This window comes from Loxodonta africana, chromosome 12 (assembly GCF_030014295.1).
Source record: "Loxodonta africana isolate mLoxAfr1 chromosome 12, mLoxAfr1.hap2, whole genome shotgun sequence".
NCBI classification, from domain to species: domain Eukaryota; kingdom Metazoa; phylum Chordata; class Mammalia; order Proboscidea; family Elephantidae; genus Loxodonta; species Loxodonta africana.
Window position 1 is genome coordinate 55201861 of NC_087353.1, and position 121896 is coordinate 55323756.

At 53.0% G+C, this 121896-nt stretch overlaps 11 protein-coding genes, 1 long non-coding RNA gene and 2 other non-coding genes across 15 annotated transcripts; 7 read left to right on the forward strand and 7 right to left on the reverse strand.

Moving 5' to 3' along the window:
- Positions 1–33144: 33144 nt before the first annotated feature.
- On the reverse strand, positions 33145–47922 carry HS3ST6 (heparan sulfate-glucosamine 3-sulfotransferase 6). Its single transcript, XM_064294780.1, is given in 6 exon segments — positions 33145–34242; positions 39450–39515; positions 39517–39856; positions 39910–40155; positions 40264–40366; positions 47839–47922. Coding segments are annotated over 6 exon segments (1446 nt in total). The 3' UTR covers positions 33145–33635.
- Positions 47923–52380: 4458 nt separating this feature from the next.
- MSRB1 (methionine sulfoxide reductase B1) lies at positions 52381–56250 on the reverse strand. Its single transcript, XM_003417776.4, has 4 exons — positions 56130–56250; positions 54308–54456; positions 53872–53986; positions 52381–52699 (listed from the first exon to the last, which is right to left on the reverse strand). Exons 1-4 carry the CDS (start codon positions 56215–56217, stop codon positions 52668–52670), a joined length of 384 nt encoding a protein of 127 aa, XP_003417824.4. The 5' UTR covers positions 56218–56250; the 3' UTR covers positions 52381–52667.
- A 353-nt stretch (positions 56251–56603) lies between these two features.
- RPL3L (ribosomal protein L3 like) lies at positions 56604–66743 on the reverse strand. The gene is made up of 10 exons (XM_064295366.1): positions 64713–66743; positions 64079–64271; positions 61455–61623; positions 60135–60270; positions 58604–58790; positions 58355–58515; positions 58060–58161; positions 57594–57689; positions 57249–57368; positions 56604–56962 (listed from the first exon to the last, which is right to left on the reverse strand). The coding sequence occupies exons 1-10, from the start codon at positions 64713–64715 to the stop codon at positions 56906–56908; spliced, it is 1224 nt and encodes a 407-aa protein (XP_064151436.1). The 5' UTR covers positions 64716–66743; the 3' UTR covers positions 56604–56905.
- Positions 66744–66797: 54 nt separating this feature from the next.
- On the forward strand, positions 66798–70859 carry NDUFB10 (NADH:ubiquinone oxidoreductase subunit B10). Its single transcript, XM_003417680.4, has 4 exons — positions 66798–67045; positions 69408–69546; positions 70223–70362; positions 70704–70859. Exons 1-4 carry the CDS (start codon positions 66898–66900, stop codon positions 70805–70807), a joined length of 531 nt encoding a protein of 176 aa, XP_003417728.1. The 5' UTR covers positions 66798–66897; the 3' UTR covers positions 70808–70859.
- Positions 70860–71142: 283 nt separating this feature from the next.
- Positions 71143–73175, reverse strand: RPS2 (ribosomal protein S2). Its single transcript, XM_003417775.3, has 7 exons — positions 72984–73175; positions 72809–72898; positions 72256–72363; positions 71838–72011; positions 71596–71755; positions 71390–71481; positions 71143–71266 (listed from the first exon to the last, which is right to left on the reverse strand). The coding sequence occupies exons 1-7, from the start codon at positions 73158–73160 to the stop codon at positions 71186–71188; spliced, it is 882 nt and encodes a 293-aa protein (XP_003417823.1). The 5' UTR covers positions 73161–73175; the 3' UTR covers positions 71143–71185.
- On the reverse strand, positions 72080–72211 carry LOC111752722 (small nucleolar RNA SNORA64/SNORA10 family). The gene has a single exon (XR_002787620.1). It is a non-coding gene; the product is annotated as a small nucleolar RNA SNORA64/SNORA10 family (small nucleolar RNA).
- Positions 73176–73228: 53 nt separating the features above from the next.
- On the forward strand, positions 73229–74059 carry LOC135232952 (uncharacterized). The gene is made up of 2 exons (XR_010323591.1): positions 73229–73680; positions 73963–74059. It is a non-coding gene; the product is annotated as an uncharacterized LOC135232952 (long non-coding RNA).
- Positions 73768–73895, forward strand: LOC111752719 (small nucleolar RNA ACA64). Its single transcript, XR_002787617.1, has one exon. It is a non-coding gene; the product is annotated as a small nucleolar RNA ACA64 (small nucleolar RNA).
- Positions 74060–75059: 1000 nt separating the features above from the next.
- Positions 75060–78672, forward strand: RNF151 (ring finger protein 151). The gene is made up of 4 exons (XM_064294781.1): positions 75060–75113; positions 75695–76050; positions 76447–76543; positions 77192–78672. The coding sequence occupies exons 1-4, from the start codon at positions 75060–75062 to the stop codon at positions 77690–77692; spliced, it is 1008 nt and encodes a 335-aa protein (XP_064150851.1). The 3' UTR covers positions 77693–78672.
- A 176-nt stretch (positions 78673–78848) lies between these two features.
- On the forward strand, positions 78849–85436 carry TBL3 (transducin beta like 3). 2 transcript variants are annotated; one of them, XM_003417678.4, is made up of 22 exons: positions 78849–79014; positions 80519–80570; positions 80660–80755; positions 80838–80885; positions 81004–81145; positions 81237–81321; positions 81400–81570; positions 81655–81730; positions 81813–81906; positions 82001–82182; positions 82275–82416; positions 82491–82549; positions 82646–82749; positions 83108–83255; positions 83339–83569; positions 83638–83708; positions 83806–83962; positions 84035–84093; positions 84289–84392; positions 84580–84651; positions 84727–84885; positions 84964–85436. In XM_003417678.4, exons 1-22 carry the CDS (start codon positions 78974–78976, stop codon positions 85071–85073), a joined length of 2403 nt encoding a protein of 800 aa, XP_003417726.1. In that variant the 5' UTR covers positions 78849–78973; the 3' UTR covers positions 85074–85436. The 2 variants fall into 2 exon arrangements, with proteins under 2 accessions (XP_003417726.1, XP_023413297.1); XM_023557529.2 differs by lacking the exon at positions 78849–79014 and adding an exon at positions 79031–79144.
- NOXO1 (NADPH oxidase organizer 1) lies at positions 85398–88752 on the reverse strand. Its single transcript, XM_064295367.1, is given in 8 exon segments — positions 85398–86035; positions 86037–86105; positions 86349–86442; positions 86529–86608; positions 86610–86702; positions 86866–87043; positions 87106–87193; positions 87380–88752. Coding segments are annotated over 8 exon segments (1215 nt in total). The 5' UTR covers positions 87611–88752; the 3' UTR covers positions 85398–85653.
- A 1027-nt stretch (positions 88753–89779) lies between these two features.
- Positions 89780–93090, forward strand: GFER (growth factor, augmenter of liver regeneration). Its single transcript, XM_010597420.3, has 3 exons — positions 89780–90469; positions 90854–91047; positions 92358–93090. The coding sequence occupies exons 1-3, from the start codon at positions 89780–89782 to the stop codon at positions 92518–92520; spliced, it is 1047 nt and encodes a 348-aa protein (XP_010595722.3). The 3' UTR covers positions 92521–93090.
- Positions 93091–102582: 9492 nt separating this feature from the next.
- On the forward strand, positions 102583–107467 carry SYNGR3 (synaptogyrin 3). The gene is made up of 4 exons (XM_064295368.1): positions 102583–102712; positions 104544–104781; positions 105191–105333; positions 105405–107467. Exons 1-4 carry the CDS (start codon positions 102614–102616, stop codon positions 105612–105614), a joined length of 690 nt encoding a protein of 229 aa, XP_064151438.1. The 5' UTR covers positions 102583–102613; the 3' UTR covers positions 105615–107467.
- A 1846-nt stretch (positions 107468–109313) lies between these two features.
- Positions 109314–118646, reverse strand: ZNF598 (zinc finger protein 598, E3 ubiquitin ligase). Its single transcript, XM_023557299.2, has 12 exons — positions 118450–118646; positions 114751–114863; positions 114079–114208; positions 113506–113717; positions 113188–113405; positions 112687–112804; positions 112113–112297; positions 111862–111946; positions 111014–111741; positions 110550–110694; positions 110307–110457; positions 109314–110218 (listed from the first exon to the last, which is right to left on the reverse strand). Exons 1-12 carry the CDS (start codon positions 118555–118557, stop codon positions 109865–109867), a joined length of 2547 nt encoding a protein of 848 aa, XP_023413067.2. The 5' UTR covers positions 118558–118646; the 3' UTR covers positions 109314–109864.
- Between the last annotated feature and the right edge of the window lie 3250 nt (positions 118647–121896).

Below are 121896 nucleotides of genomic sequence, written 5' to 3' on the forward strand. Positions count from 1 at the left end.
GTGTACAACAGAACAAAACACTGCCCAGTCCTGCACCATCCTCACAATCGTTGTTATGCTTCAGCCCATTGTTGCAGGCACTGTGTCAATCCATCTTGTTGAGGGTCTTCCTCTTATTCGTTGACCCTCTACTTTACCAAGCATGATGTCCTTCTCCAGGGACTGATCCCTCCTGATCACATGTCCAAAGTATGTGAGATGTAGTCTCACTACCCTTGCTTCTAAGAGGCATTCTGGTTGTATTTCTTCCAAGACAGATTTGTTCATTCTTTTGGCAGTCCACGGTATAGTCAACATTCTTTGCCAACACCACAATTCAAAGGCATCAATTCTTCTTCAGTCTTCCTTGTTCTTTGTCCAGCTATCACATGCGTATAAGGCAGTGGAAAACACCATGGCTTGGGTCAGGCACACCTTAGTCTTCATGGTAACATCTTTGCTTTTTAACACTGTAAAGAGGTCTTTTGCAGCAATTTTGCCCAATGCAATTCGTTGTTTAATTTCTTGACTAGCAATCATCTGTCTTAGGCTGGATTCTCTGGAGAGGCAAAACTAGTAAAGCACATAAATACATATAGAGAGAGATTTACAACAAGGAAACGGCTCACATGATTGTAGAGGCTGGAATGTCCCAAGTCCGTGGATTAAGGTAGAGTCTTCTCTTGATTCACATAGCCACAGGGGCTGGCAAACCCAAGCTCAAGTCCCAAGAACGGAGGTCAGATGAACAGGAGGCAGCTGCAGGATCCAGAGCAGGCAAAAGCCAGAATGTCCACTTATGTCAGATACAGGCCATGCACCCAAGGAAACTCCCTTCCAACTGATTGGCTACTCACAGCAGATCCCATCATGGGAGTGATTACATATAAACAGTGAGAATCATGGCTCAGCCAAGTTGACACACAGTCTTAACCATCACACCATCAGAGATTGTTTCTTTTTTTGTGTAAACCTTTTCATGAGTTTTTATAATAGTAGCCTCATACAGTATTTGTCCTCTTGATAGACTTATTTCGCTCAGCATAATGCCCTCCAGGTTCATCGTGTTGTGAGATGCTTCAGAGATTCATCATTGTTCTTTATCACTGTGCACTATTACACAGTGTGTATGTATCATATTTTGTTTATCCATTCATCTGTTGATGGGTACCTAGGTTGTTTCCATTTTTTTGTGATTGTGAATAATGCTGCAATGAACATGGGTGAATATATGTCTATTCATGTGACGGCTCTTATTTCTCTAGGATATATTTCTAGAAGTTGGATTGCTGGATCGTATGGTATTTCTATTCCTAGCTTTTTAAGGAAGTGCCATATCATTTTCCAAAATGGTTGTACCATTTTGCATTCCCACCAGCAGTGCATCAGAGTTCCAATCTTCCCGCAGCCTCTCCAACATTCGTTATTGTCTGTTTTTTTGATTTGTGCCAGTAATGTCAGGTTGAGATGATAGTTCATCATGGTTTTGATTTGCATTTCTCTAATGGCTAGTGATGGAGAGCATTTCCTCATGTGTCTGTTAGCTGCCTGAATGTCTTCTTTGGTGAAGCGTCTGTTGGTATCCTTTGCCCATTTTTTAATTGGATTATTTGTCTTTTGGTTGTATAGGTGTTGGATTTTCCTGTAGATTTTAGAGATTAGAACTTCGTCAGATTCGTCATAGCCAAAATTTTTTCTCAGTCTGTAGGCTCTCTTTTTACTCTTTTGGTAAAGTCTTTTGATGAGCATAAGTGTTTAATTTTTAGAAGATTCCAGTTATCTAGCTTATCTTCCGGTGTTTGTGTGTTGTTGGTTGTGGTTTGTATGTTAATGCCTTGTATTAGGACCTCTAGCATTGATCCTATTTTTTTTTCTATGGTCTTTACAGTTTTTGGGTTTCTATTTAGGTCTTTGATCCATTTTGAATTAGTTTCTGTGTATGGTGTGAGGTATGGGTCCTATAACATTTTTTTGCAGATGGACATCCAGTTTTGCCAGCACCATTTGTTAAAAAGACTGCCTTTTCCCCATTTGATGGACTTTGGGCCTTTGTCGAAGATCAGGTGACCATAGGTGGATAGATTTACATCTGGGTTCTTAATTCTGTTCAGTTTGTCAATGTATTTGTTGTTGTGCCAGTACCAGGCTGTTTTGACTACAGTAGCTGTATAGAAAGTTCTGAGGTCAGGTAGTGCAAGTCCTCCAACTTTATTCTTCTTCTTCAGTAGTGCTTTACTTATTTGGGGCTTCTTCCCTTTCCATATAAAGTTAATTATTAGTTTTCCAACTCTTTAAAGAATGCTGTTGCTATTTGGATTGGGATTGCATTGTATTTGCAAATTGCTTTGAGTAGAACTGACATTTTTACAACGTTAAGTCTACCTACCTATCCATGAGCGTAGTGTTTTTCCGTTTATGTAGGTCTCTTTTGGTTTCTTGCAGTAGTGTTTTGTAGTTTTTTTGTACAGGTCTTTACATCCTGGTTAGATTTATTCCTAAGTATTTTATATTTTTTATGGGCTATTACAGATGGTATTGTTTTCCCGATTTCCTTTCCATAGTTCTCTCTATTGGTGTATAGGAACCTAACTGATTTTTGTATATTTATCTTGTATTCTGCCACTCTGCTGAAACTTTCCATTAGTTCCAGTAGTTTTCTCGTGGAGTCTTTTGGTTCTCTATGTATAGTATCATGTCATCTGTGAATAGGGATAGTTTTACTTGCCTTATTGCTCTAGCTAGGACTTTCCAGCACCATGTTAAACAGGAGTGGTGATAAAGGGCACCCTTGTCTTGTTCCTGTTCTCAAGGGGATGTTGGCTGTTGGTTTCGTATAGATGCCCTTTATTATGTTGAGGACCCATAGTATCTTTTAATACCAGAGGAAATACTGATCAAAACTCTTGCAAAAGAGTTCTATCCACTCTTCCTATATTTATCCTGGAGGTACTTTCCCTGATGTTGTTGTTGTTTTTGGGTGCTGTCGAGCCAATTCTTACTCGTAGTGACCCGATGTGGCAGAGTTGAACAGCCCCATAGGGTTTTCTAGGCTGTAATCTTTACAGGAGCAGATTTCCAGGTCTTTCTCCCATGGAGCCTATAGGTAAGTTTGAACCACCAACCTTTGCTTTAGCAGCTGAGTGCTTAACCATTGTGCCAACAGGGCACCTTTGCCTGATGTTAGACAACTACATTTATCAGTCATAATTTCAGTTACTATTTAGAATGTTTACTTGGCCTCACATCAGAGCTAACCCATAAAGTTTTATAAAAATATAGATGACTACTCCAAACTTACTGAGTCTACTTGATATTGTTGGCTTAAAAAATCATGTTTCCGGATAATTACATGTTCTATCTTAAGATTTTTTCTTTATAAAAATTCTGTCCATCCATCTATATAAATCCAATGTAATAATATTCACAGACTTCTTTGGAAATAGGCTGAATCATTATCCTTGGAGACATTTTGTCTAAGAAAATGTTTGGAATGGCTTTATTATCTTGTTTTGAAAGCTGTAGAAACCATTGTCTTTCTTTACCAGTTGCATTATTCTTATTATGAATCCTCATCAGCCCCATTATATTTGAAAATTATCAAGAGTAAATTAACTAGGGCCATAAGTCTTTGTTGTCTACAATTAGTTTTCATTGTACTCTGATGCTTTCTCAGAGGCCCTGCTACAAGCTACAGACCAGAGTTCTTGCCTTCAGCAAAGGTTTGGGACAGGCACTACACTGAATCACCCACATTTCAAAGAATCAGTGAGTGAGTACAGGCTTCTGAAATGACGTTCCTCAACTTTCAGACCATACCAGTGGGCCGAGTCAGGCTTTAAGTTGAGAGGGGAGACCCTGGGCTGTGCAAACAGCTAACGTGCTTGGCTAATGTGCTAAGATAGAAAGATTAGAGGTTTGAGTCTACCCAGAGGTGCCTCAGAAGAAAGGCCTGGCAATCCACTTCCCATAATCAGCCATTGAAAACCCTACGGAGCACAGTTCTATTCTAGCACACACAGGGTTGCCATGAGTTGGAATCAACTTGATTGCAACTGATTGAGAACTGATGAGACTGCTAACCCAAGATGTACAGGAACAAAGACTAATCCTGTAGGACTAAAGGAATGCTGAGAGAAATCTTGTGGTAATTTGCTTGGAATATTGATGGTGCTGTTGCTGTTGATGGTGACGCTTTAATGTTCTATTTTCTGGGTGTATAAGGAAACCCTTTCTCGTCTTAAGCAATCTGTAATTCACAGCAATTTAGTAAAACTCTGCTTTTGTAAACCAAAAAGGTACGTTTTTAAATGATATCTGATTCTCACTGCTCCCTCCCCACCCCTAGAAATCAGAAACTTTTTTCACTGCAAAATACTTCTTTACAATTTCAGTAAATCCTAAACTACTTTGCTGTGTAAATGCTCACCTAAAGAACAATAAAAGAGAAAGAATCTGTCCTGCTTGTTACCAAGACATAATCGGATAAATTCATTGTTTCAAGGCCTAACCTGGAGGGTCATATCTGAGAACAAAGCTCATTGAACCTGGTGAGAATGGTCACTATTGTTTCCTTTTTATTATTATTGAGGTGAAGTTCACATAGCACACAATTAAACATAGAATTACCATAAAGGTTAAGACATCTCAGTGTACTGGTGAGAGGCTGTACTGAAGCCCAGACTCCGGACCTTCCAGAATTTTCCTGGGTTGCCCAAGCACCAAGATCTGTGGGCAAATGCCTTGTTGTCCCAAGGATTCTCATAACCTCATAGAATTAGACCCAAATTCAGAACCATTTTTACCTCACCTTTCTTGTTCTTATGCCACAGAGACATGCTCCATCTCTTTATGCCACCTGGGAATTTGTTTTATTTTCCAAAATGTGTCCCTTCCCATCCTGCTGTGAATGTCTAAGTGACCGAGAGCAGTGAGTAAAAATTAGAGCCTGGGAACCATCACTCCCTGCCATCCCACCTCCTGCTGATTGAAGAAGTCATGCAGCACTTCTGGGGAGTAGTTAATTCCTCCCGCATTGCAAAGCCTGCTTGTCAAAAGCACCCGATTGCCAGAGTGGCTCATTCTTGTGCCATCTAACAGGTGTGTGTCTGAGTGGCTCAGGGTGTCCCTGTGCTGCCTGTCACTGTCCCCTGGGGGGCGTGGTAAACTGTCAGAACCAGCTGAGAGATCTTGCTGATGGTGTTAGGACATCTCTGCTTATGCTTGTAACCCGCTGACCCACCCAGACAGGTCAGCTCTCTGCCCAAAATTGTTCCTTGAGAGCAACCCAAGGATATGCAGTAACTCAAGGATATGCAGTAACTCAACTCAGGGGCCAGGAGCCACCGAAGGATTCAAAGCCATTAACTTCAGTGTGATAGCTGAGGAGAGATGGCCACACTGATTCTCAAGCTTGTCATTTTACCCTACTCCTGTTGCTGATAGCTGCTGTCGAGTCAGCCCCAACTCATGGCAACCCCACGCACAATGTGCCACCTCCATGATCAGTTTCAAATCAGATCCTTGTGATCTGTAGGGTTTTTACTGCTAATTTTCAGGTGTAGATTGCCAGGCCTTTCTTCCTAGTCTTAGCCCAAAAGCTCCGCTGAAACCTGTTCAGCATCCTAACAACACTCAAGCCTCCACTGGCAGACATGTGGTGGCTGCGCATGAAGTTGAACCGGGGTCTCCCGCATGGAAGTGAGAATTCTACCCTGAACCACCACTGCCCCAGTGCCTACTCCAAGACATGGAAATCACAGAAGGCCACATGCGAGGTTTCCATTTTCTCCATTCACTGGCTTGTGTTTCTGACTTCAAACTGCTCACTGAGAGCTGAACACTTGCCTTCCATCATTTTCTAGTGTTTAGAAAATTTTTTAACCTCTTGCCTTTCCAGCTAGAAAGGAGCTCCTCATGGGCAGGGCTTCTCTTCTCAAGTATGGCCACTGGCCATGGGGCAGAGCGCACAGTAGATCTGAGGATGACGATGGAAAGGACAGGAATGTCAGCTTGCTGGGTACCAGTGCCAGGAACAAGCTAGTTCATCCTGGGGACCTCCCCAAGTTAGGAAACTGTCTTAATATCCTTGTGAAGTGAGTATGTTGGGTTACGTAGCAAGTTTGCAGATGGAATTAAGGTTGCTAATCAGCTGACCTTAAATAAGAAGAGTGTCCTGAATTACTTAAAAAAAAAAAAAATTGCCTCATGGTGACCCCATGTATTACATAGTATAACTGAGCTCCATGGAGTTTTCTCAGCTGTAATCTTTATGGAAGCAGATCGCCAGGCCTTTCTTCGAAGTGGTGCTGGGTGTGTTCAAATCGCCAAGCTTTCTTTTGGTAGCCAAGTGCAAACTGTGCCACCCAGGACTCTGAATTACCTTCTTGCTGTTGGTAGGTGCCTTCAAGTCAATTCTGACTCAAAGCGACCCCACGTGGGAGAGTAGAACTGCCCCACAGAATTTGCTAATCTGTAATCTTTATGGAAGGAGCCCTGGTGGTACAATGGTTAAAGTGCTTAGCTGCTAACCTAAAGGTTGGCAGTTTGAACCCATTACCCACTCCAAGGGAGAAAGACTTGGCAATCTGCTTTCATAAAGATTACAACCCTAGAAATCCTATGGGACAGTTCTACACTGTCCTGTAGGGTCAGTGTGAGTTGGAATCTACTCAACGGCAGTGGGTGATCTTTACAGGAGCAGATCCCCAGGTCATTCGCCCTTGGAGCCACTGAGTGGGTTTGAACCTTCAACCTTTCAGTTAGCAAATGAGCGCTTAACTGTTTGCGCCACCAGGGCCCAATCCAGGTGGGCCCAATGTAACACAAGGGTCCTTATAGGTGGAAAGGGGGGCAGGGGAGTCAGACGAGCAGATGCAAGGACAGACACAGCCCCCTGACTCATACACCCCGAACTTGGCCCACTTGTTTCAGCCAGCGCTGGGGTGTGGTTCAGCCACAGACCGGTGGGCCTGGCTGACCCCGGACAAGCAGAGTTCCCATGTGAGTGGACTTTGACTTTGGAGCCACGTCCAGTCTTGAACTGTGGTAGACTCTGCCTGGTTAGATCATAAAGCCTGTGCTTCCCTCTAGACTCTGCCACCCCATTGCTGGGAGGGGGTGGAACACAGCTGTTCCCATCCCTAGCAACCTATACTAATTCAAAACACATCCCAGGCCTTCACCTGGAACCCCCCCTAGAAGAGCTTGTAATTTGGTCTAATAGCATGTGAGTGTCCTGGTCCTGGAATAACTGCCTCCAAGACGTCTCCTCTGAAGCTGATGGCAGAAGAATGTGCACACGTGTTCACCCAATCCTGCTACAAAAGGTTTCCATCCCCAGGCTGACATTGTGCTGTCCATGATCACTGCCTCCCAGGTGCAGTGTAGAGCCAAATTCTTAACTGATGGAGAACCCGATTAAGGGGCGTGTACCCCCACACCCCCACACTTCAACGTCAGGCTGCAGCAGAAGAGAAAAGGGACATGCTGCTGGAGAACATTAGGGGGGTGCCAGAAGGCTGCATTTTTCCAGTGTTCAAGCATGTTTCTCTACCCAAAGCTCTCCCTGAGTTGTTTTTATTATTAGGTATGTCGAATTTGGTTCCAACTCATAGCGACCCTACGTACAGTAGAACAAAACACTGCCCAGTTCTGCACCATTCTCACAACCATTGCTATGTTTGAGCCCATTGCTGCAGCCACTGTGTCAATCCATCTCATTGAGGGGCTTCCTCTTTTTCGCTGACCCTCTACCAAGCATGATGTCCTTTTCCAGGTACTGATTCCTCCTGATAACATGTCCAAAGTTTTTGAGACGAAGTCTTGCCACCCTTTCTTCTAAAGAGCATTCTAGCTGTACTTCTTTCCAAGAAAAATTTGTTCATTTTTCTGGCAGTCCATGGTATATTCAGTATTCTTTGCCAATACCATAACTCAAAGGTGTCAATTCTTCTTCTGTCTTCCTTATTTATTGTTCCCTGAGCATCTCCCATTATCCTATCCAATAAACTTTTTTTTCGGGGGGGTGAAAATATACACATCAAGACATGCTACCATTTAATAATTTCAGCACATATTGTTCAGTGACACTGGTTACATTCTTCACACTGTGTGAACATTCTCCTCATTTCTGCTCTAGTTGTTTCACCCTCATTAATTTAGAAGACTTACTGCCCCCGAAACTTCTCATCTGTGCTTTAGAGTTACTGTCGTCACTTTGGTCTCATATAGCTAATTTTTTTTTAAGAGTGCAATACTTAAAGATGATGGTTTCTACTTTTTGCCCTAAACTGTTATGTTCTGTATTGCTTAAAGATGACTTCAGAGGATAGTTTAGTTTCAAGGTTTGAAGAGTGTCCCAATAGTTTGGGGGCTCCTCCAGCTTCAATGCATCCAATATGTCTGGATTCTTTGGGAATTTCAAAACTTGTTCCACATTTTATCCCTTTCTATCAGGATCCATCTTTTGTGCTCCCCCATTCAACACACTTGCGCTGCACAAACCCTGAGCCAGGCACTGCACTGGGCTCTGAGGTGGGAGACACCGACACACATCCCTGTGGGCAGAGGGAGGGGCCTTGTTCTGTGAGGCTGCAGAAGCAGAGCCTGAACTGGTGGACATTCAGCTCAGTATGTCCAGCAATAGAAAGGGCCACCTTGGAAAGTTCTGGAGTGAGGGACCCATCACTGAAGGTGTGCAATCAGCTAGCCGGTGATCCCTCACCAGGCTGCGGGGTGAGGAAAGGGCTTCTATCCAGATGGCCAGTAGTTGTCAACAATTTCATTCTACTTGGATCAATAATCAACAGCCAGAGAAGCATCAGTCAAGAAGCCAAATGCGTATTGCATCAGGCAAGTCTTATGCAAAAGACCTCTGTAAAATTTTAAAGGGCAGCGATGTCACTTTAAGACTAAGGTGCACCTGACCCAAACCATACTCTCTTCAATCACCTCATAAGCATGTGAAAGCTGGACAATGAAAAGGAAAGACAGAAGAACTGATGCATTCAGATTGTGGTGTTGGTGAGGAATATTGACAGTACTGTGGACAGCCAGGAAAATGAACAATTCAGTCTTAGAAGAAATACAACCAAAATGCTCCTTAAAAGCAAGAATGGAGAGACTTCAGCTCGCTTATTTAGGACACGTCATCAAAAAAGACCAATCGCTAGAAAAGGACATCATATTGGGCAAAGTAGAGGGTCAGTGAAAACGAGGAAAAGCCTCAAAGAGACGGATTGACATGATAGTAGCAACAATGGGCTCAAACATGCCAACGATCATGGGAGTGACTCAGGACCAGGAAATGGTTAGCTCTGTTGTACATGAGGTCGCCATGAGTTGGAACAAACTCAGTGACAACTAACAACAACAACGGCTCAAAACTGAGGTTCTAGGAATCCGTGGCAGAGCGAATACTCCTGTGAGGGTAAACACTCCGAGTCCAGGAGGTCTGTCTCCCCTGTGCAAATGGACCAGGGGCAAATCCAGAATGTCAACCCTCAGCCTCTTGCTTCTGCCTTTTGGTTTTTATTTCTTCTTAATTTTTATTGTGCTTTAAGAGGAAGTTTACGAATCAGGACAGTCTCTCATACAAAAATTTATACACACCTTGCTATATGCTCCTAGTTCCTCTCCCCGCAATGAGACAGTACGATCCTTCTCTCCACCGTGGATTTTTGTGTCCATTCAGCCAACTTCTGACCCAATCTGCCTTCTCATCTCCTCTCCAGACAGGAACTGCCCACATTGTCTCATGTGTCTACTTGATCCAAGAACCTCATTCCTCACCAGTATCATTTTCTATCCTATAAAAAAAAATAAATTTTTATTTTTTTTATTTTTTTTAGTCCAGTCCAATTCCTGTCTGAAGAGTTGGCTTTGGGAATGTTTCCTGTCTTGGGGTAACAGAAGGTCTGGGGACCATGACCTCCAGGGTCCTTCTAGTCTCAGTCAGACCATTAAGTCTCGTCTTTTTATGAGCATTTGAGGTCTGCATTCCACTGCTCTCCTGCTCCCTCAGGGGTTCTCTGTTGTGTTCCCTGTCAGGGCGGACATCAGTTGTAGCCAGGCACCATCTAGTTCTTCTGGTCTCAGCTGATATAGTCTCTGGTTTGTGTGGCTCCTTCTGTACTTGGGCTCATAATTATCTGTTGTCTTTGGTGTTCTTCATTCTCCTTTGCTCCAGGTGGGTTAAGACCAATTGATACATCTTAGATGGCTGCTTGCTAGTGTTTAAGACCCCAGATGCCACTCTCCAAATCAGGAGGCAGAATGGTTTCCTAATAGATTTTATTATCCCAATTGATCTAGGTGTCCTCTGAAACCATAGTCCCCAAACACCCGCCCCTGCTACACTGACCTTCGAAGCATTCAGTTTATTCAGCAAACTTCTTTGCTTTTGGTTTAGTCCAGTTGTGCTGACCTCTCCTGTATTGTGTGTTCTCTTTCCCTTCACCTAAAATAGTTCTTGTCTACTATCTAATTAGTGAATACCCCTCTCCCTCCCTCCATCCCCACTGTCCTAACCATCAAAGAATATTTTCTTCTCTGTTTGAACTATTTCTTGAATTCTTACACTAGTGGTCTCATACAATATTTGTCCTTTTGCAACTGACTGATTTCACTCAGCATAATGCCTTCCAGGTTCCTCCATGTTACGAAATGTTTCACAAGTTCGTCGCTGTTCTTTATCGATGCGTAGTATTCCATTGTGTGAATATACCATAATTTATTTACCCATTCATTCGTTGATGGGCTCCTTGGTTGCTTCCATCTTTTTGCTATTGTAAACAGTGCTGCAATAAACATGGGTGTGTATATATCTGTTTGTGTAAAGGCTCTTATTTCTCTAGGATATATTCCAAGGAGTGGGATTGCTGGATCGTATGGTAGTTCAATTTGTAGCTTTTGAAGGAAGCACCATATCAATTTGCAAAGTGGTTGTACCATTTGACATTCCCACCAGCAGTGTATAAGTGTTGCAGTCTCTCCACAGCCTCTCCAACATTTATTTTTTTGTGTTTTTTGGATTAATGCCAGCCTTGTTGGAGTGAGATGGAATCTCATTGTAGTTTTGATTTGCATTTCTCTAATGGCTAATGATTGTGAGCATTTCCTCATGTATGTGTTAGCTACCCGAATGTCTTCTTTAGTGAGGTGCCTGTTCATATCCTTTGCCCGTTTTTTAATTGGGTTATTTGTGTTTTTGCTGTTGAGTTTTTACAGTATCATGTAGATTTTAGAGATCAGACTTTGATCGGAAATGTCATAGCTTTTTCCCAGTCTGTAGGTAATCTTTTTACTCTTTTGGTGAAGTCTTTGGATGAGCATAACAGAACAGAATGGAACCCAGTGCCGTCGAGTCAATTCCGACTCATAGTGACCCTATAGGACAGAGTAGAACTGCTCCCATAGAGTTTCCAAGGAGCGCCTGGCCGATTCGAACTGCCAACCCTTTGGTTAGCAGCCATAGCACTTAACCACTATGCCACCAAAGTTTCCTTGGATGAGCATAGGTGTTTGATTTTTAGGAGCTCCTAGTGTTTGTGCATTGTTAGTAATGTTTTGTACGCTGTTTATGCCATGTATTAGGGCTCCTAACATTGTTCCTGTTTTTTCTTCCATGATCTTTATCATTTTAGATTTAGAGTTTAGATTTAGGTCTTTGATCCACTTTGAGTTAGTTTTTGTGCATGGAGTGAGATATGGGTCTTGTTTCATTTTTTTGCAGATGGATATCCAGTTATGCCAGCACCATTTGTTAAAAAGACTGTCTTTTCCCTATTTAACTGACTTTGGGCCTTTGTCAAATATCAGTTGCTCATATGTGGATGGATTTATGTCTGGATTCTCAATTCTGTTCCATTGGTCTATGTATCTGTTGTTGTACCAGTACCAGGCCGTTTTGACTACTGTGATGGTATAATAGGTTCTAAAATCAGGTAGTGTGAGACCTCCCACTTTGTTCTTCTTTTTCAGTAGTGCTTTACTTAACCGGGGGCTCTTTCCCTTCGATGTGAAGTTGGTGATTTGTTTCTCCATCTCATTAAAAAATGCCATTGGAATTTGGATCGGAATTGCACTGTATCTATAGATGGCTTTCGGAAGAATAGACATTTTTACAATGTTAAGTCTTCCTATCCATGAGCAAGGTATGTTTTTCCACTTACATAGGTCTCTTTTGGTTTCTTGCAGTTTTCTTTGTATGGGTCTTTTACGTCTCTGGTAAGATTTATTCCTAAGTATTTTATCTTCTTGGGGGCTACTGTTATTGGTATTGATTTGGTGATTTCCTCTTCGATGTTCTTTTTGTTGGTGTAGAGGAATCTAAGTGATTTTTGTATGTTTGTCTTGTATCCTGATACTCTGCTGAACTCTTCTCTTAGTTTCAATAGTTTTCTTGAGGATTCTTTAGGGTTTTCTGTGTATAAGATCATGTCATCCAGAAATAGAGATACTTTTACTTCTTCCTTACCAATCTGGATGCCTGTTATTTCTTTACGTAGCCTAATTGTTCTGGCTAGGACCTCCAGCAGAATGTTGAATAAGAGTGGTAATAAAGTGCATCCTTGCCTGGTTCCGGTTCTCAAGGGGAATGCTTTCAGACTCTCCCCATTTAGGATGATGTTGGCTTTGTATAAATGCCCTTTATTATGCTGAGGAATTATCCTTCTATTCCTATTTTGCTGAGAGTTTTTATCATGAATAGGTCTTGAACTTTGTCAAATGCCTTTTCTGCATCAGTTGATAAAATCATGTGGTTCTTGTCTTTCCTTTTATTTATATGATGGATTACATTGTTTTTCTAATGTTAAACCATCCCTGCATACCTGGTATGAATCCCACTTGGTCATGGTGAATTATTTTTTTGGTATGTTGTTGAATTCTATTGGCTAGAATTCTGTTGAGGATTTTTGCATCTCAGTTCATGAGGGATATAGGTCTGTAATTTTCTTTTCTTGTGGTGTCTTTACCTGGTTTTGGTATCATGGATATGCTGGCTTCATAGAATGAGTTTGGGAGTATTCCATCATTTTCTATGCTCCAAAATACCTTTAGTAGTAGTGGTGTTAACTCTTCTCTGAAAGTTTGGTAGAACTCTCCAGTGAAGCCATCCTGGCCGGGGCTTTTTGGGGGTAGTTTTTTAATTACCTTTTCAATCTTTTCTTTTGTTATGGGTCTATTTAGTTGTTCTACCTCTGTTTTTGTTAGTTTAGGTAAGTAGTGTGTTTCTAGAAATCATCCATTTCTTCTAGGTTTTCAAATTTGTTACAGTACAATTTTTCGTAGTAGTCTGATATGATTCTTTTAATTTCAGTTGGATCTGTTGTGATATCACCCATCTCATTTCTTATTTGGGTTATTTGTTCCCTCTCCTGTTTTTCTTTTGTCAGTATGGCCAATGGTTTATCAATCTTGCTAATTTTTTCGAAGAACCACTTTTGGTTTTGTTGACTCAATTGTTTTTCTGTTCTCTATTTTATTTAATTCTGCTCTAATTCTTAGTATTTGCTTTCTTCTGGTGCCTGAGGGTTTCTTTTGTTGCTTAACAGGCCTCTCACCTTGTCATAAATATATTGATTTCACTTGTTTTTTCTGGTCTTTGTCGTAAGAGGGCTCACCAGGAGTGCCTGTCTATTCCACTATCTTGGCCCCGCCTCCCCTGCCTTAGAAATTGTGCCACCTTGACAGGTCACTGAGTGATGGTTTCCTGGGTTCCCTAGACCACAACAAGCTTTAGAAAGACTGCCTGGAGATCCCGGGAAGGTCGAGTTTGATTCTGCAGAGGAGGGGAGCAAGGGTGCCCAGAGAACTTCTGGATTGGAACACAAATGCCCAGTCCATGGTGAGCACTAAAACTTCATGGGAGAAAGTTTAAGGAACAATGAAATATGTGCATCATATCAAAAACCTCTCCCACAGAATCTCAAGTTCCTTAAAAAAAAAAAAAAAAAAAACACCTGCTGGACTGGTGGAGACTGGAGCATTCCCCAAGACTATCACCCCAAGACACTCCTCAAATCCTGAAGTGAAATTAACCCCTAAGGTCACCTCGAAGCTAAATAACAAATTAGCTCAAAAAATAATGAATATCACCTGTAAGTATAGCACTCCTTTAAAAAAGTCACCTATATGAGATCCAGTGGTCAACGATGACTTTAAAAGAAAGACAAGAATGTAAGGGGGCAGGAAAACTAGATTAATGGAAATGGAACAACCAGAACAGAAATAATGAGAATGATCACCCATCGTAAAGAATGTAACCAATGTCACTGAAGAGCTTGTGTAGAAATTGTTGAATGAGAACCTAAACTCTTGAGTAAACCTACACCAAAAACACACCAAAACTTTATTTATTTATTTATTTATTTATTATTAACTTTTATTAAGCTTCAAGTGAACGTTTACAAATCCAATCAGTCTGTCACAAACCTTTATTTTTTAGAAAAAAAAAAATCTCTCCCAAAATATAAATTCATTTCAAAGGAGGAAAATAGTTCCTTTAGGTGGCACACATCACCTTGGCCAGGTGATCAAGGTTAACATCACCAGGAATAGGACATAGTGGCAGCTGGAACCCCTGCTATGATACATAAAGACCACCTCTCCCCTGTGTCTTCGCCATCAGAGTTCATAACCTTGATCTAATCGTGAGAAAGATCACACACTAGGGGCCGGATAAACCCCTGAAACTATTGCCCTGCGATAATCTTTAAACCATAAACCCAAAATGTCCCCTGAAGTCTTCTTAAAACCAAAAAATAGTTTAGCTTAACTAGTACCATGTCTGGCTCAAACATTATGTTTATCTGTACGGGATCAAAGTGACAACAGTAACTTGAAAGATTAGATAGGAAACATAGGGGGCAGTGAGTTTATGTTAATGGGGGAGCAACAATTCAGAAAAGGAGGGTGAGAATGGTTGCAAAACTCATAGAATGTAATCAACATCACTGAACTGTGTACATAGAAATGATTGAATTGGCATATGTTTTGCTGTGTATATTCTCCACATCAACAACAAAAGAAATTTAGAAAAAGAAAAGAAATCATCACACACACCCAAATCGAAGGACATTCTACAAAACCCCTAAGTAGTGTTCTTCAAAAGTCACAAAAGGAAAGACTGAGAAAGTGTAACAGATCAGAGGAGGAAGGAGAAGAGAAGATGTAATGCAAAGTGGGATCGGGGAACAGAAAAAGAACATTAGCGCAAAACTTCTGAGCTCTGAATATGGTTAATAGCCTTGTTCAAAACAAACCAAAGACAAAACAGTTGCTGCCAAGTTGACTATGACTCACAGCGTCCCCATGTGTGTCAGAGTAGAACTGTGCTTCACAGGTTTTTCAATGGCTGATTTCTTGGAAGCAGATCACCAGGCCTTTCTTCAGAGGCGCCTCTGGGTGGACTCAAACCACCAATCTTCCGATTAGCAGCTGAGCTTGTGAACAGCTTGCACCACCCAGGGGCTCCAATACAAACAAAACAAACCCATTGCCATCAAGTTAATTCCAACCCTATAGGACAGAGTAGAATTCCCCCATAGAGTTTTCAGAGTGCCTGGAAGATTCAAACCACAGACCTATTGGTTTGCAGCCGAGCTCTTAACCACTGCACCACGCAGGCTGCCTGTCAAAAAACCAAACCAAACCGATTGCTGTCGAGTTGATTCCAACTCATAGCGATCCTATAGGACAGAGTAGAACTGCCCCATGGGATTTCCAAGGCTGTAAGTCTTTCTCCCAAGGAGCAGCTGATGGGTTTGACCCTCAACCTTTCAGTTAGCAACTGAGCACTTTAACCACTGCGCCACCAGAGCTCCTTCTAATAGCCTCGTACCGATGTTAATTTCTTGGTTTTGTTAACTATGGTATGTGCTATGTGCTATGCTAACCTCAGCGGAAGCTGGGTGAAGGAACTCTCTGAACTATCTGCAACTCTTCTGTAAACAAAATTATTTCAAAGTAAAGATTTTTAAAAGTATATTATTCGAAAGGGCCACATGAACCGGAGACTTACATTATCCTGAGACCAGAAGAACTAGATGGTGCCCGGCCACAACCGATGACTGCCCTGACAGGGAGCACAACAGAGAACCCCTGAGGGAGCAGGAGATCAGTGGGATGCAGACCCCAAATTCTCATAAAAAGACCATACTTAATGGTCTGACTGAGACTAGAGGAATCCCGGCGGTCATGGTCCCCAAACCTTCTGTTGGCCCAGGACAGGAACCATTCCCGAAGACAACTCATCAGACATGGAAGGGACTGGACAATGGGTAGGAGAGAGATGCTGATGAAGAGTGAGCTACTTGTATCAGGTGGACACTTGAGACTGTGTTGGTATTTCCTGTCTGGAGGGGAGATAGGAGGGTAAGGAGGGTTAGAAACTGGCAAAATTGTCACAAAAGGAGAGACTAGAAGGGCTCATTCATTAGAGGGAGAGTAAGTGGGAGTATGGAGTAAGGTGTATATAAGCTTATATGTGACAGACTGACTTGATTTGTAAACACTCACTTAAAGCTCAATAAGAATTATTTAAAAAAAAAAAAAGTTGTAACCCAAATCTGAAAGCTTAAGGGGGAGGAACAACTCAGAAAAAAGAGGTTGAGAATGGTTACGCAACTCGAAGAATACAATCAATGTCACTAAATGGTACATGTAGAAACTGTTGAATGGTGTATATTTTGCTGTGTATATTCTCAACAACAACAAAAGAAATAAAATTACATAAAAAAAACTGAAAGCTTCAGAAGGAGGTCAAAAAAAAAAAAAAAGTATATTATTCACCACAACTACCATAGCCTCCACCAGACTGAGTCCAGCACAACTAGGTGGTGCCTGGCTACCACCACCAACTCCTCTGACAGGGATCACTGTAGAGAGTTCTGGACAGAGCTTGAGAAAAATGTAGAACAAAATTCTAACTCAAAAAAAGACCAGACTTACTGATCTGACAGAGACTGGAGAAATCCCGAGAGTATGACGCCCAGACACCCTTTTAACTCAGTACCAAAGTCACTCCTGAGGTTCACCCTTCAGCCAAAGTTTAGACAGGCCCATAAAACAAAATGAGACTAAATGGGCACACCAGCTCAGGAGCAAGGATGAGAAGGCAGGAGGAGACAGGAAAGCTGGTAATGGGGAACCCAAGGTAGAGAAGGGGAGAGTGTCGACATGCCTTGGGGTTGGCAACCAATGTCACAAAACAATATGTGTATTAACTGTTTAGTTAGAAACTAATTTGCTCTGTAAACCTTCACCTAAAGCACAATAAAAAAAAAAAAAAGTATATTATTCAACCCTAAAGAGAAATGGAATTCTAATACATTCTATGACATGAATGAACCTTGAAAACATACTGCTGAGTGAAATAAGTCAGACCCAGAAGGACAAAGAGTGTATAATCCAACTGAGATGAAATATATAGAACAGGCAAATACATAGAGAGCAGTTTATTAATAGTTACCAGGGGCAGGGGAGTTACTGCTTAAGAGGTTCTGAGTTTCTGTTTTGTTGTTATTCCTGTATCCTGTCGAGTCAATTTCAACACATAACGACTCCATGTGATGGAGTATAACTACCCCATAAAAAAAAAAAAAAAAACCATAGAGTTTCTTAAACTATAATCTTCATTGGAGCAGTTTACCAGGTTTTTTCTCCTGGGGAGCCACTGGGTGGGTTTGAACTCGCCCACCTTTGGGTTAACACCAGAGTGCTTAATCACTGGGCCACCAGAGCTCCAATTTCTGTTAACAACCCTATTAGACAGAGTAGAACTGCCTCCTAGGGTTTCCAAGGCTGTAATCTTTATGGAAGCAGGTTGCCACATCTTTCTCCCAAAGAGCGGCTGGTGGGTTCAGAGTAGCTGGTGGGTCCGAACCACCGACATTCAGTTAGCAGCCAAGTTTAACCATCACGGCTCCAGTTTCTGTTTAAAACTCATTGCCATCCTTACATCATCCTGAGACCAGAAGAACTAGATGGTGCCCGGCCACAACCGATGACTGCCCTGACAGGGAGCACAACAGAGAACCCCTGAGGGAGCAGGAGATCAGTGGGATGCAGACCCCAAATTCTTATAAAAAGACCACACTTAATGATCTGACTGAGACTAGAAGAATCCCGGCGGTCATGGTCCCCAAACCTTCTGTTGGCCCAGGACAGGAACCATTCCTGAAGACAACTCATCAGACATGGAAGGGACTGGACAATGGGTAGGAGAGAGATGCTGATGAAGAGTGAGCTACTTGTATCAGGTGGACACTTGAGACTGTGTTGGTATTTCCTGTCTGGAGGGGAGATAGAAGGGTAGAGAGGGTTAGAAACTGGAAAAATTGTCCAGAAAGTAGAGACTGGAAGGGCTGACTCATTAGGGGGAGAATAAGTGGGAGTATGGAGTAAGGTGTATATAAGCTTATATGTGACAGACTGACTTGATTTGTAAACGTTCACTTAAAGTTCAATAAAAATTATTAAAAAAAAAACCCATTGCCATCAAGTGCATTTGGAAATGGATAGTGGTGATGGCTGTGCAATATGGCGAATGTAATTAATGCCACTAAACTGTACGCTTAAAAATGATTACAATGGTAAATATTTTGTTATATACACATTTCTACCACAACAGAGTTTAAGATCACAAGGCGCTCTTCCCTGAACCCAAGCCTTTGCACTCCAAGGGGGCCTCTTCTGGAGAAAGAAGCCCTCCCGCACCCCGCAACCGTCACTCTCCCCTTCCTGCATTCATTTCGGATAACTGTTAGATCAATCAACAGCTACATCTTCATCATGAATGAGTATGTTGGTGGTATTTTAATGGCCTCCTACATTTGTGTTGTCAGCAGCGTTTTTGCCAGCAGTGCACAAGCATTGATTTTCTACCCATCCTTCCCTGTGTACATGGATGAGACACCTGCAGCCAGGGCCAGCACTGAGACACAAACCTGTGGCCACAGAACTCTCTGACCAGGACTGCCACCTACCAACAGCGGATAGAGTATTTTCTCTCCACTGAGTCGTGCTTCCTGAATCAACTTCCAGGAGAGAGAAGGTGAATCATCTTTGGACCAAAGAGGAACATAGGATGGGAAGCTTAGGGGGCAGTGCAAAAAAAAAAAAAAAACCCACTGCCATCAAGTCAATCCCAACTCATAGCGACCCTATAGGACAGAGTAGAACTGCCCCATAGGGTTTCCAAGGAGCAACTGGTGGATTCAAACTGCTGACCTTTTGGTTAGCAGCTGAGCTCTTAACCATTACTCCACCAGGGTTTCCAGGAGGCAGTGAGTTCATGTTAATGGGGGAGAGACAACTCAAAAAGGAGGGTGAGAATGGTTGTACAACTTGAAGAATGTAATCAGTGTCACTGAATTGTACATGTGGAAATTATTGAATTGGTGCATGTTCTGCTGTGTATATTCTCAACAACAAAAAATAAACTATAAAAAAAAAAAAAGATGGACTTAGGAATCCCACCTGTTGCCACTGAGTCGACCCCAACTCATAGTGACCCCATTTGTGTCAGAGTAGAACTGTGCTCCATAGAGTTTCCAGTAGCTGATTTTTCAGAAGCAGATTGCCAGGCCTGTCTTCTAAAGCACCTCTGAGTGGACTCAAATCTCCAACTTTTCAGCTAGCAGCACTTTCCCCATGTGTGCCACCCAGGGACTCCTAGGGTGTTCCAGTAAGATGTATTTTGCTGTTTTTCTGACTTAGGGAGGCTGAGGCCTGGAGGGGCGGTGAGAATCATGGCAGGCGACAACACACAGCAGGCAGGCGCAGGATCAAGGCAGGAAGTTGGGCAGATGCTGAGATTCATCCCTGAGCTCCTGGCTGGTAAAGGCAAGCCTTCTCAAGGCAGACTGTGAATTGTCCCTCCCGACTGTGGTATTTTCCACAATGGCATAGTGCTGTTGTTCTTAATCACTGTCAGAACTGACACATGCATCCTGTGCTGTGAAAATAAATGGTGAGTGTCCAACAAAATGAAGCACACGGGGCTTATAAGACATGCTGTCCTCCAAAATGCAGATCTATGCCAGACGGCAGCAAGGGATCTGCCTCGGGCTGGGCCAACCACAGGTATTTATACAGGTGAATCCGATTTAGAAAAGGAAGTGGGCTAGGCATCAAAGGAGAGGGGAGGAGAGAAGCGGTGGCACCAAGCCGCTACATCAAAGCTGGTGTTCATCCATCATCCACAAGGAGGAACTCCGACTTATCCCTAGGGATCCCCTATGGGCAGGCTTCACCTTTACCACCCTATAGGTGCCAAGGACCCAGGGGACAGCATGTTGCTAAATCCATCTAACTCTGGGGTTCTCAACCAGGGGTGGTTTTGAACCTATCAGGCTCCTCAGGAGAAAGACGTGGCAGTCTGCTTCTGTAAAGATTTAAAAAAAAAAAAAAACCAATGCCGTTGAAAGGTTACAGCCTTGGAAACCCTATGGGGCAGTTCTTTCCTGTCCTACAGGGTCGCTATGAGTCGGAATCTACTCCATGGCAGCTGGAACGGGGAAAGAATTATCTATATGTGATCAAATTGACAACAGCAACTCAAAAGAACAGATGAGGAGCTTAGACAGGCAGTGAGTTTGTGTTAATGATGGTGAAATAGTTTGGAAAAGGTTGTCAAGAAAAGTGGCACAACTTGAAGAATGTAACGAATGTCACTGAATTGTACATGTAGAAGTTGCTGAAGTGGTATATGTTTCGTTGTGTGTATTTTCACCAAAAAATAAAATAAAAAGGAATGAAGTCCTGATCCATGCTACAACATGGATGAACCTTGAGAACACCTTCCTCAGTGAAAGAAGCCAGACACACAGGATCACCTTATTGTATGATTCCCTCTACGTGAAATGTCTGCAATAGGCAAATGCTGGAAACCGAAAGTAGATTAGTGGCTGCCAGGGGCTGGGAGGAGTGGAATGTAGAGAAGGAGTAGCTGAAGGATACCGGGCGATGATAATATTTTAAAATTGACTGTGATGATGGCTGCACATCTCTGCGAATCTACTAAAACAGTGAGATTGTACATTTTCAATTGGTGAATTGCATGGTATGTAGGTTATAAGTCAATAAAGTCACTTAAAAAATAGAGAAGGAATCACCAGTAAGTACTGAGCTCTTTTAAAAAAATCATCTATATGAGACTAGTCAACAGATACCCTAAAGCAAAGATGCGAAGGTAAGGGGGGAGGGACAGTGAAGCCGGATTAAGGAAATGGAACGCCAGAATGAAAACAATGAGAATGTTGACACATTGCGAAAGATATAAGCAATGTCACTGAGCAATAGGTATAAAAAAAAATCTGTTGCCAGTCAAGTTGATTCCGACTCATAGAGACCCTATAAGACAGAGTAGAACTGCCCCATAGGGTTTTCCAGGCTGTAATCTTTACCAGAGCAGATTTCCAGATCTTTCTCTCAAGGAGCAACTGGGTGGGTGCCAAACCACCAGCCTTTTGGTCAGCAGCTGAGCACTTAACCTTTGCACCACCAGAACTCCTTCTAGAAGCTTGACGTGCGAACGTGAATTTTGGGGGGACACTAGCCCACCATATAACCCACCTGCAGGTAGGTAATCCCCATGGAGTTGCTTCCAGACACACGATCCAGATGGGAGCCTCTCCTGGAGGGTCCGTGTTCCCACCTTGCTTTCAGACTTCACTCCAAGGGCAGGGCTCCAAGAAGGTCCCTTGGAGAACTGCCGGCCCAAGGGTGAGCCTGACCCACGTGGTGCCAAGCATGTCGCAAGACTAGAACCTTCTCCAGAACAGCTCCACAGGAGCATGCCCTGATACAGTCTCTCCTAATTGCTGCCTGGAAACGGACACGGATGTCTACCACTCTTTGCCAGCACCCAGCTGAACACCCAGTAGGAAGGAGCCTGGGGGTTCCTGTTAGCTCTGGACCATTTTATCCCCAGCAGCCCTGCCCTCCAGACCAGAGGCTCCGCAGTGTGGACTCAGGTCTCCCCCGTGCCCCGTGGCCCAGTGTCTGAAAGCGTTCATGTTTACAGCAGGACACTAAGCTTTGTTCCTGGCAGGAATTAATACTGAGCTTGTGATATTTGATAAAAGACAGGCTGCATTCCACTGATGTCTCCCTGGAGTGGCACCAGGGAGGGCAGCAAGGTAGGTGTTGGGGGAGTCTGCCTATGGGCCGAAACACTGGTAGAAACCGAATGTCCTCCTGTCACTTCCAGATTCTTCTCCACACCTCGTCTGTCAGTTGGAAGTGGAAGGCAGCATGAGCCTTGTCTGAGCCCTCCTGCTCTCTTCTGGAACATTCTTCTTGGCTGGCTTGCCCTGCTGGGTTAGTTTCATACTGCTGTGTAACAAAAAACCACAAACTGAACAGCTTAAAACAGCATGCGTTTAGGCCCTCACAGGTTCTGTGGGTCAGGAATCCCACATGGCTTCCCTGGGTCTCCTGCTCCAGGTCTCAGAAGGCTGTGGTCAAGGAGATGGACAGGATTGGGGTGTCAGCTGTGTCTCGGGGTCCTCTCCCAACCTCCCATGGCTGCTAGAAGAATCCGTTTCCTGTGTTTGTGTAGCCTACAAGCACTCTCAATTCCCGGAGGACACTCGTTCCTTTCCACGGAGCCCCTGCAGTTCACAAGGTGCTGTTTGCCCTCTTCCAGCCAGCAGACACACGCCTTTCTGACTTCTGTCTCTGACTTCCTTACTCCCCCTCCTTTTTTTTTTTTTTGTAATATTATCTTAATGTGTTTTCGGTGAAGGTTTACACAACAGCTTAGGTTCCTGTTCAACAATTTCTACGCAAGGCATTCAGTGATATTGGTTACATTCTTCACAATGCTCAAACATTCTCATTATTTCCATTCTGGTTGTTCCTGTCTCCCTTTTAAGAGCTCACCTGATTGGGTCAGACCCACCCAGAATAATCTCCTTTGTGATTAACTCAAACTGAACTGATTAGTAGCCTAATCACAGGGGTGGCGCCCATCATAACTACGGGCCTCCCCACCACACTCAGGGGAAGGGATTCTACAGGTTGTGCAAACCAAGGGGTGGGAATCCTGGGGGCCATCTCAGAACTCTGCCTACCACACCTGCCCACCCAAAGACCAGCCCCAAGGGGTTGCTTCCTCTCTCTGCACCAACCTGGGGTCCACTTGAATTTCTTGGGCATTAAAGCCCCAAACAAACCTAGGGGGTAGAGGGGAGTGTGTTCTGCTGCTTCCTGGTAATGTGTGTCCCTTCTCTGCCTCAGTTTATGCCTCTGAAAAAATGAGGATAATAACATACCTAATAGCATATCAGAAGGGGTGGTTACTAATAAAAGCTGACATTTATTGAGCATTTACCCTACACCAGCACTGTGCTAGGCACTTCAGATATATTCTTTGGTGTAAACCTCACAACCACAGACCCCTGGTACATAGTAAGGTCCCTGGGTGGTACAAACAACTTGTACTCAGCTACCAACCCAAGGGTTGGCAGTTTGAACCCACCCAGCAGCACCACAGGAGAAAAGCCTGGCAATCTGTTTCCATAAAGGTGACAGCCAAGAAAACCCTATGAAACTCAGTTCTACTCTGTAGCACATGGGGTCGCCATGAGTTGGAATCAACTTGACGGCTGTGGGTTTGATTTTCTTGGTTTGACACATAGTGAGTGCCCAGGAGATGCCAGTTGCCGTTATTACCATCAGTGCCGGCTCCGCTTCCTTTTTGTTCCTTCTTTCTAACCCCAGGATTTCTGGGCTCTTTGCAGCCACACCACAGGGCAGTGAGCTCCCAAAGGACTAGCGGAATCGTGAATTCCTTTCTCCTTGATCCTTCATGCCTTACCTACAGTTCTGCAACCCAGTGATGCCCTTGCTCCATTTTGTACCCCAACAGGACCAGCCAGCATGGTAGCACTAGCCCCCCCCTGCATGGCCCCATTCATAAGGGGACTTCCCCCCCCACCCCCACTTTCCCAACTGAAGTTCAGACAGTGAAACGAGACAGTCTCTGGATGCTTCTCCCAAAAACCTTGGCTTGGTTGGCGGAGGATCCCCTCCCCCACGTGGGAAGGGGACAGGCTTCCCTCTAGGCGGTCTTAGCATCTCTCGGAGTGCCTTTCCATCAGATATCCCTGCTGCTTTAGCTGCTTCGGAAGAGAGGACAATAGGATCTGACCCATGGGAGGCTGTTGAGCCTGGCCAGCAGCTCCTCCTGCCTGTGACGGGGGCATTGCAGCAGGCTGGGAGGGGGCTGAGAGGCTGGAGAACAAGGCATCCAACTGTTCTGCTCAACTGCACTCCTCGTAGTCTGCCTCTTCCTTGAATATTGGTGTGCGAGAGCCTTCTGGCAATGGTTTCACTAAACTGTTTTGGTTGACTGGCTATTCTCGTTTGGCTCTGTGCAAAGCAAGTACAATGTGGCTCAGATTAAGCAGTATGAAAGGAATTCCTCATCCTCCAAGCAAGCCAGGGGCTTGGCTCAGAGCAACAGCAGGATCCTCCTTTTTGTTTTACGTCCCTGGAGGTCTCCTCAGTCCCTGCTGCCAGGAGGCATTAGAGGAATTGTCAGCTCTCAAAAAGTGACACTGAGCATCCCAGGGCAGCAGGACTCAGGGACAGGACATCAACCAGGTTGGGCGGGCCTACAGGTGCACTCACGCCTGGAGGGCAGCCTTGGCCTTGAGGGTGATCTGCTCTCGTGGGGTATCCATGACTGAGGAAAATGCTAGGCCCCATCCAGCATAAGCCAGGCAGCTGGGAGGGGTTTGGGGCACCTCTTGGGGGCCAGAGTAGGAGCAAGGCTTCCAGCCCCCCTCCCCTGCCATCTTCTTTCTCCTTGTGGGCTTCACGGATTCCTGAAACAGGGCAGTTGGGCCAGCAGGGCCATGGTAGGAATGTGAGAATGGAGTGGCAGTGACCAGGGGAAAGAAGGAAAGAACGAAGTCAGAAGGCTGCCAGAAGCGTAATCCAAGAAGAGAAAGGAGAAGAGGCCTGGAGCTGCAGTGTTGGAGAACCCATCCCAGGAGTAATTGAGCGTCGCCCCCCGCCTCTACCTGCCAACTTGGGACGTGCACCATTCCAGCCCAGGGGCCAGCAGGCACTTTGCATGCCTCACTCTCAACTCTGGTTGCAGTGAAGGACACACACCGGACAGAGAGAGGGTCACAGCCAGAACTCATCTGGAGGCCTGGGTTCCCTGTTATGGATTGAACTGTGTCCCTCGAAAATATGTGTGGGAGCACTAACCCCTGTATCTGTGAATGTGACCCTGTTTGGAAATAGGGGTTTTCGAGTTCATACAGGAGGAGGTGGGTCCTAAATCCAATCCCTTCTGAGTAGTGTCTTTATAAAGAGCAGAATAGACACGGAGACACACACGGGAAAACAGACACTGTGTGAGGCCCTGTCTACAAGCCAAGAAACGCCAAGGATCACTGGCAGACAACAGACACTAGGAGAGAGGCCAAAGAAGGATGGACACAGTGGAGACCCTTATCTAATCTTTCAGCCTCCAGAACCATGAGAAAATAAATGTCTGCTCTTTAAAGCTGCCACTTGTGGTATTTCTGTTCTGGCAGCACTAGGAAACTAGGGAACTAAGACAAGGTCCTGCTGCATGATATCAAGGTAACCATTTTAAAGTGAACGACTCAGTGGCATTTACTGAGACCCAGTTCCAGAACATTCTGTCTAGTTCCAGAATATTTTATCACCTCAAAAAGAAACCCCAGACCCACTAGCAGTTACTCCCCATTCCCCTGACCCCCCGGTCCTGTTGTTGTTTTTAGGTGCCGTCAAGTCGGTTTCGACTCATAGTGAGCCCATGTACAACAGGACAAAACACTGCCCAGTCCTGCGCCATCCTCACAATTGTTGCTATGCTTGAGCCCATTGTTGCAGCCACTGTGTCAATCCATCTCATTGAGGGTCTTCCTCTTTTTCACTGACCCTCTACTTTACTAAGCATGGTGTTCTTCTCCAGGGACTTGTCCCTCCTGATAACATGTCCAAAGTATGTGAGACATAGTCTCGCCACCCTTGCCTCTAAGGAGCATTCTGGTTGTACTTTTTCCAAGCCAGATTTGTTCATTCTTTTGGTACATTCAGTCCATGGTATATTCAACGTTCTTCACCAACACTACTCACTCATATGTCTCAGACATGCTGCGCTCTCCTGCCTAGTCCTAGTACAGGTGCTTCCCCTGCCCCAACATGGCTGGTTCCACCCCTCCAGGGACAGATAAATGATCTGCTCTCCAAGGGGCTTCCTGTCTGCCATAATAGCTCTCCCCTTCCTCTCATTCCCTGTGTCATCCCTTTGCTTAGTTCCTTCGAAACGTTTGCCGAAATCTGTAGTTTATGCTTTGTTTTTTGGTTTGTTGTTGTTAGCTGCCATCGAGTCAATTTCGACTCATAGCGACCCCGTGTGTTATAGAGTAGAACTACTCCATAGGGTTTTCTTGCCTGTATTCTTTTTATTTTTTTTTTATTGTGCTTTAAGTGAAAATTTACAAATCAAGTCAGTCACACAAAAACACCTTGCTACATACTCCCAAATGCCCTCCGCCTAATGAGACAGCCCACTCCCTCCCTCCACTCTCTCTTTTCGTGTCCATTTCACGAGCTTCTAACCCCCTCTACCCTCTCATCTGTCCTCCAGGGAGGAGATGCCAACATAGTCTCAAGTGTCCACCTGACCCAAGAAGCTCACTCCTCAGCAGCATCCCTCTCCAACCCATTGTTCAGTCTAATCCCTGTCTGCAGAGTTGGCTTTGGGAATGGTTCCTGTCCTGGGCCAACAGGTCTGGAGGTCATGACCATCAGGGTCCTTCTAGTTTCAGTCAGACCATTAAGTATGGTCTTTTTACGAGAATTTGGGGTCTGCATCCCACTCCTCTCCCGCTCCCTCAGGGGTTCTCTGTTGTGTTCCCTGTCAGGACAGTCATCGGTTGTACCCGGGCACCATCTAGTTCTTCTGGTCTCAGGATGATGTAGTCTCTGGTTCATGTGGCCCTTTCTGTCTCTTTGGCTCGTAATTACCTTGTGTCCTTGGTGTTCTTCATTCTCCTTTGATCCAGGTGGGTTGAGACCAATTGATGCATCTTAGATGGCTGCTTGCTAGCATTTAAGGCCCCAGATGTCACTCTCCAAAGTGGGATGCAGAATGTTTTCTTAATAGATTTTATTATGCCAATTGACCTAGATGTCCCCTGAAACCATGGTCCCCAAACACCCACCCCTGCTACGCTGGCCTTCGAAGCATTCAGTTTATTCAGGAAACTTCTTTGCTTTTGGTCGTGCTGACCTCTCTGTATTGTGTCCCATCATCTAAAGTAGTTCTTATCTACTATTTAATTAGTGAATACCCCTCTCCCACACCCTCCTCGTAACCACCATAGAATATTTTCTTCTCTGTTTGAACTATTTTTCAAGTTCTTATAATAGTGGTCTCATACAATATTTGTCCCTTTGCAACTAATTTCACTCAGCATGCCTTCCAGATTCCTCCATGCTATGAAATGTTTCACAGATTCATGACTGTTCTTTATCAATGGGTAGTATTCCATTGTGTGAATATACCATAATTTCTTTATCCATTCATCAATTGATGGGCACCTTGGTTGCTTCCATGTTTTTGCTATCGTAAACAGTGCTGCAGTAAACATGGGTGTGCATATATCTGTTTGTGTAAAGGCTCTTATTTCTCTAGGATATATTCCAAGGAATGGGATTGCTGGATCGTACGGTAGTTCTATGTCTAGCTTTTTATGGAAGCACCAAATCGATTTCCAAAGTGGTTGTACCATTGGACATTTCCACCAGCAGCGTATAAGTGTTGCAATCTCTCCACAGCCTCTCCAACATTTATTATTTTGTGTTTTTTGGATTAATGCCAACCTTGTGGGAGTGAGATGGAATCCCACTGTAGTTTTGATTTGCATTTCTCTAATGGCTAATGATCGAGAGCGTTTCCTCATGTATCTGTTAGCCGCCTGAATGTCTTCTTCAGTGAAGCATCTGTTCATATCTTCTGCCCATTTTTTTAATTGGGTTATTTGTCTTTTTGTAGTTGAGTTTTTGTAGTAACATGTAGATTTTAGAGATCAGGTGCTCATTGGAAATGTCATAACTAAAAAGTTTTTCCCAGTCTGTAGGTAATCTTTTTACTCTTTTGGTGAAGTCTTTGGACGAGCATAGGTGTTTGATTTTTAGGAGCTCCCAGTCATCTAGTTTTTTTCTACATTGTTAGTAATGTTTTGTATACTGTTTATGCCATGTATTAGGGCTCCTAACGTTGTCTCTATTTTTTCTTCCAAGATCTTTATCGTTTTAGATTTTATATTTAGGTCTTTGATCCATTTTGAGCTCGTTTTTGTGCATGGAGTGAGGTATGCGCCTTGTTTCATTTTTTTGCAGATGGATATCCAGTTAGGCCAGCATCATTTGTTAAAAAGTCTCTTTTCCCCATTTAACTGTTTTGAGGCCTTTGTCAAATATCAATTGCTCATATGTGGATGGATTTATGTCTGAATTCTCAATTCTGTTCCATCGGTCTATGTGTCTATCCCAGGCTGCTTTGACTACTGTGGCAGTATAACAGGTTCTAAAATCTGGTAAAGTAAGGCCTCCTACTTTGTTCTTCTTTTTCAGTAATGCTTTACTTACCCGGGCCTCTTTCCCTTCCATATGAAGTTGGTGATTTGTTTCTCCATCTCATTAAAAAATGTCATTGGAATTTAGATTGGAATTGCATTAAATCTATAGATCACTTTTGGTAGAACAGACAGTTTTATAATGTTAAGTCTTCCTATCCATGAGCAAAGTATGTTTTTCCATTTAACGTAGATCTCTTTTGGTTTCTTGCAATAGTGTCTTGTAGTTTTCTTTGTATAGGCCTTTTACAACTCTGGTTAGATTTATTCCTAAGTATTTTGTTGGGGGCTACTGTACATGGTATTGATTTGTTGATTTCCTCTTCGATGTTCTCTTTGTTGGCATAGAGGAATCCAAATGATTTTTGTATGTTTATCTTGTATCCCAATACTCTGCTGAACTCTTCTATTAGTTTCAGTAGTTTCCTGGAGGATTCCTTAGGGTTTTCTGTGTGTAAGATCATGTCATCTGCAAATAGAGATACTTTTACTTCTTCCTTGCCAGTCCAGATGCCCTTTATTTCTTTATCTTGCCTAATCGCTCTGGCTAGAACCTCCAGCACAGTGTTGAATGAGAGCGGTGATAGAGGGCATCCTCCTCTGGTTCCCGATCTCAAGGGGAAGGCTTTCTTTGCCTGTATTCTTTGTAGAACCAGATAGCCAGGACTTTCTTCCTTGGAGCCACTGGGTGGGTTTGAACCACCAGCCTTTTGGTTAGCACCTGACAGCAAACTGCCTGTGCCACCAGGGCTCCTTGCATTTTGGTTACTTGGTGGGTTTATCTGTCTCCCCCATGAAACAGAGGCTCCAGGAGGTCACGGCCATGCCCACCTTACTCACCTGGCACTCAGGTTATACTGGCCAAATGAATGAGTGAATGAATGAGGCTCTTTCAGCCACCGTCCCTTGAGCTGCCTCCCAGGTCTGCAGACCCCTCAGCAGGGGTCCAGCTGACTCTCAGCACCCTGACCCCTCAGGGGTGCCCGTGAGCTGGCTGGGAGAACAAGGCTGACATGCAGGAAATAGAGCAAAGTTAAGGTTAGGCCGAGAGCAGGGAGGGGCTCTGGGCGGCAGAAGTGAGGGCTTCCCAAAGTGGGGCCTGGTGATGACTGTGGGAGGCTGGTGGCTCCCAACTGCCTATAGGCTGCCTTCAGGGCTAAGGTAGTGGAAAGGGATTCACTGGAATCCCAAGGACCCCGTGTGTCCCCCACCCAACCCCCACTTGGGCTTGGGTTCCAAGGAGAAAGTGCTTATAAGTCAGCTTTCCCACTTTGAAAGGAAACTTCTAGAATGTGAGAGTCCCACAGAAATGAGCCACCAGGTCTCTGACATCAGCAGATCCCAGCCCCCACCTCAGAGTCTCCCAGAAAACAAAGGGGACAGGGAGGTCTCAGCAGGCTGCTGCGGCCGCTCAGAGAAAGACAGGGCTTGGATGCCATCCACAGCCCCTAGACGGTCCAGTTCAGGCCAGAGTCTGTAGGTTCTTAATGGGAACAAGAAGCCGGGATGGGGGCAGGGTGTAAGTGGGAAAGGGGCCCAGGCCTGGGGTGGGTGAAGGCTCCAGAGGGATTTGGTTTCATTTGGAAGGGAGCCTGGCTCTTTCTTCCCTCTCACATGGCAGGCCACCCTCCTGGAGCCCAGGAATGGATCATCTAAAGCTAGAGGAGCCACACAAGACAAACCATATGGGCTAGGAGGATGAGGCCTTTCCCCAAAGCAGCCCTTATCCTGGGGTGGAGGGGGCTCACAGGTCCCGCGCAGAGCCAGGCCTCCACCATCTAGGCTTCCCCAGAGGACCCTGGGGCTCAGCCTCCCCTCCCATACCTGGGACTGCCCTGAGCAGCCACCCTCAGGACCCTGGGAGGGGAGCTGGCCAGAGGTGCCACACAGACCCCAGCCCTGTTGCCTCTGAGCCCTGAGTCTTGGCAGGGGGGAGGGGTAGCCACCAGAACCCAGGGATCTCAGCCCATCCTCTGGGGAGGACAGAAGACAGCAGGCCCAGCCACAGCTGGGGTCTAGGGGTTCCCAGCATCCTGCCTGGACCTCATCCACAAGGTTGTGCCCCCAAGCAAGGCTGGGGGTACCTCCTGCAGGAGGGGGGAGAGCACCAGAGCAGCCCCACTGTTCCCTGCTGACGGGTAACAGGACACCCCAGGACTAGATGAACTGGCATAGGCTTTGCAGGTAGTGGTGGGGATGGCGCAAGCTGCCAGCCCTCTCGGGGTGTCCTCTCCCCATCTAGACAAGGAGTCATCGTGGGGCAATGAGGAGGATGGATCCCAGTCCAGCCCCTTTCAGTCTCCAGCTTGATACAGGGGCTGGGGTGAGGGGTGCAAGAGGGAGAGAGCAGAGCCTGCTCAGGATTTCGGGTGCCTACTGTGTGCATGGCTCAGAGTGAAGCCCAGTGCCCTCACCTGGACCAGCCTGTCCATCCTGGGGGCAGGGAGGAAGGACCCCATGGGCCCCCAGCCCATACCAGTTGACCAGTGAACCCCTAAATTGCCCCCAGGTGAAACACAGCCTCCTCCCAGGCTCCTCCAAGCTCCTTCCTGGACTCTCAGAGCTATAAGAACCCTCACCCCACCTGTCCCTGCAGGCCAGCTGGCGCAGAAGCGGTGGAGAAAGGGGTCCCAATTCCCCTTCTCCACTGTATGAAACAGGAAGGGGGTAATTGAATCAGCACTTCTTGCCCCATCTGGAACATTCCAACATGGAAAACCCATTGAGTAGCTGGGGAAACAATTGAGGGACTTTAACTAAAGGCCAATGACTCTCCCAAGGAGACCTTCCCCCACCCCTCAAATGCACAGCTGTCAGATCCACATCTGCCCACACTGTGTTCTGAGGCACAGCTGGGCACCTCACAGGGCACTGGCAGTCAGGCCAAGTGTCCCCTGAGGGGAGGGGCAGAACGCTCTGCTCTTTGTCACCCTTTCTCCTCATTGCTTCGGGGCCTGCCTTCCAGGCAGCCTGCGCTCCTCCCCACCCTGAATCCAGAAAGAGTTCAAGGAAAGAAGAAGTGGGTCACATCCATGGGCTGAGGGAAGGACTCTAAGCTGTAGGGAGAAAATTAGGACTGCCCGAAGTGAGAGCTCCTCCACCTCAGCCTGACCCTTCTGTTGGGAAAGGCATCTGAGGCAGAGGGAACAGCATGTGCAAAGTCTCTAAGGTCAGAGAGTGCCTGGCCCGCGGAAGGAGCTGAATGGGGGCCAGTGTGGCTGGAGAATCGGGGTGAGGGGAGCTCTCAGGATGGGAGACAAGACTGAAATGTTTCATTCAGGCATCTGGTCTTCATCCTGAAAGCATCACGGTAGGACATGAGGATTGGAGCATTTTAAAAAAAAAAAAAAAAATAGTGAGCATTTTAAAATAATGGGATCTGGTTAATCTGAAATCATCCCTCCAGCTGCCCAGCAGAGAACTCGTAGGGGACAAAAGAGGTGATAGAAGGGTGAGGAGGGCGCTGCAGTTGTCCAGGCACAAGAGGGTGGAAGTTTAGACAAGGGTGGTGCCTGGGGACAAGGGAAAGAGAAACATGTGTGGCCCAGGCTGGGACTCGGGCAGGGGCAGGGGCTGTCCTGCCTTCCCTCCCAACCCACTGCCCAGAAGAGGCTGCCAGGAACTAGGGGCTGTGGGCAACAGCTATGCCTAAAATGAAGCATCAGACAGGGGAGGGTCAGGCCTCCAAATAACCCAGCCCGGTGCCCACTGCACAACAGACTTTCAGCAGGGAGCCTGTCCTTCTTCTGCCTTATCGTTACTTCTAACAGGGCTGAGCTCTTCCACGGCATCAAAGGTCTAGTTGGGGAGCTTGTGGGTACATCTGCCCACCACATTTCCACTGCAGTTTTGGGTGTGCTGGGAGGGGAGGCCAGAAGAGCCCTAGCCCTGCCCTGGCCTGGCTGGGCAGGGCGGGGCGTGGCCCAGTGTCCCAGCAGCTCTAGATCTACATCCACTGGGCCCAGACACTACAGGAGAAAGGGCAGGTCTTGTGGTGGCTGGAGACAGACTCTACCCCATCCCTGACGCACCAAGCCTCTTCTCGGCACACCCACCTCAGCTGACTGGGGTCATGGGATAAGGGACAAGGACAGTGGCCACAGTGCCATGCTACAGCTGAACCTGGTAGCAGCCAGAAAGGGTGGTGGTAACTGACTGACTGGCCCTCCCCTGAGACTCCTCCCTCACTCTGTCCTGGCCCAGGGCAGGGAGCCCCTCAGAGTGGCTCAGGTGAAGTACACATCAAGGCCACTGCCTGGCCATGGACCTGAGGGGCAGCTGGTAACCACCTTGAAGGAGGTGAGGGGCTTCTGGGGATGGAGGCAGCCGGGCACCCAGCCTGCCCAGGAGTCTGGCCCAACTCGCTAGGAGCTGAGAGAACAGCTGGGCTGCAGATGGACGTCCATTCCAGCCCATCCCTGGAGGGAACACCCATAAACGCAGCCAAACTGGGGCTGCCAGGGCCTAGGGTGGGAGCTGGCCGCAGACAGGGTGGGGTAGGGCTCTGCTGGGAACCACTTGGAGAAGCACCCCAAATAGACATGGGGTCACTTCATACTCACTGGCAGGAGCCAGCGGCCACTGTGCACTGTTGTTGGGTGCTGTCCAGGCAATTCCAACTCATAGCTACCCCATGCCACAGAGTAGAACTGCCCCATAGCATTTCCTAGGCTGTAATCTTTGTGGGAGCAAATTGCCAGGTTTTCTCCCATGGTGCCGCTGGGTGGGTTCGAACCACTAACCTTTTGTTTAGCAGCCGAGTGCTTTCGGTTAGCACCACCAGGGCTCCTTCCACTTCGGGTTCTGAATGGCGCCTCACAACGATTCACACTCTGTAGGGTGGGCTGGCTTGATTATTCCCTGGCTGGGGCACTCCCATCCCCACTGCCCAGCCTTCCAGGTCACATGAAGAATACCGACAACATTTTTTCCTCAAGTACGTCACATAAAAGCAACCCACTCTGGCCAGTGAACAGACATAAATTAAGGTACCCAGGCATCCCTGGGCAGGACATGGGGCAGTCAGTCCCAGCCAAAGTCGTGGCCGGTCATCTGGTAGAACTTGCAGTTGAAGGGCCGGTAAAAGTCGTGAAGGCGCTGGACCACGGCCTCGGGCACGCGGGGGTGGGGCTGGCCCTTGGACTTACCCAGGCAGTGGGGCTGCCTGGCCCCCTGGGCCTTCTTGAGGCAGGGGAAGCCCTTCGTGGCATTGAAGTAGAAATGCTTGTCTGTGATGACCCGCTTGAGGCCCAGCACTCGGCCCACCTTCCCAGCGGGGTTACTTACCAGGCACTTACCCCTGACGAATAGGAAGTGAGACAGAGGGAAGTAACAAAGCCAGTGGGCCAGGTGCTGGGCGTACAGGCCAATGTGCATGGCACTCCAGGCTGTGTCCACAGGGCCCAGGCCATGGCAGAAGGCCAGGGCACGGAAGCTGGGCAGGCCTGGCATTCTGGAGAGAGCCTGGGCATAGTTGGAGATGGCCCACGTCACGAGGTTGCGCACTACCACTATCAGCTTTGTGTCCGGGGACATGCCGTGGATACAATGGGGAGCCTCACATGTCACAAAGTAGCTAGGGGCCTTCTCCATGGTGATCTGCCCCTCCACTGTTCGAGGCATCAGGCTCCTGCAAGAAGGAGAGGCAGCATGAGAGGATGCCCCCTAGAAGCCCCCGCATTCCAGAATGGGCGTAAAGACCCAGGACTAGGCCCCTCTTTCTCCAGGTGGGAGTCCCTGGGTGGTGCGAACAGACTCCGATGTTGACCGAAAGGCTGGAGGTTCAAGTCCACCCAGAGGTGCCTCAGAAGAAAGGCCTGGCAATCTACTTCCAAAAAATCAGCCATTGAAAACCCTCTGGAGCCCAGTTCTACTCTGACGGACATGTGGTCACTGTGAATCAGAGTCGACTCATCAGCAAGTGGTTCTTCAGGTGGGTGAGCCTCCCTTCCCCCTCAGGCCTACTTCTCCTAACTGCTTGGTTGGCAGCCTGGAATGTGGGCCATGAGTAGGCCACAGTGGGACCCAGACTGTAAGCTGCCTCTGTGCATTGCTGCTCCAGGGATAATAGGGGATGGTCCTCAGGAGGGCCCAAGACCCTCTTCACCAGGTCATCTGTCACCCCCTGCTCCAAATGCCAGCTCCCCTGAGTCCCAGCAATCCCCACCCACCAGACCCACCCCCACCCAGATGTAGACTGCACCCAACCCTGACCTGGCACCACTCTGACCCCTGTCCCCAAGTTCCACAGGGCTGGCCTGGGCTTGCTATCCACAGGCTTTGCCCGCCCCTCCCCACACACAAGCCTCTGTGCTCTAATTACTGGAGGTCACATTTTCAATATGTGGCTGAAGGAATCCCCTAAATTAGGCCATTGACAAGTACCCCCACAGAGGATAGCCCCTGTACTCTTCTGTCTTTAATTACAGCCCTACTAACCCTCACTGAAGGAGCCCTGGTGGCCCAGCAGTTAAGCGCTCAGTTTCTACCTGAAGACTGGCAGTTTGAACCTACCCAGCAGCTCCACGGGGGGAAAAAGACCTAGCAGTCTGCTTCTGTAAAGATTACAACCTAGGAAACCCTATGGGGCAGTTCTACTCTGTCCTATACGGTCAATATATGAATGACCTGACTGAAACAAGTTTTGTTTTTTTTTTTTAACCTTCACTGACCTGGGCCCAGACTCGGTCTGTCACCTGCAGAGCCCAGCACATTAGCCAGAAAAGCTAATGAATGCCTTGGAGGGGCCCCAGGTGCCAATGACGGGGGTGGGGTGCTGAGCCAATCCCAAGAGTCAGGGATCCCCAAACTCCTGACCCCAACCTGAGGAAGGGGAACCAGGCCCAATTCTGAGTGCCCAGACTGGGCAGGCCTGGGCAGCCTTAGCTGTGGCCCGAGGCAGCACCTTCCAGCCAGGTACTGTGAGGTAAAGTTGAGCAAGGCAGTGTGGGGCAGGTGCACCAGGGCCCGCTGTGCAAACAGCACCCAGGGATAGAGGAATGGAAACTAGGTCAAGAGAGACAGAGGCTGGCTCGACCTATACCACAGAGAGAATGCCCTGCAAGCCCCACCCAGTCCCCTCAGGACAAGGCAGGGTGCAGGTTCCAGCCTGCCTAAATGCCCTCTAGCCCCTGGAAGGCAGGGCCCAAGGCTCCTCTACTCCCTCAAACCCCCATGAACCTCCGGTCAGACCAAACACAGACTTTCACCTTGGGGTGCTTGGTTTGGAGGTGATGTCCGTGTGACAGGGAGGAGACCCGTGGCAAGAGTGACCACCAGAAGTATTGCTGGTTCTCCAGCCCCCACTGCAGAGGAAGGAGCAGGCAGCACAGGCTGTCATAGGCTGTCCCCCACCTTTCAACATGGCTCTGGGCAGGACTGGTCTGCAGAAGTCACAGGACAACAACCTCTTTCCCCCATCTCAGTGACAGCTAGCTGGAACCTTCCACCACCCACTCACACCCCATTGGACAGACAAGCACACTGAGGCTCAGAGACCTAGCAAGCAGATGTGCCAAGGTGGGAGACAGGTGGCCCACAGCCCCCCCACTCCTTCCAGGCCAACCTGGAAGCTGCCACCTGCAAGGCATCTGCTCCTGAAGCCTGAACCAGGTGTCTGGACCCCCACTCACCTCCTGCAGCTGGGAAATCCAGGTGGAGCAGTACCCACACTCTCCCCAGAAGCCTCAGGGGGCTGCAGCACCAGGCCTGAGGCCCAAGTAGGGCTGCAACCTGGATGGCCAGCCCAGGGACCCCTCTCCCCACAGAGACCCACAAAGAGAAGGGTGTGGGGACAGCTGGACAGCCAGTCCTCATCAGGAACACCCTCCCTCCTCTCAACCTGCCTCCTCCAGGGACCCTAATTGCTCCCACCTAGGACACTCCTCACTTCTCCCACCTCTTTCCACCTTGGACACACCCCTTTCCAGGCACCAAGTGACCCTAGGGCCCTCCTCTTCCCTTTCCCAGACTGGCCAAGTCCCATCCTGAATACATGGCACCCCTGGGCTCCTGCTGAGAGGGGGCGGGCCACAAGAAGTGTGGTGCCCCATGTTAGCACCGTACAGACGCATCCTCTTCAAGGAAGTCGGAGGGACAGAGAGAGGAAGAGAGAGGTGCTGGTGACCCCCGCTGCAGATGGCAGAGGGAACAGGGCTTCTAGGCCCCCTCTTGCCACAAGCCAGCTCTGAGATCTGAGATCTTTGAGCTCAATGACTTACCCTGTGCGGCCAGGCATGGAAGGTACAGATGGGCTTTGAGGGGGACTCCAGTGGGGAGGATGAGGCCCAGGACTCTGACCCCCAAGCAGCAAACATCTGACAGACTCTCCCGCTGTGCCTGCCCCATCTGGTTGGCATTTCCCTGCGGTTTCCATCCAGCCCCGGCGCCTCTCTCGCCTCCTCTCAGCTCCCTCCACCTCCCATCCCACACCTCGCCTGGGCCACATCCCATGGCCTGGGACCCAACAAAAAGCATTGACTGCTCTATATCCCGGTGCCAAAAAGGGTCTGGGGGCCATCCTATTCCCAGCCAAACATCTCCTCAGGGTTAGAGGTAAGGGGGGTTCCCACCCCCCACATACTCAGGCCCCCACTCCCGTAGTCACTGCTTTTGTGCTCCAGGGGGCCAAGGGCGTTCTCCTGCCTGTACCCCTCCCTGCCTGCTCTTGCTTTTCCAAAGTATTACAGTTCAAGACAGCCCACATCCTGCCTCCAGCGGTCAAAGCCCCCATCTGGACCAAGACCTCGGGATGTTTGTGACCCCAAACCTGGCACACAGGAGGAGCTCAATGAGTGAGTGAATGGTGAGCAAATGGTGTCTGAGTATGGGGCGGGGTTGTGAGGCACAGTGCCCAAGATGGACCCAGTACAGGTGGGCAAACGAGACAGGGAAGTTTTGGCAAGGTCCACTCTGAGCAGCTCAGGCCACGAGCCAAAGACACAGGAAGGGCCGTGGCACAGCCTGGAATGAGGTTGCTCACTCCCCAGCGGGAGCAGGTGCCTCAGGAGCTCATCTGGGGGGCACTGGCTGCTCCTCCTCTAAAATCTCCCCCAATCCCGCACCCAGAGGGCTCTGCACTCACTGGAGGCTCCATCTTGGGAGAGAGGCCAGACAGTGCCCAGGGTAGGTGGTCCTCCATGCAGCCTGGGAAACCGAGGAGGCAGGGGCATTTCCAGAGGCTGGCTGGAAGGACTGCAGAGGCGCAGGGCACCCTACGTGTGCACAGTCGGCACACAGCACATTCAGGCACACACACACCAGAGCCCAGCTAGTCCCAGGGGACACAAGGGCAAGGCACAGGCTGCCCGAGGACCTTAACCTTCTGTATCCCTTGCCCCCCCCAGTAGACATGGGTTCTAAAAATGCTGAAGAAAAAACTCTCTTCTCTACATTCTCCTGAACCCCTACCTCCCCCAAGAAACACCACCCCCCACCAGGCCTCCGAATCTGAACCCATATCTGGGCCTGGCCCTGGCTTCCTCCAGGCCCCTCATCCTCCCCAGACCCCTCCACCAGAGCTGAAGCTGGCAACTGGGGGGTCTGGAAGGAGCTTCAGTATCCCCAGCTCTTAGAGAACCCTCTGAGAACTGACTCCACCCAGCATGAACCTCCCTTTGCAACCCCTCCTTAGCTAAGCTCCTTGCAGTGGAGTTCAGGGCACCACGGCAGCTCCAAGTTTGCACTGCAGATGATGGTGAGTCCTCAGCCCTCCCTGCCTTTTCCTCACGCAGCAGTGAGGGATTAGGGATGCTTCCTGAATGCCTGCCTGCCTGCCTGAGAGGTGGGCCAGCAGTCTCTCACTGGGGCCTGAGCTTGGAGGACACCGAGATTCAGCCAGGATGGGCGCATCTCCCCTCTTCCCACTTCCCCGGCACCCCCAGGCAGGAGCAACCCTTCAGGAGACAGGACCCCCTGTTCTCTCCAAGGTCTCTGCCTTTTCTCCAAACTGAGGAGTAGTTCGAATGTAAAAGGCTAAAATATAAATTGGGAAGGGTCCAGGGATGGTGTAAGAGGACCCGGGAACAGGGAAACTGGGGTACTCCCCTAATTCAGCAGGTGGCCTTGGGCAGGCCCTATCTGGGATGAAGGGGCTGCAGGGAGGGTAACTCACTCTCCTTGTGCAGACCCTTACTGCCCGCAGGAGGAGGCACAGCCTCCAGCTCCAGGCCTTCGTGCCAGCCACAGTGGGGAGAGGTTGGAATGTGAACCCCACATTCCACTGCACCCCAATGCCATGCCGGGTGGGGGGCAGGGCGGCCCCAGAGCCACAAGGCATGAGGCCCGGGTCCCAGTCCCACCCCTTGCACTGGCTCAAAAGCTGCTTCCTCCATTCTAAGGTCCAGACTTCCTCCAGTCCCCCAGGACCACCGCGAAAGGCTCCTCTGCCGGCGACCAGAGCCTCGGGACGGAGAACACTTTCTGGGAGGTGACGGGGAACGGGGAGGCCCCTTCCTTGGGTAATTATCCCCACGTGTCCCCCTCCCCCCCCCCACACGAACACAGTGTACCGGTGGAGGAAGGGCGACTGGGCACAACTCATTTCCACCGCTCCCCACCCGCCAGGGGCTCAAAAAGACTTCCCGAGCTGGGATTGCACCGCGCCTCCAGCCCCCGCCTTGCTGAGACACCTCAGCAGCCCCGAACCAGAGCTTTCCAAGATTCAGGGACCCCCAGCCGGAGACTGCCCCTCCTTTCCGTAAAGTCCACAACTCCCCACCGAGGTTGGTCTCGGATCCGATGCCTTCCGCGGCCTCAGCGAGACACCAAGGCACACTAGGCCGGGCAGACTCGAGGGAGGCGCACCAAGGTCGGCGGGCTGGCGGGCCGGGCGCTCACCGGTACCAGGCGAGGCCGCGCTCGTAGCACCTGTTGAAAAAGTGGGGCTCGGAGCCGAGCGCGCGCGTCGGGGTGCAGCCGCAGGAACTCCAGCAACGCGCGCGTGCCGCCTTTCTTCACGCCCAAGATGAGCGCCTGCGGGAAGCGCTGACGGCCGTGGCCGCTGGCCACTCGCAGGCTGGGTACCCCCGGGCGGCGGGCGGCACGGGGCGCCGCGGGAGCCGGCACGGGGGCGCGGGCGGTGGACAGGCAGCGGCCCTGGACGGCGCCCAGGCAGTAAGCGCACAGCACCAGCACCACCAGCAGCAGCAGCGCGCAGGGCGCCCTCAGTGCGGCCCCTGGCCCGGCCCCGCCGATCCTGGATCCGGCCCCCGCGCTCCCGGCCGCGTTGGCCCGGCCGCCGCTACCTGCCATGGAGTCGCGCCGTGCCCAGGCCCGGGAACGGGGGCGGCAGGCGGGCGCGCATCCCGGCTGCGCCGCGCTAAGGCCACGGGCGACTCGGCTTCGGCTTCACTGTCTGGCCGCACAGCGTGGAAGCGGGCGCGGGGTGGGGCCTGAGCGTCCCGCCCTCGGACGCCCCGCCCTTTCCCGGGTCTCCTCCACACCTGAAACCGGCGGGCACCCACCGACATCTGGGCGCAGGAGTACATGGTCGCAGCCGCTCGGACAGTCGGCATCTTCACCCTTGCGCGCGGGCAGCCAGCGGCTGCGGGTCAGGACGCAGGGTGGTGACAGTCTTCGCTCTTGGAAGGTGATCCAGGCCCCTCCCGGACGGGGGCGGAGCGGCAGGTGCTCCGGCCCAGCCTCCGCGCACCAAGAGGGCCATGGACCCCACGCACCCGGCCTGCGAAGGGAGAATCGGGCCAGGCCGGCAACCTCATGCTCAGAGAGGGCTCCCGGGGAATGTCCGGGGACATCTGGGTTGGGAATGAAGATGCTGGCACGTCCTAAACACTCAGGGCAGTCCGCCCTGCCATGTATCTGCGCCACAGCCCTGCACCGTGGAGACAGCTAGCCAAGTATCATATTAAAAAAAAGATGAGGAAACAGGCTCAGCGAGAGAGGCGCCTTCCCCAAGGGTCCAGTGGGCGAGGTGAAACTCAGACCTAGGTCTACTGACCCTTTCTACCGCCCGACCCTGTCTGCTCGGCCTGGCCCACTTGCTATTCCCCTGGGGCATCAGTGACCCACTGGGACTCTGGAAAAGTGGCTCCCCGTTGAGGGTGAGGACTTCGGGAGTCCTGTGCTGGGGGCTGCAGAAGGAAGAGCCCCTGTCCTGCCCTCTGAGGGGCAGTGAGCTACAGAGCTCAGGGGCAACTCTCCATTTGGAGACTTGCTAGGCTCTGGGCACCCTGTAGCCTTACACACCTCCAGGCTTACCAAACCCAGGAAGACAGGAAGGGGACAAGGCTTGGGGAGGGTGAGCATGTGCCCAGGGTCCCAGGTAGAAGTGGAGTTGGACCTGTGTCCTTTCTCTGCCCCTGCTGCAGTCTTCAGGGCTGAGCACTGGATGCCTGGAGGGCTCAGGCTCCTCGTCAGCTGATGCCAAGAGGCCTCTGCCCTGGGTTCTGCTCACTAACGAGTTGTTACTGGGTCTAATGGCATCTGGACAAGTCCTAGCAGCCTGAGACCCTCCGAGGGCCGGAGGATCTCTGTGACCCACAGACTTTCCCAAGCTCCTACCCAGGGCAGACCTGATTGGAGGGGCCACAGGCCGGGACCCCCAGCATGGGTCCCAGATGCCAAGGGTGCCTCTGCTTGTCAAGGCAAGCCTTGGCCTGGAGCCCCATGGGCTGCTTGTTGGCATGGCACTGTCTTGGCAACATGCTGGTACTCCTAGGGTCACAGGAAGTTCTTCTGGTCTAGCTTAAAATGGGATTTGTTCCAGATGGGCTGGTCCACCTTAGAGCCAACCTGCAGAGGGCCCTACCTACCCTGCAGCACCATGTCTCAGCAGCCACCATTCAGGGCTCCAAGTTCCAGCATCCATTTTCCCCAGCTGGCCCAGCATCTCCCTGCACCAGCACCTCCAGAGTCATTCCCACTTCTTAACCTTTGCTCCTGCTGTTCCCTCTGCCAGGAATGCTTTTCCTTTGTCCCCCACCTGCTTGAGGGGCAAAGGACTTTCCAGGAAGAACTTACCAACAGGACATCAAACATGTTGGCGGGGGAGGGAACATGGGAGTAGGATTGGAAGGGGCTGTAAGGTCCAGGGAGGAGGAGTGCTTTGAGAATTTGAAGGCCAAGCTCTCCCCGCCCCGCCCCCCGCCCTGCTCTGACTGCCATCTGGCTCGCAGAAGAGAGCTAGGTGCAAATCGGGGACACCTTCAATGGCATCCATGGGAGACTGCTTATTTACTAGTGTATCCCCAGCACCTAACAAAGAGCCTGGAACCCAGTAGGCACTCAATAAATGCTGGTCTGTGGAAGAATATGAATGAGAGGAGGCATCAAGGGAGGCTTCCTGGAGGAGGTGATGGCAAGGAGGAGGAAAACGTTATCCCAGGGAGAGGAAACAGCGTGGATAAAGGCTGGGCAGCAGAGAGAACCTGGCAGGCGGAGGAACCAGGCAGAGCTCAGGCCCTCTTGGGTGTGGCTAAGGGAACAAGGCCCTGAGAGTCCACATGCCCATGGGTACAAGCCCTGCCCCACTTGAGTCACGTGGCCTCAGGCAGGCTCCTCTCACCTCCCAGCTTCTGGCTCCTCAGTGGAGACTTTATCCTGATTCTGAAGAGTATTTTTTTCAGTATTATCTTTCTTGAGATACAATTCAATACCACACAATTCACCCATGTGAAGTATACAATTTAGTGGTTTTTAGTACATTCAGAGTTGTGCAGCCATCACCACTATTGAACTCTAGAATGTTTTCATCACCACAAAAAAACCCTGAGCCCATTAGCAGTCACTCCCCATTCCCCAGCAACCACTGGTTTACTTCCTGCTTCTATGAAGGTGCCTGTTCTGAACATTTCATATAAATGGAATCATATAATGTGTGGTCTTTTGTGATTGGCCCCTTTCTCTTAGCATAATGTTTCAAGGTTCACCCATGTCATGGCACGTATCGGAACTTCATCTCTCTCCACGAGCGTGTGACAGCCCATTGTACGGATGCACCACATTTTGTTTATGGCTGGACATTTGGGTTGTTTCCACTTTTTGGCTATTAGGAAGAGTGTCACTATAACATTTGTGTACAAGTTTCTGTATGCACATATAATTTCATTTCTCTTGGGTCCATGCCTAGGAGTGGAATTGCTGGGCCATATGACAGCTCTAGGTTTAACCTTTGATGAATTGTTTCTGCAGGTTAAATTTGGTAATTTCAGGAACTTCCTCTCCATGCTCCTTGTTCACAGTACTGCTTTCTGCGCCCTCCCCAAGCCACACATCTGAGCAGCTCCTTTATGCTGAGCCTACCCCTCCTCGCCACCAAGGTCCAGCCCCCAACCCCCACTGCTCCCTCCTGTGCAACCTACAGACGGTGGACCCCCTTTCTGAGCCACTTGGTGAAAAGTGGTTTTGGGCCCTAAAAGGACTCAGGCCATAGGGCACATGGTGGGTGGTGTCCCTGCATCCTAAGAGGGTCACTCCTCCCTCTGTATGATGGAACCCCCTCTGACAAAAGGAAAGTTTTCAGCAAGTCCTCCTTCCTCAGCTGGTGTCTTCCGGGTGCCCATGGCTTTGAGGGTCCCAAACAGCCCAAGTGCAATTTCCCTGTCACCTTGTCTGAACCCCCACCCAGGCAGACAACCAAGGAGAGGGTCTGTCTAGTCTGTCCATTCTCCTTATCTGGGACATCAAACATATGGCCAAGAGGAGAGGTTTGGGAGGGGAGATGGGGGATCGAGTAAACACTGTCTCTGAGGGAGATGGCAAGGAGGGCCACAGAAGGAGGGGACAGTGGTGAGGGGAGGTTAGGGGAGGCAGAGAAACCCCAGGAGTTGGGGGGGGCCACAAAGTCAGGAAGCAAGAGGGTCCTGCCGGGCCTCACAGAACCATGACCCTGCCCCGGCTATGTGGGGGAGCCTCCATGTCCCCTTCACTGACTGTGATTATTTATTTGTGGGTAATCTTTGAATCCCATCTGTCTTCTCCACATGCCCATAATTCCACAAGGGCCAGGGACCAGGTGAGGCTTGGTCCCTGCTGTTGATCTGTGCCTAACCTCCAGGGGGCACTCATAACTGTTGAGTGACTCTGTGTGTGTGTGTGTGTGTGTGTGTGTGTGTGTGTGTGTGTGTCGGGGTTACTCCCTCTGTGGGGGACAGCTGGCGCAGGTTTCACACACGTGGGGCCTCCAAGAAGTCGCTCCCCCAGAACCACGCCCTTAGCCCCCAGACCTACTCCCTCAACGGCTTGGGATTACTAAGCTGGTAAGAGGGGCAAGGGGAGGTGGCTGCACCCAGAGGGCAGGCCCAGCTGTCCTTGATTTGTGTAGGATTTTTCCACTATGGATGCTAGATTCCACAGCGCACAAAGAGGATGTGGTTCCCTCCAGGGAGGGGTCCCTGAGAGAGCCACCCCAGCCCACTGCTCTGAGCTATCCTCAGAGGAGGCAGGAGGCCATCTCTGGGGGCTGGGCAGACACAGCCCAAAACAATTCTAACAGCATGTGCTTTGGAGTAACTCCTGGCCTGATTCAAGCCCAGCTCTGCACCTCCTAGTAGGTGACCCAGCCTTTCTGAACCTCACTTTCCTTCTTTATAAAACAAAGGTGATAGCAGCACCGGCCTCAGATGGCAAGCTTGCCCAGCTTCCTGGAACCTGGGTCTTGTTCCTGGAGATGAGCTGAGCCTGAGAAGGGCCATGAGCTGGCCAGGGTTTGAGGGGCAGAACAGATTCCCAGGGTCACGGGGGCCACAAGAAAAGCTTCCCATGGGCAGGAATGAAGAGGAATGAGAACTTCTCTAGCTCAGGAACCACCCTGAGCAGTCACACACTGAGGGACCAAGGGACCAAATGGCCACTGGAGTCCAGGGTGGAAGGGAAGCCCAGGGCCAACAAGCTGACTCTACCTCAGGCAGACCTCACCTGGCCCTGCTGTCCCTCTCCTCCCAAGCGCCTCCCGAGCTCGAGCATGGCTGCCAGCGCTTTGAAGCCCAGAGCAGCTGGTAGACATCTTGGCTGGAGATAAAATGTGATATAACATGAAGCCCAATCCTAAACCTTGGATAATCTCCAGGGTTTTACAAGCAACGAGTCTGGAGACAGGTGCTGGGGGCATGAGGACTAAGGCTGCCAGACAGGAGGGCCTGAGGTCTGGGGGTGAGGGGTTTGGACAGAGGGAGCTTGCCTGCAGGTAGCCCCCAGCCCCCTCCCCAGCAGCCTCCCCTTCAGTCTGCCACTGGAGCCCCCTCCCTCAGCTTGTCTTCCCTGTGCTTCTGGCCCCAAGCTCGGTGACCCGAGCCTGATCGCCCAGGTCTGCATCCCGCAGACCACAGACACACACTTGGAAACATGCAAGGCACACCGGCCACCATCTTGAGGTTGTACGCCCTCCAAAGGAAGTGAGCAGTAGGCAATGAAATTGGACGTGCATTCATTTGATGCCACAGTATGTGGCCTCCCACGGGCTCCACATTTTGGGAGAGGAATGAAATGATGAGATGTGGGTACCACCTGTGGGGAGCTCTGTGACCTCGGGTGGATGAGACCTGCCGGTAGGGGATGGCAGGGACGCATCTGTTCAGATGCGCAGGAGGCCCACTGAGGGCCCCTGGGGGTGGGAGGAGAGCCACTGGGCAGAGTCACCAGGAAAGGCTTCTAGAATGATTCTGGCTCTGGGAAGGGGGATAAGGAAGTTGAAGAATAGCGAACTCCAGGAGGCAACAACACTAGGAATATTTCTAGAATGGAGCATGGTTTGCTCAGAGGGTTGAATGCAGGGGTGTGACAATAAAACAGCATAATTATGATAAATAATGCTGCTATCAATTTATGGAGTGGGAAATCAAGCTGGAGAGCCTGAGTTGGCCGCGTACAGAGCATGCAGGGCCTGTGGGAACCACTCATCAGCTTATCTGTCTGATATGTTATTAGGTGCCATCGAGTCAGTTCCAACTAATAGTGACCCTATGTACAACTGCGTGGATCATAACAAATTATGGATAACATTTCAAAGAATGCGAATTCCAGAAAACTTAATTGTTCTCATGAGGAACCTGTACATAGATCAAGAGGCTCTTGTTCGAACAGAACAAGGGGATACTGCGTGGTTTGAAGTCAGGAAAAGTGTGTGTCAGGATTGTATCCTTTCACCATACTTATTCAATCTGTATGCTAAGCAAATAATCTGAGAAGATAGACTATATAAAGAAGAACAGGGCACCAGGATTGGAGGAAGACTCATTAACAACCTGCGTTATGCAGATAACACAACCTTGCTTGCTGAAAATGAAGAGGACTTGAAGAACTTACTAATGAAGATCAAAGACTACAGCCTTCAGTATGGACTACACCTCAACATAAAGAAAACAAAAATCCTCACAACTGGACCAATAAGCAACATCTTGATAAACAGAGAAAAGATTGACGTTGTCAAGGATTTCATTTTACTTGGATCCACAATCAACACCATGGAAGCCGCATTCAAGATATCAAATGATGTGTTGCATTGGGCAAATCTGATGCAAAAGACCTCTTTAAAGTGTTAAAAAGCAAAGATGTCACCTTGAAGACTAAGGTGCACCTGACCCAAGCCAGGGTGTTTTCAGTCACTTCATATGCATATAAAAGCTGAACAAAAAATAAGGAAGGCCAAAGAAGAATTGACACCTTTGAATTATGGTGTTGGTGAAGAATATTAAATATACCATGCGCTGCCAAAAGAATAAACAAATCTGTCTTGGAAGAAATACAGCTTAGAACAAGGATGGCAAGACTAACTCTCACAAACTTTGGACACTGTCTTAGTCATCCAGTGCTGCTATAACAGAAATACCACAAGTGGATAGTTTTAACAAAGAGAAATTAATTTTCTCACAGTCTAGTAGGCTGGAAGTCCATATTCAGGGTGTCAACTCCAGGGGAAGCCTTTCTCTGTCGGCTCTGGAGGAAGGTTCTTGTATCAATCTTCCCCTGAACTAGGAGATTCTCTGAGCAGGAACCCCAGGTCCAAAAGATGCACTCTGCTCCCAGCGCTGCTTTCTTGGTGGAATGAGGTCCCCAACTCTTTTCTTGCTTCCCTTTCATCTCTTGTAAAATGAAAGGTGGTGCAGGCCACACCCCAGGGAATCTCCCTTTATATTGGATCAGGGATGTGACCTTAGTAAGGGTGTTACAATCCCACTCTAATCCTCTTTAACATAAAATTACAATCACATAATGGAGGACAACCACACAATACTGGGAATCATGGCCTAACCAAGTTGACACATATTTTGGGGGGACACAATTCAATCCATGACATTCTACCCTTTGGCCCCCAAAAATTCATGTCCTTGCTACATGTAAGACACGTTTACCCCATCAAATAATACCAAAAGTATTAAATCAACTCTGAGTCTAAAATCCAAAAATTCCTCTTCATCTGTGAAATCTAGAATACAAGTTATCTGCAGAACAGGCACAAGCTGACATTTCCGTTACAAATAGGAGAAATTGCAGGAAAAGAAAACATAACAGGCACCAAGCAAGTCAGCAGAACACATTACATTAGCCCTCAAGGCTTTGAAAATAATCCTGTTCTCTGAGACCATTTACCCAAGAGCCCTGCCCTCCAGACTCCAGGTACTGGTCACACTCTCTGGATTCTGAGTGGAGGCCCCTTGGCCCTGGGCTTCAGCTCCACCTTCCAGGCCCACTGGGACAGCAAGTCTGCTCCCTTGGCTTTAGACACATCATTCTCCTAGTCCATCTAAGTGGCAACTCCACCCTTAGAAACACCAAAGGCCATGGATCCACCCTTTGAAACCCCTGAGGTTGTGACCATACCTTTTGAGACTGAGGCAGCTCAGGCTTCTTTTGTTCCTTGTCTCTTTAGCTTCTGCTCTTTGTCTCTTTAGCTCCTGGTATTGGCCCCTCAGCTCTGGGGCCTCATGTCTGCGTCTGCCCAGCTGGGGCAACTATTTCAAAGCTCAGTAACTCTGTCAATAAGTGCCTGGAGGCAGCCCATTCCACCAGGAAGCCTCCTGTGAACAGGCACTCAGATTTCTTGCTCTGTGGGTTGGCAAGTCTAGTTCCACCAATAAGTAAGTGCCCAGAGGCACCCCACTCCACCAGGAAGCCTCCTGTGCACAGGCACTCAGATTTCTTGCTCTGTGGGTTGGCAAGTCTAGTTCCACCAATAAGTAAGTGCCCAGAGGCACCCCACTCCACCAGGAAGCCTTCTGTGCACAGGCACTCAGGTCTCTCACTCCATGGGTCAGCTCTAGCACCATCTCACGCTGGTCTCCTGGTTCTGCTGCTGCTTATTTTCTGCTGCTGCCACTTCTCTGCAAGTTCTCTGCTTCTTCGGGTCCTCTGCCATTGCCACAACTGTACCCATTTTCAGTTTCAAAACTGCTTCCAAATTTTAGGTATCTGTTAGAGCAGCACCCCACTGTCTCGGTACCAAATTCTGTCTCAGTCATCTAGTGATGCTATAACAGAAATACCACAAGTGGATGGCTTTAACAAAGAGAAATTTATTCTCTCACAGTCTACCCTACCTACCCTACCCATTGCCGTTGAATAAATTCCGACTTATAGCAACCCTATAGTAGGCTAGAAGTCCAAATTCAGGGCGTCAGCTCCAGGGGACGGCTTTTTCTCTCTGTCAGCTCTGGAGAAAGGTCTTTCACGTCAATCTTCCCCTGGAGTAGGACTTTCTCTGTTCAGGAACCCTGGGTCTAAAGGACGCACTCTGCTACCGGTGCTTCTTTCTTGGTGGTATGAGGTCCCCAGCTCTCAGCTTCCTTTCCTCTCCTTTTATCTTTTGGAAGATAAAAGGTGGTGCAGGCTACACCCTAGGGAAACTCCCTTTACACTGGATCAGGGAGGTGGCCTGAGTAAGGGTGGTGTTACAATCCCACCCTAATCCTCTCAACATAACCTTACAATTACAAAATGGAGGACAACCACACAACACTAGGAATCATGGCCTAACCAAGATGATATACACATTTTTGGGGGGACACAATTCAATCCATGACAGACATGTTACCAGGAGGGACAAGTCCCTGGAGAAGGATATCAGGCTTGGTAAAGTGGAGGGTCAGCGAAAAAGAGGATGACCCTTCACGAGATGGATTGACACAGTGGCTGCAACAACGGGCTCAAGCATAACAAAGTTTATAACGATGGCACAAGACCGGGCAGTGTTTTGTTCTGTTGTACGTAGGGTCACTATGAGTCTGAACTGACTCGATAGCATCTAACAACATGTACAACGGAAGGAAACACTGCCGGGTCCTGTGCCATGCTCACAATGGTTGTTATGCATGAGCCCATTGTTGCAGCCCCTGTGTCGATCCCTCTTGTGGAGGGCCCTCCTCCTTTTCGCTGACCCTCTACTTTACCAAGCATGACGTCCTTCTTCAGGCACTGGTCCCTCCGGATTGCTATTTTGCAAAAATCACTCTGGCTGGGAGAGGCTGACTACAAGGAGGTCGAAACTGTGGGGAGAGAAGTGGGCAGGTGAGGGATGCAGGGAGGTAGAGCCCTAGGACCTAGTTCCTGGGGCGGGCCAGGTGGCAGTAGGGGGAGGGGGCGAGGCATCAGTAACGTGGGCCCCGCCCACTGCCCGGGAGAGAGGTTGGAGCTTGGCTAGGAGCATCCAGCCTCCACCCATGTCCCTCCCCCGCCGTTCCCAGGTCGGCCCCGGGCCCGGCCCAGCTCTGGCTGACTCAGGAAGGGGCAGCTCGGGGCTCGACTGCTCCCCCTGCACCCGTCACTCTCGCGAAGCTCAACAAAGGTGGGTTCCCCCCACCGGTCCCCGCACCTTAGGGCGCAGGGAAGCTTCGGCCTGTGTCCCCGTGGGCCGAGGGAACTGGGGTCGCCCGCGCTGACCACTCTGTACCCCATGGGGGTGGCCACGGGTACCCGAGATTCTCAGGCGAGCGGCTACTACGCCTCCGGCGGCGCCTCGGAAAACTGCAGCGGTGCCCTCGCCCCACGCGCGCCTGCGCAGTGCGACGCGCAAGGAGCCAGCGTGCCACGACGTACCCGCAGGGCAGAGACTGTCTCTTGCGGGTCGACGCAGCGCACGGCCTCGGTGCCCACTCCCCAGGGAGATGCCCTTGAGGACTAGGGTTCGGATTGGGTGGTCGCGCTGGGCCTCCTACCAGGGCTGTGTATGGGAACGGGTGTGTAGTGGTGGCCTCGGCCTGGCTTGGCGGTGCCCTACGCCAACCCCTCCGGACGCCCCCTCCTAGCCGCCCTGCCCACGCGCATGGTCAGGACCTGCCCCCGGCCGCACTCGCATCAGGGTCACGGCTGCCACTCGTGTCACTTATAACCAGGGGAAGGGAAAGCCACGACTGAGCTGAAGTCCAAAGCATCGTAACTTCACCCATCCATTCTGCAGACGTTTATGTGTGCTGCCCTGGGGATCCTGCTGGGATCGAAGGCGTCCCAGATACATTTCTTCTTTCTCCACCCACCGTAGCCCGGGTGCCCACCCTGCCTGCCCGTATCCCCGACCCTCCCAGAGGCTCCACCTGGCAAGGAAGGAGACACAGGTAGGGAAGGGGAGCCTGGCCCTCAAAGCGTTGTTTCTCGAGGGGCCACTATCGGGAGGTTGTGATGTAACCCAGCACTGGGGCCACTATCGGGAGGTTGTGGTGTAACCCAGCAGGATAGGGGCGCAGGGTGATTTATGATTCCACATGAAACACTCTAGGAACTAGAAATGCCATCCCCCTGCTCCAGCAGCCTCTGCAGACAGGGTCTATGCATGCATGGCCTTCCACCAGCGCAAGGAGGCCTCGGGGTGGGGCTCACCCTGCTCTCCCCACCCCTGGGGGGTCACTGCTTGCCAGCCCCACTGAATCTTCCTGGCCCACCCCCATCCAATTAACGTGGATATGCAAATAAGTGAGGGGTATCTGGAGTGCAGGGACCCAGTCACTGCCCCTGTAGCTCTCACATCCCAAGCACCCTCCTAGCCAACTGTCTGTGCTCCAGCAGAAAAGGTCCTTTATCCCACCCTGCTACAGGTCCAAGCCCAGGGAAGTGACCCTAAACACCTGGCCCAGTTTGCAGGAGGAAGCTCCTATTCTTGAGCCCTGGTGTCCACTCAGGGACTGCTGGCCCAGGACTCAGAGTTCAGGGTGCTGTGAGAGGGGAGAAGAGCCTGGTCACTGCCCCAAGCACAAGCAATGTGCCTGCTGCCCCCAAATTGTTGTTCGGTGTCATCAGGTTGGTTCTGACTTCTGCTGACCCCATGTGTTACAGAGTAGAACTGCCCCACAAGGTATTCTTGGCTGTAATCTTTACCGAAGCAGATCACCAGGTCTTTTTCCCTCAGGCCACTGGATGGGTTTCAACTGCCATGTCTGGTCTCAGAGGTGGCCAAGGCCTTCCCAGAGCTGGTATTTCTCATTTTGGGTGAAGAGTGGAGAAGGGCAGGTGTAGGTAGAGGAGCACCATGCAGTCCCACCAGGCCTTCCCTCACCATCCAACACCTCTTGGCCTGAGCTGGGCCCTGCTCAGCAGCCCATGATGGCAAGGAGCAGCTCCTCCCCATTCTCCCAGCTATGTGGCCTCAGGCAGGTCATTCCACCTCTCTGGGCCACCCTTTCCTGCCTGCAGAAGTACCTGCAGTTCAGGTTACCGTGAGACTCATCATGTGGGTGACTGTGAAGATGTCCCCTGCACCCACACACTAATGCTCACTCCCCACTCACCTGCAGGGCTGCCTCTGGGCAAGGCTGGGCTGGGGCAGTCCCTGAGGACCCATCAGACCCTCCATGTCTACGGCAGCGCAGAGCCAGGCTCCACTTGAGCAGTGACCAGCTTGGGATCTAGAAGGGTCCACGCAGGAGGAAGACAGAGAACAGGCGAGCTGGAATCGGGATGATTCCAGCTGGCCCCTAGCAGGGCAGAGATGGATACATCTTCCAAATGAGGAGGGCAGCCCAGCGCATACAAAAGCCCCTCCTGAAAGGGACTCCTCAGCCAGGGCCACCTCACTGCTTTTTGTTAATGCTGACCCCTCCCAACCCCCGCCTGCCCTCTCACCTGGACCAACCTGCTGATATCTTAGAACACTGGTCAACTGTCTGTCTCCCCAGGGAAGACATAAGCCCCTCCAGACAGGACCTTGCCTGTCTTGCTCATGGCCCCATCCCCAGCACTGAGCACAGGACTGCATGGACCATGGACTCAATAGATAATTGAACAAATGAAATAACTGTGCCTGCTGTGTGTATCCTGACATCTGTGACATCAATAGGCGGTAGGCCTGGGCATCCTTAGTTTAATGATTTCCACCTGCTGGCTCCAGAGAGGATTCAAGAGGGTGGGGGGGCTCCAGCATCTCCCACTGCCTGGATGGCAAGAGCTCTGGAGCACACATGTTAAGGCACAGCCTGGGAAGGGACTTTGCGGACATGGACTGTAGGATGGGACCTCGACGGCTCGCCTGGAGCTCTTCGGAGGTCATGGAGCAACAGCTGCCTTCCCAAGCTGGGCGAGGCAGCTGTATCTGCATAGACTGTGACCTGGGGCTCAGGGGTTTGCCTCTCATAGACAGGTCAGGGGCTATGCCATCAACCTGCTCCCCCAGTGGGTCACAAGCCATCAGTGCCCTGGTGGTCCTGGAAGGGTTTAACCAGAGCCAATCATGCAGTGACCAGGCTGGAACAGCTGGCTGGGACAGCCTCCACTTGCCCTGTATCTCTCTCACAGTTTAGGGGTTAGCATGGGCTTTGGTGAGTGTCAGAGCCCCTCTGGGAATTGGGCCCCACAGGGGTGAGTCCAGACAGGAAGGGAGAGGCAGCCAGGCTGAGAAAAGAAGCTGGGGGTTTGATGTTATTCAAGACCCACGAAGCCAAGAGTCCCAGCCTTGAGATTCTAAGGCCAAGATGAGACAACTGCTTGGCCCCTCGGCCCCATCCTGGCAAAGAGGGGTATGGGTGAACAAGAAACACCTACTTGTGCTTCTGCTGTTCCAGCCCCCGCCCCACCTTATCCCACCTTCCCCCGCTGAATGTCAGTGGGCTCTAATTCCAAGGAGAGGTGACCACAGTGTGGTGGATGTGTGTGGCCACTTGGGAGGTGTGGGCTGCCTCCTTACTTCCCCTGGGAGGCAGAAGCTTCTTTGCCTGAAAGAAAGGAGAGAGGGGAGAGAAACAACTTCAGACACCTTTCCCTAGACTGGTGCGCCCCACAATCCACCGGCCGGGGAGCTGGAGGGACGCAGATGCCAAATGTGGGGAGGTCTGTGTGCCCCCACTGTGTCCCCTGAAGCCTGCAGGAGAAGCAGGAGTCTCTTCTTCTTTCACACAGACCAATAACAACAAATGGCTGAAAGTATTACTGTGTGTGAGGCCCTTACAGACACCCCCACTTAACCCCCACAACGAGGGCAGCAGGGAGGTGCTGTGAGCAACTGCATTTTACAGAGGAGGAAACTGTGTTGGGATCAGTGCAACAAAGCCTGGGGAGGGGTCCCCAGAAAGACAGGCCTGTAGGTGAAGGGTGGAGATTTGGAAGGGTTTATGTGATGAGAAAGGAGCCCTGGTGGTACAGTGGCTAAGTGCCTAGCTCCTAACCAAAAAGTCAGTGGTTGGAATCCACCAGCTGCTCCATAGGAGAAAGTTGGGGCAGTCTGCTTCCATAAAGATGACCACCTTGGAAACCCCATGGGGCAGTTCTACTCTGTTCTATAGGGTTGCTATGAGTGGGAACTGACTCAACGGCAGTGGGTTTAGATTTTTTATGTGATGGGAGACCCACACCAGAGATCAGGATGTCTCAGCTGAGCTCAGAGAGAACACAGAAATGAAACACAGCTCCCCAGACACCAACAAGCCACAGTAAGCACAGCACCAACCAGAGCATGTGGTTACTGAGCATTTACAATGTGCCTGGCCTGTGCCTGGCTTTGATTGCCTTTGTCCTTGACAGCCCTGTGATGCAGGTGCTCCTCCCATGCCACTTGGCAAGGAGGAAGCAGGCACAGAGAAGGTGAGAAGCAAGTCTGAGCCTGCAGCCAGACCCTCAGCCTCTGCCCACCCAGCTGCAGGGAAAGGCCAGATCTCCAGAAAGGTCCTTCGCCATACCAGCCCTTGGGTGCCCCTTCTGGGCCACCTGTGATCAAGCAGGCAGAGGAGGCAGGACGTCAATCCCCTCATCCCGGCTCTGCTGCCATCTCTTGGGGTGACCCTGGGCAGTGTGATGTGGTCATTGTACATGAACAAAGAACAAATGATGTGCTCTCTGACCTTGGACCCCCAAAACATTCAGCAGGCCTGTTGCCCTGATACACACTCACCTTTAGGGATGAACTTCAATGAGCTGCTAAATATTCAGAAGCGGGACTGCCCCCGCTTGGGGCCGTCGTTAAGGAACTCGTGACCCAGCCCATTGCCACATTTCCCGCAGGACACCTAGGAAGACCACACAGCAGCCACGTGAGCACCCAGCCCATGAAGCACAGCTGCAGTGATGACCTGTGGGGCCACCAGCAGGCAGTGCTCCTCTCTGCATGCCCATTCCCAAGTGAGCTGCTGACACAGGACATTGACCTTCGTCCTGGTGCTGGTACCAGAAATGATATCCTGTTTCCTATGTTCACACCAGGACACCAGGCTCCTCCAATAGTTCAGGGGGGCAGCTCCCCTGGCTGGAGCCAGAGGCCTCAAACAGACAGGCTCTCAGCCCCTAGAGTTGGGGGCGCACACAAAGAACCCCCTGTTGCCAGCACCCACCTTTAAGGCTTCAGGCCGGTTGTGCTCCGGATGCTTGCCAACACTGTCGGCATGGATGGTCTCAGTGAACGCTGGCCATGGGGACGAGTGTGCGTACTTTGAGCGGCTAGAGAACAGCTCATAGCCACACTTGGCACACACATAGACGCCTAGGGGCAGAAGGAGGTAAAACAAGAGGCGTGGAGATCCAGCTCTTCTGGGGGCAGGCTCTCAACCCAGGAGAACAGAGCTGCCCCCATTCCAAGGGTGGGCCGTAGACCCTCCCCACACCACCACCCATGGGCTGCGCTGTTGACTCTGCAGGGGAGACACACCGCTGAGCTAGCATTGACCAGTTTAGGGTATGTGCCAACCACACTTGTCTCATGGACGCTTCCACTAGCCGAGTAAAGGCCAGCATTTCCATTTTACAGATAAGGAAGCTACGGCTGGACCGTGTGCAACCAGGAAGAATCCCAGGCAGGCAGATAGGTACACAGCACCCCCACGTGCAGGCAGGTCCCGCACAGTGGCACTCTAGCACTCAGCGCCTCCCACTGGACCCCCTTTCTCAAGTGACCACTGAAACCCCGGGCTGATCACCCACCCACCAGCCTTTTCTCCAGGCAGGAGAAGAATGGTCCCTGGACAGACGGGGAGCCCAGGAAGATGGAATAGAAGGGTCAAGGAGAAAGGCTGATTTCAACTCATTCCCTGAAGATCACTTTGAGCGGGGGAAAGAGTTGCAAAACTAACTTGCAAAATTGTTGAAAGCTCAAAAACAGGAAACTGTTTGGAGCCCTACTCCAGGGGCCCTGAAGCACCTTTCTGTTCCCCCTGCCCCCAGCCTCCCAGGATGTCTGTGAGCTACCAGGCCTTTGCCAAGAACTTCAGGTGGAAGCAAAGACGAAGCTCAGTAGCTACATGGGAGTGAAGTTTCTGGTTTGCCTGAGCAGCCTGGGGACAACCAAGGCCCCAGAGCCAGAGGGTCTCAGGGTAGGGCTTTGCCCAGGCGGCCTTGTCACAGCTGACAACACAGCTGCCCAGCGATGCTGCCAGCCACTTGCCTCCCTGGAGAGATCCAGTCCCAGAAAGACTGACTGTCCTGGTTTTGCCTGTGCCCATATTTTTACCAGATTAGTCCATTACCAGGCAGGCCCAGCCCAGTAAGAAGCTCATCAGACGCTCCCAGAGCCTGGGGCCAGGGCTGAGGACAGACCTTTCACAGAACACCCATCCCCCAGGCTGTCTGGCCAAACTTCAAACTTAAATGGCCAAGAGGACAGGGGCTGGACCAGGAACGAAGCCAAGGTAGCCACTCCTGGTTACCCAACGAGGAGGCTCTAAGCAGGTGGGGGAGGCAGCAGCCCAGCACATTAGAATGCCAACGAGACCTTCTGTGTCTGCGGACTTTAAAACCCGCAGGTCCTGGAATGAGGAATAGGGAGGGCCACAACATCTGGGGCAGGCCCCATGGAGGGTCCCCTGCACAAGCCCTTCCACTGCGCCTGTGTACCCCGCCCTTTCCAAGTCTCGACCCTGACCCAGATCCCGACCCCACCCCATCTGCCCTTCCCCCGTAGGACGCCCTGCCGGACACAGTCCTCCCGTGTCACCGCCTGAACTCAAGGACTGCGACCCCGCCTATAATGTCCCTTTCCCCTTCCGGGTCCCCCAGACGCCCCCTCTTCCGCGATCCCCTCACCCATGTACGCTCCTCCACGGCGGCCCCGCTAGCCCTCATTCCCGGAGCTCCGGGGTTCCATCACCCGAGGGCAGCGACGCCCCCTTCCTGCGCTGCCCCCACCCAGCTGCCCTCCCAGGAGGGGGCCGCAGGCCGTACCCGGCTCAAAGTGGTTCTGGAAAACCTCGCCCCCGAAGAAACTGCAGAAAGACATAGCGCCTCCGGGCTCGCTGCGCGCTTGCCGCATGCGACAGCCCACAGGCCACAGACCCCAGGACGGCCGGGCCCCGCCCCGCCCCGCCCCGCCGCCTGCCCCTTCTCCCAGAACCAATCACACTCGGGATCACGGCCCCCCTATCGAGGAGACCAATCACATCCAGGAACACCAAGGCAATTTCCCCCCGAGACCCTCTGAGGCCCCGCCCCTCCCGGAACCACACTCTTCCTGGGGCAAGGGTTTCGCCCGCCTTCTCAGTAGGCCCCGCCCCCCCCCGTGGACCTGTCCTATCCCGTCTTCCCAGTACGCCCCGCCCATCAATGACGGCCCCTCAGAAGGACGGCTGTTGGGCCATTTCCCCGAGGCCCCGCCCCCTGAGGACTGGCTCCAATCCCTCCGCTGGGCTCCGCCCGGGGGCCCCGCCTCTCCCAAACTTCAGGACGCGCCATTGAGCTATGCTGGAGCGCAGGTGTGAAATGCCGAGCGCACCTGGGGCCAGGCCCCGGATTTGGGGTGCCGGTCACGGCCCCACCCTCAGGGCCGCGTCCCTTCGTCCTGTCCTTGGCCTTGAACCCTGGGCCACGGTCCAGTGCAGCCTTTCCGGGCCCCCCATTCCTGAGACACTACGGGAAGAACAGCCCCAGGCCTTTATTATTAGACAAGAGGGGGCAGGCGGGGACGCGCCACGCGTCTTTCAGGGTCCATCCGACGCCGCCGCCTAGAAGTCTCCCGAGGTCTCCCGCTTTTCTTTCTCGCGGTGTTTCTTCTGGGGGCCCTAGGGTGGAGGGGCAGAAGGAGCGTTTGTTATAGGGGTCTGGCTGAGGATACAGCTCCTGGCGGTCATCAGGCTAACCCACGGTGGGCCCTGCGGTCCACTCCGACGGCCCCTACCATCTCTTCCAACACGAGTCAGCGGCCAGGGCTGTACTCCGAAAGCTCCCCCTCCTGTAAATGAGTGCAGGGGGCGTCCTGCCGCACTCATCTGCTCCAGCTTCCTTCCTACCCTGGGATAGGGGAATGTATCGACAAGAGCAGGCAGTCCAGGGACCGGGTTGACTCACCATGAAGGCCCTTTTCTCTTGGGCAGTCTGGAAGCGGCCGTGGCCGAACTTGGAGGTGGTATCAACGAACTTGAGCTGGATGTTCTCCAGGGCCCGACGGCTGTGGTGTACCAGGAGGGACTGGGGACCCGCAGGACAGGGGAGCATTGAGGCCAGCGCCCCCCCGGCCAGCGCCCCCCCACCTGTTGCCCCCTGTCCACATCTTTGCTTCCACAGTTCCCGCTTCCCAGAATTTTCACCCCAGCTCCTGCCAGAACCCCCCTCTTTCTGCCCCCGCCCCCCAGCTGTGAGTCCCTCCTCCTGCTGGCCTCCCCGCCCCACTCTGGCACTCAATCCCCAGCCCACCTTCCTCAGTGTGATGACCCTCTTCTTGGTGCCTGAGATGCAGCCCTTGAGCATGATAAAGTCATTGTTGACCTCCCCGTAGTGGGGGAAGCCACCCTGCGGGGGAGGCTGAGTCAGGGGCCAGGCCTGGGAAAGGGGCTGCCGATTTAGAGGGTGCTGGGAGAACAGCCCAGATGGAAGAAGCCCTGTGCCCAGCATCCAGGGGTGGAGGTGACACCTCCAAGGGCTTGTTTGGTCACCGCTTCTCCATGTCAGAAAGGTGGAGGGGCATGGGGAGCTGCAGGGGTCCCATCCACCCAGGTGGCTGCTCAGTGGTGCCTGCTGCAGAATACTTGGGACAGTGGAGAAGTCCACCAGGCCCCACCTCCTGAGCCCTTGAGGCCGGGTAGCACCCAGCCAGGCACAGGGCCTCCGGGCTGGCCCCCGCCCACACCAGGCCTTTTTGGCCAGCCTGGATGCCCCTCACCAGTGGTGTGATGGACTTGTCAGTCACGTCATAGCTGGTGGATGCATTGTTCCTGACCAGCTTCCCCTCTTCCATGTGTGGCCCCCGGCCAATGCAGTAGATCTGCCAGGAGAAGAGACACATTGGGGCAGGAGGGGACCTGTGGGGCCAGCGGCATGTCCACATCCATCAGCCACTTGTGCTCTGGCTCAGGCACTGGTAGGAGCATCTCAGAGCCTTTGCAGGGGCAGGCAGTGTCTGGGTCATGTGCCCCACCTGCTGGGAGCTGGGAGTATGGCGCAGGCTGCGGACGCACCTTCTTGTTGAGCTCTGTGCGATGGTGGTAGCCCTTCTGGCCAGCCCGGGCAATGGAACAGCCTACGCGAGCAGGGTGCCAGGCACCGATGCAGGCCACCTTGCGCAGCCCTTTGTGGGTCTTCCGCGGCAGCTTCTTGGTATGCCAACGGCTTGTGACCCCTGTAGTGGGAAGGACTGAGTGGCCAGCCTGGCCCTGACCCCCCAGGCAGCCTTCCCTGGAGCTGCCGCTGCCCTTCCCTAGAGCTACCTTTGATGCCACGGCCCTTGGTAACAGCGATGACATCGATGATCTCACTCTGGCTGAACACACTGTGCACCGGCACCTGCTTCTCCAGCCAGGCCTGCGCCCAGGCCACCTTCTCGGCCACTGTGCCACCATTCAGCTGGATCTCCATGATGTGGGCCTTCTTCTGCCGGAAGGGCAGCAGCTTCATCTGTAAGTCAGGGCACGGCCACACCCCTGATCTACAGAGACAGCACAGCCAGCTGGGTCCCAGCAGGTCACATCCCTGTCTACCGATACAGCATAGCCGGCCGGGTCCCAGTGGGTCACACCTCCATCGGCAGACACAGTGTGGTTGGCAGGTCACAGCCCATGTGCAGACATGGCACAGCAGGCTTTCTCGCCTGCACTCATCCAGCTATGTGTCGTGTGCCATGTTAGGTACTGGGGTACGGGTCCCAGCCCTCCTAGGCCACTGTCTAGGCAAGGGACAGTTGGAAACCAAGTAAACTCTCAGAGAGGGCTAAGTAATAGAACATTGAAGGGGACATTATTTCACAGACAGTGGTTAGAGAGGGCCTCCCTGAGGAGGTGACAGCAATAACAAAAAAGAGCCACTGGGTGAAGAAGTTTTTTGATAAGCAAGAATAGCACATGCAAAGGCCCTGTGGCAGGAAAGATCCTGGGGAGTTGGTGGAACAGAAAGGAGACCATGGTGGCTAGGAGTGTGGTACATGATGGGGTTAGAGGTGGGCAGGGGCTGGGCCAGGCAGTTCATATCAGCCAGTGGGAGAAGTTCAGGCTTTTACTGCAAGTGCGGGGTGTGACCTGATTTGATTCATTTTTGTAAATGTCTCTGGCACAGGCTGTGGGGACACACAGATGGAAGCAGGAAACAAGTTAGATCACAGCCTAGTGCTCAACAACAAGTATTTGTGGAGCATCTGCTGCATACCAGGCTCTCGGTGGGTGCTGGGGACACTGCCCCTACAGACTCTGCCCCCATGGAGCTCAAGTCTGGTGAGAAAGATGGACATTAACCCAGGACATAGTTAACTAGGAACTGTAAGGGTGCAAGGAACAGGTGAGGTGGCGGTCAGGGGGACATGGGAGGCTCTAGTTGGGGGGCCTAGGGAAGCCTTCTCTCAAGAGAAGATGCCCAAGGAATGTTCCAGAAGAAGTCAGGAGGGTGTTGGTTACCTGTGCACCCAATCGACCTGGACCTCAGGTACAAACGTTGACTCATACACACACTTGTGCCAACAGAAGGTGGCCAGTCCTGCACACTGGACTTTTGGCCGGAGGCCCAGGCCCTCAGGGCATGACTACTGGCTGACTACTGGGTGGTGGCCAATGGCTGACAGTCCCTCAGAGTGCACTCATAACCAGCATCCCTGGGCTGCAGTGGCCAGTATGGCTGGGCAGCAAAACCTTTGGGCCCATGCCTGGTGCATGGGATATTTTTAGCTTGACATTTTCCAGGGCTCCTGGAAGCCAATGTGAAGGACGGACTGGCCACCCTGACTAACTGGGTGTGGATGGGGCTGGGGCTGACCTGGGTGTGGACGATGACGCGAATGACCTTGCAGTACTTTTTCATGGCGGCAAAGTCTTTCTGGAGCTGCTTTTTGCCATCAGGATCACGCCATCTCTTGCAGGCCTTGGTGAAGGCTTTCTTCTTGCTCTTGTGCCTGAGCCAAGCACAGGAGGGCACTCAGAGGCACCAGCCAAGACAGCTCCCAGGCCTGCCCTGCCCTGCCCCATAACCTGTCCCCTCCCTTCTTTACCACTGCTGGGACCGCCCCTGGGGCCCCTGGGCTGGTTCCCTGTCCATCTTTCACCATAGACTTTCCCTCCCTCAGGCTCCTCCTCTGTAATGTGGACACCCTTCTCACCTCCCAGGGCCTGAGAGTGAGTGGTGGCTGGACAGGAGCTCGGGAACAGTGCTCCAAGCACCTGGAGCCCAGCGCTACCTGCCCACATTGCCATAGCTGCTGATCCCACTTCTAAAATGTAGCATGGTACTATAGCCGGGCACCACGCTGGAGGCTTAGGACTCTGGAAGGTGGGAATGATTATCACCATTGCACAGGTGAAGAAATTGAGGCTCACAGAAGCTAAAGCTCTGGACAAGGGGCAAATAGATAACAGTAGAGACAGCAGGAACAAGGCCAGTGGATATTTACCAAGCAGTTGCTCTGCCAAGTGCCTTGCATACATCACTATCTAACACTCACAGCAGCCCCACGACATGGTTGTGGGGGGGCGCAATGTGAGGCTTCAAGAGGTCAGCCAGCTTGTCCATGGTGACACAACCTGGTCTGACTCCAGGCTTGTCACCTCCTGTAAGGGGTGGGGACTGGACTGATACCAGGGAGAAATAGGCTGTGCCTCTGCCTCCAGGGGGGAGAAGGAGAGGCATCTGCAAGGGTCCCCAAGCCAGTGGGACTCAGTGACAGGGAAGATTTGAGGCCTGAGAATGCCTCTCCCACCCTTTCTGATGACAGAGCTCATCAGTTACCTGTTTCCTTTTTCACTCTGGCTGCCAGAAAAGCTCAGAGCCAACTCTAATATTCCCTCAAATTAGCCCTTTAGTTTACCCTGAGGATTAGAACATTTACTTCCTCTAATTCTTCCCATCTTGATTTCCTTACCAGTCTTCTAGTATCCTGTCTTACTAAAGGCAATGTGCAAACACACACATATGCACACATCCCCACACTCTCCTGCCTTCCACACACTGTTGACACTTCTCCCTTTGCCCCCATCCATCACTCCAGCACAGGGCTGGGGTCTCAGGGAAAGAGGATGGTAGGGCCCGCCCAGCCACTTGGCCCCATCGGCCCTTGCCAGCACCCACCGCAGGGCCCCTCACCAGTCCTTGTAGAAACGGCGTCTGCACTCATCGCTGAGATGCTCCGCGAAGATGGTCTTGAAGCTCCGCAGGCCTCGAGTGGTGGCCACGTAACCCACCACGCCCACCACCACCAGTGGCGGCGTCTCCACAATCGTCACTGCCTCTACCTCCTCCCGTTTAGAAATTTCTGGAAGAGACCCAGGGACAGGGGCATGGAGGGGAACCTTCCGAGGCCCAAGGGGAAGTGGAGATGGAGCGGAGGAGCAGGCCACAGGCCCTCCCACCCTTGGGAGTCCCGTGCTGACCTCCAACACTCACCGTGCCCGCTCCCTGCCACTTCTCTCTCCCTGTTCTACCAGGAGTCCTCAGGTAGGGCCATGCTGGCTGTGACTGGAGCTCTCAGGCAAGGCCTGGCCTGCTCCCAGCCTCAGTTTCCCCACCAAACCACAGAGGATGGGCTCAGAGAGCACAGAGCTAAGAGCCCAGGGCAGTGTTCCCAGGGGTGGGGGCTGGCCTTCTTTAGTGGGGTATGAACAAGCAGCTTTTATTTTAACAGCTTTAAATGTATCTTTGTGGGTTCTAGAAAAAGCTATAACGAGAACAGAACTCACGATTTCGTGGGTATTCTTTGTTAAGCTGATACAAAAAAAAAGACGTATATGTTTAAAAAAGTATATTAGGAGGGATAAGAGACAGAGTAGTGGTTGTCAGGAGGTTGGGGCAGGTGGAAGGTGGCCAATGCACCATGAAGGACCCCTGTGATGGAATGTTCTGAACCATGACTGAGGCGGTGGGCTCACGGATCTACACATGGGACTAAATGCACACCCCACACCCGAGTGCAGGAGGATTGGACAATCTGAATAAGATGCTGCATGGTGCCCATGTGGATACCCATTGAGGGTACTGGGTGAAGGGCACATGGACCTCTTTGTATTATTGCTTATATCCACATGTGGGTCTACAATGACCTCAATACAAAAGGATAATATGTGTGTATATGTATATAGGAAATCCTGGTGGTGCAGTGGTTGAGAGTTCATCTGCTAACCAAAAAGTCAGCAGTTCAAATCCACCAGGTGCTTCTTGGAAACCCTATGGAGCAGTTCTACTTTGTCCTGTAGGGTCACTATGAGTCGGAACCAACTTGACAGCAAGAGTGTGTGTGTGTGTGTGTGTGTGTATATATATTTATATATATATACAAAATATTAACCCAACCCCACCCAGTGCTGTCGAGTCGATTCCGACTCATAGCGACCCTATAAGACAGAGTAGAACTGCCCCACATTAGAATATGTAATATATTAAAGTATATCATGCATTATATGTTTTCTATTACATATTATAAGTTAAATACTTTTATATTAAAATGTGTTGTTACATAAAACATTGCCGTCAAGTTGATTCCTTCTCATAGGGACCCTATAGGATAGAGTAGAGCTGCCCCATAGGGTTTCCAAGGAGCACCTGGTGGACTCAAGCTGCCGACCTTCTGGTTAGCAGCCAATCTCCATAACCCTTGTGCCACCAGGGCTCTTTTCTATCATAAATAAATCATATATATGTTATATATGACATGTTATGTGTTCCACATTTATTAAAATGTATCATGTATTATGTGTTATATATTACATATTTTGTTACATATAAAATATATTATTGTATCACACATGTATTATATATTACATATTATGTTATGTACTTATATATTAAAATATACTGTTAAATCATGTATTAATATATCATGTATTATGTTATATATTACATATTGTGTTATATATTAAAATATATTATTGTATCACACATTATGTATTGTACATTACATATTATGTTACGTATTTATATATTAAAATATATTGTTAAATCATGTATTATATGTTATATATTACATATTATGTTATATATCTAAAGGTTAAAATATTATTTCATACATTACATCTATGTTATATATTACATGTTATGTGTTATATATGTTTATATACTAAAATATAATATTATATCATACATATATAGCACATATATAGCATACATACATACAGTATAGTGCTATATATTACATACAATGTTAAATATTTCTGTATTAAAATACATTAGTATATCATACATTATAAGTGTTATGTATTGCATATTATACATTATATATGTTTTGCATATTTATACATTAAAATATTATATCATACATTGTATATGTAATATATTCCATATCATATGTTATGTATATTCATAAGTTAAAATATTATGTCATGCATTATACACGTTATATATTATGTATTATGTATAACGCACAAGCGCTTGAACCCCGGTTCCTCCACTTACTATCTTGGTGTCCACGCAAGTTTCTTAACTGCTCTGTGCCACGATTTCCTCGCTTGTAAAATGGGGGCAATGACAGAGCTGCCTTGAGAGCTACCCATGGTCAATGGTTGATAAATGTAAAGGTAAGGATCGCTCCTGTGCCTTCTTGATCGTCATTCTCATGAGAGGGCAAGGCCTGGCTCTATCTGGGCTTCAGTTTCCCCTCCTGGACCCTGAGAGTTGAGTTCTGGCTCCTAGCCACTGGGACGTTCCCCAGATGGTTGGGCTGGGGAGGGTGCTCCCTCTCCCCGCTGTGCATCAACCCTAACCCCCCGGTGACGCACTGAGGCCTGGCCGATGCACCTCACGCAGGGTGTGTGTCATGCCCGCCTTGTAGCCCAGGAAAGCCGTGAGATGGACAGGCTGGCTAGGGTCATCCCGTGGCCATGTCTTCACCTTGCCCCGGTGCCGGCTGCTTCTCTTGTGGGGCAGGAAGCCCAGGTGCCCATGCCGAGGGGCAGAGAACTTCCGGTGGGACTGGAGGGCAGAAGTGAAGGGAGGTCAGTGTTGGGATCTCCCGGTGGATGGTCCTAGAGCCCAGACCTGGAAGAGTGGTCTAGAGACTCCAGACTGAGGACTGGGGTGGTCCTCGTTGCCTCCCCCATTCGTTTACAGGACAGGAGACTCGTTGCGTCTTTGGAATGGCACCAGCACCCGGTACACAAGCCCTCCTCACCCATAGGCTTCCTGCTTATGGGCTCGGCCAGCAGGGCCCTGGAGTGGTAGATCCATATGGGCAGGTGGCTGCTGTCGTCTGTTCATCTCCCTGCCCATTCTAGGCCCAGATACCCCAGCACTGGCCTTCTTGCTGCCTCTTCCAATTACCCACCCCTCACAGACCCCAGGACTGTCCCTGCTGGTGGACATCTCTGCCCCAGCCCAGCCCACCCCTGACACCATCGCCCTGGCCCCACTGACCATGGTGGCTGTGCCCGCAGGTCCAGGAAGGGGCCTCCCCACCAGGCGCCAGAGGCCGAGTGGCAGGGCCAGAACACACAGAAGCCAGGTCCCAGATTTAGCTCCTGGCAGGGAGCTGGGTCATCTCGCATGGCAGGCATGGGCTCCAGTGCCAGGGGCAGCCTGGGCCAAGGCGGGGGGGCAGGCATCAGACAGGCAGCCTGGGATGGGAGATTCCTTTCCTTGATGGCCCGGGGACTGGGTCATGCTCAGTCTGTTTTCTGCCCCATGGGACCCTCCCAGGACAGGACCAACTTGGCCAGGTCGAGTGCAATTTACCCTGGTTGAAGGGCTTCTCTATGGCAGCTGCCAAGAGGAGGGTCCGAGTTCAGTTTGCTGACAAGGAGGCAGAGGGTGTTCCTGTCCTGGGGACTGTCGGGCTGGGTTAGACAAACAGCAGAGGTGGAGGTTGTTGGGGAAGGTGGCAGGGGTCTGACTATCTTTGTGACACAGGTTTGATGCTCGAGAACCTGTGATCCAAGAACATTTAGATACTTTCATGAGCTTAAATTTTGAGCTTAAGTTTTGAATGAAAAAGGAATTAAATGATTGAACCCTCTTGTGTCTTGATTCAGAGATTCCGTGGTTACAGAATTCTATAGCTATAGAAAGATGGAGTTTTATAGGCCTAAGAGGTTTCTAAGGGGCTGTGGGTTTTGCATTGCTAGTTGCTGAGATTCTACACTACTCAAATACTAAGGTTCTTTGGGCCTGAAGGTTGTGTTTCTCAGAGTTCCTGACGTGAGGATTTGGCCTTTCCGTGACTCTAAATTCTGTGTGTCCCTGGCCCCAGCCTCTGGATGGGAAGTAGCCAGCACCTCCCAGGATGCCAGCCAGGGCAGTGCCACGTGTGGGATCACTGAGGGGAGCCAGCAGGATCCAGGGCTCTCCATTCCTGGTCAGTGGGGCTGCTCAAGGGCCCCATGGTGCTCAGGGCCACACCGGAACTGTCAAAATTGGGTCATTGTGACTGGTGTCCAGGTAGGAGTCCCCACCTCCTGCTCAGCCCCAGGCAGGAGCTAAGTCAGTCCATGAGGGGGCCCTAGCAGAGACAGAGGAGCCCAGGCTGGGCTGCAGAGGCTGAGCAATCTGGGAAGGCTTCCTGAAGGAATAGGGATTTGGCTATTTATGTTATTTGTTAACTTGCTTGTTTTATGTGCTCTACCAGCATATGTTCCATATATGCGCAGGGTTGTTTCTATCTTGGAGTCCCTGGGTAATGCAAAAGGTTAGCACACACACTTCTAACTGAAATGTTGGATGTTTGAGGCACCTTGGAAGAAATTCCTGGTGCTCTACTTCTGAAAGGTCACAGCCATGAAAATCCTGTGGTGCACAGCTCTACTCTGACACACGCAGGGTCTCCGTGAATTGGGCAGACTCAATGGTAGCTAATAACAACAATATGCCTATCTTGCTCCATGGCACATAGCCAAAACCAAACCAAACCCACTGCTGTTGAGTCAATTCTGACTCATAGCAACCCTGTAGGCCAGGGTATAACTGCCCCATAGTTTCCAAGGAGCGCCTGGTGGGTTCGAACTGCCAACCTTTTGGTTAGCAGCCATAGGGGTTTCCCCTGGCACCTCCTGAACCAAACCAAACCCGTTGCCATCGAGTCAATTCCAACTCATAGCGACCCTATAGGACAGAGTAGAACTGCCCCCATAGGATTTTCAAGGAGCGCCTGGTGGATTCCAACTGCTGACCTTTTAGATAGCAGACACAGCTCTTAACCACTATGCCACCAGGGTTTCCCCCCCTCCACATAGTGGGTACTAAATGAATAGTTTACTTATTCCTTATGTCTGTGCTCATTATCTCTCTCCTCTTAGGAGGTAAGCAGGGCTCTCTGTTTCGTTCACTGCTGTATTCCAAGCCCCCAGAGGAGCGCCCAGCACATAGCAGACGCTCGGTGAAGGGAGACTGAGGCGCGGGTGCAACTGCGCCAAGGCCCCACGCGGGGGCGCCCATGCTCCGAGGCTTGTGCCGAGCCAGGCCGAGCGGGGGTCCAAATCCCGTGGTGCCTCGCGCCGCCGCCCGGCAGTGCGCAGACGCCGCCAGCAGGGCGTCCTTCGCTGCGGGCGAAGTAGGCCGAGGGAGGTATCCCGAGGCCCCGGAGCCGATCCCACTGCCTGCTGCAGCCATGCCGGACAGCTGGGACAAGGACGTGTACCCCGAGCCCCCGCGTCGCACACCAGCGCCATCGCCGCAGACCTCACTGCCCAACCCCATCACCTACCTGACCAAGGCCTTCGACCTCCTCGTGGACCGGCCCGTGACCCTCGTGAGAGGTACGGACCCCGGACCGCGCCGCCCCGCGGACATCCCCGGGCCATGGTCCTTCATATGGACCCCCTCGCCGCATCCCCGGCCTCGCCGCTCAGAACAACCCCTGCCGCCCCCGGGACCCCCACTCCACGCACATCCTAGGGCTCTGTCGCCTTGCATGGGCCCCCCCCACTGCACCCCTAGACATTCCCGCGCCCTGTGGCCTCAGATGGACCCCCCACTGCACCCCACGCCTAGCCTTCCAGAATACCCCCACCGTCCTCTGGACCCCCACTCCAGGAACGACCCCTGGTCATGGTTTCTCACATGGACGACCTCGCTGCACCTTGGGCCTCCCCTCCCAGAACATCCCCCCTGCCCCACCGCTGCCCCTGAGACCTCCTCTCCCCGGACATTCCCGGGCCCTGTCATCTTGCATCGTCCCTCCCACTGCATCTCCGTACATCCTGGGGCCCTGTGGCCTCACATGGAGCCCCCACTGCACCCCAGTCCATGCCTCGCAGAACCACTCCCCCTTCCCCCAACATCCCCGGCCATGGTGCCTCACATGCACCCCCCCCCCCCCCCCGGCCACTGCATCCCGGACCTCGCCCCCCTCAATACCCCACCACTCCCTGGGTCCCAACACCCTGGGCTTTGGGGTCTTGGCACCTTGGTTTCCCTGCTGCACCCAGGGCCCCACCTTCTGGGACCCCCACCCCCACCCCCACCGCACCTCGCATTCGGGGAACCACACCCTCAGTCCTGCCCCTTGGAAGCCCCTCCACCACACCCCTGGCCACCAGCCTCCTCAAGCATCAGGGGCTTGTGGGTGGGAATCATCTGTGTCCTGGGCTTGTTGGCCCTCAGTTTCCCTGGAGCACTGTGTGCAGTAGGCTCCTTTTAACTGGCTGCCCACCCTTAGGGTGGTCGTTTGCCAGCTTCGGACAAGTTTCCCACCCACAAAATGACAGGATGGTCAGTGATGGTCAAGGTCCCCCCAGCCTGAACATGCTGTGACTCGCCCTCTGTGTGTGCCCAGCATGTGAGCTGCCCACATCTCCATGTCTGGTACCCCGGCAGGCTGCTCAGTACTGGTCTGGGTGGCCCTGTTTGGGGTCCAGCTCAGTGGAGCAGCCTGAGAGCACACTCTGATCTCAGTCACAAGTCATCCACTCATTTAATTAGTCAATTCATTTGGTCAACAAATCACATTGGGGGCATTTATCATGCTCTGGTGGCTATTCTGTCATTACCTGCCATCAAGTTGGCCCCCGACTCATGACAGCCTCCATGCACAGCGGAACAAAATGCTGCCTAGTCCTGTGCCATCCCCATGACTAGTTGTGATCTATAGGTTTTCACTGGTTGGTTTTTTCAAGTAGATCACCAGGCCTTTCTTCCTAGTCCGTATTAGTCTGGAAACTCCACTGAAACCTATTCAGCATCATAGCAACACACAAGCCTCCACTGACAGACGGGCAGTGGCTGCTTATGAGGTGCATTGGCCAGAAATCGAACCCAGGTCTTCCACATGGAAGGTGAGAATTGTAACAGTGAACCACCAGTGCCTCATATGGCTCTTCTGTTTGTTGTTGTCAGTGCCACTGAGTTGATTCTGAGGCATGGCAACCCCATGTGTGCAGAGTAGAACTGCTCTGGAGAATTTTCAAAGCTGTGCTATTTTGGAAGCACATCACCAGGCCTGTCTTAAAGGCGCCTCTGGGTGGACATGAACAACAATCTTTTGGCCAGTAATGGAGTGTATAACCATCTGCACCACTCCCGGAGGCTCTGGAATCAGCATAGCAGAGAGCCCAGCTCATGTAGTGATTTGTTAGAAGGCATTTTAAATACCTGGATGCGATCTCCTTAAGTCCAACTTGTTAATGTACCGGTGGGGAAGCTAAGGCACAAAGGTGAGCCATGGCAGAACTGGAGTAGAACACAGGCTGGTGGCCTCTGTGCTGTGCAAGGTGGGGTCTTTAGCAGGGGGTGGGCTACCACCAGAGAACAGGGCCTGCAGAGCAGGGCTCTTGGCTGCTGGCCTGGGTTTGAATCCCTGCTCTGTCACTCCCCAGCCATCTGTAGGCCTCAGTACCCTGTTTGTAGATGGGAAGGACCTGCTGCTGAGAGTGGTTGTGGCAACAGTGAGATGGCATGTGCGGGAGCTGAGGACAAGCCCCGACACACAGTAAACAGTGATGCCACCATGGTCCCCCATTCCTTCCAAGGACTGTTTCCCACCATACCTCTTCTTGGAGTCAAAGTGCCCGTTTCTGTAAAAGTTGGGTGCATTTGGGAAATCTGTCCCCTCCATGGCTGATGTGGAAACTGCAGCCTGTCTGCACTGATGGGGCATCTGACCTGGGTTTCTCTCTGCAGAGTTCATCGAGCGGCAGCATGCCAAGAACAGATACTACTACTACCACCGGCAGTTCCGCCGCGTGCCCGACATCACCGAGTGCAAGGAAAAGGATGTCCTGTGCATGTTTGAGGCAGAAATGCAGTGGCGGAGGGACTAGTATGTGCCAGCACCCAGCCCTGTGCACCTCAGTGGTCTCCAGCTGTGCAACAGCAGTGTGTCCTGCCGGGCTGTGCCCCATAGAGATACATGCCTCCGTTGGGGAGGAGGGCTCTGTGGTCCTGCTTTGACCCTACTTTCCCTGGGTGCAAGGAGCCCTGGTGCTGCAGTGGTTTGGCTGCTGATCGAAAGGTCTGCAGCTCTGCAAAATAAAGATGTGGTAGTCTGCTCCCATAAAGATTAAAAAAAAAACTGTTGCAGTCAAGTCAGTTCCAACTCATGGTGACCCTACAGAACAGACTACAACTGCCCCATAGGGTTTTGAAGGAGCGGCTGGTGGATTCAAACTGCCTACCTTTTGGTTAGCAGCCAAGCTCTTAACCACTGCACCACCAGGGCTCCAGACCAAACCAAATCCACTGCTGTGGAGTCAGTTACAGCTCAACAACACCAAGGTTGTAAAGCAGACTGCCACATCTCTCTCCCTTGGAGCCACTGGTGGTTTTGAACCACCAACCTTTCAGTTAACAGTCAAGGGCAGTTCTACTCTATCCTATAGGGTTGCCATGAGTTGGAACTGACTCGCTGGCAATAGGCTTGGGTTTTTTGACGTTTTTCCCTGGGTGCAAGGCAATAGTTCTTTTAATACTTCCTTGCTTGTCCCCCATTCTTTCAGCAAAGTTGACCAGGAGATTGTCAACATCATCCAGGAGAGGATGAAGGCCTGCCAGCAGAGGGAAAGCGAGAACTACAAACAGAACTGTGCCAAGGAGCTGGAGCAGTTCACCCAGGTGTCCAAGGCCTACCAGGACCGCTGTGAGTGCCTGCCTCCTCTCCCCAGGGCCCCCCAGGAGGGACCTGCTTCCCCACACCCCCACCCTTCACACAGCTGTCAAGAGTGGGTCTTAACTCTGCAGAACCACCTGGAAAGGTTTTTGAACATATCACTGCCAATGGCTGACGCTTAGCCCGATGAAGAGTAGCCTAGAGACGGGTCTTGGGCCTAAGTGATTATCCGAGAACCCCCTGCCTCAAGCCATCCTGCAGCCCCTGCACTTTCCTGCTTTGTACAGTTGAGACCTCTGCTCCCTGGTGTTTCAGAGAACTCAATAACCTTATGGCAAAAGTGGTTTATGACTTCCTATTTCTTTTCCTAGATCATGACCTGGGGGCCCACTATTCTGCCAGGAAATGCCTGGCCAAGCAGAAGCAGAGAATGCTAGCTGAGAAGAAAGTTGCAAAAGAGGGAGCTGCTATCTGAAACCCCTCCCATGACTGTCAGTTACAGTCTTGAAATAAAGTGATGAACCTGCCTAGGTTTCTCCTGTTGTCTCCAACCCCAAACCCAGCTGATTTACACTGAACCTAGTAAGAATTAATTGCCTCACAAGCTTTTTTCAGGTGTAATCTTTATGGAAGACAAGCAGGTCTTTCTTCCATGGTGGGTTGGAATGCCACCCTTCAGTAACTGAGCTCAAGCAAGTCTGCTCCACCCAGGACAACCACCTGCCTTTTACTCCAATTCTGATTTTGCTGGCCTCACTCCCCCATAGATGCAACCACACCACTAAATTCATGAGAAAAAAAACAAACGGCTTAAACAGGCTTAATTCACTTTATTTTTCTTGTATAAAAATCACTATGAAGTGGCCACAGCTGGAGCTTGGGTTCTCTGCACGGAGACTCTGGTGTGAGTCTTTACCAGGTGATCAGTAAATTCCTGAAAAGACAAACAAGAGTTTAACCACAGCTGGACACACTGCTACCCACCCTCTGTGCTTGTTCACAAGATGGGATGCTAATGCTAAGGACAGCTCAGCCCCACTCAAGCAACAGGTGGTACCTGGTAGGGAGACTTGGTGAACACAGTCTCCTTCCAGAGATCAGGGGTGAGATAGCTGTAGGTCTTGGAGATAGCATCAAAAGTGGCCTTAGCTACAGAACAGGAAAACATCAAAGAAATGAAACCTTTCTTGAGACGACCCCCACCCCAGACAAAGGTCCTGAGAACAGAAGGGCCACAGTGGTCCCCATGTGTATGCCACCTACCAAAGTTGCCCAGGGTGGCAGTGCAGCCTCTGGCCGAGGTGTAGCAGTCATCGATACCAGCCATCATCAACAGTTTCTTGGGCACAGGGGCTGAGACTATGCCAGTGCCCCTGGGTGCAGGGATGAGGCGCACCAGCACAGAACCACAGCGGCCAGTCACCTAGAAGGGTACAGGGGTCAGGGGCCCAGAAAGTCCCGCACTCCATCCCAGATCCCCTTGATCTCAACTCCCAGCCTCCTACCTTGCAGGGAACAGTATGGGGCTTGCCGATCTTGTTTCCCCAGTAGCCTCGCCGCACAGGGACAATGGAGAGCTTGGCCAGAATGATGGCCCCACGGATGGCGGTGGCCACTTCCTTGGAACACTTCACACCTAGGCCAACATGGCCATTGTAGTCCCCAATGGCAACAAATGCCTGCAAAGAAACTAAGGTGGGTGGCGGCCAGTGCCCAAGGTGCCCAACGTCAGTACCCACTGCCCAGGGCCTGTCACACCCCTCAAGGAAAAAGTTGCCACGAGAAGGCCTATCTGAGGTACCGAGGACATCCTTAATTTTTCCCTGTCATGGATGTCACGCATATTCATGCAAGTATGACTACGCAAAGCTAGAAGTCTTACAGAGCCCCCAGGCATAAAAGGCCCTGCAGGTACCAAAATACCTTGAATCTGGTCCGCTGGCCAGCACGCGTCTGCTTCTGCACAGGCATGATTTTCAAAACCTCATCCTTTAGAGCCATGCCCAAGAAGAAGTCAATGATCTCAGACTCCTGTAAGAAGCAGAAAACTTCTAAAGAAATATTTAGCGAAAGCATTACACCGTACCTTCAACTAAATCTGAATTCCTGCTAAGAACATGCGTTTCTAAAAGTTTCCTAAAGTTACACGTAAAAATCACTTGGGGGGATGTTATGAAAACATAGGTTGTTTTAGTTTATCCAGGGTGGAAATACGAGTTCTCAGGATTCACACTGGAGTGAACCAGTTTAAACTCGCTGACGGAACAAACCCAAATTTTAGAGACAGCCAAAATTGTGTTCCAGCTGTCCAACCTTTTAATCCTCCCGTTCAGCCCTCAAAAATGGCAGAAGAGCACCAGCACTCACACGCTTCAAAAGACGTTCCCCTCAGAAATGTGAACCTAAGGCCTGCCATTCCAGCCCAAGCGAGACCACCCCCGTCAAGTCCTGCATGTGCCCAGCGCCCCCTCGATACCTTGATGGGCAGGGAGAAGAGATAGATCTCCTCCAGGGACTTAATCTTCATATCCTTGACCAGGCGGCCCAGCTTGGTAACGGGAAGCCACTGAAAGAATAGGCGGGGGTGAAGGGGGTCCCCGCTGGCCGGCACCGCCCTCGGGCCCGCCCCACGCGCGCGGCCCGGGACCTACTTCTTTATCTTCGGCTTTGCCTCCGCGAGCTCCGCGACCCCGGCCTCGGCCTCGGCCCCGGCCGCGACCCCGGCCTCGCAGGCCACTGCCAAAGCCTCCGCGGAAACCGCCACGGGTTCCCATCCCCGGGCCCCCGGGGCCTGCAGGCCCTCCCGCTGCACCGGCGTCATCCGCCATTTGCTGAAGAAAGCGACAACCAACCAGTGAGCTAAGCCTTGGCATCCGCGGCCCCCCGCGGGCGACACCCGGCACGGACGGGGGCTCCCAACCAACCGCCCCCCCCGTGACGTCCACCGGTTCCCGCCGCTCGGCCCCCGGGCCGCAGCGGCCATCACCACACGCACTCACGTGTTTTCTCGAAGAAAAAGACCGAAACTGCCCGAGAGGAGGCTTTTATCTCACGCCAGGTGTCGCGAGATCTCTCCTGCCCGCCCGAACCCGAGCGGCCCCAGGGCCTCGACATCCGTCTGTGATTGGCTCCACGACGCACAGCACGCAAGATCTAGGTGCGCCTGCGCTTACGTCTGCGCTCGCTCCAGAGCCGAGGCTGGAAGGCGCAGGCGGGTGCTGGCACGTGAGGACTTGGTGATGCGGCTATAAATGTTAGGCCTGCCGCTACTCCTGCCTTGAGCCTCGTTCTTTCTCGCCTAGCGCTGGTACCTGCGGCCTGGTAGATCTGCGACTCTCGTTTGTCGAGGTATGTTCCGGGCAGAGCCGTGGTCGCGGCCCTCGCACCGGTGGTCCTGTGGGTATCGGTCTCATGAATGGGAGGCGGGAGCCCGGCGCTAGTTGAAAATCGCCTGCGGCCTCGCCCGTGGCCACGGGTGAGATTCGGCGCCCAGAACCACCAGGGGCCTCAGCTCACCGCCAACTGCCTTGATGTGGGCGGCCGAAACCCAGGCCCCGACAGGCGTCGCAACACCCAGGCCCCGGTGTGCCGCCCGCACGGTTTGGTCTCTGACCCTTTCTCTCTCCGCAGGTCCCTGATGCCTGAACCTGCATGCGACGCCGCCGGAACTGCGAGGGGAGGGAGGGCTGGTTCTTTCCTTCTCAAATAAAGCTGTTTGTTTAGGGGACTCGTGTGTGGGTGTTTTTGCAATCTCATTTATTTACTGTGGGAGATGGGTCTGGAGGGGGGATCTCCGGGGGATGCCTGACGGCTACAGACTTCTCGCTGGAGTACTACTTTGGTCTGCGGGATTGGCAGGTGACACCCCTTAAGTAGCAGATACAGGTTTTGAACTCTGATCTTTTCGTCCATACCCCAGACGTATCTTGGGGAACGTGCCCTAGGCTGAGGTGAGTTGGCTTGGGCCAGCAAACCTCTAGCAAGGACAGGAATGTAATGTTTACAGCTCAAATCCTTGCTGTCGTTCCCTATTGTTCTGAGAAAAGGGTTTAAGTTTTTTAGTGTTCGTCCAGGGAGGCCTCGGTGACCTTGGCACCCCCAACAGCTCTGAACCTGTAGTTCCTCATTCAGTTCTTCGCCAGTGGGAACATGCTGGTCCTACAGGTTAGACTTGATCATTTGATGCTTTCTCTCGTGAATCTGTCCAGAGAATTCTAGGTTACCTGCTTTGAACGACTTTCTCACACCCAGGGGCAAATCTGCAAAAAACCTCTCAAGTGTTGAAAAGTAAAGATGTCACTTTAAGGACTAAGGTGTGCCTGACCCAAGCTGTGGTGCTTTCAGTCAACTCATGCATGCGAAAGCTGGACAATGAATAAGGGAGACTGAAAAATCGATGCCTTTGAATTGTGTTGGTTAAGAATATTAAATATGCCATGGTCTACCAAAAGAATGAACAAATCTGTCTTGAAAGAAGTAACAACCAGAATACTCCTTAGAAAAACGGATGGTGAGACTACATCTCACATACTTTGGACGTGTTATCAGGAGGAATCAGTCCCTGGAGAAGGACATCATGCTTGGTAGAGAGTCAGCAAAAAAAAGGAAGACCCTCAACAAAACAGACTGACACAGTGTCTGCAACAGTGAGCACCAGCATAGCAGCGATTGTGAGGATGGCAAAGGACCGGGCAGCGTTTCGTTCTATTGGGTCATTATGGGTCGAAATGGACTTGACACCTAACAACAACGGGGGCCTTCCTGAGCTGCTGGACTCTGCAGTTTGCACTCAATTAAGGTCTTTAATGCCCTGCTCTGTGCCCTGGAGCTAGCACCTTAGGTTCCGGATCCTGGAGAAAATCAAGCAGCCTGTCTTGGGGGAGTGGGGAGGAGGGGGGCGTGGAGCAAGCCCTTAAAGCCTACTGAAGTCTCAGCCTTGAAAACCCGGTTGCTCAACCCAGTGCTGCTTGGGGATAAGTGGTCAGCCACCCCCAAGGGCAGAGGCTCTGGGTGGTGGCTGCCCCACCCCTCCCTGTGATCTGGCAGAGAGGCGAGCAGGGGCCAAGCAGTGCAGGGTCCCAGGGGGACCTAGGTCAGGGCTGTGATTGGCCTGAGCTGGACAATGCCACTGTGATGTCGGCCCCAACCAGCTGTGAAATGGAGGCCCCTGTGCCCTTCAGGTCAGTGAAGCTGCTGTCCTGACACAAATCATGGTGAGCCCAGGCCTTCTTGCCCCTTGCTCTTAGATCTGTGCCCAGGGCTGGACCCCACTACTTAGATAAAGGGTGACAGTGAGTTGCAGGCCCCCCGTGTGGGGCAGAGAGACCTTTCAGAGAGTACCTCCAGCCAGGTCTAACTCCAGACCAAGGCCGGCTTCTCCAGCCTGGGGCTGGTAGACTTGGGGGGTCTGGACCTCCACAGCTCCCACCTCAAAGCAGGTGCTACCCTGCCTCTCTACTCAGGGTTGTCACATAGCTCACCTTCCTGCCCAAAGCTTGCTGGGAGTCTCTGGTTGTGTGGAGTGGGGGGCCAGATCCTGGTCCCAGCCCTGACATTGGTCTGGCCTTTGCAGAGTGGAGGGTATGATCTCAACCTCTTCACCAGCCCTCCAGACTGCAACTTCCTGTGCTCCATCTGCCATGGGGTGCTCAAGAGGCCAGTGAGGTTGCCATGCAGCCACATCTTCTGCAAGAAGTGCATCGTCCGGTGGCTAGCCAGGTGTCCTGGGCACCCAAGGGGCAGGGATTCCAGGGGCACCAGGTGCCAGAGGGGTGGTGTGGCCATGGGTAGGCCTGGCAGCCACTCGTCCCAAAACAGGGGAAGGCTGGCCAAGCACTGGGTCACTATAGCCATAGATTTCAGCAACCAAAGCTGACACTAAGATGTGTGAGAAGCCCTCCATGGTGTCTGCAGCCCCACACCCCTACCTGCCTGAGCCTCAGTCACCCCACCCTCTGAGAGCTCCCTGTAGTGATTCCTTCATGCCTCTTTCCAGCTGGGACTGAAAAAGAAGGGGCCACCCAGAAAGAGCATAGCCAGGGGAGGCACATGGCTGCCACTGCCCCCTAGCCACTTTCCCACTGACCCCCATTTCTGCTATGTGCCTCCTTCCAGACAGAAGACCTGTCCTTGCTGTAGAAAAGAGGTGAAATGGAAAAGGATGGTCCACGTGAATAAACTCCGGAAAGTCATTGGCCGCCTGGAAGTCAAGGTGGCTCACAGCACCCCCCTCACCCCTCTCATCACCATTTCAAGAGCAGGAGATAGGAGAGGGGAGGCGAACCCCATTTTCAGATAGCACTGAGGGTTTCTGCTTCACAAACTTGGGGTCATCAGACCTGGCTGAGTTTGAATCATGGATCTACCACTTACTTGCTGAGTGACTGGGCAAGTTGCCTAAACTTTCTGAGCTTCTGGGCCCTTAGCTGTGAATAGGGGTAATAGAGAATTTTTAGAAGATGAAGCACCTAGCATGCCCGCCATTACTCTCCAGCTCCCTAATTTTACAGATGCGGAAACTGAGGGCCAAAAAGGAGAAGTGACAGGCTTCGAGTTTTGCAGGGGTAAAAAATCCTGGTATACAACCCCTGCCAGGCCAGCGTGGCCATATACCTACCTGTTCTCAGACTCTGCTCACCTCTCAGAAGTCGAGACTTCCATCTCCATGCGTTTGCCCACTGTTCATTCCCCTTTCCCCACTAGTCCTCACACTCAGATGGACTTGGGACGCCCCCAGTTTGCTGGTTCCTGGTCTGCAGTGTGGTAGAATTGGGAGACTGGGGGGGTGTGAGCCTGTGCGGGGCCCAGCTGGCAATGTCCAACCTGGTTTGGCTCATGAGGTGCCCTCCCTTGCCCCCAGTGCAAGAACGCCGAGGCTGGCTGTTCGGTGACGTGCCCCCTGGCCCATCGTAAGGGGCACCAAGACTCATGCCCACTCGAGCCAATGGCCTGCCCCAACGAAGGCTGCTCGGCGCAGGTGCCACGCCGAGCCCTGGCCGAGCACGGGCAGCACTGCCAGCACAGCGCCCAGCAGCGCTGTCCCATGGGCTGCGGGGCCACCCTTGGCCCTGCCGAGCGGGCCGACCACAACTGCTACCGTGAGCTGCGAGAAGCCTGGGGCCTGCGCCAGGAACGCAGCCGCGCCCTGCTGTCACGCCTGCGGAGGTGCGTGCGCCGGGTGCACCGCGCCACCAACCTCATCCGCCGGCAGCTGGCCCAGCTCGCCGACTTCCTGGAGGAGGACCATGCCCAGCTAGAGGGTGCACCAGAGGAGGAGGAGCCGGAGGCCGCCCCGGAAGGCAGCAGTGGGGCTGGGGTGTCGGGGATTCGGGCCCAAGATGCCTTGTACATAGAGGGTTAAATAAAAGAGGAGCCCAGGCCTGGCCCACCTCGGCGCTAGTGTGCCTACCTCTCCTGTCGCCTCCCCAGAATCGCTTTGACGTATCCTTTGAATTCTCTAGGCTGTTTCCCATCATTGGGTCTCTACACTGGCTCTTCCCCCTGCCTGGAAGGCTCTTGCCTTCCCTCACTCTTCATTGCCCTGGTTCTTTTCTCCGATCATCTCCCAGCCTCCTTCCAGGTTACTTTCTACCAACCTCTTTTACCAGCCTAAAGCCAATAGCACAAACCCCGAACTCAGTGAAAGAATCAACTCGTTACAGCAGCCCATAAAGCACCCTCCTGACCTCCTCCCTGCTCACTTCCTGCACCCACACTACTGTTACTCCTGCTACTTACCAGGTATGCAGCCAGCCCAGGACCTTTGCACTGGCTGTTCCTCAGCCTACTTCTCAGTGACTCCTTCTCCACCTACCCCATTTAAAACCGCACCTCCTGCACTCCGGCATCCCTTATGCTAGACTATATTTTCCACAGCATTTAACTATTATGAAGTTAACGCTGGGTTTAACTATTATGATTCTCTTGCCAGTCTCACCCCACCAGCTAAAACATGAGCTACTAGATTTGTGTTTACTGGTGTCTTCCAGGTGCCTAGAACAGTGCTTTGCACATATAAGGTATTCAATGAACATTTGAATGGCTCTGAAATTGCCCGATTTATTTATTTACCTGCGTTATATCAGACTGAGCCCCCTGAGGCAGGGACTGGTTCACCCAACCGAGCTTGACCCCCGTATTCCAGAATGCCGAGAAAGCAGAAATTTTGAGGTTGCTTTAATGATATTGGAGCCCTGGTGGCGCTGTGGTTAAGCGTTGGGCTGCTAACCAAAAGGTCGGCAATCCGAATCCACCAGTCGCTCCTTGGAAACCCTATGGGGCAGTTCCACTCTGTCCTATAGGGTAGCTATGAGTCTGAATCCACTCGAAGGCAACAGGTTTGGTTTCGGTTATTTATTTAGGGTAGTAATCTTGGGATTACTTCGAATACATTTTTTATTTCCATTAATAGATACAATCTCGGCGACCCCTGCCCCAGGCCCATCTACGAAGCCCCACCCTCCAAACCCGAAACGTCCTCACGCAGCTTCCCCTTCCTGTCTGAGCAGCTACCGCCCACATCAAAGATGGCTCAATGCGCAGCGAGCTGATGACGCCATAGTGGTCGCAGATGGTGACGCTATCGTAGGGCGCCGGGAGCTCGGAGTAAGGCGCTCGATTTGTCTCACGAGGTGGCGGCAGCATGGCGGGGGCCGCGGCCGGAGTGAGCCGTTTCAAGGCCAAGTGAGCCGGGGTTCTGGGGCTGCGGGCGCCGCCCGGAGAGGAAACTGAGTTCCTAGGCGTAGTGGGGTTGAAGGGATGCGTGGAACAGCGCCTGCCGCTGACTGGGCGCCCATTGGGTGTCTCGGAATGGGTGAGGGCTGTGTACGCCTGGTACGCGGGGTCGGGGGCAGCTGTGGGAAAGAAGGTGGGACAGCCAGCTCCGAGGGCGGGGACTGGAACCCGGCCCGAGCAGCAGGTGTCGGTTAAGTGAGGATCCCGTTTTAGGGCGTGAAGCAGAGACGAAAAATCCCAGAAGAGGGGGGAGGGATGGTCTGAGCACAGGTCGGAGCTGGTCCTGGGCCGGAGCGAAGCTCTACATCCCTTAAGCAGCCTGGGGAGCTTTTGTCGGCTGTTTTTTTTTCTCCGAGGAGCAAAAAGAGAGGAGACGGTGGGTGAGGTCCAGAATCCTGTGGTTGAACTTGTATTAAGTGCTTAGTGCCGGGGCGGGTGAGACTCAGTGACCTGCCTTGTGGAGCACAGTTTGATGGGGTAGCACATTAAACAAATCATTTCCATCACCAGCAGTGGGACTTCAGTTGTAAAAACCACTAGCTTGGTTTCATCTTGAGAATCAGGCTTCCTGACTCCTTCCCCAGTCTTGGTTCCCTGAATTGAGTTAACCAGGCATTGAAACTGGGGGAAGAGAGGCCCAGGCCTCACACAGGGAACAGCCTGTAGAAGACCCACAAGCAGAAAGCAGAAAATGACCTGTCAAGGGAGCTGGGCCCAGAGCAGTGGGGCTGCAGGGAGGCCTTTAAGAGGGAAGGGAGGAGCAGGAGAAGTTGATAGAGGTCCCTCTGAGTGAGACTTAAGGGGGGCTTCAAAGGAGAAGGGAGAGTTTTAAGCAGAGCAGGGAAATATCTGCAGGGTAGAGGAGCAGGCGGGGCCTAGAAGAGAGGCTGGAGCAGCTGCATTGGCCTGGGTGGCAGATAGGAAAGAGGGCAGCAGGAGTGAGGTCACAGAAAGGCTGCTTAGAAAGTGGACTCCAGGCCAGGCTGGGGTGGGAGGAGGGACCAGGGCTGGGGAAGAAGGTGCTGGACCTCAGGGATGAAGATTATCAAGGAGGAGGAGGAGGATGCTCTAGGCTCCATTGCCAGGCCCGGCCACATGCGACCAGCTGTACACTGGGGAGACTGGACTACCTGGTCCTAATGCAGCCACCTTTCGCTGCTGTGAAATCCTGCATGGATCTCCTGTCTCTGCAACACAGGGATAGCTGCAGGGAGAGTTCAAGAAGGTGATGATATGTAGAGCTCAGCTGTGGAGCCACCTCTTCATGGCTCAGGGACCCCATGTTCACCCTTGTCACTCTTTACCCGGGCCTTGCTGCTGCCCAGGAGCTGGCCTCAGTGCAGATGTTCTCAAGGGCAGGGCCACTCAGGATCATCTCTGGGAGAGCACCAGCACAGGGCCAGGCACAGGGACCAGGGTGGCTGATTCACTCACTCCCCCATCCTTCCTCCAGCTATGCCATCAAGCGCAAGATTGAGCCTTTCTACAAGGGCGGGAAGGTGCAGGTATCTGCTCAGGGTGGGGCAGGGAGTGGGGAGCCCGGGCTGGGTGGGGGGTGAGGAGCACTGCCCAGCTGAGACCCATCTATCCCCAGCTGGACCAGGCTGGGCAGCACATTTTCTGCGTCTGTGGCACCAGACTCAATGTCCTGGAAGTGGCTTCAGGCGCCGTGCTGCAGAGCATGGAGCAGGTGAGGCTAGAGCTGGGTGGGGGAGGGGGGGTGGGAGAAGTCAGCCATCCTCATGGCGTTGCGTGCCCAATCTTGTCTTCAGGAGGACCAAGAGGATATCACTGCCTTCGATCTCAGCCCTGACGATGAGGTATGTGGGGCAGGGATGGGAGGTGGTGCTGATCCCTCTCATGCACATTTTGGGTCCACGGTGGTGGGGGTGGGGGGGTGCTGTGCCCTTACTCCAGCTGAACCACGCCCTCCCCCAGGTGCTGGTGACAGCCAGCCGGGCACTGCTGCTGGCCCAGTGGGCCTGGCGAGAGGGCAGCATCACGTGCCTGTGGAAGGCAGTACACACAGCCCCTGTGGCTACCATGGCCTTTGACCCCACCTCCACACTGTTAGCCACAGGTAGGGCCCTGGCCGGGTGGGTTGGCTGGAGGGCACACAGGCGGGGGTGTTGGGAATACCAGCCCCCGCACATCACCCACACCTCCTGTAGGTGGCTGTGATGGGGCCGTGCGCGTCTGGGACATTGTGCAGCACTATGGGACGCACCACCTGCGGGGCTCACCCGGCGTCGTGCAGTGAGTGGTGTGGCCAGGGGCGGGGTGGGCGTTAGGCCCAGGGCAGCACAGGGCTGACGTGTCTGCCCTCTGCTGCAGTTTGGTTGCCTTCCACCCGGACCCGGCACGCCTGCTGCTCTTTTCCTCAGCAGCGGACGCCGCCATCCGCGTGTGGTCCTTACAGGACCAGTCGTGCCTGGCTGTGCTGACTGCTCACTACAGTGTTGTCACCTCATTGGTCTTTAGTGCTGACGGCCACACTATGCTCAGGTCAGCAGGCGGACCACAGCAGGCCTTGGTGGGAAGGGGGGTTGCGATGGAGACTCCTGAACTGAGGAGGCTGTTTCCCCCCAGCTCTGGTCGTGATAAGATCTGCATCGTCTGGGACCTGCAGAGCCACCAGGCCATGAGGACAGTGCCAGTGTTTGAGGTGGGGTGCCTGGGGTCCGCTGGGGTCAGTGAGTTGCCAGAGAGGGGCCCTGGCAGCAGCCTCTGACCCAGGTCATCCCCAGAGTGTGGAGGCCGCAGTGCTGTTGCCAGAGGAGCTGGCGCTTGAGCTGGGTGTGAAGTCCCCGGGCCTGTACTTCCTGACAGCCGGCAACCAAGGTGGGTGGAGCCAGGCCTCAAAGTGAGAGGTTGGCAGCGGGGACTGAGGTGGGCTTCCAGGTCTATAGGTCCTAGCTATCCTGTACTTGCACAGGCATGCTTCGTGTGTGGGACGCAGCATCTGGGCAATGTGTGTACACACAGCCACAGCTGACAGGCCCTGGGCAGGAGCTGACCCACTGCACCCTAGCCCGCACCGGCGGCCTGCTTCTTAGTGTCACCGCCGACCACAATCTGATGCTCTATGAGGCACGCTCGTTGCAGCTGCACAAACAGGTGAGCACTTGTCCTGCACAGTCTGAAATCATGTGGATCCATTGGCACTCTCCCACCCATGGACCAGGCTTCCGTCCCTCCTGGCCCCATAGTTTGCCGGCTACAGTGAGGAGGTGCTGGACGTCCGGTTCCTGGGGCCTGAGGACTCCCACATTGTCGTGGCCTCCAACAGCCCTTGCCTGAAGGTGTTTGAGCTGCAGACATTGGCCTGCCAGATTCTTCCTGGCCACACAGGTGTGCAGCGCCCACAAGTCCCTAAACCTGCCCTCCCCTGACCACCTGGCCCCTGACCACTCCTCCCTTTTCAGATATCATCCTGGCCCTGGATGTGTTCCAGAAGGGGTGGCTTTTTGCCAGCTGTGCCAAGGTGAGAAACCTTGAGGTGTGGTAGTCCGGGCCACTCAGGTGGGGGGCCAAGGCAATAGGGCCACCTGGCCTATCTCTTAACCCTCTTCTGTCTCAGGACCAGACCGTTCGCATCTGGAGGATGAACAAGGCCGGCAAGGTGGCCTGTGTAGCTCAGGGCTCTGGGCACACACACAGTGTGGGCACCGTCTGCTGTTCTAGGTAGTGGGGCGGGGTGTCAAAGGAGGCCAATACCCAGGTCCTGCTGATGGGGCTCTAGCCCAGGGAGAGAGAGGAGGAGGCAGGACAGAAAAGAGGGCTGGGAGAGGGTTCCTTGGATCTTTGGGGCTGGGTGGATGAACAAAGGACATTAGATTGGCGAGAACAACCCTGCTGGATGCCCAGACAGGGCAGGCACGCTGTATAGAGCTGCGATCCTGTCGTTGGGCCCACTCCTTGGGTGTGGTAGCACTAGGTTGGGGCACTAAAGTGTTCAGGTGCAGGCAGAGGGCTTGGGGCTTTAGTCCTGGAGATGTCTGGGAGTGACGTGTTCCCCCCCCCCCATTCAATGCAACCACAGGCTGAAGGAGTCCTTCCTGGTGACAGGCAGCCAGGACTGCACAGTGAAGCTGTGGCCACTCCCTGAACCCCTGCTGTCCAGGAGCACGGCCTCAAATGGGGGTCCCGTCCTCCTGCAGGCCCAAGCCACGCAGCGCTGCCATGACAAGGTGATGGCAAATGCTGCTGGGTGGGGGTGGGACAGGCCCTACCTGGGCTGGGGTCTGAGCCATCCACCTGCTACTGTCTCCAGGACATTAACAGTGTAGCCATCGCCCCCAATGACAAGCTACTGGCCACAGGCTCCCAGGACCGCACGGCCAAGCTCTGGGCCCTGCCGCAGTGCCAGCTGTTGGGTGTCTTTTCAGGCCACCGGCGTGGCCTCTGGTGTGTGCAGTTCTCGCCCACGGACCAGGTGCTGGCCACGGCCTCAGCTGACGGCACAGTCAAGCTCTGGGCCTTGAAGGACTTCAGCTGTCTCAAGGTGAGCCACCCCCACCCCAGCCCGACCCCCTGACCGACGGCACCTCACTCTGTTCTCGCCCCCCACAGACCTTTGAGGGGCATGATGCCTCCGTGCTGAAGGTGGCCTTTGTGAGCCGGGGCACGCAGCTGCTATCCAGGTTAGTGAGTCAGGGCTGGGCAGGGTGGGCTAGGTGGGCTGGCTTGGGACTGACCATCCAACCCCTTCACTCCTCCCCATGCCCACCCCCACCCCAGCGGCTCCGATGGGCTCTTGAAACTCTGGACCATCAAGAACAACGAGTGTGTGCAGACGCTGGACGCCCACGAGGACAAGGTCTGGGGACTGCACTGCAGCCAGCTTGATGACCACGCTCTCACTGGCAGCAGTGACTCCCGCGTCATCCTCTGGAAGGTGCGGGGGGCTCAGTGAGGTGGGGTGGGGTGGGTGCACAGGGAGGCTGGCCTGACCCCAATGTGATCTCAGGATGTGACAGAGGAGGAGCAGGCAGAGGAGCAGGCCAAGCAGGAAGTACAGGTGGTCAAGTAAGTCTACGCCCCTGCCCAGCCTCTTGTCAGCAGCCCCCCGTGTCTGAGCATTTTTGTATATTACTATCACCCTTTTTTCTGGGGATAGGGTAGTGGCATCATTGCTGCTTTATAGCAGTGGGAAACAGGCTCAGCGGAGACGCAGTCTGCCCTGTTCCCCAAGGGACCATCCTGCCGCCCCCTCCCCCACAGGCAGCAAGAACTGGATAACCTGCTTCACGAGCAGCAATACCTGCAGGCGCTAGGCCTTGCCATCTCCCTGGACCGGACCCACACTGTGCTGACCGTCATCCAGGGTCAGTACCACTTCAGGGGCAGGGGATGGGCAGGGCAGGGGTCTTAAGTCCAGCAGGCCCCTTCCCAGGGGATGGTCAGTGCAGGTATCTCAGGTCCAGCAGGCCCTTTCCCAGAGGATGGGCAGGGCAGGGGGTTCCTTGGGTCCAGCAGACCCCTTTCCTGGATCTCAGCTTTCCTCTTCCACAGCCATCCACAGGGACCCTGAGGCCTGCAAGAAGCTGGAAACCACAGTGCTCCGACTGCAGCGAGACCAGAAAGGTTGGTCTGCAGGCAAGAGCTGGTCAGTGTGGGAGTGGTCTGGTGGGTGGGGCTGACCATTCCTGTTGCCCACAGAAGCCCTGCTACGTTTCTGCATCACCTGGAACACCAACTCTCGGCACTGCCACGAGGCCCAGGCTGTGCTGGGTGTGCTCCTACAGCATGAGGCCCCCGAGGAGCTGCTGGCCTATGAGGGCTTGCAGGCTGCGCTGGAAGCCCTGCTGCCCTACACCGGTGCATAGCACGGCCTGGGGTGGGTGGGGCAGGCACTGGGCCCCAGGGACCTCCTGACCCACCTCTGTCCTCCCCCAGAACGGCACTTCCAGCGGCTCAGCCGGACGCTGCAAGCAGCCACCTTCCTGGACTTCCTGTGGCACAACATGAAGCTGTCCCCGCTCCCAGCTGCCCCCCCAGCCCTCTGAGACATACATAAAGGTGTACTTTTCTATCCTGCCTCTGGTGTCTTTCTGAGCAGCACTGTCATCCCAGGTCCCTGGCCACAGTCCCTTCTCTGCACCCTGACTGAGGTCCCACCAGCCCACCCCTCAGTGTGACCAAACCAAAAAACCAAACCCACTGCCATTGAGTCGATTACGACTCACAGCAACCCTATAGGACAGAGTAGAACTGCCCCATAGAGTTTCCAGGGAGCACCTGGCAGATTTGAACTGCCAACCTCTTGGTTAGCAGCCGTAGCACTAAACCACTATGCCACCAGCGTTTCCACTCAGTGCGATCAGACTGGGTTTATTCAGAACAGCTTTACTCAGAAGAAACAGGAAGCTGTGGCCACAAAAGAGGTTGGTCTCATCTCACTTCTCCAGCACCAGATGGTGCTGCTGCATTAGTAGGCCCCTAGGGTCGGAGCCTCCAGTTGAAGGAAACCTAGAGGGGCATTCTCTGAGCTAGGTAGGACCCTATCCCAGGCAGTTCTGGAGCCAGGGCCCTTCCAGCATGGTCTAGGGCTCCGCCTTCCCGGCCAGAGTGCAGTGTCAACCCTCCCTACTCAGTTCCGCACACCTTCAAGCGGGTCTGGGTCCTTACCCAGTGCCCTGTGGGTGATGATGATGCCTCAGCAGCTCTGAATGGCAGTCGGCTGGGGCCGGGCGGGGTTGTGGCCGGGAAGTGCTCCAGGGCCTGGCCCGCACTGTCTCCAGCCGGCAGCCCTGCCCAGAAGCGCGCCCAGCGCGTCAGGCCGCAGCAGCACCGCAGACAGAAGGCCCGCGCGGCCGACACACTTGCGAGGAGGGGCGGAGTTAGATTAGAGCTCGGCCCCGCCCCCGCCTGGCTTGGCCGCGCCTGAACTACGCCCGCGCACTTGCTCAGGCACCAGGCGCAATCTGACCTCTCCAGCACGCGCACTTGCGCCCCAGCGGGCACAGAGCTCATTAGCTCCGCCGCTCTTGTAGGCGCGGGAAGCACAGAACTGCAGCCCTGCCTGTGGGTATGGGGGGAGGCGGTCATCGGGTCCTCGTCATCTCCTGCTGAGTCACCACCTCCCAGTTCTGTTTGGATCTCTGCTAATGTCAGAGACTGCTCAAGCCCACTAGGGCCTCCTTGCTATGGGGACCCTGCCACCCACTTTTACACCCGCCCAAACCCACGGCCTCCTCCCTCGGCTGGGGTACTTTCTTCCTCTGCTCAAACTGTGCTGGCAGGCATTGGAGGGCCCGTACTGCTGCTCCCGCGCGGCGGTGTCCCCCTCCCGCACCTGGCCTGGGGCCACCTCCTCCAGGTAGGGAGAGGGAAACCAGGCCATCTGTTTGTCCTTGTTCTCCACCAGGCACCAGCCTGTGCGCCAGTGCGGCGGGGTTTCAGATCCCGAGGCCCGCTGGGATCAGGGGCAGAGGGCAGCCCAGACTCCTCCCCAGCCCTACCTGAGGGTTGTCGCAGTAGCACATCCAGGGCCTCCCGGGCCTGCACATGGAAGGGTTGGCCCCGTGTGTCCTGGGTGCAGTAGGCAGTGCAGTCTCTGGTCCTCCAGGCTGCGGATGTCAAGCCTGCCCACAGGGTCCGGCAGAGGCTCCTTCCGGGCGGTCGGAATCACCAGGCTGAGGAGGATTGCAGGTGATAGGTGGGAATGGACCCACCATCCCCACCTCTCACAAATCTGCCCAATCTCCCAGTCTTTGCGTGACCCCTCCTACCCATACACCCTGTGCTTCCCCATCCTCCAAATGCCTCTGTGGCTGGGAGTTGGGGTAGGTCAGGCACCTGCCGGGTGGCAGCGTGGGCTACAGGTCCAGGATTTGCGGCGCGAAGAAGCTGTTGAGCGCCAGGCGCCGGGACACGCTTTCTACCGCCATCAGCAGCATCTGGACATAAGCCTCTAGGAGCCGGAGGCAAGCCAGCCCGCGGCCCGTGCGTCCCCCGCGCGCCAACAGCGGCACGTGTGGGAGCAAGACAGGAGTGGAATGTGGGACCCCGTCTCGGGGTCCCTCACCCATGTCCCAACCGCCCCGGCCTGACCAGGAAGCGCGGGGAGAATGAGGTTGGATCTGCGCAGCAGGCCCGCCTCCATCTGGAAGGCCTCTTGAAGGGTCTTCCGCGGCAAAAAGCCGGCAGATAGGTCTCCGAGAGCTCAGGGGTCCTCCGCGACGGTGGGGCCGAGTTGGGACTGTAGGGGTTGGAAGCTGCGAGGCACAGGAGAGCCCGTAGGCGGGGGTCACTCGGGAGTCATGCATTGGAGGCAGTTCGGGGACTCGGGGGTCGCCCCAGGGTCACTCACGTGGAGCTTTCTGAACTCTTCGCGACGCCTGAGCACGAAAGTGTCACCGCCTGTCCTACCAGCGCACGGAGAACTTCTGAGGGAAAAAAAGTTGGGGATCCTCGCAGGGGCGGGGCCAGGGACTACACCTTCCCCTTTGGGGCTGCCAGTGACCCCATGGAGTACCTGGAGTCTCCTGGTCTGCACCAGGGCGTAGACTCGCACACACACCACGTATCGGGGGCCTGTCATGGCTGAGTGGCTGAGGCTCAGTGGTCCCTGCCTCCTCCCTGCCGGCTGGGGGCTCCCAGGAACAGGCAGGGCTGGCCAAAATTCCCTGACAAGGCCCGAAGTTGGCCAGGCTTGTCACTTGGGGAGGTGTTCAGCTGTGGGTCCCTCTCAGGCTCCCCCCACTGCCCCCTAACTCTGAGATATGGGGGGCAGGAGCACAGGGCTGGGAGGCCCAAGGCAGAGGCCCTGGAGGTATGCACGACTTTGTGTCCTGAGGAAGGGGCGGTAGAGGGACTGGAACTGTGGGTGAGGCCCTTCTGTCCCAGTCTGGCAGAGGAAGGAGAGGGAAGGGCTGGCAGTCCCCACATCAAAGTGCCGCCTGGCCCAAGCTTTCTCTCCTCCAGTGCAGGGCTGGGGCCAGGAGGGCTTCCTGTAGGTGGACCCCTAGGCTCTGTCTTTGTACGTGCCTGTGGAGCTGTCTGCAGTTGCATCGGGAATATCCCTACCCAGTGCTAGGGGCTTTAGAGTCCTTTGTCTCTTTTAATGCTAAGGGAACAGTTCTCTTAATGTCCCCAAGCCACAGACGAGGAAATTCATGTTAAACTGATAATTAATGTGAGTTTTTCTGTACATGTGCACATGGGGGGTGGACCCCCACAGGCTCACCCTAAGTTTACCACATGGTAAAGAGACTTGGGCCAGAAGGAAAAGGGGGAGGTGGCAGGCAGCCAGGCTTGTTCAAGGAGCAGCCTCTAAATTCATAGTTTGTCACAATTTACTGCAAAGGAAAATCCCACCCTTAGCCTTTGAGGGCAGAAGTGAGCATTCCCCCACCAGCCTGGGCAGTGGGGCGGGGAGGCTGTGGAAGCCCTGGGCAGAGGCTTGCCTGGGTGCCCACCACTTATAGGGGAAGTGCCCCACCTTCTTATAGAGGAGACTTCCGGAGCCCCATCCAACCCACAGGAAGAGCAGTGATTCTTCCTGGAACTGGGGACCCAGCTTTCTCAGGAGTCTCTGTTCCCTAGACATTTCTCCAGGAATTTGCCCTGGCCTCATCATTTTCTTTTTTCATCAAAAGGCCTTTGTGTGTATGTGTGTCTGTCTGGCCAGAGACCCCCCCCCCCCGGAGCCCTCACACCTGCCCTGGTCTCCACCCAGGTGATGAGTACCTGCTGACACAGGTCTGAATCAAAGCTTGATTTCAACTCAGCTATCACCCTCCATCCATCCTCAGGAGACCATGCTGAGGGTCCAGAGCCTGCTTCTCTGGAAGAGAGAAGAGAGAAGCCAGGGAAAGGTGAGGGCTCACTCGTAGCCAGCAATCTAGGGGAATGCTATGGCCCCTCCTGATCACAATGCCCAACCCCATCAACCCTGGATCCTCCCCACTCCCTTCCTCTCCACAACCACTACCCACCACAGCTCCTCACTGCCAATGCTGTCCCATAAAACCCTCTCTCCATATGACCTTTGCAAACAGAAAACAGATTATGTCCACTGGTTCTTCCCAGAACCATCCAGCACCTTCCCAACACCCTTAAATTCCCAGTCCCACAGAGGCCAAGGTCCTGTGTGACAGCCCCTGCCCACTCCTGGACCTCCCTTCTGGTCACCATCACCAGCATCCTGCTACCTCGGGCCCTGGGCCTTGACTGCCCTCCTCAGGCATTATTCATCACCCTTCAGGTCTCTACTGAAGGGTCACCTCCTCAGTGGCTTCCTGAATTTACCATGCCCTGTACTGACTCGACAGCACTGGGTTTGGTACATGCCCCTACCCACTGTTTGTAAGTGAATATTTATTTGTGTGCTTCTGTGTTGGTTGTTTCTGTCTTGACCATGAGCTGAGGCCTTCAAGGGTGGAGCCTTGTTCCTGTTCTGTCCAGCACCTGGAACAGTGCTTGGAACAAAGAAGACCGGCACCAATATGTGCAGAATGAATGAATGACCATAAGGAAGCTGAAGTAGGCTTGAGTCCGTTCCTCGGGAGGGTTTAACCCCTTATCCAAGCTGTAGGGTCCGAGGAGGCACTGCCCTCTGGAGCAGATGGGTGCGCGCAGCAGCCGAGACGCGCACTACCTTTTTGGCCGTTAGGGCCCCGCCCCGCGTTGCCAAGCGCCCGTTGCCAGGTGCCGGGGTATTGCGCCGGTGGGCGCACCACCAGTCTCAGGAAAGGCACAGAGCCCGGCTATGGGCACCCGGGACAGTCCGAGTGCAGCGATGGGGTCTTCGCGGGCCTCCACCTGGACTTCGCCTGCGCCTCAGCCCGAGCCCAGCGCGCCGCGCCGCAGCTTCCACACCACACTGGTCTTTTACTGGAGGAAGCGGGAGCGCCGCTCCGCGCAACGGAAGCCGGGCCCGGGACGCGGACGCAGGCCGAGGGTCGCGGGCAGGGTGCTGGCCTCCCGCCCCGCCGCCGCCGCAGGGGCCCGGACCCCCGTCCGGGAGGCGGCCTCCGGCCCCGCCCCCAGCCCCAGCCCCAGCCCCAGCCCCAGCCCAAACCCAGCCGCCATGCCCGCAGCGCGCGTCCCAGGCTCATGCGGCGGCGCGCTGACCTGGAGGCCAACCTGGAGGCCGCTCTGGAGGCCGAGCTGGCCCGGCAGCCCTTGCGCGAGCAAGATGGCGGCGCCCGGTGAGCGGGGGCGGTTCGGCTGCGGGGGACTTTTCTCTTTCCTGCCCGGCGGCGCGCGCTCCGAGGTGGTGGACGACCTGGCGACCGACGCGCGGGGCCGGGGCCGGGGCGCGGGGCGCAGAGATGCCGCCGCCCCCGTCCCGACTCCAGCTCTAGCGCAGATCCCCGAGCCGCAGGAGGACGCCTCCCGGAGGCGGCCCTGCCGGGCCTGCGTGGATTTCAAGACTTGGATGCGGACGCAGCGAAAGGTGCACGTGCCCAGGGGCGCCACCTCCCGGCCGAGGCCTGTGAGCCCCGTCCGAGCCTCCAGCCCCCACCCGCACACCCCCCTCGTCCCCTGCCTCCTGAGCCCCCTCACCTTATTCTCAGGTGCCCCTGGGAGACGCCCCAATAGGCCGAGGCCGAGCGGTCCGATAGGCCTCATTCCTGACTTTTGCCTATCCGCTACGCCTAACTTTGACCCCCTCAAGGTAGGCCTGGCCTTGTCTGTCTCAGCCTCTCATGGGCTGGATCGGCTGCTGAACTGCTGTCTGGAGAGAGTGGGCCTCCGAGTGGGGCAGGAAAAGGTGAGGTTTGCGCTCTTTTGATTGAGGAGATTGAACTGACCCTTGGTCTACTTTTTTCTGCGGCAGGAGAGCAAGTTTAGGGAGGATTGCCCTCAAGATCGGGAGGAACTGGGCCGCCACAGCTGGGCTGTCCTCCACACCCTGGCTGCCTACTACCCCGACCTGCCCACTCCGGAACAGCAGCAAGACATGGCCCAGTTCATACACTTATTTTCCAAGTTTTACCCGTGCGAGGAGTGTGCCGAAGACATAAGGAAGAGGTGAGTTGTGTGTGCACAGGTGAGAGCATTGAACCGAGAGCCCTGAGTTGGAGGTGATGTCATAGGGGAGAACCTAGAAATACGTGGAGGAGCAGCAGAGGGTGGCGAAGGAGCTGGGAGCTCAGCAGAGTGGGGATTAGGTTCTTGGGCCATCTCTTTTCCCCCTCAGAGGCCAAACTGCCTGGATCTGCTGGAAGATACTTCCTGTTGTACCACAAGGCTCTCAGGAGAGCCTTCTCAATGCAGTCTCTCACTTAACCACAATGACGACTGCACTCTGCCTGACTTCTGGAGCAGGGCTGCTGGCTTTCAGACCTTGGGAACCCACTGCTTTTGCTCCTAGGCTTTGGTGTGTGGCCCACCCAGGTGTCCTCTCCCACACTTCTGGCAGGGCCTTCTCAGAGCTTCCACGTGTGGGGTGGGACAGCCCTGGCTGTCTGAAGCCTGCGCAACAGAGCAAAGTCTCTTGCTGAGGTGAGGCAGCAGGACCTCGGGTGCCAAGAACTGCCTGGTTTTCAATTATACCTGCTGTGTCTGGCTCATGAGGCCAGGGAGGCTGGGGTGAGGCTTCCAGGTTCTTAGGAGATTGTAATGTTGCCTGCTGTGCTCTTTAATGTTTTGCCTGGGGCTTGCATTAGGTTTGCTAAGGGCCATGGGTGGGGTTTTTGGTAGCGGTGTTTTTTCTAGTTTTATTGTGGTTAAATAGGTATAACATGAAATTTGTCGTTTTAATTATTTTGTAAGTGTACAATTTGCCATGTTCTATGATCATCACAGCTGTCCATTTCCAAGTTTTCATCCCCCAAACGAAAGTCTGCACCCTTTCAGCAGTGATTTCCTATTTTCCTCCGCCCAGCATCTAACCCAAAAAACCAAACCTATCGCTGTCCAGTCAATTCTGACTCATATCAACCCTATAGGACAGTAGAACTGACCTATAGGGTTTCCACGGAGTGTTTGCTGGACCCAAACTGCTGACGTTTTAGATAGCAGATGTAGCTCTTAACCACTACGCCACCAGTAACTTTTAATCTGCTTTCTGTTTCTGAATGCGTTTGTTCTAGATGGTTCGTATAAGTGGTATCATACACTATTGGACCCTGGGCAAGTTTTTGAGCAGACTGGGAGCCCACCAAGGCCCAGGGCTCTGCAGGGTCAGCCTTCTCCTGGGAATTTGCTGTCCCTTCCTTAGGGGTTTCTTCTTGGTGTAGTTCTCAGCAGCCTTCTTCCCTCAGGAGCAGACTAGGTGCTGGCTGGGGGCAGGGGTAGGGCCAGCTGCCCCCTCCATCATCTCTGTGCTCTGCTCTTAGGATATGCCAGAACCAGCCGGACACGCGCACTCGGGCACACTTCACCCAGTGGCTGTGCCACCTGCACAACGAGGTGAACCACAAGCTGGGCAAGCCAGACTTCGACTGCTCACAGGTGGATGAGCGCTGGCGCGATGGCTGGAAGGACGGCTCCTGTGACTAGTGGGCGGGTGTAGGAGCCAGCTGGCCACTGCAGTGGGTGGAGCATTCATTAAAGTGCATCAGAGCCAGAGCCTGTCCCATCTCAGTTGGGTGGCCCCGGGATGCTACCCACGGGGCCTGCCCTCTCAGGTCGGGAGGTGCCCGCGGCAGACACCCCCATGGCCTTCCCTCAGCTGAGGGCCCGCAGGGGTGGGAGCTGCAGGTGAGTGAGGCAGGAGTGGCCTGGGCTGCCCCTGTGCCAGATGGGATGTGGCCTTCTGCCCAGGAATGGAAGGGGCAGCCAGGAGACAGGCCTGGCTGGGCTTCCACGCGTCCACCCCACAAGGCCAGCCTGCTGCCTCGTAACCGTGTAGCCAGTGACTCTACAATGTTCTGGCCAAAGCATTTATGTCCTGTGTGCTTCAGGGAGGTGGCCTGGGATAGCTCTCCACCCTGCTCAGCTTCCTGCAGGGAGAGCTCAGCAGGATATTTCTGGAGACCTACACACAGCATTGTCCGTGGCTGGCCAGGATTGCCAGCAGGGGCCGGCTGCCTCTGAGGTTGAGACCAAAATAAAATGTTGTGGAACTGACTGAGGACCGGGCTGCCTGTGTTGTTTGCAGGGTTCGGGGCCTGCCCTCTTCCCTCTGTGTTCAGCTGCTGCCTCCCGTCAGAGTGCTGGCTGCCTGTGAGGAGGGGGAGTCCTGAGGCCTGAGTGGGCCTGGCACACTCCAGGAATGGCAAGGAGGCTGCGTAGTTGGAGTGGGGATGGGCAGGGGGAACAGGTGACAGGAGAGGCCTTTCCATTCCAGCAGGGTCTTGGTTTACTCCCAGCCTGACAGGAAGCTCTTGGAGGGCTTGGCAAAGAGGAGTGGTGGGACCTGACTTTTGAAAGCACCTGGCTACTTCACTGAAGCAGACAAGAGGGTGTAAGCTAGGAGGTTAGAGGAGAGCTGAAAGGGAGGCTGCCCTGGGGCTAGAGTGGTACCTGTCAGAAATGGCCCAGTGCTGGATATTTTCGAAGGTAGAGCCACGAGAATTCAGGGGTGAGAAAGGAGCTAAAGGGGACTCCAGGGGCTTGGATCAAAGCAACATCTGTGGGGTGGAGCAGGCTTGGGGGGTGACCGAGACCCTGCTCTGGGCCTGCCAAGATCTGCTCAGCCCCACCCCACCCACTCTCAGGTCTCAGCTCCCAGCAACAACCTGTGCCCCCTGTTCTGTGGTCATAAAGTCCTGGCCACTTCCACCCCAAAGTGTCTTGGCCGCCCACTGGGCAAGGGCCCATCTCCATCAGGCCTTGTGTAGAGGGAGCTGAGGGGAGCTGCCCAGGCCCCTGGAAGGGAGGGTGCCATACATGGAATTGTGCACCCCAAAAATATGTGTTTAGGCCATGATTCCCAGTATTGTGTGGTGGTTTTTCATTTTATGATTGATGTAATTTTCCTTTGAGTTGTAAATTCTAATCTCTGCCTGTAGTTAATGAGGCAAAATTGTTGTGGTAGTTAGGTGCCATCGAGTCAGTTCTGACTCATAGTGACCTTAGGCACAACAGAACGAAACACTACCTGGTCCTGAGCCATCCTTATAATTGTTGTTATGCTTGAGCTTATTGTTGCAGCCACTGTGTCAATCCACCTCGTTGACGGTCTTCCTCTTTTCCGCTGACTCTGTACTCTGCCAAGCATGATGTCCTTCTCCAGGGACCAATCCTTCCTGACAATATGTCCAAAGTATGTAAGACACAGTCTCGCCATCCTTGCTTCTAAGGAGCATTCTGGTTGTACTTCTTCTAAGACACATTTGTTCGTTCTTTTGGCAGTCCATGCTGTATTAAATATTCTTCACCAACACCACAATTCAAAGGAGTCAATTCTTCTTCGGTCTTTCTCATTCATTGTCCAGCTTTCACATGCATATGATGCGATTGAAAATACCATGGCTCAGGCCAGGCGCACCTTAGTCCTCAAGGTGACATCTTTGCTCTTCAAGACTTTAGAGAGGGCTTTTGCAGCAGATTTACCCAGTGCAACGCGTCTTTTGATTTGTTGACTGCTGCTTCTATGGCTGTTGATTGTGGATCCAAGTTAAATGAAACCCTTGACAACTTCAATCTTTTCTCTGTTTATCATGATGTTGCTCATTGGTCCACTTATGAGGATTTTTTTTTTTTTTTTTACGTTGAGGTGCAATCCATACTGAAAGCTGTGGTCTTTAATCTTCATTAGTAGGCGCTTCAAGTTCTCTTCACTTTCAGCAAGCAAGGTTGTGTCATCTGCATAACGCAGGTTGTTAATGAGTCTTCCTCCAATCCTGATGCCCTGTTCTTCTTCATATAGTCCAGCTTCTTGTATTATTTGCTTAGCATACAGATTGAACAGGTATGGTGAAAGAATACAATCCTGATGCACACCTTTCCTGACTTTAAACCAATCAGTACTCTCTTGTTCTGTCTGAACAACTGCCTCTTGATCTATGTAAAGGCTCCTCATAAGGACAATTAACTGTTGTAGAATTCCCATTCTTCGCAACATTATTCATAATTTTTTATGATCCACACAGTCGAAGGCCTTTGCATAGTCAACAAAACACAGGTAAACATCCTTCTGGGATTCTCTGCTTTCAGCCAGGATCCATCTGACATCAGCAACGATATCCCTGGTTCTGTGTCCTCTTCTGAAACCAGCCTGAATTTCTGGCAGTTCCCTGTCGATGTACTGCTGCAGCCGTTTTTTAATGATCTTCAGCAGAATTTTGCTTGCATGTGATACCAATGATATTGTTGTATAATTTCCACATTGGGTTGGATCACCTTTCTTGGGAATAGGCATAAATACGGATCTCTTCCAGTCAGTTGACCATAAAACTGTCTTCCATATTTCTTGGCATAGACGAGCGAGCACTTCCAGCACTGCATCTGTTTGTTGAAACATCTCAGTTGATACTCCATCAATTCCTGGAGCCTTGTTTTTCGCCAATGCCTTCAGAGCAGCTTAGACTTCTTGCTTCATTACCATCGGTTCCTGATCATATGCCACCTCTTGAAATGGTTGAACATCGACTGATTCTTTTTGGTGCAATGACTCTGTATATTCCTTCCATCTTTTTTTTTTTTTAAATAATTTTTATTGTGCTTTAAGTGAAAGTTTACAAATCAAGTCAGTCTCTCACACAAAAACCCATATACACTTTGCTACACACTCCCAATTACTCTCCCTCTAATGAGATAGCCTGCTCTCTCCCTCCACTCTCTCTTTTCGTGTCCTTTTTGCCAGCTTCTAACCCCCTCCACCCTCTCATCTCCCCTCCAGGCAGGAGATACCAACATAGTCTCAAGTGTCCACCTGATCCAAGAAGCTCACTCCTCACCAGCATCCCTCTCCAACCCATTGTCCAGTCCAATCCATGTCTGAAGAGTTGGCTTCGGGAATGGTTCCTGTCCTGGGCCAACAGAAGGTCTGGGGGCCATGACCACCGGGGTCTTTCCATTCTCAGTCAGACCATTAAGTCTGGTCTTATGAGAACTTGGGGTCTGCATCCCACTGCTGTCCTGCTCCCTCAGGGGTTCTCTGTTGTGTTCCCTGTCAGGGCAGTCATCGGTTGTAGCCGGGCACCATCTAATTCTTCTGGTCTCAGGATGATGTAGTCTCTGGTTGATGTGGCCCTTTCTGTCTCTTGGGCTTGTAATCACCTTGTGTCCTTGGTGTTCTTCATTCTCCTTTGATCCAGGTGGGTTGAAACCAATTGATGCACCTTAGATGGCTGCTTGCTAGCGTTTAAGACCCCAGATGCCACTCTTCAAAGTGGCATGCAGAATGTTTTGTTAATAGATTTTATTATGGCAGTTGACTTAGATGTCCCCTCAAACCATGGTCCCCGCACCCCTGCCCCTGCTACGCTAGCCTTCGAAGCATTCAGTTTATTCAGGAAACTTCTTTGCTTTTGGTTTAGTCCAATTGTGCTCACCTCCCCTATATTGTGTGCTGTCTTTCCCTTCATCTAAAGTAATTCTTATCTACTATCTAATTAGGGAATAACCTTCTCCCACCCTCCCTCCCTCCCTCCCCCGTCTCTTAACCACAAAAGAATGTTTTTTTCTCAGTTTAAACTGTTTCTCAAGTTCTTATAGTAGTGGTCTTATACAATATTTGTCCTTTTGCAGCTGACTAATTTTACTCAGCATAATGCCTTCCAGGTTCCTCCATGTTAGGAAATGTTTCACAGATTCCTCACTGTTCTTTATTGATTTTTGATGTCTTTTTTTGTGTGTTGACTGCTTCTTTTTCCCACTTGATTTTATGTGCTGAGTAGATTTTCAGTCCTTCCCTTATATTTGTTGTTTTTTTCAGCTGAGTCTGTATTTTTCCCTTGTATTTTATTTTGATGAGTAGGATAGTTTGTTTCCTTTGTGGTTACCTTATTATTTACCCCTATTTTTCTAAATTTATAACTAAATTTTATTTCTTTGTATCGCCGTATCTTCCTCTCCGTATGGAAGGTGTATGATTACGTTTCTTAGTCTCTCTTTATTATTTTATTGTTGTTTTGTTTTATATAATAACATAGCTGTTACTCTGTGTTGGGCTTTTTTTTTTTTAATCTTGCTTGTTTTTTTTTGTTTTTGGATTTCCCTGTCTGGGTTGACTTCTGGTTGCTCTGCCCAGTGTTCTGGTCTTGGGTCGATACCTGATATTATTGATTTTCTAACCAAAGAACTCACTTTAGTATTTCTTGTAGTTTTGGTTTGGTTTTTACGAATTCCCTCAACTTGCGTTTATCTGGAAATGTCTTAATTTTACCTTCATATTTAAGAGACAGTTTTGATGGATATATGATTCTTGGCAGGCAATTTTTTTCCTTCAATTTTTTAAATATGTCATGCCATTGCCTTCTTGCCTGCATGGTTTCTGCCAAGTAGTCCGAGCTTATTCTTATTGGCTCTCTCTTGTAGGTGACTTTTCTCTTATCCCTTGCTGCTCTTATGATTGTCTCTTTATCTTTGGTTTTGGCAAGCTTGATTATAATATGTCTTGGTGACTTTCTTTTAAGATCTATCTTAATGTGGAGTTCGATGAGCATCTTGGATAGATACCGTCTCATTTTTCACAATATCAGGGAAGTTTTCTGCCAACAAATCCTCAACAATTTTCTCTATATTTTCTGTTATCCTTCCCTGTTCTGGTACTGCAATCATTTGTAGGTTATTTCTCTTGATAGAGTCCCACATGATTCTTAAGGTTTCATTTTTTTTTAATTCTTTTATCTGATTTTTTTCAAGTATATTAGTGCCAAGTGATTTATCTTCGAGTTGAGAAATTCTAGCTTCTACTTGCTCAATTCTGCTCCTCTGACTTTCTATTTAGTTATCTAATTCTGTAATTTTATTGTTAATCTTCTGAATTTCTGATTGCTGTCTATGGATTTTTCCAGCTTATTAAACTTTCATCATGTTCCTGAATAACCTTTCTGAGTTCTTCAGCTGCTTTATCTGTGTGTTCCTTGGCTTGTTCTGCGTATTGCCTCGTTTTCTTTCTGATGTCTTGAAGGGTTCTGTATATTAAACTTCTATATTTTGCATCTGGTAATTCCAGGAATGCACTTTCATCTAAAAGATCCCTGGATTCTTTGTTTTGAGAGCCTGTTGAGGTGATCATGGCCTGTTTCTTTATGTGACTTGATATTGACTGTTGTCTCTGAGCCATCTATAAGTTATTTGTATTAGTTTATGCTTGTTTATTGTGTCATAGCTGCTTGCTTGTTTTGTTTTAGTATACCCCTATGGGTTGCTTGAGTGAGCTAGCTTGATTATTTTCGCCTTCGGAGCTCTGGTGTCCTGTCCCCAGCTGGCTAGAGCTTTTATCAGGTATATCAGTCTGGGAGTCCATTCAGTTTTCTTGAATGAATTCAGCTCAGGTTTCCAGGTAGATGATATAAAGTGTGTGGTACGGGTTCTGTCCTACAGTTTTAGAGGGGCAGGGGTGATTGGCGTATATACCTGTATCTGATTGCAGCAGGGGGTCACGCTCTGAACAAGGCAGGGGGCTGAGAACTGACCCCCAAGTGTCCCTGAGGGAAACTTGTCTCTGTTCCCTAGAGTGTGCTGGTGGGTGGGTTCTGCAGAGGGACCAATGGCACCCAAAGTTTTTGGGTGGCTGGGCAACCCAAGTGGAGCCACCAGTCCCTGTTGTGGGTAGGTGAGTACCTTGTTTAATAGGCAAAGCACTATCAAACGTCAGACACCCACCTGTCCACCGCACAGCTGAAATGGTTGGAGTTTGCAAACAAGGGCCTATTCTCCCGAAATAGGCCCATGCAGGTCCATGCAGAAGGGAAAGGTGCTCAAGGTCCACGGATGGTTTATGCCTGGACAGGAGCTGCTTCTGTCCTGAGCTCCCCTGGTTAATGGAACTAGCAAATTATCTTTTCCCCCCAGTTGTAAATTTTTTCCTTCCCCAAGGCCAGGGGGATGGCTCCAGGTGCTCACCAGGGTCTATCTCAGGGCCAGGTATTCAGCCGCTGAAGCTGGCTTGGGGGTGGGGAGGCGTGGTAAAATATACGCAAGTACCTAGCTTTTGCCGATAGCGCCCTTCCCAGGTTCTGGAGGTGTGAGTGGGCTGTGTGGCTGGCTGCTTCTCTCTGAGGAAACTGCGGCCGAACGCTAGGATCAGCCCGCTGCTGCCGCAGCCGCTTCAGGACTTGTGCCTGAGGGCTCCCCACGATTCAGTTCTGGTAACTCCTCTCCGCTTCTGAAGGGTCTCTTCCTTCCCCTGCCCCTCAGTTCGTTTTCTAAGCTTGCCTTTGATGCTCAGGGCTCCCAGCTTGTCACAAATATATTCGTTTCACTTGTTTTTTCGGGTCTTTGTTGTAAAGAGGGCTCGTCAGAAGCATCTGTCTATTCCGCCATCTTGGCTCCGCCTCCTGGAGTGATCCCCTCCATCTTCTTTTGATGCTTCATGAGTCGTTTAATACGTTCCCCGTAGAATCCTTCACTATTGCAACTCGAAGCTTGAATTTTTTCTTCAGTTCTTTCAGCTTGAGAAACGGTGAGCATGTTCTTCTCTTTTGGTTTTCCATCTCCAGCTCTTTGCACGTGTCATTTTAATACTTTGTCTTCTCAAGCCGCCCTTTGAAATCTTGTGTTCAGTTCTTTTACTTCATCAATTCTTCCTTTTGCTTTAGCTGCTCGACGTTCAAGAGCAAGTTTCAGAGTCTTCTCTGACATCCATCTTGGTCTTTTCTTTCTTTCCTGTCTTTTCAGTGACCTCTTGCTTTCTTCATGGATGATGTCCTTGATGTCATTCCACAACTCATCTGGTCTTTGGTCACTAGTGTTCAATGCATCAAATCTATTCTTCAGATGGTCTCTAAATTCAGGTGGAAATACTCAAGGTCATATTTTGGCTCTCGTGGACTTGCTCTGACTTTCTTCAGTTTCAGCTTGACGTTGCATATGAGCAACTGATGGTCTGTTCCACAGTCAGCCCCTGGCCTTGTTCTGACTGATGATATTGAGCTTTTCCATCATCTCTTTCCACAGATGTAAGCAATTTGATTTCCATCTGGCAAGGTCCATATGTTGGTTAAAGAAGGTATTTGCAATGAAGAAGTCGTTGGTCTTGCAAAATTCTGTCATTTGATCTCCGGCATTGTTTCTGTCACCAAGGCCATATTTTTCAACTACTGATCCTTCTTTGTTTCCAACTTTTGCCGTTCCAATCGCCAGTAATTATCAATGCATCTTGATTGCATGCTTGATCAATTTCAGACTGCAGCAGCTGATAAAAATCTTCTATTTCTTCATCTTTGGCCCCAGTGGTTGGTGCATAAATTTGAATAATAGTCATATTAACTGGTCTTCCTTGTAGGTGTATAGATATTATCCTATCACTGACGGTGTTGTACTTCAGGATAGATCTTGAAACGTTCTTTTTGATGATGAATGCAACACCATTCATCTTCAAGTTGGCATTCCCAGCATAGTAGACTATATGATTGTCCGATTCAAAATGGCCAATAGCAGTCCATTTCAGCTCACTAATGCCTAGGATATCGATGTTTATGCGTTCCATTTCATTTTTGATGATTTCCAATTTTCCTGGATTCATACTTCGTACATTTCAGGTTCCGATTATTAATGGATGTTTGCAGCTGTTTCTGCACATTTTGAGTCGTGCCACATCAGCAAATGAAGGTCCCGAAAGCTTTGCTCCATCCACGTCATTAAGGTCGACTCTACTTTGAAGAGGCAGCTCTTTGCCAGTCATCTCTTGAGTGCTTTCCAACCTGGGGGGCTCATCTTCCAGCACTATATCAGACAATGTTCTGCTGATTTTCAGAAGTAGACTGCCAGGTCCTTTTTCCTAGTCTTAGTCTGGAAGCTGAGCTGAAATCTGTCTTCCATGGGTGACCCTGCTGGTATCTGAATACTGGTGGCATAGCTTCCAGCATCACAGCAACATGCAAGCCCCCACAGTATGACAAACTGACAGGCACGTGGGGGGAGGCAACATTAGATTGTTAAAAGAGGATTAGGGTGGGATGTAACACCTTCACTCAGGTCACATCCTAGACCACACCCTAGGGAGTTTCCCTAGGGTGTGGTTTGCATCACCTTTTATCTTACAAAAGATAAGAAAAGGGAAGGGAGCAGAGAGAGTGGGGGACCTCATACCATCAAGAAACAAGAGCTGGGAGAATAACCCATTCTTTGAACCCAGGGTGCGCTGAGAAGCTCCTAGTCCAGGGGAAGATTGATGACAAGGATCTTCCCCCAGAGTTGAGAGAAAAAGCCCTTCCCTGGAGCTGACGCCCTGAATTTGGACTTCTAGCCTCCTAATTTCCTTGGAAACTCTGTGGGGCAGTTCTACTCTGGCCTATAGGGTCCCTATGAGTCAGAATCAACTTGATGGCACTGGGTTTTTTTTTTTTTTTTTTTTAGCCTCCTGAACTGTGAGAGAATAAACTTCCATTTGTTAAAGCCATCCACTTGTGGTTATTTCTGTTGCAGCTGCACTAGATAACTGAGAGGGGCAACCAGTAACCCTGGGCTTGGCAGTTTGAGGAGAGTAGGACTGGTGGGGTTGGAGTGGGAGCCCATGATACCGGCCTCAGTGGGCCCGGGAGGCACAGGTCAGCAGCTTGAGCTTTGCTGTTCTAGGAAGCAGTGATGGGACAGCAGAGGAAGTGGTACCAAGAGCAGTGTTATTTTTAAGGTAGGAGAAAGTGCAGTATGTTTACTTGATCAAGTAAAAGGGGAAATGAATTGAGGGGGAGGGGGACAGGAATTGGTGCATAGTGTAAGGACTTGATGTTAGTCTGGCTGGTGTTGCAGTGGCAGCACCCCTGGCTACACCTGTCCACAGCCTACCTTGCTCCACCCGCCAGGGCCCAGCTAGGCGAAGGGAGGAGTTGCAGACCAGAACTGATGGGTCCCCAGAGGGCTGGGCAGGTCCCCCCGTCCCCTGGCTCAGAGCACCTGTGCCATAGGGCAACTTGTGGTACCCCCCCCCCAGCCCCTCTTCTACCCATGCACTAACGAAAAGGTCGGCAGTTCAAATACACCAGCCGCTCCTTGGAAACCCTATGGGGCAGTTCTACTCTGTCCTATAGGGTCGCTAAGAGTCTGAATCAACTCCATAAAAACGGGTTTGGTTGTTTTTTGGTTTGGTGGGACAGGGAAGACGCTGGAGTCCTTGGTGACCCCTTTGCACATTCTTCAAGGGGCATGCTCAGAGAAGCGGTGTCAAGGGTGCCTGTCCATTGCCAGGCTACAGCAGGCTGACCTGAATTTCCCTGTGCGGAGTCCAGACCCTTGCCCCACTCCATGGAGACCGTTTGGCTTCCTCCAAGGAGGCAGTGACGGTTGGGCTTCCCCAAGGATGGTTTCCTTCTCAGGGTCGCCGTCACGCCACAGGGGGTGGTGGGCGGGACGAGGGCTGTGCGGGCTCGCGCATGGGCCTCGGGCTCGCGCCCCCGCCCGGCCAGAGCGCGCTCCCGGGAAGCGGCGGCTGCAGCAGCACCAGCAGCATCAACAGCAGTCCCAGCGACCTGAGGCGGGGCCGGGCGGACGGACAGACGGACAGAGGGCTCCACGGGCGCGCCGCCAGGCCCGGCCGGCCATGGAGGGTACCTCGTTCGGCGCCAGCCGCGCGGGGGCAGCCCTGGACGTCGTGAGCTTCGCGCAGAGGCCCCAGACCCTGCTGCGGGTGGCGTCCTGGGTGAGTAGCCTTGGCCCACGGGCCCGCACCTACCTCCGCCCTCATCCCAATCTTCAACCTCGCCCTGGTCCCTACCCCGACTGGCCGCAGGTTGGGGTGACGTCACCGGGCTGTGCGCGCCCACCTGCAGGCGGGGCAGGGGTCGGCGGGGAATGCCTGGGACCTTGAGAGGTCACCGCCGACCTCCCCCTCCCCTCCAATTCTCCTTCCTCAGCCCCCGCTCCTTTTTTCCTGTCCTCACGACCTGGACACGGACACACAGTGGGGGTGGGAAACACCAAGTGGCTTTGGCGTCAGCCCCAGGCGACAAGGGGCTACGGGAGCCGAGAGGGATCTGACAGGGCCTCCCCCGACCCACCAGGCACAAACACATACTCTGAGCTCCTTGAGAGGAAGCTGGCCCTTCTCGGGCCCCCGGTACAGCTGTGAGTTGGCGGGGCTCTGGAGTTCCCTCAGGGTGGGGCAGCCAAAGGGGCTCTGCACTGGGAGAACTTCCTGGAGGTGGTGTGGAAGGAACAACCCTAGGTTAGGTGGCTTGCCCCTTCTTCCTACCCCGTCAGGCAGAGGAGTTGGGGGGTTGCCCACTACTGGGCCTGTTACAGCGTCCAGTGGGCCAAAGCGTGTACTGGTGCCAGCCGCACCTCAAGGCCAGCCTTGCAGCAGGGCATGAGCCTAGGGTGGGGCAGGGGGCCTGGGCCTTCGGCGTGCAGTGACTGACCAGACCAGAAAGCAGGACCCAACTTGTGGACCTCTCTGGGAGGACACCATGCCCCTTACCTCGGTTTCCCCCTTGGTAAATGGGGGCTTGGTTTCTTGGAACTGGTTTAAACTGGAGGTCTTTTGTTCGAAACACAGAACTAAAAAAGCAGTATTTGGTTTAAAATGACCATGGTCCCTGTTCGTACCTGCCTGCCCATCCTCGTGGGCACAGGGTGCTGAGGTTTGACCGAATCCCAGACTGGGTCAGTGGTGGCCTTTTGAACCCAAATCTTTATGGGTAGTTTTAATAATCAGTCCTGGTCATGTGGCGGGGGGCCTTCCTTCCTCAGTATTAATAATCAGTCCTGGTAATGTGGGGGGGCCTTCCTTCCTCAGTACCACATGCAGGACACTGTCCCTACCATTCCCCGAGCTGTGCGGGCTACTTCCATTTGGCGTGCCACACAGCTGCAAGTACTAAGGCCAGGTTCCATGCAGGACCTCGTGGTCAGCTCTATGCAGCTGTTCCTGTCCCTTCCCTTGCTGCCCCCTCTCCCCCAGCCCATCCTCTTCTCTTCTTAAGCCTCATCCCTACCATTCTCTCTGGGGTCCACACTTGCCTCCCCCACGCGCCCTGGGCTCCAGTCTGGGGATCACAGATCCTGTTCCCCACTCTCCATGGGCCCTGGGGATGACACGTGGTGTGGAAGACTAGGTTGACCCTCAGCCTCAGCACTTAGCTGGAGACCCTGGACAAGTCATTTCACCTATTGGAGCCCCAATTTCCTCTTATGTTGTACAAAGGGTCGCTATGAGTCGACCGACTCGACTGCACCCAACAACAACAAAGGGGATAAGAACTACGCCCTCGCTGTTTGGCGGAGGATTCAATGAGCGAAAGCATGAAAAGGAGAGGTTTTAGCTCAGTCTCTGGGGCATAGTAAATGCTGTATGTTGTCAGTAATTATTAAGTGTGTGAGGAGTGGGCAAGGGAGGGTGCCCGAAGACCCCCACTCAGAGATGGGCCCATGCTGCAGGGGAAACCAGGACAGCTCCCGGTGAGGCCTCGCACTGGGGTGTGGGGAAGCAGTGGACGGACGCCACAGGGCCCCTGAGCGCCCCCCGCCTGCAGGTGTTCTCCATCGCAGTCTTCGGGGCCATTGTCAACGAAGGCTACGTGAACACCGACAGCGGTCCCGAGCTGCGCTGTATCTTCAACGGGAACGCGGGCGCCTGCCGCTTCGGTGTCGCGCTTGGCCTAGGCGCCTTTCTCGCCTGCGCCGCCTTCCTATTGCTCGACGTGCGCTTCCAGCAGATCAGCAGCGTCCGCGACCGGCGCCGCGCAGTGCTGCTAGACCTCGGTTTCTCAGGTGGTAGGGGCCGGAGGGGGGCGGGGCCTGGTGCCGGAACTCCGCTGGGGTTCCCTAGTGGGCGGGGCCAGAGGGGCGGGCCTGGTGCGGGAACACAGCTGGGCTCCTTCAGTGTGCGGAGCCGAAAGGAGGGGCGGGGGCAGAGGGAAGGTGAGGCCGGGGAAGGCGGAGCCTGGTTCCGAGAACTAGGGGGGCTTCTCGGGCGGGCGGGGTCAGAGCGAGGCCCGGTGGGGAGGGGCCTGCCGTGCGGTCAGAAGTCTCCTCAGGGGCTAGGCTGCCGGAGCTGAGCTTGAGGGGGCGGGGGCGGGGCGGGGGCGGGGCGGGGGCGGCCCCGCACCACTGGCGCTTGGCGCGAAGGTTCCTCCGAGGGTCTCTGGCGTGCTGACTCGCGCTGCCCCGCCGGCTGTAGGGCTCTGGTCCTTCCTGTGGTTTGTGGGCTTCTGTTTCCTCACCAACCAGTGGCAGCGCACGGCGCCCGGGCCGGGCACGGCGCAGGCAGGGGACGCGGCCCGGGCTGCTATCGCCTTCAGCTTTTTCTCCATCCTCAGCTGGGTGAGTGCGCAGCCGCGGGCGGAAGGGCGGTTGGCCTCCCCCGTGTCGGCTGACCGCGGGCTCCCCTTCAGGTGGCGCTCACCGTGAAGGCCCTGCAGCGGTTCCGCCTGGGCACCGACATGTCTCTCTTCGCCGCCGAGCCACTGGGCGCGGGGGCGGGCCAGGCCTACCCTGGCTACCCGGTGGGGAGCGGCGTGGAGGGCACCGAGACCTACCAGAGCCCGCCCTTCACCGAGACCCTGGACCCCAACCCCAAAGGATACCAGGTGCCCACCTACTAGTGGATGGTGGATGCAGACCAGGGCGCAAAGGGTGCCCCACCAACGCAGGCCCAAAGGCCTCCTGGGACTTCCCTCGGATCCTCCTGGCCCAGTGCCAGGGACAGAAGGTGGCCAGTGTGGGCTGACTTGGGCCAGGAGGAGATGGCCCCTGGGCTGTCCTTCTCCCTCCTCCACCAAGTTGCCTCATCCCCTGACCCTGGACTTGGGTCCTGATAAGGTCAGGAGGCCCAGGGTGCATGTCTTCCACCCTGAAGGGGGCAGGCTTGGGGCCCACTCCCCTCCTGGGCCAGCCAGGCTAAGGCTCATCTGCCCACCCCAGGGCCAGGGGTCCAGCTGCCTTCCACAGTAGTGACAGGGGCTGCTGCAACCAGGGGCAGAGACACCCCCATCCCCATCGCGTAGTCCTGGGACTGTGGTCAACATCACCATCCCTGTGGGCCATGCCTGTCCTTGTTCCTGTAGTGGTGGTTTATCCAGTAGGGCAGCAGGCTCTGTCCAGAGCGCCCTTCCGTTTAGTCGCACAGACTCACTAGAGCAGCCCCAGCCCTGTTGATGTTGTGATTGTGGTCAGGTCTTCAGGTTTTCCCTCTTAGTTCCCCACAATCCGCCCCTCGTCTGTGGCCCCTGGCCCAGCCCCTACCTGCCTCGGCCCAGGCCCCTGCTCGGGTATGGGCAGTTCTGGCCAAGAAGGCACCAGATGCCTACCAACCCTGCCCCACCCCAAGGAAGGCGCAGAACATGTGGGTGCCTGGCAATACAAGCCTGTCCCGTGGACGGGGGCCTACAGGTTCCATCCACCCATCGTGCCCATGGAGACAACTGTTCCATGCAAATGTATTTTCCTGGCTTCCTGGACCCCCATCTGCACCCCTTTTCTGAGGCCCAGCCTGAGGCTAGGGCTCCTCACATGTAGCTGACTACTCATGCATTGCTTGAAGCTGGCTTTTCACATTATCTTGATATCAAATGCGGTTGCCACCTTTCATTCCTGCAGATAGACACCTCCATCCAGAGTTGTGGTGGAGTGACAGCCCTGTATGTCGTAGCATAGACCAATCGTGTGGTTACTTCAGTGAACATGTTTACAATTTTTGTATATATAGATCTTTCTCCTGCCACTTCTGAAAGAACAATCCATGATTGTGTATTTTCAGTGTCCCAAGAGTCCCAACTGCGCCTTCTTTACAATAAAGACTGGAAATGAGTTTATCGTGTCCTGGATGCTCCTAGAATCATTTCTGGCACTGCCTGCCTTGTGCCAGGAGGTGGGGCCTGAGAGGCAGAACCTGGGCAGGGGGCAGGGAGGTATGCCAGCTGGACCCACAGGTTCTGGGGGCCCCAAAGAGAACAGTCAGGATAGGTTGCAGGTTCATGGGCCCCCCAACCACACATCACATTGGTCTGCCACTCAGAGCAGTCTACCTAGAATGCCTGGGAGAACTCCGCTTATGTTTTCCAATTTACAGTAGCAGGAGTGCTTCAGTGTCGTATCCAGCATGTGTGTCATCTAGGCTTTGACATCCATTGCTTGTCTTTTTGCACATGAATTGAGATTTTCCTGGTTCTTTGTATGCTGAGTTAATTTGGATTGTGTCTTGTCCGTTTGGACAATTATTCTGAGACTCAGGTTTGAATCCCATGGAAAGTGTTGGTATTTTTGTTCTAGCAGGTTAAGGGTCCCTGGTGGCACAGTGGTTAAGTGGTTGGCTGCTAACCAAAAGGTTGGCTGTTTGAACCCACCAGCGCTGTGTGGGAGAAAGATGTGGCAGTTGGCTTGCATAAAGATTTCTTAACCCAGTGGGGCAGTTCTACTCTGTCCTATAGGGTCCCTATGAGTCGGCACTGACTGATGGCAATGGTTTGGTTTTTTTTGAGACCTGATTGGTTTCAGGCCACTGGTTTCTGCCAGTCTTCTGTGGGTTGGGATTGGAATGTCAGCTCTGTTGGCCTTTGCATTGTGTTCAGAGGTGGCCTGCACGTGCGCCACCCAGTGGCCAGTCTTGGGGGTGAACCCAGGAATTCATAACTTTATGGGGCCATGGGCTTCCCTTTTCAGCCCCCTGGCCAGAGAATGGAGACCTGGTGGCACAGTGGTTAAGAGCTCAGCTGCTAACCAAAAGGTCAGGAATTCAAATCCACTAGCCACTCCTTGGAATCCCTACGGGGGAGTTCTGTTCTGTCCTGTAGGGTCGCTATGAGTTGGAATTGATTCAACAGGATATCTCAGGTTTTGGCCAGAAAATTAGGCCTCTATTTACCCGGCTTGGCTGCGTATTTCCTGTGACTGTTTGGGAACAAGAGAAATCTTTGTAAGTTAACTATTCTCTTTGGTAATAATTTTGGAGATTTTTCTGTTTGTATGTGGATTGGAGCCTTGGTGGTGCAGTCAAGGTCAGCAGTTCAAATCCACCAGCGGCTCCTTGGAAACCCTATGGGGCAATTCTACTGTCCCATAGAGTCACTATGAGTTAGAATCAACTTGACGGCAAGGAGTTTATTTGTGGATTAAAAAAGAATTTATCATGCTTAGCGCTTGATTGCCTTTTTTTAATCTTCAGTGCTGGGAAAAGCACAGTCAGGGTCTCTCCATACAGCCAATTCTAACCACCTTCTACTCCTGGGCCTCCCATCAGGTGGACCATGAGGCTCTGAGTCACTCACGGTCACTCCCCCTTTCTATTGCCTATCTGTCTCTGTGTGTTACATCCTGGAGAGATCCATCCAGCTTGGGCATGTTGGCTTTTGAACCCATCTATTGGGATTTTTATTCCAATGACTTTTTCATTGCTAAGGTTCTAATTGGTTCTTTTTCATAACCTCCTGGCTTAGTGAGGAACAGTGTACGGAGCTGGGATGCTTGCTTTGCCATTTTTTAGCTTGCTCATCTTGAGGCAAGTCTGTTAACCTGTGTCCCAGGTTCCCCTTCTGTAAAAGGAGGACAACAGTAGCTCCAATCACAAGTGTAGAGGTGCAGATGAAATGAGCAAATGCATGTGCAGCCTGCAATAGCTTTTGGCACACAGCAAGTGCCACTTAAGCATTGCCTATTATTATCATGGCTCTTGTTCCTTTTTTAAGAATAAGCATTTTAATATCTTTACAGAGATGTTTTCTTTCCCAAATTGCTCTGTTCTTCTGGGGACTGGTCTTGCTCAGGGACTTCAGGGTTCACTGCAAGGAGGGCATCTGCCATGAGCATGGCCATCCCCCAAGGGACACTGCTCAAGTCCTGGCCTTGGGCAGGCAGGCAGCACTAAGTCCTCAGCTCCAAGTGGGCAGTACCATGCAGTGTGGCTCTGGCCCGGTCCCTCTGCAGGCCACTAGCCTTGGCGCCTTCATCAACACGGCGTTCTTCTGCTTCTTTTAAGATGACATCTCCATTTCTTCTGATTGGAGGGCATTTCCTCCTTATTTGGACTTGGCTATGTATTTAGAGTTTTTTCCAGTGTGTCTATTCCTGGAAGGTTTGGGTATGGCCAGGCCCCAAAAATTGGGTCCTCGACCTGGCTGCCTCTTGCTGGGAGCAAACCCAGCAGAGCAGGGCCCTGGCTCTCCCCAGGCCTCCCTCCTCCCCTGTGCACATGGCAACCACCTGAGCCAAACATAGCACCTGGAGGATCTGAGCACACCCCGTGGCTGTGGGCACGCTTGGATGGCAGAGAAGCTAGGACACCAGCTAACTGCCATATTGCAAAATAAATTTATTTGATGATAAACTGTCTTATAAAAGGTCAGAGGCAATTTGAGATCCTAAATTCAGCTTGTCTCATAAAGATTTGATTTCAAGTAGCACGATTTTGCGTCTGCTTTTGATCCTGAACATTCTTGAACCATGAAACAGCCAACTGTTTACACAACACACTCAACATCTGGCTCCAGCATCTGCAGCTTCTGGCTCTGGGGGGCCATAGGTGCTACAGCCCACAACTCCGGAGAGCCCAGCGTGGGCCGCCAAGGCCGCTGGGACAGCAAGGACAGGCTCCAGCATCCTGGCCCTTCCCTCCCTGGCACCTTCCAAAATCAAGAGAATACAAACCAAGACCGATCTGCTGCTGAGACAAGGGTCTGCCCTGTCCAAGAGGAAACCAGGTGGAACTCCTGTGTGACCTCTTGCCAGTGGGGCAGGGGGCCTCCCTGGTGGCCAAAGGGCCTGAGTGGGCAGCCTCACCTGGCTGCCTGCAGCCCAAGGGGAGGGAGGAAGACGAGGGGAGGCTCATGGGTGCAGCAGCTCCTGCCCGCACTGGCAGACGCTACGTGATGACCCTGGCGATGGCCTGCAGGGAGGGGAAGTCATCGTCCCGGGCGGCATGCAGCGCCTGGTGGCTGCTGACGTCACCGTGTGCCAGCACCTGCTGGCAGGTGGGGCACACGCAGCAGTCCAGGCCTGCCGTCTGGGTGCTGGCCTGCCATGCGCTCTTTTTGCTTTTCTTTGACTTGGTGCCTGGAGGCTTCTCGTGGCTGTGGAAGTCTGCATGTGCCAACAGCAGCTCCTGCTGCTTGGCTGTGTCGGGCAGGAGCACCAGCAGCTCATTGAAGATCTTCTGGAAGCTCTCCCCAAGCAGGTCCCGGCAGCTCTTGTAATACTGGGCCGCGGAGATCACACCCTGCCAGCAGAGAGGTAGACCATCACAGCACATTCAGGCCTAACCCAAGCAAAGTCAGGCTGGGCCCCTGCCCTGCCATACTCCTCACCTGTCTGAACTCCCCCGAGTGACTCTTGAACTTGCTGAAGTGGGCCTCATTGCTCTGCAGGAAGTCCTTGATGGACTGGATCAGCTTCAGGTTCCTCTCCCGGAAGTTCTCAGGGACCAGGTAGGCCCGGGGCGGGGGACTCAGCCTGGGCCTGGGTCAGGAGGGGAGGAGGACATGGCAGCTTAGCCTTCAGGGTGGCCCAAGGCGAGGGAACTCTTGGCTAGGCAGCCTAGCCGCACTTACGCTTTTGTGGTGGTGTTGGGCACGCAGGAAGGCTGGGGGCTGGGGAAGAGGCCAGAGAAGCCGGGGGGTGGCTTGCTCACAGGGGGCACCAGCCCTGGTGGGGGCGGGGGCGTTGCACCCTTCAGCAGCACCACAGTGTTGAACCCTGTGAGGGCAGCACAGCGAGACGCAAAACATGACCGTGGCAGACCAAGTACAGCCAGGGCCCATCCCCTGCTGCCTGGGCCTGCCAGTGACAAGAGCCAGCACACAGGCTGCGCTCACTGTGTCAGCCCTGCTCCGAGCCACTGCATTAACTCTCACAGCACCCACCAGGAGGTGCTGCCCAAGGTCAGGGGCTCACAGAGGGCACCGTAGTCTTCTGAGGCCACTAGGACCACCACATATGCTGACATCACTCACTCAGCCCTGCCCATCTGGCAAGGGCTCCTTCCTTCCTGGCAGATGCCCCCCAGCAAACATACCTGGGGGAGGCGGCATCCTGGGTGGGCAAGGGCCACCGAGCGCTGGGAAGTCTTCCTGGAGTGTGGGGCAGGGCAGGGGCCCCAGGGACCATGGGAGCCTGGGGGGCTCCTTAGGGGCACCGCATGCCAGGGCTGGTCCCTCAGCGTGTCCATTGATGATGACGGCAGCTGGTCCCTCGGCTCTGCCAGTGGGGATGGTGGGGACCTCTTCAGCCCCAGGCAGCCCATCTTTATCAGGGGCTTTTGGGGTGTGGTCAAGGGGTGGAGGTGGCGTGGCCCTGGGCTTCTCAGAGCCAACTTTCTTCTTGCGGCTGCCCTTGGTGATGGCCTGGGAGGAGGCTAGTGCCTGCAGGGAGGAGGTGGGGGCAGTGGAGGGCAAGCTGTACAACTCCCACGGGGCCGCCTCTTCCTCCTTCCGGCTGCCCTTGCCACTCCCCTTCCCAGCTTTTCTGGTGGACTGGCCCCCACCAGCAGCCTGGACCCCCGAGGAAGACTGCATCACCTTCTTGCTGCTGTACCAAGCGGAGATGATGCTAGTGGGGGCAGTGCTGGGCCGGGATGCCGAGGACACCAGGGCAGGGAAGTCTTCCTCCTGGAAAGTGCCCCTGCCCCTGGCAGGAACTGGATATGGGAGTGCCAGCCCTGCAGAGGCAGGGGTGGCTGGCGCAGAGCAAGCAGACAGGCTGGGGAAGTCCTCGTCCTTGAGCTTTGGCACAGGCGGCAGGATGCTGAGCCAGAGAAGGAGAGCCAGTCAGTGTCTCACAGGCCTGCCTACCCTCATCCACCCTCCCAGGGCGCTTCGCCCAACCCTAGGCCAAGCATGCGCATACGCGCACACACACACACACCTTGGAGGTGGGACCCCCACAGCTGGGCTCGAGGGGGGAAAGGCCTCTTGACTCATGGGACCATTTGTTGAGGCTTCCTTGGAGCCTGTGAGAAAGAAGATCCCACGTTAGGGTTGAGGTGGGACATGGACATGCGTGAGCAGGCACTTGGGGCCCTCATTGCCCTCATGAGGCCACGGCATCAGGGTACCATGCTGGTCAGGGGGCACCTCCCACCTCAGATTCCCTGCAGATCCCCAGAGGCCAGTCACCTGGACCTTCACCCTGAGTGCAGGGTGGGTGCCGGACACCATGGGGCTCCTCGGACACCTGTGCCACCACCTCCTCCTTGGCCCGGCTGCCCTCCTTGCAGTCCTCACTCCTGCGCCTCTCTTCTTGCTGCTGCGTGGCCACTGAGGCCCGGATGGCTGCTGCCACATCCCGGTCCTCTTCCTCCCTGGAGACGGGGACACCTTCAGCCTGGGTGAGGTGAGGCCTAAACCTAGCACTTTGGGCTGCATCTGGGGTCTGATCCCCCGAGCCTGCTGGGTAGCAGGGACAGCCTGGGCACAGGCCCTCTGTGCCAGTGCTTCACAGCACAATTGGAGCAAATCCCCCGTGACCAGGCCCCTCTCACCCACCCACCCCCGCGAGGCTGCCTAGCTTTGTGGGTAGGATCCTACTGTCTCTGTGAATACTACGCAGAGAATGAGGAGAAAGCCCTGAAACCAGGCCAAGGTGCCCCAGACCCAATGACAGTCCCCAGCCTGGCTGCCAGATGCAGCCACAGCCATCGCCTCAATGTGCTGGTGATGGGAGAAGATCGGTGTCAAGAAAGCCTCCCACCTCTTGTACCTCCAGCTTCCACGGCGGCTCTGTTGGGCTCCGCGTATTCCGGCCTGCCCCAGTCGGCCCTGGCGGTTATACCTGTCCACCTCCTCATAGTTCTCACCACCGATAACCCCTGTGACCAGCACACGGCCCATCACCACCTGGACTGCAGGCAGCAGGTCCCTCCCAGCTGCCCCCAGGTCAGACTGAAAAGGCACCCCCACAGCACATAAGCCCGTGGAAAGGGGACTCCACGCAGGGCCCCCTGCCTAGGGCCTGCACACAGCAGGCACTCAAATCAATGCCTTCTGACCTGGGGAGAACCCCAGGGGCCCCAGAGACTAACCCTCCCAGAGCCCACAGTAGGTAAGGACATGCAGAATAGTCAGTGCCTTTCTCTGGCCTGCTTCAAGGAGGCAGCTGATCTGGACAGGCATGGTCCAAAGCCTTCAGAGCAGGGATCCAGCTACCCCACCCCATCTAGGACCCTGCTCAGCCGAAGTAGGACCTGCTCACCCTCACCCCGGCGCAGGTGACGGGGAGTGTAGCTAAACTGCAGGTCGATCTGGCGGTTCTGGCGGGCCTCGGCACGACTGCGGCTGTGGCAGGCGGTCCGGTGGGCCTTGAGGTCAATCTCAGTGCGGAAGGCGTGGGTGAACTGCTCCATGCTGCAGCGGCCCTCCTCACACAGGAAGTGCTTCTCCCGGAAGTGCTCTCGTAGGTATGCGTAGTCACTGGCGGGCAGGTGGAGATCGGTAGGGGTGCCTCTCCACGCACTGAGCAGGCGAATACGTGCCTCTGCCCCACCCACTCTGGGGCCTTCCCCTCCCCAACCTGTAGTAGTCCTGAGCGCCATCGGCGTCGCAGAAGTGGCAGAAGTAGTGGTCACGCCGCAGGTGCTTGAGCAGCTCGTCATTGTCCAGATAGCGCTCGTCACAGAACTTGCAGAGCGGGTGCCCACGGTGCGACGTGTCATCCGGGTCTCCCTGCATGCGGTGCCGTGCCAGGTCCTTGCGTGAGTACCATTTGCGCTCATATGTGAAGATCTGCAGAGAAGAGGCTTGGGCTCGCAAGGGACTCCCCAGGCCTCCTACCCCTCCAGCAGCCCAGCATCAAGAAGCCACAGGCGGACAGCAAAGGTGAGCCAGATGACACCAGCCCCGAGTCCTCAACACCAGAGCCTGGCCGGCCATGTGCCCTGGGAGCCCTGCCTGGCAGTGTTGGAGAGGAGCTCAGAATGAGGGCACCTACCCTAGGATGTGTGAGGTGAGAGGCTGGGCGCCTGGGGGCCAGCAAGCGGACAAGTCCCTACCCCTGCCTGACCTCAGGATCATCTCGACCCTGTCCCTGCAACAGGGATCCACCACCCTCTCCCTGGGGCCCGGGAAGCGAGGACAGCAGGCCCACCTTGAGGTGCTTGAGGCACAGCTTACAGCAGAAGAGTTCATGCTGCCTCCGCATGTGCTGCTCCAGGTCGCCGAAGAGGCCGAAGGGCGGCAGCGTGGGGCACTGTGGGCACTCGTGCTGCAGCAGCTGCCTGGGGACATGAGGGCCACCGTTTCAGCTCCCAACCATGTGCCAGACGGTACTGGGCCCATGGTCCAGGAGTCTGACCCCAGCGCTGCAGAGAACATGGCTGAGCCCCACCACCACCAAGGCCAGAGGTCAAAGCCCCAGCCTGGCTATGACAGCCATGCCCTTCACAGGGTGCTTCCACCATGGGCCAGGAGGGCGCTGCACCTGGAGCCTGGCCTGCACTCGCTTGAGACTCTCAGAGAGCCCAAAGGCAGATACCATGTACCACGCAGAGGGCTTCCCAGGTCATCTGCATCACCTTCCTACTACCCCGTGAGAATACTATGAGCACCCCCACTTACAAATGAGGAAATTGAAGGCCAGGAAGGACAGTGACCTACCAAAGTCACACAGCCATCTGAGAAAGCCCAGGGTGGAACCCTGACCTTCCGTGCTTCGCCCCCATCTGGGGCTATGAGAAGCATGGGGTGACAGCCACCAAGCACCACCAGGATGCAGGTGGCACAGACCTGTGGGGCCCCAGGGAAGGTGTCTCCCCCTCACCTGTATAACGCAAACACCTTTCTGTCAGCAAAATAGATGTCATATTTCTTCTCATGCTGCAGCTGGTGGATGGGGATTGTGGTGAAAGCCGGAAGCTTCTTCCCAAAGACCACCTAGGCAGAAGATGTCCAGAGATACAGAAGCTGAGCAGAAAGGCTGGCTGTCACCGCACGGGAGTGAAGGGTGCCTGGAGCTAGGGACCTCCTGGGAGCCCACGGCAGGTCACTGGCAGGCAGCATCTTCTGGTAATAAGGTCACTAGCAGGCAGCATTCTCTGGCTCTCGTTGTGCCCCTGCCCACGACAATGCACCCATCCACCTCCTCCTTTCCATCCACTGTCACCCCAGCCTGGTCAGCTTGGAGGCTGTGCCAGAACACACGCAGGCTCTCCAAGAGCACCGAATCCTCTCCTCAGAAAAGGCTATGGCAGGACTCTCCCTTTTTTGTTGGGCTCAGCCGCAGGGGACGCGGGGGTTGTAATGACCCAAGCATCTGAGAAGGCCCAGGACTGGCCAGGGACAGCCAGCAGGACAGCCCCTCTGCCAATGTCAGGTCCTTGGACGAGAGGACCCCAGGACTCCCATCTCCCAGGACCCAAGGGGAGAGGGCACACCTAGCCACACCATGGAGGGGCGCAATGGGAGCCAGGGCTGGGTGAGCAGGCCCCACAGGCCTATCCCCCCTGTTGTGCCTAGGGAGCTGGTGCAGCGAGCACCCTGCCCATCTCCACGTCCCCCTGCACTGTGCCCAGTGGACACCACATTGTAGCCACCGTTCCCGTGATGTGTCTTCAAATAGGAGTCACAGCTCCACTGGGTCACTGAGGGCCTGCTCACATGGACCCCTCCAATCCCCTCCCCTGGCTTTCTTCCTCTCTGCCCACTCCACACCAACCCCATACACAGGATCAGCCTTCCCGAGCAAGTTCCTGCCTGGTCCTGCTCCCTACACGCTGATGGCGCCTTCTGGGCACAGACCCACTCCTACTCCTGGCAGACCAGCCCTAACATCCAGCAGGCACTCACAGCCGCCAGGCATGCACAAGACTCCTCAGGGAACTGGCGAATCGTGGAGCCAAGTCCCCACCTCAGCAACTCAAGCCACACAGGCAGCAGATTCTGAACCTCTGTGCCTGCCAGCGGTAGACAAACATTCAGAGGAATGTCTTGAGGCTGCCAAAAGCCTCCAGCCTAGCAGATTCCCTGCACAGGAACGCCTGTCTTCCGGAAGAACCTGCCACCAGCACCAATGTCTGCCTTGAGCTACTCGTTGCGGCCTCTCAACTGCTGCCGGTGCCCCACCTGCCAGCAGGTGCTGGCGCACAGTGACACCAGCAGCCACCAGGTGAGGAGCCCATGGTGCCACAGGGACCCACCTGCAGGCTCTGCTGGGGGCCTTGCCACCCTTGCCCCACTCTGGCGGGCACTTGATAGTGCTGAATGAGCAGGAGAATTGGGGTGAGGGCAGTGAGGACTGGTAGGGCCCTCTGTGGAGATAGGACACTGTGGGGTGGAGCCCTCGAGGGTGCTCCAAGGGACAGAAGACCCCCCAGAAAGTTCAGGCACTGGGAGTGGGTGGGCAGGACCGTGGTAGCAGGGCGGAGGCATTCACCATGGGAAAAACAGGCTTGGCCTGGGGGCACGATGGGCAGGCCTTCAGCCCACACATCCACTACCCTGCTTGCGAAAGGGGCCAAGGCTGCACTTGGGGACCTCCCAGCTCAGACACCTAACACTTTGTATGGCAGCCCAGTCGGGCCCCTGCAACATCACCATCATCTGTGGGAAAAATGTGCCAGAGAAAAGGGAACAAGACTTCATCAGCTGTGCCCACCTCGACAGCCACACGGACAGTGCCGCTGCCTCGACCCCCACCCTGCCAGGCAAGCTAGATGGACCAGGCTCTTGGGTGCAGGGCTTACTGGGTCCACACCCTCCACAGACCAGCACAGGTGAAGGTATCCTGAGCTAACCACCCCTGAAGCTTGCCTCTTTGCCACAGCATCCCAGTAGGCTTCTTTCCCAGGTTTTGCAAAGGCTTAGTCCGCTAAGGCAGGACAGAGGTCTGGGGTGGCGGGGTTGCCTGAGCCTGGGACTCCAGGACAGATTCAGAGGATAGTGCAGACTCAGCAACGGAAATGGCAGGTGAGGGCAGGCAAAGCTGCAAGTTCAAGAGTGGGAGAGAAGGCAGGAAAGGAGAGGGAGAGAGCTGGAGGCAAACTTCCTGGCCTGTCCTGTGGGGAGGAGGCCCACGCTTGGTGGTGCACCAGTGCCAAACCACACCCTGGCCAGCTCACATCCACACCTCCTTGCCACAGAGCTGGGGATGTGCATGTGTGGGATGGGGAGCTGGGGCCACAGGGAGTGAGAGAGGCCAGAGGCTGGCCACACACAGGTAAGTGCCTAGGGCTGGACTGCAATGTGTAAAGACCTCCACGGTGCCCCCAGGCTCCTGGAAGGAAATCATAGGTGCGGTGCGAGAGGATACCTGGCCTTTTGTGAGTTCCTCATGCCATACAAGACTGGCCATCCCTGCAGGCTCTCTCAAAGCTGGGAAGTGCCCTCTGAGTAAGCCACAGAGCCGGGGCGCCCCCAACTCTCCCTGTACTCCAGTCGCTCGGGTTCAGGCCCATCTCCCTTCACCACACTGCAGACTGGCAGTTCCTCAAGTTCTTTGTCTCCTGAGCAAAGAGTAGGAGCCCAAGAACCGTTCATGGGTCTGCAGTGTCTCTTTGGCTCCTTTAGCAAATGTGTACTTTCTTAAAAACGAAGAAGCTGCCTATTCCTCAACATGCCACGTCTGTGTCATGTCTAGGAAAAGGAAAGGCAGTTTCCCTGGCAGATGTCAGCCGGAGCGGTTTTCCATGAACGAACCAAGGGGATTTCACAACACTGGGAGCAAACAGATCTCCAAGGATGCCAAACCCAGGAGTTCAGACCTGGTGCTCCTGGCCAGCAGCTGGCATTGCTGGGTGGCAAGGGTAGGGGGATGCTCCATGGCCCTCTCTGACCCTCCCAGGACTTACAAGTCCGGCAAAGTCAGAAACTTTTCCCCTCTCGTCTAGAACTGAGCCCTGAAGTTTGAAGTGGTGATGAACAGGATAAAAAAAACTTCCTAACACTGCTCTCCACCCGCCAGGCACCAGAGCAGACAAAAACCTCCTCCTCGTTCTGAAACCTGCTCTGGTGGGCATGTCTGAGGGTCACCCCCACTCAACAGAGGAAACAGCCATCACAGAAATTGGCTCGGGTCACCCAGTGGGGCCCAGAAACAGGCGGGAGCTGTCCACAGCTTGACCCCCCTTTTTCTAGGACAGACTACCTCAGGCGCTGCCCCCTCACCCTGTCCCCTCCGCCTCAGTGGAGACCCCTAAGGATGGAACTCCTTCCTTAAGGCGAGCAGGTCACAGAATTCCTGCTTGGATCATGCCCCTTCCAGTGGCCCGGCAGGAATTCCCAAGGCAGAGGGGTACAGTCCCCAGGCTCCGTCCCCACAGGGACCGAGCCCTCCTCGACCCAGCTCGGCCACCTCCTGTAGCCCGGCCCCAGCGTCAGGACCACGCCCCGGGTGGCCCCGCCAGGCCTCCCTTTTGGAAGTCGGCGCCGCCAGGCCCGCGGCCGGCCACCAAGAAGGCAAAGTTCCTTTCCGGCCGCCCCATTGCCGCGCCCCCCGGAACCACGGCCGCGCGGCCCGCCGCACCTGGCGCAGCTCCTCGCGGCACACGGCGCAGTAGCGCTGCTCGCACAGCACCCGCATCTTGGTGGAGCAGCGGTAGCACACCGGGTGGTCGCAGCGGCCCAGGGCCATGACCTCCAGATCACCGCAGCACAGCACGCAGCTCCCGCCGCCCCGTTCGGGCGCCGCAGCCGCCTCCGGGGTCCCGCGCCGCCCCTCTACGCCCGCCACCGCCTCCATGGCCCGTGCTTCGGCCCCCCTCCCGGCCGGCGCGGCGCAGCGCAGCGCGGCCTGTCTCACGGCGGGCCCGCCCCTTCCGGGGCGACGTCACCGCCCCGCCCAGCAACGGCCGCGCCCGGCGGAAGTGCGCGCAGCGACCACTGTCCCCAGCGAGATGGGGGCTGGAGTGGCGTGCACAGTACGTGGCTCTCTATCATGAGCCGAACTCTCAGAGGTCTGGCTACGCCTGAGCTGCCAGGTCTGCCGTCTCGGACGGCTCTCGCCCCGGTCCCTTTCTGCGACCGGCCAGCCCCTCCCTGGGCTTCACCCCAGGGCTTCAGGGGCTTGGGTTGCCGGATGAAACACCGCACACCCGGTTCAATTTTAGATAAATAAGCTATAATGTTTGAGTGTATGTCCCAATGCTGTAAAGAGGTTGACGTATCTCTTGGAGTATTTGGGAGAAAATTGCAAAATACATGGAAAAACTGACGAAGGAAAATGATAAGACAGCCCTTAATGGAAACGGAAATATAATCAGAGTACACTACTTGGTTCAGCAGAGAACAATGAGCACGTAGCCATCATAATGTAAAAAACCACATTGCCATCAAGTCGATTCCGACTCATAGCGACCCTATAGGACAGAGTAGAACTACCCCATAAGGTTTCCAAGGAGCGCCTGGTAGAGTCAAACTGCAGACCTTTTGGTTAGCGGCCGTACCACTTAACTACTACGCCACCAGGGTTTCCATCATCATAATGTAAGCACTGTCAATTCAGCCAAAAAAGTATGATGAAATCATATCAGGAGGATGGAGGGAGAATAAGGGCGATTGGGGTGCGAGAGAGCCAAAGTTTCATCTTCTTGATGTTGCCTAAAATGGATAAATGAAGAAATAAAACCCATTGCATTGAGTCAATTCAGACTCAGAGCAAGTTTGTAGGACAGAGTAGAACCCATAGGATTTCCAAGGCTGTAATCTTCAGAGAGAAACCCTGGTGGTGTAGTGGTTAAGAGCTACAGATGCTAACCAAAAGGTTGGCAGTCAACTCCATCAGGTGCTCCTTGGAAATCACGTGAGGCAGTTCTACTCTATAGGGTAGGCTATGAGTCAGAAACAAAAGATGGCAACGAGTTTGGCTTAATCTTTAGGGGAGCAGGTGAGTCGGAATCAACTCAATGGCAACAGGTTTGGTTTAATCTTCAGGGGAGCAGATTGCCAGGTCTTTTCTCCTGAGGAACCACTGGTGGGTTCAAATTGCTGAAGTTTCAGTTAGCAGCCAGGTGCTTAACCATTGCACCACCAGGGCTCATAGATAATCTCTTTCATCTTTAAAGCCAGCAATCGAATCAGTCTGGTTTCGACTTCCGTCTTACTTTTCCTTCTCCGACTCTGAGTTCCTCTTGTACATTTAAGGAACCCCTGAGATTATATGGATGTTGGGGGTGCAGTGGTTAAGAGATCAGCTGCTAATCAAAAGGTCAGCAGCTCAAATCCATCAGCTACTCCTTGGAAACCCTATGGGATAGTTCTACTCTGTCCGATAGGGTCGCCTATGAGTTGGAATCCACTCAACAGCAATGGGTTTGGGTTTTGATTTGTGATTATATAGAGAAGCCCTGTTGGAGCAGTGGTTAAATACTCAATGGCAATGGGTTTTGTTTGATTTTGTGATAATAGGCCCAAACAGATTAATACAGGATAATGGTGGGTGGGTAATCTCCATATATTAAAGTCAACTGATTAAAACCAAAAACCCACGTCTTTCTCCTTCAGAGCAGCTGGTGGGTTCGAACCACTGACCTTTCGGTTAGCAGCTAAGCGCTTAACAACTGTACCACCAGGGCTTGGTAATAGACTGATTGGCAACGTTAATTCCATATACAACCTTAATTTCCCCTTCCATGAAATATAACATATTCACAGTTTCCAAGGATTAGGCCATGGACATCTTTGGGGGAACATTATTCTGCCTACCACAAATGGGTAGGGTGCATAAAACATCCTCCTACAATAGAGAAGTACTTGGCCCAAAATATCAATAGTGCCAAGTTTGAGAAACTGATCTAAGGTGATGGATCAGTTACACTGGGAGGGTTCTGGCTAGGAGGGACCAAGAGGCCTTTGTCACTGGGGTCCCTAGGATTAGGGCTGGGCAGGGCACAGACCCCATTCCCCTCTGCACCCAGAACTGGGAGCCCCTAGGAACACCCAAACTATTCTGTGCTTTCCTCCCCTAAACCAGCCCCTGGGCTTTCATCCCTCCCCACCTTCTGTGGCACCCACACCCCGCCCAACAGGTGCACCGACAGCCTCTTTTTCGGCTCCTATGTCCCAAATGTGGCCTTGCGCCTTCCCTTGTGCCTTGGTATGTTTACTCCCTCACAACAGCCATGAACAAATTGCTGTTGTTGTGTGCTGTCAAGTCGATTCTGACTCAGGGAAACCCCATAGAACGGAGTAGAACTGCCCCACAGGGTTTCCAAACCTGTAATCTTTACGGAACCAGACTGCCACATCTTTCTCATGCAGTGTGGCTGTGGGTTGGAACTGCCAACCTTTCAGTTAGCAGCTGAGCGCTTAACCACTGTGCCACCAGGGCTACTTTATAAACCGGTTGAGGAGTGTAATGCTGGTATTTAAAACTTTAGAAAATGGTAGCATACTGGACCTACCATTCTGCAGTTTTTTTTTCTTTGCCCAACATTGCGTTTTGGAGATTAATCCTTGCTGCCACTTGCTTCTAACACCGGTAGAGACTTCCATTACAGCATGGACCACCAAGAAACCAAAACCAAACCCACTGCCGTCGAGTCGATTCCGATTCACAGCGACCCTATAGGACAGAGTAGAACTGCCCCATAGAGTTTCCAAGGAGCACCTGGCGGATTCAAACTGCTGACCTTTTGGTTAGCAGCCGTAGCACTTAACCACTATGCCACCAGGGTTTCCATACACACTATCAATTTATTAGTTTTCATACTGATGGGTCTTTCACCTGAAGAAGCTTACTGGTCCACCTCCAAGGGGTGCCCTAGATCCTCCTCGACCGCGATTGCCATCCTTGGGGTTCCTGGAGCGTCCCCGTCCCATTTAGCTGGGGGGGGCAGCGCCAGGGGACCCAGTGTGGCCGTCTGACTCTTGCCCATGTCCTGCAGCGCCGCCCACCCACCGTGCACTCCAGGCGGCTCTCGAGGACAAGGGGCCTTGGGGCAACACGTTGGGGGTGGCTTTCCTGGCATTCCCC

What these genes read in the sequence shown, in the direction of transcription:
- RPL3L (XM_064295366.1), bottom strand. An exon ending in GCGTCATCGTCCACACCCAG is followed by an intron (nt 58,791 to 60,134) that starts GTCAGCCCCAGC and finishes CCTGACTTACAG; the next exon opens with ATGAAGCTGCTGCCCTTCCG. An exon ending in ACAAGTCCATCACACCACTG is followed by an intron (nt 57,690 to 58,059) that starts GTGAGGGGCATC and finishes CCTCCCCCGCAG; the next exon opens with GGTGGCTTCCCCCACTACGG.
- NDUFB10 (XM_003417680.4), top strand. Translation starts at nt 66,898, where the DNA reads ATGCCGGACAGCTGGGACAAGGACGTGTACCCCGAGCCCCCGCGTCGC. An exon ending in GCCCGTGACCCTCGTGAGAG is followed by an intron (nt 67,046 to 69,407) that starts GTACGGACCCCG and finishes TTCTCTCTGCAG; the next exon opens with AGTTCATCGAGCGGCAGCAT. An exon ending in ATGCAGTGGCGGAGGGACTA is followed by an intron (nt 69,547 to 70,222) that starts GTATGTGCCAGC and finishes CCATTCTTTCAG; the next exon opens with CAAAGTTGACCAGGAGATTG.
- RPS2 (XM_003417775.3), bottom strand. Translation starts at nt 73,160, where the DNA reads ATGGCGGATGACGCCGGTGCAGCGGGAGGGCCTGCAGGCCCCGGGGGC. An exon ending in TCTTCTCCCTGCCCATCAAG is followed by an intron (nt 72,364 to 72,808) that starts GTATCGAGGGGG and finishes TGCTTCTTACAG; the next exon opens with GAGTCTGAGATCATTGACTT. An exon ending in TGCCACCCTGGGCAACTTTG is followed by an intron (nt 71,482 to 71,595) that starts GTAGGTGGCATA and finishes CCTGTTCTGTAG; the next exon opens with CTAAGGCCACTTTTGATGCT.
- RNF151 (XM_064294781.1), top strand. Translation starts at nt 75,060, where the DNA reads ATGGACTTGACACCTAACAACAACGGGGGCCTTCCTGAGCTGCTGGAC. An exon ending in CTGAGCTGCTGGACTCTGCA is followed by an intron (nt 75,114 to 75,694) that starts GTTTGCACTCAA and finishes GTCTAACTCCAG; the next exon opens with ACCAAGGCCGGCTTCTCCAG. An exon ending in ATCGTCCGGTGGCTAGCCAG is followed by an intron (nt 76,051 to 76,446) that starts GTGTCCTGGGCA and finishes GCCTCCTTCCAG; the next exon opens with ACAGAAGACCTGTCCTTGCT.
- TBL3 (XM_003417678.4), top strand. Translation starts at nt 78,974, where the DNA reads ATGGCGGGGGCCGCGGCCGGAGTGAGCCGTTTCAAGGCCAA. An exon ending in GTGAGCCGTTTCAAGGCCAA is followed by an intron (nt 79,015 to 80,518) that starts GTGAGCCGGGGT and finishes TCCTTCCTCCAG; the next exon opens with CTATGCCATCAAGCGCAAGA. An exon ending in AGGACTTCAGCTGTCTCAAG is followed by an intron (nt 83,570 to 83,637) that starts GTGAGCCACCCC and finishes CGCCCCCCACAG; the next exon opens with ACCTTTGAGGGGCATGATGC.
- GFER (XM_010597420.3), top strand. Translation starts at nt 89,780, where the DNA reads ATGGGCACCCGGGACAGTCCGAGTGCAGCGATGGGGTCTTCGCGGGCC. An exon ending in GGATGCGGACGCAGCGAAAG is followed by an intron (nt 90,470 to 90,853) that starts GTGCACGTGCCC and finishes TTTCTGCGGCAG; the next exon opens with GAGAGCAAGTTTAGGGAGGA. An exon ending in GCCGAAGACATAAGGAAGAG is followed by an intron (nt 91,048 to 92,357) that starts GTGAGTTGTGTG and finishes CTCTGCTCTTAG; the next exon opens with GATATGCCAGAACCAGCCGG.
- SYNGR3 (XM_064295368.1), top strand. Translation starts at nt 102,614, where the DNA reads ATGGAGGGTACCTCGTTCGGCGCCAGCCGCGCGGGGGCAGCCCTGGAC. An exon ending in GCTAGACCTCGGTTTCTCAG is followed by an intron (nt 104,782 to 105,190) that starts GTGGTAGGGGCC and finishes CGCCGGCTGTAG; the next exon opens with GGCTCTGGTCCTTCCTGTGG. An exon ending in TTTTCTCCATCCTCAGCTGG is followed by an intron (nt 105,334 to 105,404) that starts GTGAGTGCGCAG and finishes GCTCCCCTTCAG; the next exon opens with GTGGCGCTCACCGTGAAGGC.
- ZNF598 (XM_023557299.2), bottom strand. Translation starts at nt 118,557, where the DNA reads ATGGCCCTGGGCCGCTGCGACCACCCGGTGTGCTACCGCTGCTCCACC. An exon ending in TGTGCCTCAAGCACCTCAAG is followed by an intron (nt 113,718 to 114,078) that starts GTGGGCCTGCTG and finishes TCTTCTCTGCAG; the next exon opens with ATCTTCACATATGAGCGCAA. An exon ending in GGCGCTCAGGACTACTACAG is followed by an intron (nt 113,406 to 113,505) that starts GTTGGGGAGGGG and finishes CCTGCCCGCCAG; the next exon opens with TGACTACGCATACCTACGAG.